General features: G+C 42.8%; 2 protein-coding genes and 1 long non-coding RNA gene across 14 annotated transcripts in view; all 3 read left to right on the forward strand.

Annotated features, from left to right (window-relative positions):
- Positions 1–3,843: 3,843 nt before the first annotated feature.
- EFHC2 (EF-hand domain containing 2) lies at positions 3,844–69,249 on the forward strand. Of its 7 annotated transcripts, none has more exons than XM_064472953.1 (15): positions 3,844–3,938; positions 13,365–13,553; positions 19,877–20,027; positions 27,852–28,075; positions 31,186–31,437; positions 33,006–33,116; positions 33,434–33,572; positions 41,423–41,588; positions 42,617–42,759; positions 47,863–48,059; positions 52,715–52,848; positions 57,680–57,877; positions 58,477–58,569; positions 65,580–65,685; positions 68,309–69,249. In XM_064472953.1, the coding sequence occupies exons 1-15, from the start codon at positions 3,897–3,899 to the stop codon at positions 68,402–68,404; spliced, it is 2,241 nt and encodes a 746-aa protein (XP_064329023.1). In that variant the 5' UTR covers positions 3,844–3,896; the 3' UTR covers positions 68,405–69,249. The 7 variants fall into 7 exon arrangements, with proteins under 7 accessions (XP_064329023.1, XP_064329042.1, XP_064329051.1 ...); XM_064472972.1 differs by lacking the exon at positions 3,844–3,938 and adding an exon at positions 12,091–12,853; XM_064472981.1 differs by lacking the exon at positions 3,844–3,938 and adding an exon at positions 12,091–12,673.
- A 10,994-nt stretch (positions 69,250–80,243) lies between these two features.
- LOC135316270 (uncharacterized) lies at positions 80,244–87,329 on the forward strand. The gene is made up of 3 exons (XR_010375693.1): positions 80,244–80,357; positions 84,759–84,906; positions 87,087–87,329. It is a non-coding gene; the product is annotated as an uncharacterized LOC135316270 (long non-coding RNA).
- Positions 87,330–117,537: 30,208 nt separating this feature from the next.
- NDP (norrin cystine knot growth factor NDP) overlaps positions 117,538–144,179 on the forward strand; it is a 42,594-nt gene continuing 15,952 nt past the window's right edge. For 2 of the 6 annotated variants that reach the window (XM_064473010.1, XM_064473044.1), the window contains exon 1: positions 135,337–135,699. The gene's annotated coding sequence lies outside the window, so the exon portion shown is untranslated. Of the gene's footprint in view, positions 119,896–135,336; positions 135,700–136,294; positions 136,769–138,813; positions 138,892–144,179 lie in introns of those variants that run through there. The other 4 variants (XM_064473002.1, XM_064473036.1, XM_064473018.1 and 1 more) reach the window with 3 other exon arrangements.

The following is a 144,179-nucleotide window of genomic DNA, read 5'->3' on the forward strand; positions in this document are numbered from 1 at the left end:
GGGTCATTCTGTCTAAGGAAACCTTCCAGAGAGACCAGGCTGGACGTAACTGCTTTTCTGTTCTCCTATCCCCTGCAGTACTGCCAGGAGAAAAAGGTTTTGGGCCATGAGCTGATGAAATCCATCCATCCTTAATACCTTGCCTTCTTGGGGCAATGGGCAGCTGCAGCAATAGCGCACCAAGCGCCCATGCAGTACATGGCCCGCACAGGCTCATGGCTGCAAAAATGCCCAATTTTCCCTGTGTGGGTTGCCTGGAGCACTCCACAGCTCCAGCCAAAAATTACGGTCTGAGCGTTGTTTTCTGGCCACTGAAGCAGTATCTTCATAGACTACATGTTCATTAACTGGTGAAAACAGAATGAATGAGGTAATAGAAGACCTGGGGAAACAGAAGGAATTGGAATTTCTAAGGATCGTTCATTGACGGTATCGGTTGACCCACACTGCACCGCAGTGAACAGCCACGTTGGGATTTGCCCTTTTTCCCCTACACTAGTCACCTACGGGTAGGGGCTGTTGCTCCGTGTGTCTGTGTGATTCCTCTAATCCTACCCCCTATGTGATTTCTGTGATGACTATTACAGTGTTTGATGTTTTTCTAACAATGGCCTATGGAAGAAGGTATTAATAGGTAATAATTTTCCATTCTTAATTTCTGGTACCTAATTAAGTGTATGTCAGAGTCCAACTTATGTTCAAGTTTTAGTGTGCTTGCGTGATGATCCACATAGGGCCATAGTTCACTTTAAACTACGCAGCCTGGGAACAATCTAATTTTGGACAGCCCAGCCTTGACATGGCCTGCAAAACCAGTCCCAGAAAGAGGGTGAAGTAATACGTATGACAGAAGCAGAGACATGTCTTCCCAGTGGAGTGACACTAAATTATGCTGATTTGAGTCAAACTTCCCGGGTCTCCTCTTCTTTCCAAACTTTCCTATTCTAAATCGACACGACTGGGAAGCGGAAGACCTGGTCTTCCACTCAGACAAATGGACTAACATGAGCCTGGAGCCAACGGCATTTGGTCAGAGTAAAAACCAGTATTTTTAAAAAAATTAAACCTTTTCTGGAAAGTTTTGGGCTGCTTAGAAGTTTACAATTTGAATACCCTTACTGATTTCGAGTTTGCTAGTAAAACTCAATCCTAAAACAAAGAGACTAGAATCTGTTCTTTTATCACAAACCCAATATTTTCCATGTTTTCTCCAGCTTTAGCTTCCCTCCTGCTTTCTTCCTCCTTTGAACTCTACAGCTAATGCAGTCTTACATACATTCACCACTATTATCTGTACTGTCAGAATATACAGTTAATTTACTGCTGCCAACGGCTTGCCTTTGTTGTCATTAACAATCTTCATTTAATAAAAAGCTTTCATCAAAAATGGTTTTCCTGTAGTACTTTTATTTTTCCTAGAAAAGGCATTAATATTAATTTGTTTTCATTTGGTCTGTATTCTTGACTGAATATAGCAAGGAACAAAAAAGATAAACATGTGAGAGAAACCCCAAAGGGAAGGTAATGCAGAAAGAAACAATTCTGTTCTGAAGTTGAATATAATATCTTCTTTTTTTCCAAACTTTTGAAAGCAAAAAAATGATTGAAGGCTAGTAGGTAACATCACATTGCAACTGTGCTCGTAGCGTACAAGGAAGACGCTCCCGTTCTCCACAGCTCCCTGCGGCTTCTTCACTGGGTGAGGCAGAAGGTGATCCTTCGCAAAAGGATTTGGCCTGGAGGTTAGGGGCGATTCACGGGATTTTCTGCTGGAAATGCACTGGACTCTCTACTGATGCTGCGCACTTCACTAACCTTCCCAGAGAAGCGCTGCTGTATCCCTTGCAAGGTTTTCATATACAGCCTCTGCCCATACTGCCTGAAACCCTGGAGCAACAGTTTATTATTGATATCAGAAGAGCATTAAGACATTTCAACTGCCCCGCTGTGTAATGAGCCACAAAAACTAACCAGGAGATACCAATTCTGAAGGATAAACAAAGTGAAAAGAGATGCTGACCCCTCACTATCGTGTTTTGAAGATGGCTACGACCCCAAATGAGAAGTTGTGCCATTAGCCGCAAGGGGCCTACGGGGAATCTGCACGAAGCTGCAGCTAGGCTGGCTCACTCATCTGAGAGAGACGCAGTGGCGCAGACGCGTTATCAAGTGCATTGGATCCACTTTTTGAAGATCCTCGCTCTCTAATGACAGCTGTCAAAACTGGAAGGTATGTTTTGTGAGTGTGCCAGCTGTCTCCCGTGCAATGCTTGTCAGGTACATGCAGACATACCGAAAGGATATCGGGCGATCACGTGAGTGCGCAAAGAACAACGGGCGATGCCGAAGAGCTTCACTGCTGAAGTACGGCAGGGCTGCGTGCCCTGCAACGACCCTTTCGTAATCTGCACAGCTTCCTTGCCTTCCTTCCTTCTCCTTTCCTTCCCTTCCCCATCTCGAACTTTCAGCAAAAAATAAAAAGAGTTTTCACCGAAATGACAGTTTTTGAAATCAGAACTTTTTGGCTAAATACCAATTCAGATAGCGAATGGTGCACAAGCGCTCCACGGGAGCTGCACGGGGAGCGCCTCCTAGGCTCGTGCAGGCCGAGCACATCGCCCGTGCTGTTCCACGAGCCTCTGTTTCAGGGAGGAGAGACGGTATGTTATGGGAACTTCATGGCCTGATCCATCATAGAGTATGAAATATGGCAGGGGAGATCCGTCCCATCTATGAGAACAAGGACGTTAAGCAACTGAAGTACAGCTCCCCTGAGACAGCGTGGTGGCATATCAGAACGGAAATATTTGCGTTTCAGCTAACTATTTTATCCATAAACTCATTTTCCTGTAAAAAGCAGTTCTAATTAAAAAAATATATTAATGAACAGCTTTATGTAAAATGGAGGAACATAGTGTAGCGCGGTTGCTGTTTTCTGGAATAGGCTTTGGAGGCGATCCGGGATGCATCTTCCCTTATTAACAAGGAAAATGTTACTTCCATTAAAGAAAGAAACAACCCTTTCCACCCCCCCCCACCCCTGCCATCCGTGAGAAACTCTCAGTGTATTTTCTGTTTGAAATTTAAATTTGAGCACACTACCGCCCACTGCATGAAATGAATGTGATTAAAATGATGGTTCCTTTTATTTTCAATTAAAATACGTTTTAAATGTTTACCTTTCTGCACTAAATGCAAATGCAGGTGCATAATACGGCACTGGGAAACCAGAGAGTGGAAACCCGCTGACCTAGTTTCACCATCCTGATGGACTAAAATGCAAAAAACCCCAAAAAAACCAAAACCCAAACAAAAAGATGTAAAAGCATACCACCCCCCACCCCCTCAAGCCCGCCAGGGCCTTGGAGTAAAACGTGCTTTTTAGAAGTCACAAAACAAAAACCATTAAAAATGAAACCGTGCAGAAAATGGCAAATGAGGTGGGCTTCGCCCCCCTTCACGACCCCGGTTCCAGAGTTATTTTTTGGGGGGGAAACCAGCATGAGGGGTCACTCCACCCGGCAGGCGGGAGGGAGGGAGGGAGGGGAAGCGCACCGATGCGGACCAAGCAAAGCTTTGGGCCTGAGGTAAATTTTGAGAGATTCTTGAAGAAGACGGCAATGAACTCTGAAAAATTAATCAAATGGTTTTGTATTTACTTCCACTCCGCTCCCAAAGGCCGCACACCCTTCCCCACCCCCCGCACCCCGGCTGCGTTGTGGCCCCGCCCCGCCACTCCTCCCGCCTTCCCCGCCCCCACCGCCGCCGCCGCCGCGGGGCGGGGCCGAGCCCGCCAGCGCCCCGCCCCCTCCGCCCCGCCCCTAGTGACGTCGCCGGCCGGTCTCCAGGCAACGGCGCCCCCCGCGGCGCGGTGCTGGCGGCGGGTCGGGGCGGCCATGGCGCTGCCGCTCCTCCCCGGGGCCGCCCGCGGCCGCAGCGTGAGTGACGGCGGGGGGGAGAGGTCCCGTCCCGTCCCGTCCCGTCCCGTCCCGTCCCACCCCTTCCCGTCCCGTCCCGTCCCGTCCCATCCCATCCCGTCCCACCTCGTCCCATCCCGACACGCCGCCGGGGCGGCCGTGCCGGTGCCGATATCGGTGCCGGCGCCGGCGCCGGTTGCTCTGCCGCCCCCCTTCGGGCCAGGCCAGGCCAGACCAGGCGAGGGCAAGAGGGCGGTCGCCGGCAGCGCTCCGCCGGCCTGAGAGGGCCGGCGGGGGACACGATGCGCTGTGGCTGTCGGCGGGGCCGGCGGGAGGGCGTGAGGCGCCAGGGGGTCCCTGCGGAGCCGGCGCCGGCCCCGGGGCTGGCGAGGGAGCGAGGGCCGGTGCTGCGGCGAGGCCTTTCCCCCCAGCTCCTCTCACCGGGCCGAGAGGCGTGCCAGCCGCCTCCGGTTGTTCCGTGGGAGGGGGGGATGCTCTGCACAGCTCTGGCAGCTGCTGCGGGGCAGTTTGAGCTCTTGGTGCGCCTCTAACAAAGCAAAACGGGGAGAAGCGGACACCCTCTAAATCCAAAAAGTCTTTGCAGAGGAAGGGGGAGAATGCTAGGCATGCCAAGCTGGTTCTTCAGAGTACTATTAGATACTGATGGCAGGCTGAATATATAAAGATGGTATTTTTATCATGAGCTACAATAGCAAACAAAAGAGAAGGCTGCCATCGGCACTTCAAACTTGTTTGTCGAGAATAGCTAGAAACTTGCTGAATACAATCTGTACTGTGAAATGGTGCAGGAGGTAAGGAAGGATTCAGGCGCTGTAGCTAATACCAACAGGAGGCAGATGAAACAGTGTAAACTTTCTTAATAATGTTAAAATATCTGGAAGGGGATCTGTTGTTTTCACATGATGAGCATGGTGTGGCCCTTGTTTCTGCAGCCTGACTGCTGGGGTACTTTGCTAGCTCCTGAGTCTGGTCCACGCTGTGAGGGAGTGCGTGATAAAGCATTTCAGGGACAATTTGTTAATGATTTGTCAAGGTGCACGTATTAATGCCAATGATACCATGAGCATCAGTACCCCTTCAATACAAGACTTGTCCATGCTGGTAGCATCTCTGGGAGCCCAGGTGATGAGTTATGAATCAGTTTGCATTAAGTGTGGTCCAGTGTAAAACCTGGCAGCTCTCTAAAAAACAAGACAAGTAGAGGCAATTGCAGCTGCCTTGCATGCTGGTACAGGGAACATGAAATTGTGTAGAAATACGTGGACCCCCCAGCCTCACTTGGTGTAAGTGTTGGACAGGTGTGCGTACACACAGGACCTCTTGCAGCAAGAGCCCAGCTTACCAGTGGTGAGGATCTTTCAGGCAACTTCTATCCTAAAAACAGCAGGCTGGCTGCCGTTGTTTTAGAAGGAGAAAACAAACAAACAAAAAGGCCTGGTGGTGAATACTCAATCTCTCTTGGTGAATTCAAATTTGTATTGTGAAGAGTTGGTTGTGTATATGATGCTTCAGGTAGCTGCCAAGTGGGCATATCAGCAACATTGAAATAGGTGTGTACCATTTGTATCTGCTGGGAGGAAGCAGAATAGCTCAGCTCAGTCTTATCTGAGACTTCATTGTTCTCCAAACTTCAGTTTGACTTAATTGATAGGGATTATTGTTTTTGGAGTACGGAGTGAGTTGTTTCCCCCAACGCTCCATGCTGAAGTACATATAGAGCGTATACATGTTATGAGAACTAAACGTGTGAAAACCAAGTCACAATTGCCACAAGACAGCATTGTAAAGCCATGGTTACACCATTCTCTGGGCTCCAAATTGCTCTTTTTGATGATCCTTGAGATAGTGGAGTTAATACTGATAACTTGCCTTTCTTGCAAAACATTTCTCATCTCTGCTTAGTTGTTAGCTATTAGATTTAGTTTTATTTTCATATAGTTCTACAAATGAGAGGCCAAGAAGCGCATATTTAAAGGAGAAAAAAAAAAGCATCACTGCTGTAGATAAATTGAAAAGGAAAAAAGTATTTTCACCTGTCAGCACTCTGAGCATTGCCATCAATGCCTCTTACTGCACTGAAATGACAGTAGTGAAGCATACCCTGAAGAAGGATGAGCAGGGGACAGGGGATTGCTGTTCCTGTTGGCCCTTGGTTTATAATTACGGGTATTAATTCCACTCTTACCACTGTTCAAGCCACTGCTGCAATCTTCTTTACCCCTAATGCTTCCACCTGCCTCATACATAGGTCCACAAAAGGCACTGGAAGAGGAGTACCTATGCGTTTTGTCTACCTTGGATGCATTTAACAAGGTGGCTGGACTGTCTCTGGAAAATCAGAGCTTTAAGGTAGTTAGGGTCACGGAGCCTAACTTCAGGGCAGCGGGGACTGCATGGCAAATGGGAAGGAAGAAATCCTTTTGCAGTGCTTAGGCCTCTGGATCTAAGAGCCACTAGCCCATGTATTACCTCTCTGTTATGATTATTAATTCTAGCTAGCCCTGCTGGGAGCACGTACTTCCTCTCCAGCTAGGAACAGAAACGCTGCATCTCGGGCTGGCCGGGAGCAAGGGCAGCGAGGCCAGGCAGCTTGCAGCCACCCCTGGTGCCAGCACTGCAAAAGGCAGCAGCCACTGGCTGGATTTTACTAATTTTCCCTCACTTAACTGTAACCAACTGGTGCCCAATTCAGCAGCTCCCCCGAGAGTGATGCTGCCTGCATAGCTGGGACAAAATCTTGCTGCTTGGGCATCACAGCTAATGAGGCTGGAGAGAAACACAGGGAGGTGACAGGCGCTTTTAAAACAGCTGGAGTGGTTCCTATGGTAACGTAAGGTAATGCTTTCTTTGTGCTATGTGAAGAGCAGGGATGAAAGGGACAGGCATAGCACAAGCAGTGCCACGTTTGATGTTTGGTTTGATGGGGTGGAGAAGAATGATGGATAGCAGAAGGCATCAGGAGTATAAAATATTTACTCTCTACAAAGAGAGTAAAAGGAACTGCCCCTATTTTTTTCAAATATCTTTAAAATAAAAATTACAGTAGTTTGTGCACACACAAGTCCAGCCATCAAATAAACCCCCTTCACTTCCTTTAAAAGTCCTGTTCCCTGAACAGAAGTCCAAAGATAAGCTGCTCATCAGCAGTGCCTGTCCTGTTCACGTGTGGGTGATCAGGAGATCTAATGATAGAGCAGGCAGGCTGGTATTTTGAGCACGGATTAGCCCATCTCCTGCCCGCTTGCGAGGGCCCTCCCTTCAGGGGGCTGGGTAATGGCAGAAGCCAGAGCTTTCCCCCTCGCCGAGGCTGGGGAGGCCAGAGTCTGTGCTGGGAGTGCTGCTGCCCCTCGGCAAAGCTGGCGCTCCTCTGTCCTGACAGCCTTAGAGAAGTGTCCTTGTCGGCCCGGCAGTGGTGGGATGTGGTACTCACGCATCATTTACCATCCTGTTGCATTAAAGAGTTTGTTAGTTTATTTTTACAAACAGTAACTCATGGGTTACCTGTTTGAAAATGTCACTACCTGTTGCATACCCTTGAAAAGGGGAATTCTGAATTTCTCTTCTTTTGCTCTTGCCACTGCAGCCAATGTTTAAACGCTGAGGGGAGACCTAGGTACCGTAGCTTCTGTCTGCAGAGCCCAACTGATACTGAAATTGTGCAATAGCGAGATTTTCAGCTTTGTCTATACAAGTTACATGCATGTCGCCTGTTTTTCAAGACAGAAAATCATGGTTCTCGATAACTGTATTTAATCCTGCATGTGGTGGAAACGTAGCATAAAATAAGTTTACTCTGTTACCACAGGAAAAAGTTTGCGCGTTCAGAGTCTGGGCTGTGTTAGGGATGACGCTGGTTGCAGTGCAACAGCATCGTTACTTCCTTTGTTAGCGTTACTGGCCTACCTCCTGTTGTCCAAGGCAGCTGTCCCTTCTGATACCAGATTGATGTTCTTGCCTTATATCAGCAGTTAATGGAGAGGAGCGCATATTCATGTAGGTCAGAAATACCAGGTGCTAGCCCACCAGTGTATTTTCTTGCCTGGGGTTTGAAATCCCTCTCAGAGAGAGAATCCTGTGCAACAATTCGGCATGGCATTTCTCAGAGAATTGGACAATGAGTTTCTAGATCTCGGGGAAAATACATCCTGGAGAATATCAGTTTCTGTTGTGAAGTTTAGAGGCGCAGCAGAAATTCCACATCTTCCTTGTTTATTGCAGGAGATGGGAATTGCCCTCAACTGTGCTACTGTTGCTGTCTGTGTTTCCTGGCTTGAGTATTTTCTGCTGCTCTCTAATCATCAGTGCCAAAATGGGACATTAGTTTGTCTTGACAGAGCGCTTGCCAACCTCTTTATAAGTAAGCCTGCCTGCTGTGCCTTGCCTTTTTCTTTCCCTGTCCCTCTTTCCTGAACCCCTTCCACTACCTCCTGCCCCTCAGCCCCACCCCCCCAGGTCTCTGTCTGTTCATAACCCCCAAACCCAAATCTTCCTGTAGCTGCCCATCAAGGTTGCATTTGGGACCCTTTACTTTATATCCATCTGTTGTCTTCTCTCAGGCTGTACCAGCTCAGGCTGTAAGAGCTAACAGAATCACAGAATCTAGTGATTCTGGGTTTGGGTTGGAAGGGGCCTTTAAATCTCACCTAGCCCAACCCCCTGTGCAATGAGCAGGAACATCTTCAGGTTGCTCAGAGTCCCATCCAACCTGGCCTTGAATGTTTCCAGGGGTGGGTCATCTGCTACCTCTCTGGGCAGCCTGTTCCAGTGTTTCACCACCCTCATCGTAAAACATTTCTTCCTTATATCTAGTCTAAATTGACTCTCCTTTAGTTTAAATCCGTTACCCCTTGTCCTATCGCAACAGGTCCTGCTAAGAAGTCTGTCACCATTTTTCCTATAGTCCCACTTTAGGTACTGAAAGGCCGCAATAACGTCTCCCCGCAGCCTTCTCTTCTTCAGGCTGAACAACCCTAACTCTCATCCAGTCCTCACAGGAGAGATGCTCCAGCCCTCAGATCATTTTTGTGGCCCTCCTCTGGACCTGCTCCAACAGGTCCATGTCTTTCCTGTGCTGATCCAGGCTGTTGGTGATTCACCTTTTTCTGGGGTGTGTTACATGGGCACCACAGTTGCTGGGAACAATGTTTTGAGGTAATCCTCTGTTTACAGTATGACCTAAAAGATTTGAAAATCAGTAGCTGAAATATGGCTTTTCACTAAGCAGCGAGTGCTAACTTTGTGAGAGGTACTACTTATAAGTATTGCAGGAACTTGCTGTTTGTCTCATCTCTGGTGGTGACCTGCGCTTTCCACAGGGCAGGAGGTCACATGGATGTGACTAGCACAGTGTGCAGCATTTGCGTCTATTTCCATTGCTTAGTCAAAGCAACCAGCAGACTGTGCCAGCACCCTAGAGCAGTTCAGAAACGCCACAGTTCATCCTGACACAGGATTTGAGTAGGACCTCCACAGTGCATCTGCTGTTCTCAAGGTGGGAATTAAAATTGGATATGGGGAGGAGAACTGCACTGCTACGGGTGGCTTCTGCCGTAACTCTCTGTGGAACTTGGTTAAAAGCACATAGCTCCTGAGATGGTGTGTGTCACAGGGCTCCCTCATCACTCCAGATGCTGTGGTGAGAGATTTCCAGTTGTGTTTGGTTCAGCTGAAATGTTCAGCTCCCTGATGAGTTTGCTGTGACTCCGTACCAGAGTATTAAATAGCAAGATGGAGAGAGCATGAGGCAGCGTTCCCCAAGGACTGCAGTGGCTGAGTTTGCAGAGCCAATAGCTGCAGTCAGAGAATCCTGACCTTTGTATTAGTCACTATTGAATGTATCCTCAATATTTATTTCTGGCTCACCGCACAGAAAATAGCCAACTTCATTCAGCAGATATACAGCCTGCTCAGTTTAGCTGCATTAGCACAGGAGACACAGTAAAGCTCTTTCCTTGCACTCTCACAGATTTCTTTTAGAAGTCATTTAATATTAGTGTGGAGGTAACGTGATGTTCTGTCACTATTTTAGGCTGGATGTGGTCTTAGTTCATTAGCTGGTGTTTCCTAAACGTCATTTTTCTCTTTTGTCATCTTCAATTATAATTACTCTTTTTCTTAAACTTTCTTTTGGTTTTTTGTTGTTAATGTTTGGATTTTTTTTTTTTCAGAAATAACTGTACAGACTTTTGGAAGAGATTATTTTGCATATGGATTTAGGTGCTTTTTGTGGAAAAGGGGTTTATAAGTAATACTAAGATGAGGAATCTAAAATAGCCTTTCTATCGAACTCTAAAAAGTTACAAGATGCCACAAAAGATTCTTAACAGAATTGCAGCTCTTGGGCCATGGATTTTTCATATCAAATTGTGACAGATATTGTGATTTCATCCCTAAATTCTGGAAAATTTCCAGCAGGAGCAAACCTGGATTACTTTGATGAACAGTTTAGCACACGGTAACTCCCCAAAACCCAGAAACAGATGAACAGCAAATGCTTCTAGAAGAAGCTTTGAGGACATGAAAAGCTTTCCTTTGCTCAGGAAAACTGCCACCCTCACTGTGCATTGATAACTATATGCCTTTCTCCCTAACTCATGCTCTGGTTATAGGGGGAAAATAATTAAATACTTGCTGTGCCAAAAAAGTGGAACTGTTCCGTAGCACCTTCAGTATAAATCAGATGTTTCTGCCTACAAATTTCCCTTTTAAAACTCAGCTTGACTATAGTTATTTCACATTTGAACTGATAAATGCAGAAAGCTTCCTCCCATTCTGACTTCTCCCCAACTCTATCGGCTTACTGAGGAACAAAGTTATTAAAGAAAGAAAGAGGAGAAGAAAGGGCACCTCGTTATCACCCAAAGGAGAGGCAAAAACCATCCCAAGTGTTGGTGTGTTACAAAGCAGGTGCCAGACCCTGTCAGTGCCTGTCTGTTCTAGAGTCCCGTACCAGGAGAGTGCCTGTGTTCACTTCTTCAGGGAAGGGTGGGATGACCGCATGAAGATCTGCTCGTAATGCCTAAATGTCAGTTCTTACACTGCCCACTGAAGCATGAAATCACAGCTCAAAAAAATGTGATAGGAAATATTTTATTTTCAATATTAAACCTGCAAATATGCAGCACTTTTAAAAATCTTGTGTAAAGTCCTGGCTTGAGCAATGCTGTGTGGCGGGGGGGGTGGGGGGTGGGGAGGGCGTGGGCTAACTAGTCATTACACAAACAAGTATTTCCTTTTATTGATTTTCTCTTTTATTCCTTTTATTGATTTTCTCTTTTATCAGTAACCCTTGTTCTTGAGTAGTAAATATGGTTCAGGAGTACTTCTTGTTTTCCTTTGTATTATTCTTTAAGCTATGATACTTGCTATCTGCCCTTTTATTCACATCTTTTCAAAACATTGCTTACTTTTTAAATATCATTTTTGGGGAAGTGCTTCCATACTGCCAATCGTTACTGTCCCCAGTGTATGAACCTTATCTCATTTTGCAATGACTGTTTCAAGAGTGCTGGCTAGCCCAGCTTTTGTTAACCTAAGCAAGGTATGGCCATTGATTATCATGATATTAAAAATAATAATTTGTAAAAATAGCAAGTAATTTATTATTTTCCATACCACCGCACTTGCAAAAGGACACAAGTGGTATGCAAAAGGGTTTTAAGCTAAGGTTAAGCTAAGGCAATGATTGAGCTGCTTGTGTCAAGGGCAGCTCTCTGTCCTGTATCATTGGATTTAGAGCACTGCAAGGCAGGTGAACAGTTCAGACTGTAACTTCCCATGTGCAGTAGTTTGTATATATGAGCGTTGAACGTTATGAGCCATGAGGTTGTTTAGCTGCCTTCAGATTCCTCAGTCTCTTTCATATTGGCAGAATGAAATAATTACTTGGTTACTTTCAGGTTTTGCTGTTTCCCTGCTTGCACTTGTTCCCAGAACTGCTGTGCTGAGTGTGTTACATTACCTTGGAGCACCTGAACTTCACCATGATGAAAAACAATGAACCCTTCCTTTTCTTTGTTGTTTTTCTTGCCCATTTTTTGATTCCTGATAGTAACTTAAAGTTGTCTACACCTTTTAGGGGAGTACTGGTTTAAATATATATGCATGTGATACCTAGTGTTGCTCAGTCTTCCAAATGAGAGGCAATTTTGGCCCTCTGCTACTTTGCTGATGTACCTGCTCCGGTGCTACTATGAAAATTTTGCTGTCCAGCCTTTTCCTCTACCCAGGGCCTTCTCTGTACTCATACGTAACATCAGATCCTCCCCCTTCAGCCTCGTCTTCCCTCATGTTCACCCAGACCCAGGCTGAGGGAGGGCACAGCTGCGGTAGTCTCCGTCTACCCTTAGTAGGTGTGTCAGGGTGCAGTTACCCAGTGACCCTTCTCCACCTTCCCAGACAAAGTGTTTTGAGGATTTGAGAGGGCGAGGAAGGGAGGAATAGCAGAGCGAGAGGAGCTAACAAGTCAGAACAGCTGCTCATGGGAGAAAGGGTTAAGGGAGCTTTCTGTTGGCTTTTCCTATTTCCCTGTCCTCTTCTGTGAGACTGATATGTGGGGTCGATAGAGGATTGCTGCCTGAGTGCAGCTCACACCGGCTGCCTCCACTGGAGGGAATAGGCCAGCAAAGCAGGCAGCTCATTAGGAGGGACATTCCCACAGGCAGGACTGATGTTCATGTGAGGCCGGAGGCTTTTCTGCATCACTTCAAGACTGGCTCCAGCCCCAGCCAAGAAAGGCGAGTAGGCAAGATGGGTTTCTCTGCAGTTGGTTGTGCATGTTTTTTTAAGCACACCATCCTTAATTGCCTGAAAAAAATAGTAATAATATAAAGAAATCACTACTGAGACCTTCTTTTGGAATAAGCCCAGATGGCATTAATATTCTGTCTTTTGATTCAGATCCAACCTCCCAAAATGTAAGTGTATTCACTAGTACAAAGCTATTTGTTTTGCACTCGGGGATGCAAGTTTAAATAAGATCTTTGACATAAGTAATGAGAGCAGGCTGTTCTCTGGGTATTCCTGAAGAGTTTGCTTTTGTCCTCTGGAGATCTACAGAAAAGGCTTTTCGCCTCTACCTTTTGCAAAAGTTCTCATGGGTAACTTGCTTCTTTCTACCACACACCTCAATGCGTGTTGCAGGGAGTGAGGGTGGGGGAAATGGCCGGTATCATCCTGTCTCTCAGCCTGGGTAAATTACTGGAATATTTTTCCATTTTCATCTATAAGACTGGCAAATTGAGCACTGAAATATGTCACTTCACTTGCAGTATTCCGGTTGCTACAGGTTTTTAGACTCTGTATTAAAAGTAATTATAGAAAAACTTTTACATGTTCATCCCCCTTGCCTAGATAGTTAACTCCTATGGATTTAAAAACAAACACACAGATGTTTTTTTCTCTCTTTTTTTCCCAAACTTCTGACAGATAGGGAAAGAAAAGTTCCACAAGTCACAGCACTGGGGTTACTGCAATAATGTTGCTATGCTGGTTGGAGAAGATAAACCTGGAATAGGAGGTGAACCATTACCTGGTCAGAAGCTGAAACCTAAATACAGTGTGTTTCCTGAAGGGATGGGAAGTGATGCTCCTGCTTGGGTAGCATTTGACAAGCAGGTATGTAGAAATCTGTATTGCTATGTTTTTTATGAATAGCTACAATATGACAAAGGTGATATAAAGGTGAAATTCAGTGAGTCAAATACTTCAGAAGATGATTTTGTGCATGAAAAAAAAGCTCCTAGACAGACAAAAAGAGTGGTACCATCTATTTCCCCATCATATTGGTATATTGGACAATTAATAGAAACATATATATCATGCCATACAGCAACATATAAAAATATTTCTGTATTGGAGCACATCTCCTACAGGATATAATAAGACTGAGGGAGTGGTTGATATATTTCTTTTTAGTAAAAATGGTGACAATGAAGGAATTATTTGGCAACCTGGTAAGAATGAATGCAAGGTAAGCCCCAGTCCAGGAGAAAATGTGCATGGGTACTCGGGAATCATTAACCACAGTGGAGTGCTGTAGGCTTGGATTCACTTATGCCATCATGTTTGCTTGCTCAAAGTCTTGTTGACTTTGCTGTGATCTGTTCATGTGTAATATAGGTAGATTGTGTCCGTTACAGGCACAGCAATTTAAAATCAATATTTTCTCATTTTGTAAGGGTGTAGTGATGCCTTTAAAGTCAGAGTCATTAAATAACTGCAATCAGTAATGATACGAATTTTGTAGCACACTGTCATTACTTTCCATGTTTAAATTTACATTAAATTCTATTCAGCTATGTTTTATTTCTAAAGCAAAAAGCCTACCATCAGAGAAGAAAAATGATCCAGAAAAAGAAATCATTCAGGAGATCACAGAAATGTTGCATGACTAAAGGATTATGATATTTAAATATTGGGAAGAATGGCTAATCTCACAATTTTTCCTTTAAAAGAAAAGCCATGCAGGTAATTGCAGTACAATTATGCATTCATCTCTTTGGCAGACCAGAACTACTACAAGAAAATGTAAGGCTTGAACAGATACATGTGACTTGGGTTAGCATTACCTCAGAAGTCCTTAGTACTGCTCACATAGTTTTCAGTGATGTGCTCAAGTATGAATTCATCTATGTACCAAAGTGTTAAGGCTTCAGCCAGACCTGCACTTGCTTTATCTGCACCCTTCTTTCAACGAGAAGGTATGCATTGGCTTCTCCAGGCCATATTTAAGTTATCAGGACTTGGACCCAAGTTTATAAAATAAAGGGGTTAAGCAAGACACAGCGAGGACCTGCCACTGAACATGGCTGGTGAGATGGACTAGCTAGACTTTCCACTTTCCTTCTTTAATCAGTGTATTCCTCCACAGGGTAATACTGGGCAGGAGTTTGCAGGTTTGGAATTGGCCTCTGGAGGGCTCATGTGTTTGTATTAATTGCAGACAGCTAAAGGTTTCCCAACTAATCTAGCTTCCCCAGTTAAGAGCCTAGAATACAGCCATTTCCTCCAGTGCTGCAGTTTGTGATGGAGAAAAATGGACTTACGTGAAAAATGGTTTGAGTAGGTGTTTATCCATTTAAATGTAGTCTGCTTTCTTACCATTTTTCTTTGGTTTCTAAAGTTCAGCAGTACCATAATAGCTGGAGGAAGGACAGGCATAAAACTTCATTATTAAGTAGGTTAAGAAATAGTTTTTGCAATTTCATATGCCTAATAGAAGCAGGTGTAAATTTAATTTCTTCTACGATTAAGTAAACACACAAGGCTGCCTGGGCTTGAAAAGGTGTTTATAATTTGACTGCTGCAGGTGCCAGGCAAACCTTCTGCCAACTTCACAAAATGTCGCAGAGTTTATTCGGTATTTGTTACTTCTGGTTTTGATATGTAACATTTAATTTTTTGAAGAGTGGGATGGGAATTTTGCACATAGCAATGTACTACTGATGAGACATGAGTTAGGAAGTGTTACATTTCACGTATTTTTAAAATTAACCTTGCTTTAAAATGAAAACTAAGTCATCTTCTTTTCTGTTCCTTCCCCTCCTCACCCTTCCTGAATCGTCTGTTGGCTGCTGCATATATTTAATACACTGGCATGTTGATAAGGGTATAAAGACAATAAAGTTTAAGTGCAAAAGAACTTGCTCAAACTCCTCACATGGAGTAAGCCGGGACATGGGTGTATGCTTGGGGAAAGGAAAGAATACAGTGTATTTAGGACCTGTTTGTGCTTGGAGATCTGTGCAAACAGACTGTTTCACCTGGCTGGTGTCTCACAAGACAATCATTCTCAGAAAAGTTCATTGACAACATTAAGAATGATTAGTAATCAAATAGGGCACTTGAATAATATGTTTGTCAAACAAATATACTCTAGTGGGACTAACAGAATAGGGAGAAGAGGGTACAGCATCTAAGGAAGTTTCCAATGGTTGCATGGCTTATCAGCAGCTGAACAAGGAATGAGATTCAGCTCCTTGTTGCTGAACCCCAGGATCACAGGATCACAGAATGGTAGGGGGTGGAAGGGACCTCTGGAGATCATCTTGTCCAAGCCCCCTGCTTCAGCAGGTACACCTAGAGCAGGGGGCACAGGACCTCATCCAGGTGGGTTTTGAATGTCTCCAGGAAAGGAGACTCCACAACCTCCCTGGGCAGCCTGTTCTGCTGCTCTGTCATTCCTTCCCTCAAAGGTAAGAAGTTTTTCCTCATATTCAGGTGGAACTTCCTGTGTTCCGACTTGTGCCCATCGCCCCTTGTCCTGCCATTGGGCACCACTGAAAAGAGTCTGGACCCACCCTCTTGACACCCACCCTTTAGATAGTTACCAAGCATTGATGAGATCACCCCTCAGTCTTCTCTTCTCCAGGCCCTTTGTCCAGGTCATTGATGAATATGTTGAACAGGACTGGATGCAGCACAGACCCCTGGGTAACACCACTAGCGATAGGCCTCCAACCAGACTCTGCCCCATTGATCATGATCCTCTGAGTTCTGCCATTCAGCCAGTTCTCTATCCACCTCACTGTCCACTCATCCAACCCACACTTCCTAAGCCTACCTGTGAGGATGTTATGGGAGCCAGTGTCAAAAGCCTTGCTGAAAATGAGGTAAGCAACATCCACTGCTCTCCCTTCATCTACCCAGCCAGTCACACCATTGTAGAAGGCTATGAGGTTGGTCAGGCATGATGTCCCCTGGGTGAATCCATGATGACTAATTTTGATAACCTTTTCCTCTACATGCCTGGAGATGACCTCCACGATGAACTGTTCCATCACCTTTCCAGGAATTGAGGTGAGGCTGACTGGCCTATAGTTTCGTGGGTCCTGCTTGCCCTTTTCAAAGACGGGAGTGACATTAGTTACCCTCAAGTTCTTGGGCACCTCTCCTGTCCTCCGTGACCTTTCAAAGATGATGGAGAGTGGCTTAGTGACAGCATCCACCGGCTCCCTCAGCACTCATGGGTGCATTCCGTCGGGGCCCATGGATCTGTGAGGATCCAGTTTGCATAAAAGATCTCTGACCCAATCCTCTTCAACCAAGGGTAAGTCTTTCTCCAGATTTCCCCTCTCACCTCTGGGGGCTGAGATGCCTGAGGGACAGCCTTAGCAGTAAAGACTGAAGCAGAGGCGGCGTTCAGTAACTCTGCCTTCTCTGCATCCTGCGTCACCAGGGCCCCCACCTCGGTCAGCAGCGGGCCTACAGTTTCCCCAGTCTTTCTTTTACTACTGCTGTATTTGAAGAAGCCCTTCTTGTTATCTTTGACACCCCTTGTCAGATTGAGTTCCAGGTGGGCCTTGGCCCTCCTTGTCACATCTCTGCATACCCAGACATCGTTCCTATATTCCTCCCAAGTAGCCAGTCCCTTTTTCCACGTACTGTAAACCTTCTTCTTCCATTTGAGTTTTCCTAGAAGCTTTTTGTTCATCCATGTAGGTCTTCTGGCTCCTTAGCTTGATTTCTTCCTCATAGGGGTGCACTGGTCTTGAGCTTGGAGGAAGTGGTCCTTGAATATTGACCAGCTCTCTTGGACTCCCATACCTTCTAGAGCCCTAACCCATGGGACTCCTCCAAGCAGGTCTTTGAAGAGGCCAAAGTTAACTCTCCTGAAGTCCAGGGTCATAATCCTACTTGTTGCCCTGCTTCTACCACGCAGGATCCTGAACTCCACCATGTCATGGTCACTGCTGCCAAGACTACCCCCAACCCTGACATCCTCAACCAGACCTTCCTTGTTTGTTAGTATAAGGTCCAGCAGCACATCTCGCCTCTTTGGCTCCTCCACCACCTGTGTCAAAAAGTTATCCTCGATGCTCTGCAGGAACCTCCTGGACTGCGCAAGCCTTGCCGTGTTGCTTTTCCAGCAAATAACAGGGTGGTTGAAGATCTGCATGAGAACCAGGGCCTGTGATTGTGAGGCTACTTTGGCTGTCTGTAGAAGGCCTTGTCAACTTCCTCTTCCTGATCAGGTGGCCTGTGGCCTGTAGCAAATGTTCAGACTGTGATATAGTGGTTCTACCACAGTACCTTTTAAGTCCCCATGAGCATTCAAGACATTTACAAAGGGCTCCTGGTCCTTCCAGAATAGTAGCTGGAGGCCAGGAAGGATACCTTGGTCATCGAAAATGGCACTATACACCAATGTTTATAGACAAATGGAAGGAAGAAGAGGTGTTAAAGGATGATAGAGTTGTTTGTGTTGGCTTTGTTGTATGTCAGATGTTTTATCCGGTGTTTTGTGTTTGATACATGAAACTGAAATCCACAGTTAAAAATTACATGTGGCCAGAATGAATTTTATTTATTTTCAAGTACTTCATCTTTAGGTTGTTCGGAAACTTGCATGTTGTACTACATAAACAAACCATAACTGACAGTGTCTAGATTCTTTTGTGTGAAGATGTAATGCCATCAGGCTTAACGGGTAACTGTTAAGTCATTTGATTATAATTTGAATTTTATTTCTCGAATGGTAGTGGGTCACAGTGCAGGAGTGTTGATGCCAAAAATGTATCTGTCATATTGTTTGATGCGTGCTGAAAATCGGTGGGATTTAGCCTTTGAAATAGTTTGTAGGAACGGAGTTTTTCTCATCTTGCAGTTACCCTGCCTGAGAGAAGGAAGACTGGCCTATTGAGAAGTCTGACTAGGACACAGGACAGCTGTTCTTGTGTGCTCCTGAGCAAGCTGTTAGCTCTCTCTTCCCAGATGTAGAAAAAGAAGTTGTTATTTTTCTATTAGGATGTTTTAATATCTCTGTCATTCGTATTCATGGAAGTACTCTGAGCTTCTCAAAGACACGTGCTAAAGGAATACAGACTATTAACTGGTCTGTTCTGTGCCATATAGGGATCTTGGCTAACTCACTAGATTTCAAGCATTTTCAAGCCATAGTCTGCCAGATGCTCATTGAAACATAGGGAACCTAAGATGTCTTATTTCCAATGCTTCAGTTCGTCTAATGAATTAAGAATAAAGGTAATTGCATATATCAAATAGAATAATTGAAAGAAGTGAAGTATGGATTACCACTGATTTGACCCAAATGTGTTGGGGGGCAGGATGAAAACCTTGTTTTAATTATTGCCTCCTTTCACATTCCTACTGCAGCAACCACCCTGGTAGGTAATGCACTACTAAGTAGACAGTTCTTGCACATTCCCTTAAAAATGGTCTTGGTGATTAAACACTATAAATGATACCAAGAACTGTAAATCTGTGTAATGGTTTGCTGAGTTTGAGTTGGGATCTCCAGACATAAAGGCCACTGTAGTAAACCACTGAGCACCTCACCTATGAAGGCTTTTTTTCTTGCATTATTCCTATTGCAAGATACCATGAAGACCAGTTGGTATACTCTCTGAGATTTCCCCACTTGTGGAATTGCAGACGCAGGTAAGTTTTGAAATGCCAGTATTGCACAGCCTTAAATGACTCCTGAAAAACGTCATTTTTCTTTGATAGTCTTCGGTGCCATTCATTAGATAGATTACAGGATTTGCTTAAAAAGAGCTCTTCTTTCCACTTACCTCAATGGTAAAGCCATTACTGTCATAATGCACTTTATTTTCCAGGAATTCATTGAATAGAAGTCTAAAATTTGCTTTAGGACCTAGGTAGCTCATTGTGCTATCAAAAGCGCTTTGTTCAGAAGGTTTTCCAAGCAGCCTGCTGATAGTTTTATATTTGATTTATTTCTTTACTTCAGAGTTCCATCTCTGCTTAGATGTTGTGATAATATAAATGCCAGGCAAAGAATTTTAAATTTATGTGATTTAATGTGGATTTCTATATTTACATTTCTGAGAAATAAATCTACCTCCTGAAAGCCATCCCTTTAGTTACTTATAATCTATATAAGTTTATTTTATTGACATATTTTGCAAAAACATTGAAGATTTTGCTGCTTTATATTTATTTATTGTTTTTAATAGGTATTGTCTTTTGATGCCTATTTTGAGGAAGAAGTGCCTGACAAAAATCAAGAGCTATATAGAGTCAGACATTGTAAAATATACTTCTACCTTGAAGATGATACAATTCAAGTGATTGAACCCCAAGTGAAAAATAGTGGCATAACTCAAGGTATCTATTTTTAATAGCACTCTTTTTTCTGCTCTTTATATCTTTCTTCAGTACAGTCTTGGTCCATTCTAATGGATATATAACATGACTTCTTATAGTTAAAATGGGCTGTAAGTGAATAGCTATAATTGTCTTTTCTTGTTACGGATCATAATGTGAACTTTTTTGCTGTCTTCGTTTCTGAAGATACAGGTTTTGTAAGGCAGAATCCCATCCCGCACTCACACATACAATTTTTTCTGTAATATAGCTGTATGAATTAATATAATAGCGGGTCTGCTGTCAGTGTTGTGTCACATCTGAAAAAACAATTTGTGTTCTAGATCTTTGTTCCTGAGCCTGATTCCTCCCATCTTGGCACTGGCAGCAAGTTCTCTAGCTGCAGCTCTGTAATTGTTCATTAGCTGCTGCAGTGTCTCTGCCGTTGTTGAAGGAGAGCGCCTTTTGTGCCTCTGGCTGTTGGTTCTTCTATGATTAAAGTGCCCTTGGCACAGTAATTTTTCCTTGACGCCTGTAGGTTAAACTGCCTTGCCTCAGTGTGACATCACTTCACTTGGGCCAGCCGGAGGACTTTTGGAGGAGGGTTTACTGGGCTGATTTACTGGAGTATTAATGGACTTGGTTTACATTAAAAAAATGTAATCTAGTGGTCAACATCCTGTTGCAGAAGGGGAGCACAGCTGCTGCTTCTTGGTGTTTATGTGTCACTGCCAGAATTAAAAGTTTTCAAGGGTTGTAGTCCATATAAGCAGGATGTCTTGTGATGAGTATCTTGGGATGACTGCGCCTCCAATCCCCAAAGATGTTTTGTATGTTCTAGTGGATCTTAGCACAGCAATTTTCAAAAATAAGTTAACCATTTAACTACTGTATTATTTTCCAAGGTGAGCAGATGCTATCGGTTTCTCTGTCTATGGAGCAGTATAATATTTAAAGGTGTTATGTGCACCATTATTGTTAGACCTGGGATAAAATTACCTGGGAATCTTTTCTTAAACCAGTACGTCAGGCCCTGCTCTCCCTGTGTTGAGTGGCTCTTCAATAGGAACTGATTTTGAATTCAGAGGAACCTTGTCCTACTCCTACCTGGGCAAGTGTTTTTTCAAGACCTGAAGAAAAGCATGTCGGATCTCTTGTCCTGGGAACTTACAACTAACTTACCCCATCCCTGCGCTCATATGTGTGAGGCTGGAGATGTCACTAGGTCTAAGTTTTCTTTGACCTGTGTGTCATGAGAGCGGGAGAGGCTCTTTCTGGATTTTGTGGAAATGGCAAAGGAAGTACAGTTAACCTGAGAGGCAGGAGTGACATCTTTGAGAGGGAAGGTGAAAGCCAGGTTCATTAGAGCAGGATAAAGCAAATTCAAAGCTGATTCCTTTGAATCTAGCAATAGTAATGAGTAATTTTCATTGTCTTGGTAGTATGGGTTGTGCAGGCTGCCCCTTCAGGCCTGATGTTCCTGTCAGTCTAGTCATGATCCTGTGGTGACAGGAAGGCTACAGTTTCCCCCTATTCCCTTGGTTGTCTCTTATGTTAATGGTTTTGGAGTCACCTTTGGTACTGGATCTAAAATGAACTGAATAATGTTAGCGAGAAGCAAGAATTCTCTCAGTCTTCCATGCAGGGATGTTTTGAAGGTCTCTGTGGCTTTGAATTAGTACTTCGTGTAGGATAAATGAGTATACACAATATATTAAACTGATGGATTAAAAAAAAAATGCTCGAGGATGTCAAAAGTGCACTTAATGTTTTTGTTGCTGGTACCTGGGCTGATAAGTAAGCTCTGTATGTTGATTGCATTTAGGAAGGAAGAGATGCTTTAGATTGAAAGGCCCGAGGACTACTGGGGATGTGTTTAGGCTTCACAGTTGATCAGATCATCTGTGGCCTATACTTTATCATAAACCTCTTCATAAATATTCTTATTATCCTAAAGGTTAATATGATGTGGAGAGAAAAAGGTGGTGGAGATGCCTATCAGAGGATTCTTTACTCACATGCGCTTGGGCAGTGACTTCTTTCCCCATAATTGAAGAACAACCACAAAGTTACGTTAAAAGCACTAAATATTTGTTGTTGACTATATGCAAACAGAGTGTTTCTTAAAAAGAAATCCCAAACCATTAGCTGCTAGTCTTATTCTGTATTTAATTAAAAATTGGTCCATTGCCTCTTTTATTATAATTTTATATATCTCTTAGATTATTCAAATTCCCTGTCCTGACTGGGGATTTGTAAGCCTCAGAACAACAGAAGCATAACTGTCTGCGTGTGAAGCTGGTGAACTGAAGTGCAAATGAATGAAAATCTTGCCCATGATCACGCAGAAAAGGTGATTAACAGGATGAGGGACTGAACTGAACTAAGTTCAGAATCTTCACCGTAATGCTGTCCTCTGCACATCTGTGAAACACAACGTTCCAGTTAATTCAAAGGCCAGGGGTTTGTAGTGGAGACTTCAGCTGTGGGAGAGCTTGGATTGTTGAAAGGCAAACTGCACTGAATAAAAGAGCACAGGTGCGGGGATGTGGGTGAAGAAGGAAGTGCGGGAACATCAGGAGCAGGATAGGCTCAGTCTGTGTGAACAGTTGGAGAGCTGCAGTGGCGGGCAAGGGGTTCTGTAAAGGAGGGACAGCAAAAAAAGGTAATGGAAAAAGTGGAAATGAACTGTTGAAGGCAGAAGGTGGTGGTGACCTTAACTTGGATGTTTACCCTGGTGGAAAAGATGTAAATAGACAGCTCTAATGGCTGTTCTCAGGAGTCTTCTAGCACAGTAGTTATAGCACTGGTGGTGTAGATCAAAGGCAGGTAGCAGGGTAGATCAAAGGCAGACCTTAGCTTGGCTGGTTAATGCCTTGAGGCCACAGGATTACCAGTGCTTGTGCCGTAACCCACAAATGAGAGCTTGGTGGTCTGAATGGGTGTCCATGGGCATGGTAGGATCAGAGAAATGTAGTTGTTTCCCACTGTACTCTCCACTGTGGGTAGCACTTGTGGCTTTGCAGAAAGAAAAATAACTTGGAGAGACTTAAGGACTGCAGGAAGATTTGGTGAAGGAATAGCTGTCAAAGGAGTTAGAAGAATTTCCAACTTTCATTATGATTTTACAAAACTAAAACAAATTGGCTTTGGGAAGAAAAGCCAGAAAACATGCTTTTACCATTGATCAAAGTCTCAGAGTGACACAGTAAATGATCTGTGGGAAATGTATTTCAGTGAGTTTAAAAAGATGCATTATGGAATTGGGTGCTGTACTTGGACATGAACTTGGACAGATAAGGTTGCTAACAAATAACTGATATTTAAACTTCATTTCATTTTGGAACCTGCCTTGCTATAGTTTGAACCTAGGAAAATATTAGAAACATTAGAAGAAATTTATACAAACCAAGAAATTCAGTGCAAAACACAAAGGAATGCAGAGGCCAACCTGAACTTGAGAAACCAGAATCAAAGCAAAAAATACCAGCACTATCACAGTGCACAAAAACTAACTAAAGATAAGGGAGTACAGAGTGAAGAGAAGGACAGTAAACTCAGCTGCATAACAAACTGCACCGTGTTCTTCCAGAGCCAGAATGCTAATTATTCTTCCCATATAAAAAGAAATTCTCCCATAGAGAGCCAGGCTAGATATGGCAGTGCAAGTGTTTTGTAGATCTAATTCCCAATTAACAGGACTGTGGCTGGCTGATAGTGCCTTATCAAAAGGTCATTTATGTCCCATGGGGTTGACTGTAGCTTCCAGTGCAATCCAGGCCCTGCAAGCCAGAGCAGAGTGGAGCAGCTGGCTGGTTTCCCCAAGGTCAGCCAGATGAAAAAAAAGAGTGGAGCTGCGTGCTGGCAGGGTTCCCAAGGCCGGCTGGCTGAAGAGGAAAGTACAAGCGGGAAAGTGAAGTTGCAGTCAGTTCCTCCAATATAACCGATTATCTAAGAGTTTAAGACCTCCTCTGAGGCCTTGAAGTAATTGTGATTTTGCCGTACTTAATGGCGGCCAAATCATGGCCTTGCTATGTTCTAAGATGGGTGAATAAGGGAATGTTAAGAATCCTCCTTGTTTATTGGGGTGAACTCTTTGTGTTGCAGGAATAGTAGTGGTTGCTTCTCCTCCTTTCTGTGCAAGCAGTCAAAGAGTGTACAAACTCCAGGTGTTACCCATTCCTCTCCTCCCTTTAATGCACTCTTGAGTAGTGCAGAGGGAGTCAGAAAGCTGTGCTGAGGAAATTCTTGATACCACTTTATTTCTTCTTCAGAGCAGTGTAGTGGCAGACACCAAATCATTTGCTGCCCAGCTTCATGAGCTGTCCCACAGTCAAAAGGCCTTCACTACTATTAAGGTCTCCTTAAGCTGCTGCTGTAGTTGCCAAATAATCAGAAGCCCTGAGAAAAAAAGAAGATATGCTACAAATTATGATATGGAAACTTGATACCACCACTGTCAGAGAAGAACAGTACCCCAAATGCCTTTACAAGAGCGCAGTAGAGGAGAACTTTAGTCTGACCAGATGCAAATATTTAAAATAACGCTTGCTGGTGCAGTAGGATAGGCTGTTCAATAAACTGCCAAAATATGAAAGAAACATCAAGAGCCATCCATCCTGAGCAACCTGAGTGTTGCACATGCCCAGATCCTCCTTTAACAACCTGTAGCAAATTTCTAGAAGTAGAAATGTAATTATTTTCCAGAAGGAAGGACAGTTTAAAAAATGCTGAGACCTAACCTCAGCTAATCAGTTTTTACTGAATTTCAAATTCAGCGTTATAAAATGTATCCTCTACATGTGTAGATCAGGCACGGTGATACCTAATAAAAGCAAAGGATTGCTACAGATATTATCTTTACAAGACATTTTCCGTTAGGAAAGAAATTCTTATCCCTCAGAACAAAATGGACATGTATATTATACTTTGAAAAGTGAGGTGAAAAACTAGCTGAAGGCTTATTCACCAATTCTGAGGTGAATATACCCTCAGAAAACATGTCATATTAGAAACTTTTCAACCATTATCTTTTCACTAAAATGATGATTCAGCAGGATTTGCATTTGTGCAAGGACTGTTCTGATTTAGCACATTATCTGTTGATTTTTGTAGGAGTTACCCAAGGATTAGCCAAAATCAGGCAAGGTATTTTAAAGTACGTGGCTTTGTTAGTGGTAACGTGATGCTGTTTTGCATCATGTTAAAATGTGCTAATTGCCATGTTTTCTAACTAGTATTTCCATCAGGATGTGTCTTAAATATGCGTATAAGTATGTTTAAGCAGATACAGGTTCAAAGTTATTTTACAGTCAAATGTCAGTAACCAGAATGTCGGATTTGGTACATGTGAAACATCAGGATGCTGAATGGGTCTTAAATAATTATTTTAATGGGAACATAAAGTAAATCTGCTTTGTTGCTTCATTCCCCTGAAAAAATAAGGGTGTATTTTTATTGTAGGAGTTAGAATTTAACAAACAACTCAGATAATGTGGTAGTGGAAGGTATTTCATACAGATTAGTCCTTAGGGAAATAAAGCAAATGATAAATAATTTCCATGGACTAACTCAGTAATAAGGCCCTTCAAACACCAAACAAAACCACACAGTGATATCTTTTTCCTTCTTCCTCTGCCTCTCTTCATCCTGTCTCTCCCCAGGCCCCCCTCCACTCCCACCTACCCCCAAAACAAAATAGCAGTGCTGGAAAATCATCAAACGAGACTCAGTGGGAAACACTACCAGATGCATAGCTGAAGGGCACTGGAAAGAGATCTAGTTCTGTAGTGAGAGATAATGAGACAGACCTTTTAGATAATTGTAGCTAGTAAAATATTATTGTAGTAGAAGGTCAGTAGTGGAACTGTTTTTAGTTTTGGAATTTTTGTGTGTTTACTGTAGCTGTCTTAGAGTTCCACCTTTTATAATTGTGATTTTAAAGTTGTTGAGAACTAGTGTTGGCAAAGAATTGTTATAGTAGTATATGGATTGGTGGTTCCTGTCTGGTCTTAGCCAGTGGATATCTGCATTACAAAACTGGTGTTACAGAGATGTCCGGGTTGGTAAGCACAGCAAAGAGCCTGAGGTTGAAGACGGGACCATCTTTTTATTCTCTGCAGGGTATTTTCACACAAGGTACACATGATACCTGATACCGGTATCATATACACTAAGGTACTGATGTGGCAAAAATTTGACTGTTGTCCTTTCTGTTGTCTCATAATGTTGAAAAAAAGAGTTTAGTCCCAGCTTTGCCAAGCTGCTGTTCTTTGTGAACTCTAACTTCACTCACAAGAAATCATAGCTGGTCATTCGTGCAGCTGCATACTTTAATGTATGCATTAAGTATTTGCTTGTAAGTTGTTTCTAAAATACTTGTAGTATCATAGAATCATTGAGGTTGGAAGGGATATGTTAAGATTGTCTAGTCCAACCCCCTACTCAAAGCAGGATCAGCTACAGCCAGATGCCCAGGGCCCCGTCCAGTTGGGTTTTCAGTATCTCCAAGGATGGAGACTCTACAACCTTTTTGGACAGTCTGTTTCCATGTTTCTTCACCCTCACAGTTAAAAAGTGTTTTCTTGTGTTCAGAACAAATTTTGTATCTTTTAATTTGTGCCTGTTGCCTCATGTCCTGTCGGTGGGCACCATGGTGAAGAGCCTGGCTCCATCTTCTTCATTCACTCCCATCAGGCATTTATAAACATTGATAAGACACCCCCCCCCAAGGCATCTCTGCTCCAGGCTGAACAGACCCAGCTCTTTCAACCTTTCCATATGAGAGATGGTCTCTTAATCATCAGCAATGAGTACTTTTGAAGCAATACCCAATTAATCTATGTATTTGTGAGTTTTCAGCTGATAGACCAATAGTAGATTCCTTCTCTTTTAATGTGGTAAATGTAAAAAAAATACAGTGCTCCCAGAATATTAGTCCTTTCATTTAAAGACTATAAAGAAAAAAACTTAAGTGTGTACTTACTTTAACAAAGTTGAAATGCCTCTCTTTTTAGTTTGTTCTTTTTATTTTCCCTTTTTCTTTTGAATAGTGTTCTTGTTAGACTATGGGTTATGAGTTCCTGGCTTTGTATTTCTGAGATGGATCAATTTTTACTTTTCTCTACACCAGCCCAGCAGTCAGCCCAACTCATCTCAGTTGTCTCTACTCTCAGTTTGCTCCTTTAGGAAGCTCAGTTGAATGCACCTGCTTCCATGTTTGATCACACTTTTTTCCTTGGTAGGACAGGTTTTTTTTTCTCTAACCGTAGCTATATATGGCTCTCTTCGCTCTACAGAGTGTAGACAAATCTAGTCCCTCCTATACACCCCTCCCACATGTGTTGTTTGCACAACTTTGTGTGTGTTTTTGTTGTTGTTGGTGGGGTTTTTTTTGTTTTTGTTTTTTTTTTTTAAGAAAAATTAATGATACTAGTGAGTACTGGAGATTGTTTTGCTTCTCAGAAGAAGTGAAAAAGCCATCTTTTTCTTAATGAGAGCAGCGTCTTTACTATTTTTGTTGAAAAAATACTAACCTGTTATACTTGCAGTAACACATGGGGATTTATTCCAGTGGTTTCCTGTTTGCCCCAGAAGATGGTAGTTTTCTGTATTAAGTCAAATACTTGAACTTGAGGTTCTAGAGGACAATCAGCATAAAGTATTGTTGTTAATAAAAAGGATCCTCTTACCTAATAGTTCTTTTGCCAAATGAAAGATAATTTCATTTGTCCCATATAGCTTCCTCTGTTTTGGTCATATCAGCATAGAAAATTGGCACGTTTGTAAAGTGATCCTTAGAGCAAAGGGTGTTCACTCAATGAATTTATTCTAATTCTTTTACAGGAACTATTGTTCGACGGCATCGGATTCCACTGCCACCTCCTCATGAAGATCAGTTCTATACTATAGATCATTTCAATATCAACATAGAAGTAATCCTTTATGCCCGAAGATATAAGATTATAGATTGTGACCAATTTACAAAAAATTTCCTGAGGAAGATGGGAGTTAGATTAAATCCTCCCACAGGTTGTCCAGATGACCCGTACACCAAAGCGCGGCAAAAGGTCAGATGAGGCAGTAATAGTGAGAACTTGATTTTAATAAAAGTGCCATTGCCATTAGTAATATGGACTGTGTAAAGTATTTCTCTAATAGCAAGGAGAAAGTATGTAGAGGTAGCTATTTCAACATAATGAATCACAAGAGAAAACTTGCTTTTAAAAATTTTGTTATATGGCTCATTGTACTAACATAGTGAGGCCCCAAATATAATTGATTTTCTTCTGATGTCTTCACACACCTTTTGAAGCAGAACAAAATTAATTGGTAAAAATAAAATAAACTGTTCTGTATTAAGCTGAAAAGAAAAAAAAAAAAGGGCCTATTATATGTTTTACTTATGATTTTGCTTGAGCTAATTTAATGATAATAATGAACACTTTTAAAGTGTTTAAAAGAAGATCTAATTGGAATTGTGGTTCAAGCACATCTGTGGCTTCCTGCAGACTCACTTGGTCTATTCATATGTCATCCTTCATCTCTACCCCACGTGTTATTAACAGCTCTTTGCATGTGTAAAGCAAATTCTGCTGCCACACAGAACCCAGCTCTCTGCAGTTTTAAGACTTGTGAGATTTCATTTGAACACAGTTCCCTCTTTTATGAGTATATAGGAACACATACACACCTCCTCCAAAAATCTCACTTGCAACTCCTAGATGCTACGTGAATTCTTCTTCGCAGTATTTGGGGTCTTTTCTCTGGGAATAGAGAGAATATCCCCTTTTCCCTGGGAATAGAACCTCTGCCCAGGGAGGGTGTGGAGTCTCCTTCCCTGGAGACATTCAAAACCCGCCTGGATGTGTTCCTGTGCCCCCTGCTCTGGGTGTGCCTGCTCAAGCAGGGGGGTTGGACAAGATGATCTCCAGAGGTCCCTTCCACGCCTTACCGTTCTGTGATTCTGTGTAATAGTAGTGGGAGTGATGTTTTCTGTAGGGGATAATGAGAGTTTCTTTCACTCCTGTTTTTATTGGTTAATATGAGTGCAGATGGCACTGTGTTTTTCTCTTGACCTGATTCTTAGGACTGTTGGCCCACAATATGCAGTCTGCTGTGATAGATCCAGCCTAGTACTCTGAAAGCAACAAGTCCTACGGGTCTCTGTTGCATTCAACTTCTGTTCTTGCATTCTATTTCTTCTATTGAGAAAACTGCTGCAGCTCTCAGTAGTGAAAATGGAAGGTAATTGTGACTGGGATGTGTAGGACCATTTGCATGTCTCTGAGGCACTCTCGGGCCAAGGTGTTGGTTTCCCTTCATTCATGCTTTCAGGCTTTTTGCAGTCCTCAGTGAAAAGTAGTATTTGTAATACCTCTCCTGGTTCTGCAGTGTGGTGACTCAGGCTAGCCATGGGTTGGTTTTCCCTTACTCAGGCCTTGTAGGTAACAGGTGTGTATTAACTCATGCTGAGTTGCCTTGATATTGGCAGACCACATCGACATTATATGTGCTATTGCATAACCTGCTTAGGTGTTAGTTTTTTTTTTTCCTTTCTTTTTTTCTTTTTTTCGTAAAAACAACAAGCAAAGCATTCAAGTATTTTGCATATGTGGGCCTAAAGAGAATGGAGAAGAGAAGAAGGTTTGAGAAATAAGAGCATCAGAATACCCGGAATTACTGAAATCTTTGTCTTAATAGTCTCAGTTGTTGAGAAATTACAGAAAAGTTATCTAGCAAATTCTGGCTGCTATATGCTCTCACCTTCCTGTGACTAATCTGTGGAAGGTATTTTTTTTATTTATTAGGGGTGGTTGCTCTGGGCTGCTTTGATCAAAATTAAATCGGTATGCACCAGACTCCTGATAGTGCAGATGGCCAAAAAATGAAGGTATGAAGGAAAGGAAGGAATATGATGAGATAGAAAATGAGACCAATGAAAAAATATAGCAAGACCCTTAGATTAATATTTCTGTATTGTTGGAGATGATATCCCATGGATGGTGGTGTTATCTGGCTCTGTGTCTGCTGTTTGGTTGTTCACTGCATCTTCAAGGGTCAGGAAGGAGGAAAGATAGTACTGGGATGATAAAAAGGATGCATATGAGCATGATGATGCCTGAAATTGAAAGAGCATGGACATTGACAGGCAAAACTTGGTTCTGCTCTCCTTATTTTCAGATTTGATGCTCTGAAAGAACGGGCCTTTTGCCTCTCAGATTTTTAAGGCCAGAAGATGTATCAGTGGATAAATAGAAATTTAGACAATGATATAAACCACCTATAGTCAACAGTTCTTTCTGTTCAGACAGCGCAGCTTGCATTGTATCATTGATGTCTGTCACCATTCTCCTTTGGAAGCAGTTGTGTATGATTTTGTAGATTAGAAGGACTTCTTGCCCCTTTAGCCCATTTTGGGCATGATGGATTTTGACTTAGGAAAAACATCTTGTTCAGAACAATACTTATATATGTGACTGTAACTAACAGTATATAAATGCAGTCCTCGGATTGAATCATCATCATGGGATCCAATTTAATGCAGTGCTACTGTTTTGCATCAAGCATGACTGTAGATAGCATCTTGTCACAGATCACGTCAGCCAGAATATATTTTTAGTTGGAAATTTCCTACTCCGTTTCAGACCTATGGGTGTACATTGAGAGGAGTACATACCCAGGACCTACCAACTGTATGATGTGAATCAAAAGTTAATGAACTATGTTTTAAAGCTAAAAGAAAGGAAAGCCAAAGGGAAGAGAAAGCATTAATTCTTTATACTACATCATCTATTAAAATAATTTTCAAGGAAGTAAATCAGGAAGGGTGATGCTATTTGGAGTTGTAGTCCTCTGATTATCATGGTCAATTTTTTGGAAATGTGAGCTGTACTATAAATAATTTAACAATTTTCTGATCTGAAGGACGTTATTGCAAGAAAAACAAGGATCGAAACCAATCCAAAATTGTGTTCATATATTTTCTGAGGGCACATCAACCCTGTAAATAGTTCTTTGGTAATGGCATAAATAGTGTTTCATGTATTGTAATTGTGTGGTGTTATTTGGAGTCCTAAAAGCGTGTTCTAAGATTAGATGGTACCCTGCAGTTAGGTATCCTGTTCTTAAGAGCAAATAAATAAAGAGATGTATCTCTTAATTTCTCCTTTACCTGCAGATTCTAGATAGTATGAAGCCTTTGCGCCCTTATGAGCGCATTGACACTTTGAAACAATTTCTGGAGCATAATGGACATGTTTTACGTTTTTTCTGCGTGTGGGATGACCCAGAATCGATGTTTCATGACCCACGGGAACTTGTTCTGCACTATTATTTGTCCGATGATACTATTGATATAAAAGAAATTATACCAGTAAACTCAGGCCGGGATGCAGTTCCACTTTTCCTCAGAAGAGATAAGCTTCCAAAGGTGAGGAGTGAAAGTTTCAGCCTATTTCAAATTCTTCTGCTAATTAAGAAATATTAAATATCTTGTTTTGAGAATCCTGTTAGGATTGTAATGATATTTAGAAAGTGTTATCAGAATATTAATCATAATTGCATGATTCAGGTTTTACACACATATTCATATAATAACTTAATAAGTGATGGAAAAAAGTAAGTTTAGGCTTGTCATGCTTAAATTAGAAGGAGAGAGAATTTAGGCAGAAAGATACCCTATGATTTCCTTTCTCCCATATTAGTATGTTAAGGTAAATGTATTAATAAAGCTGTGCAGTAATGGAAGTCCAGAAAATTAATTAATATTGATAGATAAACTAATGTAAAACTGAGGTGAGTTCAGATTTGATCTATATGATTTGTGTTTGGAACCTTTGGAAAAGTCCAGTTTCAATACTCCGTAACTTCTATGTAGCAAATCTAGAGTCATTTCTTAAAATTGAGTTCCTAGATTTGGGACGTTATGGAAATCTAGTTAAAATCAGTAGGGATCCATGAATAAGCTTTGTTGGGTATAAATCAGGTGCTTATTTGAGGAAGTTCCTCACAGAGAAATCTTCGAGGGGTTTGAGTCCTCTGTAACCTATTATGATTATAGAATTGACAAGCTGGATATGCTTCTGTATCGCTCCAGGCAACTCACTGGGGCATCTTTTCCCTCCTTTCCTTCTACTACTGGTAATCTATTTGTGATGCTATACATGTACATGAGATTTTATAGCAAAAACCTGATAGCAAAATACTGCTCTTTTCTCACCTCGTGCATCCTGTGTTCTGAAGTGCTGATTTAGCAGTGGTTCTATGCTAACAGACCCCTTCTACCACTGAAGTGCACGCTGCAAATTTGAGGGCTGGCTTCTTCCTCTGAATTCAGTGGAAATTTTGAGAAGGACAGCAGACGACATCAGTCAAAATTTGGGGTGTCAGGGAAGGTGGTATGACGAAATAACCCACTTTGGTTACCCTGCATCAGCCGTTTGTTCATGGTTTAAAAAAAATGTAATTTGTTGGCATGTTAAGTTTGCTATTACTGGGAAAAATTACTACTGTAATTTTGAAACTTACAATAGAAATGAAAATACTGACATTTTTGCCAATAGAATCACGCTGACTTGAATCCCCTGTATTTGCACAGCGGTTAGCGCAGCAGGACCAAGCCTGAGTGGTTCTTTTGCATGTTTCCATAATTATTATCAATCAAAATAATAGCTTTTAGAGGAGATTTTGACAAGGATGTGCTACTTCGGGTGTGCTAACCTTTGCTTTCTGTTTGCTTCCAAGAAAAAGGAGACTTTACTCTTGGGTACACAGTAAGATTCTGAATGCTGCTTCTGGCATACATACTGGCTTTTGACATATACACTGGCTTTTAGGTTCAGTGGTGTAATCTTACCTTAGAATTTACTAAAAATTCTCCCAAGAAAATACTACGGTAGCAGTCAGACTGTAAAAAAACCCCTGCTAGTTCTAAGGTAACTGGCTTCTCTTTCTTCACTGTTAACTGTATTTCTTAAGAGTTGGTTTCTTTTCTTGCAGTATGCTCCCACTGGCCTGTATCAGCCAGGCACAATCACCAGTCGCACTATTCTCAATGTGTTTGGAAAGTTAGTAGGAAACAGAGGCCGTTACATTCTGGACAATCGTAAGGTCAGATACTATTGAATGCCTCCAGCTGTTGAATGTCTTTATAGTCGATTTTGTGATTTCTGTGGTTGTTATCCTCTAGAACAGAGTTATTTATAAAATTGTGTTGCCACTGGAGAAAAGCTGAAATGAAAACTACTGAGATTTATTGTATGTAAATTCCATGTTTGTGAAAGTGAAGTAGCTTAGCATGGGGTGAAAAATACTTCCAAATGGACTATGAAGGTTATATTTTAAATCACACACACTAAATGACCTAGATTTTAAGAAAGGTTCTGGGATTTTGAGGTTTATAGAGCTGCTGTTCTCTCTTATATTAGACAGGAGCAGTGCATCAGGAATTTTACAGAGACAGTGACCTGAAAATAGGGGCAGTAATTAATGTTTGGGGAAGGAAGGTAATACTCTGTGATTGTGATGAATTCACTAAAGAATATTACAGAACAAAATATGGAATCGGTAAGTAGTGATAATTGTCCTTTCCTTATAAGCATTTTTATACTTCTGAGTTTGACAGAGCTGTCTTCGAATTTTATTACTGACAAAACATGTTCATTAAAACCTTTAGCAATAACAATCTGTTGTAGGCTGTTAAACAGCAAAGCAGTAATTTTGCAGGTGATCCAGAAGGGCTTTCTTATGTGTTACTCCATTGAAAACTAACACATAATGTGCATGTTCTGTTCCTAACTGTCTCTATTTTAAAACTAGAATGACAAAGTAGTCATATGGATAGACTGCCAATTCTTCTTCTCTCCTTCCCCCTCCCATTCCAATAGCTGTGTTTGCAGTCAGAAAAATAATAAAGAGCATGTAGTGAGCAGGTAAGCAGAATGAGCTCAATTATTCCCCATTATACTATGTTTCATTTTATATGGATGTCAGAATCCTCACATAATAAGATTTTTCTGACACAACAGTAGTAGTCTATAACATTATTGGTTTTTACAATGCAGTTTTGTGTATTCTGGACCATTAGAGTATGTATCCTGTGAAGTTTCAGCACTGAATTCTGGAAACATTTAGCAACTATGTCCGTAATGGAAAAGCATTTTGGAAACGTATAACAATAGGGGCTTTCCTTTATGTATCTCTGAATTCCCTCAGTCAGACTTGCTAAGGTTTCCATTATGGACATCTTCCTGCAAAAACAACTTGGTTAATTTCTGGCAGTTTATTCATTCCATAAATATAGCTAAGTGTCTGACTGTTCAGAAGGATCCTGCTACGGCCTTTCTCTGACATTGTGAAACAAAATACCTGGGTAGACTGTTCCTTTCAGCTTGTGATCAGATAGAGTGTAGTGTTTGGATCAAAGCTTGTCTGCTGCATTGGGGGAATGAAACGATGTAGCGCTGCCATTACAACGCTGAATTTCTTAATGGGCAAAGCATATCTTGTTATGACTTTTTAAATAATAGCTTGGCATGTCTGTACCAAAATAAATCTTTTCTTATACTAGGCAGTGTGTGAGGAAGCCATATTCGATAACCATAGTATTATCTTTAATAATAGTGAGTCTAACTCCAGAGAAGCAAAACAGGGGGTTCTTCCCTGAGAATTTTTTCAGCCAAGACCGCTGCCACTGTTTGGCAGCAATATCCTCTGTTTGAGCAAAATATTCTGGAACAGTGAATGGGGATTTCTTACTCACAGCAGGCAATAAATGAAATGCAGCTGACCGTTCTGTATCAACCAAGCAATGCAACCAAGTGTTACACAAATGATGTTCCCTTCCTATAATGCTGGCTCAGTAGTTACTGGCTATGTCTCAGGATGTTAAACTTTGGTGCTTTGCAAGTTAGGAAGTTGCTGATGTGTAGAGTTCTAGAAAATTGGGACCACAGATGATCCTAGTCCATTGTTATTGTTCTGAGGCAGGATACTGTGTATGCACAGACTGTCACTAACTGATGTTTGTATAGCCTTTTGTCAGCATCCTCCAGCAGAGGAGATTTCTTTGCCTCCTGAGGTAACCTGTCCTAACCTCATAGTTAGAAATGCTCCTTAATAGCTACTCTGAAGCTGGTTTGAGTAAACTGAGTTCTGTCTTACTTTTGTTGGACACAGAGAACAACTGCTCAGTATCCTCTTTTCATAACAACCTTGTACATATTTGAACACTATTCCAATGCAGCATCTTACCAATCTCTGCCCCCTCCTGGGATATTTGCTGCCAGGGGAAACCTTTCAGTCATTCTCCATAGTCCATTCTTATATAGCTGTGATAATTTTTCTGGTTTTTCTCAGTGCTCTCTCCAGTTTGTCTACCCCCTTAACATAAGACACACAAAGATGTGCTCTAGCTGAGACCTTCAGGAATCTGGGAAGTGGTTTGCATGTCACTTTAAGGATACGTGATGGCAGAGACTCTGGCTAACATGAAAAAATCATCCGTCTTGATGCAGCCTGTCTTGTTCACAGCAAATATACACTTTCTTAGAGCTAAGAGATCCTCACAATTTGTTGGGAAATTCTTTCCTGTTTTCCCCATCAGGATTTTAAAAAAGTACATATGACTTTTTAGCTAGAAGGGGCTAAGTGTAGAATCAGGGTAGTTTTTGGCTTAGAAGCAGGTTTTGCGAGAGGAAGGGTTTAGGGTTCACCTTTCATTGTTAGTGAGTTACAAATTTTGTTTGTGTCTGGTGGACGCACAAGGTACTCTCAGTGGGCTCAGCCCCACAAAGTGCCGGGCATTCTGCTCCCATCCAATTAAATGCTGAAACGTGCTTAATTGCAGTTTGAGTCCAGGGAGACCATTTACTGGAGTAAGAGTAAGCAAGTGGATAAATGATTTCTGACATCAAGCCACAGTGCTCAGCACCTCACGGCATCAATCCAGCTGTTTGTTATTGTGTTTTCACATTACTCTCCTACAATTTATACTCGTCTGCCAAAGCCATTAAAGAGGCCGACATTTATTTTTGACTCTGCAGTTTCAGCATAAGTTGCTTGCCGAAGGAATTTGCCCTTTAGGAGAATTAAGGGCAGTTTAGACTTCCCTTGAAGTGCATGATTATATCTGATATATTTCCAGTGTTGGTTTTGCCTGTTTTGCTCTTTATACTGTTTGTGAAAAGCAAAGGAGAGCTTTTCCATGGGTAAACAACAGCTAATGCCCTTCAATAGGAAGCTAATGACATTACTGTCATCTAGCAGTGCTATGAATGCAAGAGAAAATGCCTTAATGTGTGATATTATCTGTCCAGACTTGCTAGTGCAGCCTCAGAGAAGGAGAAAAATATTTTACAGCCGTGTAAGTGTTGTGGTCACCCAGCTGAAACGTGAAATACAGTGATGGGCAGTGGGAAGAAGCTGATACTCGTTCTTCTCTCTAAATACGGTATCTCAGCGCGGAGTGGAGTGTGAAGTGTAGAGTTGAGTATAAAGTGTTCTTTCTTAAAAAACAGATTGTTCCTGAAGGAACAAAACCAGTGAAATCTAGTTTCCCACTGATTTTTATTCAATGTCCCGACACCTCCCAAGCCTGTCTGTTACGCCTTTCCGCAGCACCCTGCGATCCCTCTCCTGTCCCAGCTCTCCTCGCCCTCCCACCCCCTCATTTCTCAGGCTCCCTCTCTGACCTGCTGCCTGGGCAGAGCTGCGTGCGGGGTGATCGGCTGGCCAGTATATGTGCACTTTTGGCCAGGCAGCTGCTGCTGGATAACAGCTGACTTCTTGCTTTTCCCTCAGTGGGGGCATTAGAGCCTGCTGCCAATTTTCAGTAGACTTGTCAGAGATCAGAGTCTCTCTGGCGTCTAACCTCTCTGCTACATGCAGTGGAAACTGAACAGAGGCTTCTAAATATACTTGTGCATTTACTGATGCCTTTTTTTCTCAGGTAACTGGAATAATCATGAAGTAAGACTCTGTAAAAGGAGATTTCCTTTGAATCAGAATAAACACTGTCATGTTTTAGCTGAATGGACGGTTCTGTGAGCCCTAGATTTTCTTCAATCCTGCATATAGAAGCTGTGAAGATGGCGGTATTGCCTTCTTATTTTCCTTCTTATGTAAATTGTGAAACAGACTCTCACAAAAAACAGATCTCAGCTGTTTATTATACATCTCCTCTTATGTATAGAGAACATCATGTTAACAATGTTATCCCTCCAGGTTATCGCCACCTCTTACATTGTCCAAGGCTAGCGGGATTTCCCTCTCCTGTTCTTGTCTGTCTGTCCTCTTCCTCTGAAGGCAGAATTTCTTGTCTGCCTCCTATATACTGATACTCAGTATGTTTATCACTCTAATCCAAAATATTTATCCAAAATCCAGTATCTATCCAAAATCCACTTGACTTTTCCTTGAAATACAGTTTTATCTAACACATGATGGTTTTCCTACAGTTCTTTGACCGAGGGCAGAAGATAATCTTACAATGTATACCAAAATTTTACGAAGTATATTGAAACTGAAAGCAGACAAGTTCATTCAAGCTGGTTAATGCTGCCTCTGTGGCAAAAAATTCTTCTGGAAGAATTTAGTTTTTCCTTACTAAAAAGGCTGCTATCTTCAAATTGTTTATATGCTAAAGATGTGGCCGGAGCTGCTTTGTTTCTTGCTGTTCCCAGTGCTTGTTCAAAGGTCACTCAGGTTTTGATGTCATGAGAAAAATTTACTAGTGTGGGGTACCTGTTTGATATACTAGGTGAAATAAACCCCCTAGTGCCAGCCCATCTCCTGCTAGGCATCAGTTGATGCAGTCACAAAGGATGAATCTGTCCGTGGGGAAAATACCTGTGCTATTCTTTCTGGAAGCAGAAATTTGTAATCCCAGACTTTCAATCTACCCTCTAACCACTGTAAATTCACACTGAAAATGTTACAGCCTGGAAGAAGACAGCATTGATTCCTTTTCCAGACTGGACAGAGGTAATTTTCTTAAGAAACAGTGATAACCCTGAGAGGAGTGCATTTGATGTGTGAGTGCAAGTTGTCTGTCTGATTCTACCATAATGGTGTGTGGCAGAGCAAAGATGAAATGAGTTTTGACCTTGGGTAAGGCTATTAGTCTACTGCACCTAGCTGTTTTTTCAAAAGTTGCAGAAATTAGTTTTTAACTAGTTCACAAGCTGTATTTTTCCACAGCAATGGAGAAATCCTGGAAACTGTAGGTGGCAAGAGGCTGGATGTTTGTGTTCAGCAAATCTGAATGAAGCAAGGTCACATTTTACATCAGGGAAAGGTTGGGACCCAAAGCGCTGAACTTCTCTTTGGACTTTGTTTATCCCATGCTTGAGTTATGAGGGATTTAATGTACGCTCTGGGGCTAACTCAGTATTCCTCGTAATCTGTGGTTCCGTTTTAGTTTGTACATATGATTTTCATCCATATGTGCTAACGTACATACAAAGGGAAACACTTCAGCGTTTCCTAACGAATGCCCTACGTGCGAGCGTTAACGTGCGCGGGCTGTGACCCGCATGTAAGCACACTGGCGCGTCTTCCGACTTTGTCAGTTCAGCCTCGCGCCCTGCCTTCCCAAACTCCGTTGGCGGGAAGCGGGCTGCTCGCAGCCTCGCGCAGAGAAGGGGTTTGTTCCCGCTCAGATACGCTGGTACAAACCTCCGGACGCGGGGGGGGGGGAAGATGTTAGCGCGGATTAACGAACCGCATAATTAAAAAAAAACTAACGTCGAGGTTTATCAACAGCATCGAGGCGCTGATTTGGAAGAACCCGCGTTCCGGGCCCCCGGGCGTCCACGAGGTGGCGCTGTGGGAGCGCGGAAGGCGCGCGCCCGGGGCTCCCTCCCCTCCCCCCGCCCCGCAGGGGCCCGATCCTGCGGGACCCCCGGCTCTTTCCCGCCCGGCGAGCTCGGCCGTCCCCGCCGCGCCCCGGCACACCCCGGCTCCCTCCTTCAGGGCGCTGGAGTTTTCCTCTGTCCCCGTATGCCTCCATCCGCCTGCGCCGCGTTTCTCGTAACAAGAATTGCGCGCGCAGGTTACGTGACGTGGCACGCCAACGGCGTCTGCGGAGGCAGTTTTGTCACAAACGGTGTTTCGAAAACAATATTTCGGTGCATGTTTGCATGCGCTCTTTCATGGTGAAGGTTGCTCTGAAATTTTCTGAACGGACTTTCTTTTGCGTATGGGCTTGGCCTTTGTACTTCCGAATCGCAGAAGGGGCACGTGTCATTTTCACGGAGAAAAATGTTGGCATGGTTTGCAAAACCCCTTTTTGACTGATTCGGGTGAAGGCATTAGCTTTTCGAGTCAGACCATATTCTTCTAAGATAGTGGAGGCTGAAGAAGATTTCATTGTGTTTTCAAGTTAAAGAACAACTCTGACATCTGAATGCCTTCTGTATTTTTCAACTTCATACTGCTGTTAGGCGAGTCAGATTTTAAGAGAGTATGTTGCTTTGATCTTCTGATGTAGCCATGTTAAAACATTTTAATCACAAACTAATTCAGAAAATGTTCCAAGTGACAGCAGTTTTGTCATTCTCCTTTATTTGCACTGAAACCCATGCTACAAGTTTAGGTTATTCATCTCTCGTCAGTTCTGGGTAGAAAAGTTAAATTTTAAAGAAAAAACCTTTATTTCACGGATCCACTTTTATACGCTGGTCACTTACATCACTCTCTGCCCCCTGGGCTGTGGTCTGTGATCCATCTTCTTCCAGTTCGCCTCACGTGTGTCTGTGTTTCACTCACTAGCCCAGCCAGCTCTCCCTTCCTCAGGGCAGCATCTCCAGCCCACCAGGTGCGGAGGTGATGCCGCTCCACGCTGGCGGTGCTGGGCCGGTTGGCTCTGACCTTCTCATTGCACCTGTGTTGGTGCAGGAAGGGCTCTGCACGTTATAGGGGTGGCAAGTAGGGCTTGGTGCCACAGCAAAGGGAGCCAGCCACAGCCTGGGCTGCCCAAAAATCGAAGGAAGTGATTATCCCCCTCTGCTCAGTGCTCATTAGACCTCATCAAAGTACTGTGTCCCCTTTTGGGTCTGCCAGGACAGGAAAGACATGGACCAGTCAGGGTAAATTCAGGGGAGGCCCCAGGACAGTCAGGGCTGAGGAACACCCCAGGAGCAGGGCTTGCTCAGCCCGGGAAGGGCCCCGAGCGGCCACCTGTACCCACCCATCGGGAGGTTGTTGAGACCAGGCAGCCTGGCTCTTCACAGGGGTAAACGGTGGAAGGGCATGAGACAACATGCATAAGTGAAAATAAGAGGCTCAGCCTTGGGTATCAGGAAAAACTTTCCTCCCTGGGGCAGGCTGCCAGGGCAGGCTGTGCAGGCTCGTCCTGGGAGGTGTCAAGCCCCAAATGGACACAGCCCTGAGCAGCCTGGTCTGGCCTGGGGCTGACCCTCTCCTGAGCAGAAGACCACGCTAGAAACCTCCTGAGGTCCTGTCCAACCTGAATTGTCCTGTGTTCCTATGATTTATGCCTTCATTTGCCTCAGGTCTGCCCATTTACTTTCTCCCATATACAAATTACGTTTTTCCTCTCACCTTTTCTGTTTTCCATTAACCTTATTTAACCAGCAGACTGTATTACTCTGTTGAAGTTTTTTGTGAACCCCAGCGGCAGCTGGAAGCTGCGGTGAAAGAGCAGGGCAAGGAAGGAACAAGGGGCCAAATGGTACAGCAAGATTTTCACCAAGAGAGGATAAGAAGGGACCACAGGGCAGCAGGGCTTTTGGGAGCAGCCCCTGTGGGAAGTGAGTGCAGGTCCCTGCCCAGGCACGTCTCTGCTGAATCAGGAGAGCTCCTGCTGTTGATCTGGGATAGTCAGGACCATTGATCACTGCGAGATAAGACTTGAGACTGGGGAAAATGAGGAAAAGCACAGCTTCTGAAACTCTGGATACAGTGCTATGTGGACTGAAGCTATTGGCTTCAATGTACCAAATTCTTCACGTATATGTATGATTTAAATAATGAATAAAATTTTATTCGTTTATGTATTTATTTTCCTCTTGCAAAAGCAGAGGGCAGGAAACCCATAAGGCAAGTATCATGTTGTCTCAAAGGATAAAACTGAAAAATTAATTTAGAATTGTTAATTTATTATTTTATCCCATTTTGAAACTGTATTTGTCCTTTTGCCTGTGACTCTTAATGATATTTGTCAAACATTTTAAGATTATAGATGAAATCCTGAAACACTTGAAGAAATAATAATTTTGCTGTTGGCTTCTATGGAGTCTTCTTCTACCCTGTAACAGCAGGAGGGATCCTGCTTTGACTTTGATCAGTGCTCTGTTACAGAAATAGACTAAGAAGTATTCATAATGAAGTTTAAATTCTTAGTAGAATGGCTTCATCAGAACAGTAATAAATAAGTCTTGCTGTCTTTGTTGTAGAGGATTTCACCCCAGTTCAACATAAGGCTCCACCTCCTCCAAAACCAGAAAAAACATTTCCTCCTTATACTGGATTTGGTTCCGAAGAGGATTCTCTGTGCTCCTGTATGGGTTTGCTTCCCAAGCCTCCCCAAAAAGATTTCAAGAAATTCATGGAGAAAGACAGGTATTTCAGTGAAAAATAATTCCAACTTTTTAAATTATGTCTTTTTTGTGAAGGAGATAAATGTTAAGCAGGGATGTAAATTTTTCAGCAAAATATGCCTCGCGTTGGACTTTTAAGGGACAGGTGCATGTGAGGACTGGTTTACTGACGTGGTACTCCAATTTTCTCTGAACTCAGCAAAATTTCTCTTTTGAGAGGGCAAATATTGTGACCCTCCCATCCTCTGTCTCCTTCTCTTCTGCTGTCTTCAGTGGGAGTTTGATGAAAGTCTTAGTCCAGGAATTAGTCAGGAATCTTGTTAGCTTCAGCAGTCCAACACTGATTTGTTTTTCTGTTTGACTTTCTGGCATTTACTTTTTTTGTCTGCTGAATTTCATGCTGTCTGCTGTAGCAATATTAAAGCATTAACCCTTTACTTTCCATTATAAAATGGTTTGTCAGGCAGTGGTTGTTGAAGCCAAAGTAGAAAGCAAAGTCACATGCTAGACATTCACCTGTAGAACCTCCATAAAAGAAGAAAGCTTTTAGAAAAAGGCTTGGGAATGTATTGATAGTGCATATAGCGGTAATGTAAATCATTTAAACCACAATTACTCAACAAATATCCAACTAGTAAGATCATCTGGTGGGCCTCATTTTGTGGAGAAAATCCTGGTATATATTGCTATTCAGAATTTGATTTGAAAATATACATACCTAATTGTGTTTTTCCTTTATAAATTTTCTGGAAAAAAACTTGGAGCTTGATTTGCAACCGAATTTGAATACAAATTCATTCCAGACCTGTTGCAGAGAAGTAATTTTCCCCTGAAAATGATTCCTTTCTATCTGGCTGCCTCTAGCTGGTTCTGTTAATTTAAGCAGAAAATGGTTTTTGACAAAGTAGGGAATCTTATGCCGTTTTTCTTCTTGGTCCAGGAGTAGCACAATTAATGTATGTTACAAAACTCAGGAGAATGCATCTCTTAGTGATGAAAACTTTTCTCAGACTCTGTTTTTGACTTCTTACCTCTTCTTTTGCGTTTTAGAAGTGGTATGGAAAGCAACATACTGCGCTTTCGTGCAAAACTTGTCACAGATAGTCCTGTTGACAAGGATCGGAAATTCATTATTTCCTACTTCCTGAGTGATGACACCATTTCAGTTTTTGAACATATACAGCAAAACACAGGTAAGATGTAGTAATGTCTTGCAGTCAGTCCCAGTTACCCTGCTCATTTGATTAGACTTTACAGTAAATACTGTGGCCATACTCAGCACTAGCAGAAGCAGGGATGTGGGTTTTTAAATGCAATGGGAATTACATCAGCAGGTCTACTGCATTATCTTGCATAGCTGTGTGTCATAGTAATTTATAATCTTCATCACTCAGAGTAACGCTGTTCATTGTATGGCAGTACTTCACAATATCCTTTGGGAACTGGAAGTTTAACGCATTAGAACTTTTATTACATTTTAATTTGCAAATTTGGCCTCTAAACATTTGCTTTTGTTGTGGATAACATACAGGAATTGTATTGTAACTGATGATAAATAGGGACAGGAAATGTAAGACATCAAGAATGAGAGTAAATCCTCTGTTTTGCAAGATTGTCTTATGGTGTCATGAAACCTATATAGCACCCATTGTATAGAAGGAGCTCATGAAAGCAAAGCAGCTGTGAGATTTTTTTAACATACTTTATCATTAATCATGTAGTGTTGAGCATATAAAGACTGAAGATTGCCCTGTGCTAGTGTCTGTGTGCGTGCGTGTGTGCATGTGTATAATACTGAACTGAATTTCAAGAGCCAGACTAGCCGCGTTTAAGTGACAAATGCTTTGTTGCTTCTCAGTTGCTTGATCACATTTATCCTATTGCTGGAGCATGGTCACCCAGTGTTGTCATGGTTAAATTCTTTTGACCACTGTGGTCTGTTGTAGGATGCCTCCTACTGAGGGTATGAAAGGTTTTGTGATTTTCAAGCGTCTTTTTATTTCTGTGGAGTGTCTTGCGCATGGATGGAAGGACACAGCACTGGGAAGGACATCAGGAATTCTTTCTGTAACTCAGAGAGATAGGGAAGCCTTGGCTAAGCATGACCCTGTTGGAGAAATTAGTGTATATTTGTGAAGCCCACAGAAAATCTGCAGCAACAGTTTCAGTGCAGTTAACATCCAGAAGTGCTCTGGCACCTCTCAACATGTGCAGTCGAAGGACTGATTCTTAAAAGCTGCTGTCAGCCTCTGATAAAAACATAGAAAGAAAAAAAATCAGGAAATTGTATTCTCTCCAAGACAAGGGAAAAAGAGTAATTGAAGGTTTCCTTAGTTACCATGTTAGTCTCTTGTGGAACCTCGTGACTAGCTTTTTTCATACTACTTGAATTGCCCTATATCAGCTTCTTGGCACAGCATGCCTTAGTATGGTATTTCAGGTCCACCCTGCAATGGTGACCAGCTCACTGTTCTCAGTACTGACCTATTTAGTACTCCCAGCTCACTGCCTAGAGCAAAGGCTGTCCTAGGAAGGACTGTTCACTGCCCCTTTGGTTCAGGCTCTGGTGCCAGCAGTTGACTTTCTGAGGTCCAGTTATTCAGCTTACAGTTAAGGATGAAGTACTCTTGCGACCCTACACTTAAGCCTTTACTGAAAATGATTTCTGATGTTAATACTTTTCAGACCTATGATGAACTTTGATAAACAATGAAGGTGTGGTGAATACCTAGACTTCCATATTCCTAGAGAACTCTTTCTGTGCCAGTGGTGCTACTAAGTCATTCTGAGCACCCTGCACGTGAGTAGGTTTTTGGGAAGGCCTGAAGCTTTTCAATGCAAAGAACTTCTAAAGGCACCTCTGCTTGTATGCAACAAATTATGAATGCATAAATGAACCTCACCCCTAACTAAAATACAAGCAATTCTCTGAGAAATGTTTTGAAAATGTGTAGAGTACCTGCCTAGGCTTCAGTGAGCATTCCCAGTTAGCCCTGCTGCACTGCAACATCAAGATTTAGCACTGCTTATGGCAGCATTGTCCTGTCATTATTTTACTAGCTTCCTGCCATCCAGTGGCCTGTAATTTATGCACCTTCTTCTATTACAGCTAAAGACACATAGCCTTATGTATATATTATGTAATGCTGCTGTAAGGCTCAAGAGCAGCTCAGTTCTCCACTAGTGAGTGACATGTTTAATTGGCATTCTTTATATCCAGCACATAAAGGATGCTAAGGGTACAGCTGCACTGTTAAGTTAAACAAATCCAGGGAACAGTTTGAATCTTGGACCTCAATAATATGTATTGCCTGTTCGGTCACTCCTGGTTCTCCTTTGCACCATTCCGACTAGACAAGGCCCTGAGAGCCTGGGGCCCCTCCTAGAGGGTGCTTAACTCCAGAAAACTCTCCTGCAAGGCAGTAAGGACAAAGCTGCACCGGGTTTGGCTTGCTTCACTCTTATCAGACGTCTAACACTATCGCAGGCAGTTTTGCACACTGAAAAATTCAGGTCCTTCTGCCACACCCAGGGGCTGCAATAAATACCCCCAGTTTTATGTGGTGAAACACCACTCTGTTGGACTGCAGCACAGCCCTCACATATCTTCAAACAGTTTGAACACACAAAAATAATAGTTGTGTCTTAAGACGCCAGATTTATCACACAGCACCCAGAGCAGAGCCAGAGCCACACACTGTGCAGTGCAGATGTGGTCAATTGGTCAGGGTCTCAACAACAGGGGTGCCAGGCCAGAGGTTGCTTCCTGGCTTCCTTTTATTTTGGAATGAGAATATATGCTGGGATTGCAGCTGGGAGCCCACTGAACATTGCTAGTCAAACAAAATGTGAAACAATAAATGGGCAAGTTTGCATACCAACAATAACAAATGCTTTAAGACAAGTATGAAAGGCAAGCATCTGTAAATGGTGTTTTAACTTCCCTGGGATGTTTACGTGGATAGAGTAGCTGCCTTTCAGGGGTGGTAGAAAGGTGAAGTGGAAGGATGTGGCTAAGAACTGGCCATTGGAGAGTTTAGTGAGAACAGCCCTGAAGAGGCAGGATAAGAAGTATGTGTGGTGGTGGGGAGGTAGAGCAGCAGTTGGAAAGAGGCCTGGGACTACAGAAGTTTCTTTGTTCCCACCTTCCTTCTTTTCTTTCTTCTCCCTTTCTCTTCTCCCTCTCTCTCCCCCCCTCCCTCATTTTAGTCATGTCTGAAGGAAAAGTGAACAAGTTTCTCGGAGGTTAAGAATGAGAAGGCTTTGCAGAGGTCAGATAAGAACAGGTAGGAAAAAAGAGTAAGGCATGAGAAATGGGAGTGAGAACATTTGTGTGTGAGAAGGAAAAATGTTGAAGTGGATGGGGTGGGAGAAGAGTAAGTCTGAGCACATCTTACAGAGCGGACGAGTTAAAACAGTAATTGACTCCCAAAATAACAACTTGACCATCCTTTTGTGCGCAGATTCGAAGGGCTATTTTCAGCTTTTTATTTGCATGAATTGATACAAATTGGCAGGTAAAAATATTTCTCAGTACTAAGATAGAAGTAATAGGTTACTCTTACTTTTCTCAGTCCAGCAACCTGAAGGTTGCAGAGAAGTACTTCACACTATTAGTAACACTGTGAAACTGTATCTGAAATGCACAGGGCTGGACATATTGAAGCACTTGTTGAGATGGGGGTCAAAGCATGAGAACTTTGGCTCCCCATGCAGAAGATCACAACCCCTTTTTTACTCGGTGTAAGACCAAGCCAACAGCTGTACAAACACCTGCAAAGTCTGATCTGATCTTAATGGAAGAGGGTCTTTGGTTGTGGTGTTTATTTTGTGCTTTGAGCCTGGCTCTTGTAGATTTGCATCAAATGTTCTCGTCAGGTTTCATTGTAGAATCTCTAACCTAATGAGATATTTTTGGTTGTTTTCCTTTATACCTCTTGAAATGTACTAACCCGTAACATTTTAAAAGCAATTATGGGACAGAGGTATTAAGGTAAGTTTCCAATCCAAGCATACGATTTCAGGGAAATAGAGAGATGAGAGTGAAGTTCCAATCTTACAGAGACCAGTTCTGTTTAAATATTACGAACATTTGCCAGGATTATATAACCTAAAATTTCATATTTGTTTTAATAGCTAGGTGAGAATGAATGTATTAAGATTAGAGTTACATTAGTGATTTGAATTGTTTTTTGTTTCAGGCTAGATCTGACCATTACCGTAGTGTATTTTTTGTCTTTTGCTCTTATGGTGCTAGTAAAGCAATTAAGACAGACATCTGATCCAAACTCTGGTTTAATAACTAGTTTGTGTTTCACATTCATTTATAATTTTGACTATAAAAGGCATTTTATTACACTGTTCATCAGCTTTTTATTGGACTTGCATCACTACCTAATATGTAAGACATCATTAAATGTTACTAAAGTATGCTTTTTGGCTTTTGGCTTGGAAGCTCACATATAAACAGGAAATGAACCTCAGGCTCTCCAGAGCTGTTGTAGGGCCCATATCCTGATGAAACTGAACATGTGACTGTTTTCCAGAAAGCGTGGTACATGCAATGCAATCTTGTGGTGCACCAGAAGATACTACTGGAAAGTGAAATGTTCCTTTTAGCATCTTACATACCCTTGAGTACTGCGTGCAGTTTCCAGTGGCACAAATAAAATCATTATAATGTGAAAATAAAAGATGTGACATACCCAGCTCACAAAGGAAATTCGCAATTAAATTGCACTGGGAGAACAGTATGTGGAAGATAGTGTCATGTCACTCCTACTTTTTTTTACATTCAAAAGCACTTAAAAACAAGTTAGAATTACAGCGCACCAGAATTCATGATCTTTGTAGGACTGTGCTATCCTAAGTTGTGATTTTTTTTTTCTTTTTGCTTTAACAGTTCAAGAATAATTGCCTGCATCTTACATTTTGCATCTTAACGTTTCTCAAGGGTCAGTCCCAAGGCTGGTGACAGGGTTGTGGGAACGATTTGAAGAGGCACGTTGCTGTCTCATTTTAGAGAAAAGAAAAAAAGGGAAGGTGTTTGGCAGGCGTCCAAATGAGACATGTCACAGAACTTGCACAATGTAACTGTTGCTGTGGACGCTGGCAAAGACAGTTCTTTTAGCAATGAGAGAGAGCGGGAGGGTATATTATGAGACCAGAAACTCAAGGACAAAAAGTAATATTTAAATACAAACCAGCTGGTTTGGGTGTCTTTTGGGTTTTCTTTTGTGCGCTTTTTTCCCCCCAAGTAAACCCACAATTAATTATTTACAATTCTGTTCCCATAGGGATACTTGGTGGGAAGTTCTTGGAAAGAGGTCGCATTAAGAAGCCTGGGCAGCAGCTCTTTAAGAGTGAGCCATCTGAATACTTCAAGGCTCAGAATCTGTTTGTTGGAGCCAGAGTTTGTTTCTATGGTCACAACTTTCTTTTGGTGGATGCTGATGAGTACACGTTCAACTATATGGAGAAGCATGCAAATGAGGTGAAGCAGGCTCTTGTTACTTTCTATTATCTTTAAGGACTGTACCTTATCTGTATATTTTTTCAGAATTATTTATACCTAGTTTCTTTACCCAAAGTTCACAGCCCAGTGCTCTCTGTCTAGCAGTGGATTTAGAAGACGTTAGCTAGGGTTTGCATGCAAGCCTGGCCAGTCTTTGTCATCCATTCCCCTTCTACTTTATCAGCGCCCACTCTTCTTGTATTAGGGGCTGTTAGAAGGTACAACCCTGCCTATTCCTTCTTGAGACTGTTTATGGACCTCTTGTCCCTGAACTGGTCTAACCGTCGTTGAACATACAGACACTGTCTGCTTCCGCAGCTTTCTGTGGCAGCAGGTTGAAAAGTTCACAGCCTACTATTTAAAAAAATATATGATAAAAGAAGTAAGTGTCTTTTATCTGTTTTAAACCAACCTCCCACTAGTTTCAATGCTAGTTCTAATGTTCTGGGGTTTGGTGAAAATCCCCATTCACCTTATGCACCACCTTCATAATTTTGTAAATCTCAGACATTCTTCCTCCTCAGCCTAATCCTATCCAGTTAAGAGTTTTATCCTTTTTAGTCTGTCCTTGCAAGGCCACTGTGAGATGTGGAGACTGGAACAGTGCGCAGTACTCAAGATGTGGGCGCATCCAATTTAGAGTCTTACCGATGAGGCTATTTTATTCCCTGATTTGATTTTTTCGGTGCATACGTATTTATTATAGAATCAAAGAACCATAGAATGCCCTGAGCTGGAAGGGACCCGCAAGGATCATCGAGTCCAACTCCTGTCCCTGCACAGGAGTACCCCAAAATTCACACCATATGTCTGAGGGCATTGTACAATCTGCCAAAACGTTTCCTTGTAATATTAGAAATTCATATCACATATTCAAGCTTACAGTTTGTACTAAGTTTCACTATCTTTTGGTGTTGTCTTCAGAGGGGACAACAAGAATAAATAGAGAGCTGGGGTGCCTCTGCTGATGTATACTTTATACTACCAGTCATTACAGAAATGGCTGGTAAAGAAGCCCTCATTCCCCAAAGCCAGAAACGTATCCAAGAGGAGGAAATTGATTGTCCTATAGCAATTGTCACAGAGGTCAAAAAAGAAAGGATACAGGGATGGAGAACCACAGAAGAGTCACAGAGCATTTTGTGGGATTTTATATTGGTTTGGTAAGAAATGTAGATTACTTTTTTTTTTTTACAAGGAAGTTTGTGCTGCAATATTTGAATAAATGTATGCAGGTATATTTGGAAATTCCTGTTATGTGCAGCTCTGACTCAGTCACTCTGAGATGCATCTTAAGAATTCATCAGCTCAGGAACCAAGGCATTTCTGCATCCCAGTCCCTCTTCTGGCTTGTTGCTTTGTCACAGTGTGATCCTGAACATCAGCCTTTGGACTAGGCTGTGCTGTGAGGACTTTGGGGTAGTGCCTATGCTTCATAGCTCACGGTGGGGCAGCAGCATGACTTGTGCACTCAGCGGACCTTTTCCAGAGCTGGCCTTTTCCATAGGCTTGTTGAGAGTTACCCTGGGGAAAGTATCCAGAAGGGTTTATCAAGCTACGATCCCCTGCCTGTTTGTCCAGACCTTCTGTGGATCGAGAAGGGAGAAGGTTCTTAGTGCAAGTTTTAATTGTTCTCTGTCTGCTGGCTCACCAAAGTGAGTCAACCTGCAGGACTCCCAAGACATCAGTATGCCTAGCGCAGTCTTGGGGACTGTGAGTCTTGAGGCAGAGGTAGATGCAGCCTGACCCTGTGCTGCCTTTGGGCCACACGCGCTGGGCCACATTCTCACTCAAACGAAAACAGCAGAACAGTGTGATTTCTTTGTAAGTTAACGTGGAGTTAGCACCACCTGCCTTCCCCTGGAATAATGAGAAAGGTCTGCAAAATGCATGTTGATGTAAAATGCTACAACTGCTAAGTGCTTTAAGCAGTAAAATGCAAAGCTATATACATTATGTTTTCTTACTGCTGGACTGTTTCTCCTCCTAGGAGAATCAAAGACAAAGCTGTTCTCCAAAATGCAGAGTGCATCATTAGACTGTAAATGTTCTTTGGAGCTTCTGTTTGCATTGATTATCTTGGATCAAGCAGATGAGGTCTTAGTTTTCCAGACTGAATGATTGTATATTATCAAAATAAAATCTGCAAAATGGGAAGAAGCAACACTAAAAATACTTCTTTAAAGTGAACTTTGAAATGTTCTTTGTACAGTTAAGATTTTAAAACAGCTGGTAGAAAAAAAAGGTTTACTCTCCCAGTGATAGACGCTTTATTCACATCCTTTGAATAGAGCTCTAGAAGTAAGGGCACACCTTGTTTGCCTCAGTTTGTCAGGGAACTGCATACTCAAATCACAAGAACTTCAGCAATTATTAGAGAAGAGCAGAGCTGGAAGATTGTTTGAAGAAAGGGAAACAATTTTAAGATGACTATTTGTCAGCTATTTCTAAAGTTAGAAAATAAATAATTTTCCGCCTGAATAGACAGAGGTTTCCTTTCAGCAGAACACATCAGTATGTTTTCTGAAAGCTGGTGAAAGAATTCCAGATGGAATGTTTTTATTCTTGATTTTTGACCACATTTCTATAGGCATATGTTGGTTTAGATGAAATTTTGATTGGTAATCGTAGTGCAGGTGGGAATTGATTTTGCTATCAATTGAAACATTTGTTTGACACCATATAAGATATTTCAAGATTTCAAAATATCTGTTTCAAAATTGTATTTATTGTATTGTTAAGTTATGGGGAAAGAAGAATCACTGAGACTTGTTATTTTGATTTCCACCTGTACTGAAAGTAACTTTAAGGTTCTAATTCTCAAAACTTTTCAGCACTTTTAGTTTCTTTTCCAATTTGAGGAAAAAAGATGTATTCAGAAAGCGTAAATTTGCTTGCAAAGCACGTATGTGTGTCGTGGCCAGTCCTACTGGTATTGTCAGGTTTGAGGAGGAGTCTCAAACAAGGCATCACTGTGTCTCCTTAGAAATTAGTTCATAATCTCTGAAACAGTCTCAGTTGTCCAAACATTGTAGTCTTCTGCAGCACAAACATGGAGATTGATTTTATTTCCAGTGAATTAAACATAATAACCTCTGACTTAAGCAAGGCAATCAAACAAAACTAGATTGTGACTGCTAGCGTTTCAGCAATTACATGAGGAGGGGGGAAGTCAGGTAAAGATTTATTGCCATGCTGCTCAGATGCTCAGTGTCTGTGTAGGTGTTTGGAATATGTAGTTTAGAAAAAAAGATGTAAAATAACTGCTTTAATAAGGTAGAGAGGGAAGTTTTTTAAATAGACAGAACACTTTGTCCATCTTTAAATATTCTGCAGATTGATTCCTTCTGCCCAGTCTTTTCTCAATCTCTGTTCCTTGCTTTTTCAGCAAAAAGCTGTGTGCTTATGGCCCAGACAAGAAGAGCTTGGGGAGGGGATTGAAAAAGTTGCTGTCTCTCAAATGTTTTGTTTGCTGGTCCAGCTGCTCTACACCACTGCCTTGCATGGTGTTGCATGCCAGGGTTGTACCTGGAGCAGTTTTGGCATATGCAGCAGCTGTTTTCTCTAAATCTGAGCATGTTACCTGCAACCACTCATGTATTTATTAAACTTGGATCACTTTATACTGTTCTGGCAGTGTCATAGAGACTTTAAATAGCCTTTTCTAGATCCCTTTGAACTGATACAATGCTGTAGACAGACTTCAGCATAATTGAGAGTGAGGCCCAATCTCTATTGTGATTAGGTCCTTAATACCAGTCATACCAAATTTCAAATAATTGCTAGTTAAAACAACATTGCTTACTGGAAGAAATGGGAGAAAACTATTTTTGGACAGTTCATTGTGCTTTGTAAATTAGGTAGAGCATGTCAGATGTAAGGGCATATCAGATACTCTTGCTTGGACTCAACCCCTATTTCATGACTAAATACATAAATGTTTTGTTCAAAATGAGTAGAGCAAATAAATCTTTGGTAGAGCCCTAACACAACAATCTGAATATAGGGTGGAAGCTTAAGTGCTCCAGTTCATCTAAATTTCATTTTATTTTAATGGCCTATATTTAGAAGAAATAAGCATTCTTCTTACATGACAGGAAAAAATGGTTCCTAACAAATTTCTAAGCTGATAATTCTGATCATGTAAAACAGCATACTCAGTCTAATATGAACGAGCATATCTGTTCAACAGTTCACCAGAGCCAATGGTGAAAAGATTAGTTTTAAAATGGTGAATTTTATTAATCAAGAATTAAGTGAGGTGTACCAACATCAAATGAGGACTGAGTTATTAGAACCGTACTTTAAATATTTCTGCTTCTGCTTTAACAATTCAGTTTGAAGCAAAAGTGGATGTCCTTTTATGTAGCTGGAATAAGCTTTCTGAGAGCGCATGATCTGATGATTTTTGTTTAATTTTTATATTCTCAGTAGGAGGCAATTTTTTTCAGTAGCAAGCTTCCCTCCAAACTTAACATAGTGCTGATTTATGCATTTGAAGTGAGACAATGAAGAAACTAATAATACTTAGCAGTTCAACATTGTCCGGCATCCTGACAGCTCTTGCTGGTACATGCATGGCTGCTTGCATAGTGCCTTTCTCCTTAATCTATGTCTTGCTTTCCTTTGTTAAGTTCTCTGTGGCTGATATTGGTGTCATCCTCAAGAAACTGAAATACATAGCTGAACCTCGTTCCCGAGAAATCAGACAGATGTTTGCAGCCGCTGACCCTGAGCATACCAATGTGATTGAGTATGACCCTTTCAGGTAAGACAGTGGATTTTGTTTTTTAATATTTAATGAAAGCACGTTCCCCAAAAATGCATAGAGCATGACTGTTTCTTGATGCTTTCTGCATGTGCTAGCTGACAAATGGGATACATTTGTTTTGCATTTACTTGGAAACTGTATGTGAAAAAGAAAGTGAATCCATGCCCCAGAAAAAAAGAGAAATGCATTAGTTTCAAGTAAGCTGAAAAGCACAACTAAAATCTGCCTGCTTTTGATGGAGCTGCCACAAGGTGTTGTGAAGAAGGGCAAGTCAGCAGTAATATATATGCTGAAGGATAAAGAAAAGCCTATCCTGAGAGAGTCAAACAAATTAGTTAGTAGTTTTGAAATTCAAGAAGGAATGTTTGAGTTGGCCTCCTGAAAATGATGTTATTTGGGTTTTGAATCATTGATAGAGTCTTGCAGTACCACAGCGTACTGAAGTTATAGGATGCAGGGATAAGCATCTTTAAAAATGACTGGAAAGCAGTAGTGAGAGCAATGATTAATGCTTGGATAGTAATTTCAGCAGAGATAGGGTGAGTAGATACCTGGAATTTATCCAGATATGGCAATGGGCAAATGTATAGATACTTGAAAGAGGAAATCATGTTCAAATGCAAGCTGATTTCAGTTTGTCCACAGCCAGAATGCTTAGGCATATGAACTGTGTTGGGTACTTGGGAAGTTAATGATGGGGAACAGAGGAGGAGATTTTACCTAGAAGCATTTTGGTTTTCACAGTGGTAATGTACTATATATTTAGGAAATGTCATAGTAACTGAAGCATATAAGTAGATGTATATTGTGTGGAATGTCATCCCTATAGGAATGTTAACTAAGGCAGCAATCGCTTCTGAAATATCTCAGAAGATACATAGATCAGCAGAAGGTTCTTCCAGCAATTCAAAGTGAAAGTAGTGAGAAATGAAAACAAGCTAGTGTCCAGAAATAAAAAAGAAGTGATTAAAAGGTAGGATTCAGACTAAGAGAGGTCACAGCTACTGGCAGTTTTTGGTAAAAATATTTCTAGACTCAGATGTTTTACTCAACAGAAGCAAGGATCTGAATTGTTAACTACATTAAGAAGGACAATGTTATTAGAATACGACATGGACAGAAAACTGAAAGTTAATGTATATCTGGAGAAACTTTGTAGCACTTGGAAAAGGGTTTTGAGTTATATACACAAGCACTTTTTAAAATCAAATAATTGCAGTTTTGGTTCAACCTATGAAATAATCATCTGCAAAACTTTGTCTTCTTATATGCACCAAGAGTACGTCAGTGTTTGGAACATGTGCATGACGAAATTGGTCGAGCACATTTTTAGAAGGAATGATTGCACTTTTAAACAGCAGGGAAAGATTTTTATCAAGAAGAGGCTCAGTTCAGTGTAAATTTAATCACAGCCATACTCTATGCAGCTGTGAACTGCCCAGCTGTTTAATTTAGGCTAGTGCTTTTCTGTGGCATGGACTAAGATGTGTCTAGTTATATGGTATTGAGGCACTTGGTTTCAGCAACAAAAATGCAGTAGCCCTCTCCATGAGTAAGAGAGAAAGCAGGGGAATCCATGTAGTACTGTTTTTTTGGCCTTGGTGCTCAACTGGCCCTGTCTGAACACCTACTAATGGTCTACATCTCTCCTGCGGTGGGATCACAAGAGGTCTAACAGGAAACATTTACACTGCCAGAGGAAGAATTTGCCTCTAAGGAAAATTTAACTTTTGTGCTTTATAGTGATAGTAGATTTTGTTTCTGTTAATTCATATTATATCCAGAAATCTAAAGGCTCTCTTCTTTTTATTTTTCATGTATCTTATTTTAGAATGAATTAAACATTTTTCATGACGAAGATGAGAGGGCTTCTTTTCATCTATGAAAAGTCAAAGATATTTGTCTGTGAATAGAATAGATATTTTTCTTTCAGTGTTGTATTTTCTTGTGTACATCACTGTTTATTTTTAATCTGTCGTGGCATTTCATGACTATTAAGTAACTACAAATCATATTTTTAGTACAGGCAATTATCTGTGTGACAGCTTCAACCAGAATGATAATCCTCTTTTCTTATCTTAAATACAGCTAAAGCTTTACTGTGCTCTGAATTGGGCTGTTCATATTTCTTCCTTTCTACCTGTGTAATTTTATATGACTGCATTTAAAAATACACCTATAAATACGATGTAGGTGAAGCAGAATTATAATGATAAAATTTACTTTAACTACTTTCAGAACTACAGCACGTCATCCAGGAAATAAATACATCGCATGCACTGAAGCTACCCCCTAAGCTGTTGTTAAAACTATTGAAAGCTTTGTTAAAAAGAGAAGAAAAAAATAACTAAAACTTAGATGCCCATGCATCACATGGTCCTTCCAGACTGCTTTTTCTCATAAGCTGCTGGCAAGACTGTTCCGTTTTAGAGACAAAGAACCATGTGGGTTTAACAAAGATGCCTATCTTCAATCCAGCTTGAGAAACAGCTCTCTTAACAGTTTATTATTATGTCTTCTTTCTCTACCAAACTCAGATTGCAATCTGTCCTATTCTTCTAGAACAAAAAAAAGTAAAACAAAAGATAACTACGCTGTTGGTACAATTGTTGCAGCTTGTTTCTATTTGTCAGGAAGAGTTTAGATCTAATTCTGTTTGTGAATCTTGGGTCTCACTCGTTAGTCCCTAGCAACCACTAGAATATTCCTTAATTCCCAAATGAGATGATAATCTTATCTTGGTTTTTTTTTTCACTGAGTGGCTTGAGAAAATAAGGATTAAAATCCCGACACTGGAAAAATCTGTGCCATGTGTGGAAATCCAGTCTGTGAAAATATTCAAATGGGTGATGTTATCTACATGCTTTCACCTTTGCCAGCCCAAGCATTTAGAGTAGCAGGCTTATCAGGCAGTATTGTCCTCTTCTTTGTGCTTGCAGTAGTATTACGGCAGGCTCCAGGAAAGAGGCTCCAGTTTGACTGGGTCCCTGAATGCTGCTACAATATAAATAATAATATTCAGTAAGTGGAAAAATAATACTGATAAGAGAATAGTAATATTAACAGATGGACCAAGTTTTGGACATTGAATTTGCATAATCTCAAATAAGGTTTGCTGCTGTCACAGCTTGTCTCCTCCTTATATTTATATCCTACCACTGCAAATAGATCTTTCTGATTTATTTAATATGAAGAAAGCAGCAGTTGAGTCAACGCAGCCACTACACAGTGTTTAGTGTCCTTTTTTGAATAGCTGTGTAAGTGCAATCATATTCTATGAAGAGATATCTTAATTTGAACAGGACCGCACAAGTCTCGGAGAGGAAACAAGTGAAAAATTATGTTCGTTGATAAAATTTTGCAATTTGGAAGGGTACAAAGTTTCTGCGCTTTCAGTTCACACATGGGTGTTAAGAGACTCATTATCAGATTTGTTCAAGAATTTAACTGTTCTCCAGGCAGAAGTCTGGGGCTTGTGTCAGAACTTTGTGCATCACTAATAATTTCTTCCATTTGTTTTTGAAGGTCGGTGTAGAATCACAATGATGCAGTACCCTCAAGGGTACTACAAGGTACAGCTCTAATTGCATCAGCAACTATGGTGTAGTTTATTGTCAGTGCAGTTTAACCACAAGTATTATATATAATTAATCTAATTTTGATTGAGGCACATAGGCTTATGTTGATGCTTGCTGTTAAAACAAATCCTGTTGAACATGAGTTCACCAGAGGCAGGCATCTGGGTTCATAGCACCGAAGTATAGTTACACAAAGCCAGGTTTCATAAGAGGCCTTGTAACAGCTGAAGTAACCTACAATTCAGGCCATTTTTTTTCTAGGAGAGCAAGAAGCCTCCTAGGTTTCCTTGCATACATCACTGCTGGTGTTATTCTTCACTTATGTTGCGTCAACATCCAGGACATATGAAGAACTCTGTAATCATTGAAGGCAACAAACCCCCTACTACAAAGACAATGTAGTCTTTAAAATTAGTCCTTCTCCTTCCCTCCACCAGCAGTATAAAGCAGATAATGGAGATTGTTCTGAACTGATGTTACTAGTCCTGGTTCTTAAGATCCAAAGCTTGCGTCCATTTGCTGATACACTACAAGGCCCTTCAGGAGCTTACTCAGAAGTCACTCCAGCTCTATTGCCAGCAACAAATTCTTGATATTAGCAGGAATGACTAGTCATTCAGTGCCAGCACTGGCCCATCAGATCGATCTCAGGAGCATTTCTTCTCCCTTGGGTTGGGCTGATTCTTCTTAGCAGCACAAGCAGTCTTGGGAGAGCACCTCTCAGGCTCTTCTCTGCATGGGATCTGATTCTCCGCTGACAGTGTCCAAGCATAAAGTGGTCTTCATACTGCCTCCTGTCTTCCATTCTTGCCAGGAGGGCTTGTGATTACAAGTTGGGTGTAATTTTCTGCCCTCTCTCTGTGAGCAATTTCTGTTTCCTTTCCCTCAGCTTTCCGCTGAAAGCTACCCAACAGGGCCAGCTTTAACAGTGCTGCTAATATTCCATGCCAGTATGGCATCTCTGGTAAAAGGCTTCAGTCATGATTATTACATATTTTTGTATGTATAGCCAACTACTGAGCAAATGTGGACATCCTGCAAAAGTTTAAGAGTTCAGGTAATTTCCATTATGTCTCCTTGAACAGATCGGGATTTCAAATTTAAGTAGATATATTCTTTAAAGATCTAAATACAGCATTTTATAATGAGTGCACTTTAATCCTTCTCCCCCAGCCCCCAAATTTAGTGATTATTAACTGGTTTTAACTCCTTTACTTATAACTAATGTAGACTGTTGTTTTTGTGAACAGAAATTTGATCATCAGTGTCACTGATGGAGCGTTTTCAGAACATGAAATTATGACTCTTGGGCGCTATTACAGTGTGAGAGATGAGTGTGAAATGGATCTCCACTTCCTCCTTGCAGTGGCTCAAGAAAAACTAAAGAAGAATAACTTTGAGAATTTTGAACAACTGTCTGCAGTGCTTATATACAATGACCGTGAAAAGTAAGTTTCCTCCATTTATCCTAAACTGTTATTTGGGAAGCTCTGCTTGTAAACCTACCTACTTTCTGCTTGTTGCTGAGCAAATGATACACTGCAGCCAAGCAATATTATTTGTAATGTTAAGCCCCTCTCAGCACTTGACAGTAGACAAGAAAAGGCTAGCCTTTTTGTCTCTTTTTGATTTTGTTTGTGGACTTTTTATTATAGCTGCTGTAATGAACATTCTGTGACATAATCAGATGCCTGTTCACAGGCAAAACACAGTATTTTAAATCAAAGAGGAAAAACAGTGATTTATGGGGAAAAAAAGAAAGGATTTGGAGCTGATTCTTTATACAACTCATTTGCCCTTTTTGTTTCCTGCTGTTGTGGATAAAGAATCACAGAGAATCAGTAAGGGCCTCAGTGTGTGGGAGAGAGGCCACCACGTGCACTTCAAGTTTCTCGGCTTTGTAATAGCAAAAATTCATGCAACCTTGTTGTCTTTACCTCTACCCCAATATTCCTCATGTATTTTCCTGTTCAAAGCAACATTCACTTGAAGTAAATCTGGAAAATACCTAATGTACACTTCTCCCCTTCTCTTTCTGTTTGTGTAGATGTGGAGTGCTGCCTCATGAGATTTGCTGGACTATTTGCAAGTCCTTTAAGTTGCCAGTGGCTGATGGTGATCTGCAAGCTTTACTGACCATGTAAGTTAAGGGCAGGACAGTATGACCTGCATGCATGGGTGCAAATCAATGCTAAATACCTACTGCAGACACAGTTCTTAAGGATCTGTCATTTATATAATATTAATCATTTCACAATGCTATTTTGTCCCTATAAATATGTGGACTTTCCTATTTCTAGAATATTTATAAATGACTAAGTTGCATCCATCCTAGCAACATCTCTTCATTTTGTCTGGCATGGTAGATCATCTGGGTTTTGCCAGTGTTCAATGGAATTAGTCTTACGGGAATCAGCTTCTGATACTTAGCGTTATCAATGAGATTCACTTTTATTGCACTAGTTGTTCCTGTGTATAGTGAGGTAAAAACAATAATCTTATGAAACCACATTATATGGGCATTTTAAGAAAAATACCCAGATGAATACAATGAAATGTTCTTCAATGAAGTAGACAGCATCACCAGTAAATAAAAGTGATGCTACTATTAATCTCACCTGAAACATATTTCATTGTAATTTTTAAAAGGGAAAAAGGAGTATTGGCATGGTTTTGGTATTCTTCCATAGCACATCTAATTGTTTTGAGACAAATTGCTTGGCTAGCTGTATTAATGGGAATAAAAGTGAAAAGAACTAGTATTCAGTGCACTAGTATTAAAAGCTAGAGTCCAGAGTAACCTGTGGTGTTTTGAACACTCATGTCATGTTGAGTCTGGTTTTCATGACCAGATTTTCTGGTAATAGGTTTAAATACATGCTCATTGGTTTCTTCTTTCCCTTGTGGGAAATCCTGAAATGTTTTGTCTGTGCCTTTGTACTGTGTTAAAAGCAGGAGGAGGTCTTGTCTTCTGTCATGTTTAGATGCTTTCAGGTAGAAAGGCTTCTTGATTTCAGGAGGAATTGCAAACTAAGCATCTGGATTTATCAAATAATGAAGAGGCTTTTGTCAGGCAGAAATGTGGAATACATTTTAATAAAGCATCTTTGTACTGCAAGCAAGGCTTCCTACTTAAATCAGTATCAACGAGACTGCTTTAAGAGCCTAAGGGACTATTTTTCATAAAGCCCCTGTTTCCAGACCAAAAGCTTTCAGAACAGTTCCCCACAGTAGCCAGATAGACAGCTTTGGCAATTTGCCGTTCATCACTTCTGGCAGGTTACAAGCATTAGTCATCAGAAACATGTCTGAATTTTAGCATTAATCTAAAATAATTTTTTAGGACTCCCACTAAGGTGCCCAACACAAAAAGTGTTGGAGGACAATTGACATCCTGTACTAGGCAAGGGGTTCTCGTAGTTTCCACTTCATAAAGCCTGAAATTGAATAGATGCACAGACAAGGGACTGGAGAATTTCCTTTATGCACTAATTCAGTGCTGATGAAAAACAGACAAGCCTGACACATCATAGGCTCCAGAGGCGTGTTTATTGTTTGTGAATTTATACCAGGGAAAGCTTTTGTGAGATGAACCTCTTTTCTCCTGAAGAGTCTCAGTGTAGGCAGTTAAAAAGAAAAAGCCCAGTACACTATAATAAAAATTAGAGATAAGCTTTGAAGACAAGGAGGAGACTAAGGTTTGGATTTCACCCAGCTTTAGGCAGGTACCCATGACAGCTGAATTAGGATTCAGCTGCTGTAGGTTCTTTCTGTAGGCGATGGAGAAGGAAAGAGTTGCCTCCTCAGCCTGTGTAAAAGCTGGATTTCTAAATTACTCTCAGTTTTCCTTTGATTCTAAAGGGGCTGTAGCCAGCCTGTATTGCAGATTTCTGTATGAGAAAGGTAAATGGTGTGAAGCTGGGCCTCAGAAGTCAGTGTGAGAAGTACTTCATATGATGGAGTGCTATGTGTAATGCCAGTTCTACGTTACAGTATCAGCTGCTTCGAAAAATGGCAGTTTCTGTGGTGAGTCACTGCACTGCAGATAAGAAGGAAGATTGTCACATTCTTAATAATGCATGCAGCTGGCACTGCTTGAGAAGTTTATTGTTTCATGAGGGTGCAGAGTCAGGGAAAGATTTTTTTGAAGTCTAATAGGAGCTAGTAGACTGGAAATCAAAGAGTAGAGTTGGCTGAATGAGATTTAGACTTTTCTTTTCCTCCTCCTTTCTGTAGTTTTCTCTGAGACTGAAGAATCAGGAAACAGGCAGGTTTATTGTTAATGAAGAAGTCTCACTCCTGGGGAGTATGCAATTCAGTGTGGGCGACATTTGTCAAGGATATTCTTTCCCTGGGTTTTTTTTTTTGATGACGAAGCATGTAATTTTGTGTCCATTGATGTTTCTGAAGCAAGTGGTTGTGGTGTTCCTACTCTGTATCTGGGTTTATGAAGGAAGAAAGTGGAACGATAAAAGTTGTTGGATTGATTCCCACAAAATTAGTGTATATTACTAATGCACTAGTTGGACCCTATTCTGCTATAAAATGAAGCTAGACAATGTGATCAGATAATACTTGAAGACTGAAGCTGTATGTTTATTCAGCTTTGCTATCTGAGATTAGGTGGCAAAGACTTTCTGTAGGACTTAATGGTTCTGTTTTTCCATTTTGAAAGGCAATACTCTTAAAGTATTTATTAATTACATTGTAAATTATACTGCAATGATCTGTCACTTATTAAAAGCATGAGATGGGACTAGAAGTTACTGTCTAATTTTGTGGTCACCTCCAGATGACCCGAGACTTTGTTTACTGTACCCAAAGACCATTCAGTTTCCACAGAGTTCAGGGAGAATTAGCACAAAGACTGTGCGGTTTCATAAGACCCTTTCAAATTCTCTGTCTAGAGTAAATTTATATTTTTAATTGTGGGATGGTAGAATAGTAGGATTTAAGTACCCAACAATGTGTCCATTTTTCCAATTTACCTGAGCTGGCTTATTAAAAAGTATTTCCTTTCTCCATCAGCATTTTCTCACTTAGTTTTTTTAATCACAGGGCAATACAGACTTTTAATCACAATGTATTAAGCAGTGCAGATGGTACACAATTGTTTCTGCCAGAAAACTGCAGTAGTCATTATAAGCATTTCTTTAATTTCATGCAGGCATAATGAACAATTATAGTTTGTTTAATAAATAAATGTTGCTAAAGTGCTTAAGTAATGAATTTAGGGGTTTTTTTTTTCGGTTATTTTTATTTACTGCAATGCTAAATATATGCTAACAAGGGCTTAAAAAGATGCAGTCCTTCCCCAGAGGGTGTATAAGCAGCTGGCAGATAAGGAAAGAAAAAATGGAGGGAAGAAAGAACGGATGACAAGTTTACAAGTATTACACGTTGATTGTTCTGCATTAGTTCAGTTGTTAAGCGTATGCCTGTATTTTTTTTTAAATATATATTTTAATTTCTGTTAAAAGCAGCTGTGTAGTTCTTCACCTCTCTACAGTACCAGGGTGAGGCTGATGGACTTTGGAGGGGGGCTTGTTGTTTTGAAGAAGTTAATCCCTAGTGTCTCAGGTAGCACTGCCTGATAAAAATGGGCCTCCTACATGCTCACCCCAGTTCTTAAGTCACTAGTAGGCCAGGCCAGGCCAGGCCAGCCTGCCTGCTCAGCTTTCCCCTGTTTTGTGGCTGGGTAATAATTTTTTACCTAATTGCCTACCTGTAATGTTTTTTTAGGGTTGACCTGTTTCTTTCAGGAGGCAAATGCTCTTTTCCTGCTACAGCAAGTGTCCTTGTAGCAGGAGCAAGGTTGGAAACGCTCACAAGGTCTTTCTCCTGCACTGTCTTCTGCTCATTACCTTTGATGCCTGACACTCCTTACACCTTTTGTGATGAAAAGACTCTCAAACATTAATATTTGGCTTTTTTAAAAGTCACTATTTCTGTTATTCAGTATGCTGAGGAACTGGTGGTTCAATTTATAGTTGTTCAAGGTGCGAAAAACTGTATACACAAGATGGTAGTCATTACTTAAGTCATACCGATCAGCTGCATAGACTTGTCCATGCTTGCTGTTTTAAATCTTTTCGTATGAACAGTTAATGACAATTTAGGTATATACCTCTGTTACACAAAGACTATCAAATAGGCTGAAGAATCCAGACATTTTCTCTAAAGTTAAAGCAGCATGAGGCTTCCTCTCTATTATTATCAGATTAACTTCTTAAAAAATGTTACTCAAAACATAGTACATTAACCTTTCACATAAGTGTTGGAGTTACAGATTTCTTGATGGGAAAGAAAAAATATTTCTAAGTAGCGTTTACTCAGCAAAGCATCCTCAGGAATGGTCACAATGTGGTTTAACCAGATTTCACATACGTGGAGTATTTCATTATGTATATATTTTTAGAAGCAGAAATGGGTGATTATTTCTGTACTGTCAAAGGAAAAAAAAAAGCTCTGCAAACTATGATAGGGTTGGGAGAGTGACTTTCATAGTCTAAAATCACATGCATTGGTGGAGTTATAGGGCAAAACTAAAGAGAAGCATGTTTTCAAGAGATCTTTGTTGCATCTTCTTGATAAGACAAATCTAATTTCCTTTCCTGAAGAGCACTGTCAGTTTCAGTCATATTAACTCCAGCCACTGAAATGTATGACATCTCTGTCCTAATAATGCACAAACTGATAACATCTCCTCAGTCCATCTGGATACTCTGTGCCAAATTGCAAGTGTGTGCTTTTACTACATTGATACTGTAAGTCACAGCAGAAAAGAGGTCTAAAGAGTAGATTTGTTTCTTTCTTTCCAGATTATTCTAGAGTAAAATTTAAGCTGCTTTCTATAGCGTTTTAAATATGGAATTTAGGAATCCTATTTTCTCTGCCCACATTAAAATCTTCGGTTATGGTTAACTTCATGCCCATGTTGTCATCTCGGTTTGCTAGTGCTGTCACATCAAAGGACTTTTCTCCTTGTTAATGCTTGTCAAAAGCAGAAGCAATGCTTTCCTTGACTTCGCTGCCTCAACACAGAGTTTAAGTAGTTACACACCTTCGCTTGTTCTTTATTTAAAAATCCTGCGTGTACAGCTCCGCATCTTGGCAGTAGACTTAATCTTTTGGTTTTTCACAATGAGCAGAAGATAAATACATAGTCATAGAATCATAGAATCATTAAGGCTGGAAAAGACCTCTAGGATCATCAAGTCCAACTGCCAACTCAATGCTAGAAAAAAAAATTGTTATGATAGTTCTGAAATTCAAAATCTGTGTGCAATAGGTTTTTTTTACAAGAGGTGTAAGCTTTTTTATTGTCTTGGTACTTCTAAGGCAAAACTCCTTTCTCTTCCCAATTGCCACCTGCAAAAAACATGAAACAAGCAAGAATACCCTAGAAGTGGGAATGCTAATTTTATTGTATATTGGATATATTCCCCAAAAGTAAAGCTTTGTGAAAATGTTAACTTGCATGTGAGCTATTATAAAGAAGCAAGCTGTCATAGGAGAGTTTCTCATGGCAATGTTTCAGGCTCCTCTTTAATACTAGTAACAGTAGCATTCTTTTCTGACTTTGCTTTCATCTTCAGCATAACTCAATGTACTTAACATTCCAGTCTATCGCTAGCATCTCTGTTTATGGCTCTCAGTGTATTTTATTATTATCTCTTTTGCTGACTATTAAGTGAAAGGTGTGGGGGGAGAAGAAGAGGATGAGTTGCACTTTATTACAGTTTGGTTTTGTCACTAGCTTTATTTCTCCTCTTCTCTGGTATTGTTTTCCAAGTTTGTGCTGTAAATTCTCCTTTAAAGTACCTTCATGATTAATTTTTACCAGAACCCTCTGCAGTGGTTGAAGGGTTTTGAGGCCCATGCTTTGTGCAGTGCTATTTCTATAAGAACAAGGTAAAATGATTTTCTAAAAGACCTGTTTCCTGGAGATGATCTCGCTTCTGTGCAATCTTGTCTCACCAGATTACAGGGCAGAATTGTTTAACCTGATGTTTCTGAACAAAGAGTAAGTATTGAGTCTTGCTAGTTGTTTATATCTCCCTCTGTGTACCCCAGTGAATCACAGACACTTCCAGGGTGTCCTTATATGCCTAAACCACATCCCTTGTATATGTAGATAGTGTTAGGTGAGACAGATGTCATTCACAAAAGCTGCTAGTACTGTATTTATGAGCAGAGCAGTTCAGCTGTTCATTTCAACGAAGATTTGCATGGTAGCTTCAGCTTGCTAATACCTTTCAAGCGTTTGACTAGTCCCACTGAAATAACAGTGGTTCCCAAGTGCTGTAATCACCTAAGTGTTTTGCTGAATTGAGGACTTTTTTTCTGAAGCTGCTTCATCCAAATCAATGGCAGAAGATGACGTGGCTTACAAATCTGCTCCCATGGGGTTTATTAGTGCAGGGTAATGATTTCAGAAATTTGAGAGAGGGAGATAGCATGTTCCGCATGTACCTGTAGACCTTAGCTGGCAGCATATGTATCTTCATGCATTTAGGGGACCCTCATAACTGACACAAATACATATTTATTCCATAGAAATATAGAACAATGCTGTAAAACAACTACCAAATGACAAGGCTTGTGATTTTTAGATCTGGCTGTTATTTGATTAGGTTAGAGAGCTGTGTGTTGGTCAACTCTAAACTGATCCCAAGGTGTACGCAAACAGCTTATTTTCAGGAAGTTATTTTAGAAGCTATATAAAGCAGGTCAGTTGTGTTATAACACAGCTCTCTCATATCATTCTACTTGTTTCTTTTCTACACAAAGGAATCAGACACTGATCATCCCACATCTATGTTTGTCACGAGTTGTGAGATCCCAGTGTTGGAAAAGGTTAGGCAATGCTTCAAAAGTAAAATGAAATTAGTCGAAATATATTAAACCTTAAAGAAGTTGAATTCTACTATGAGAGACAGTAATAAGGTGTAAGAATGTGGAATAGAATGTTTGATATAGAGTCCTGAGAGTTAGGTAGTGTTTTTCTGTACTCCTGACAGTGTTTGGTAATAAAGGAGTGAAAAATTATTATCCAAAAGGTAATGTATTTGTGTGCTGTAGATAACATGATAAACTTTGTTAAAAATTTCCTTTAACCTTGAGTCATCTTATGGATATTCTGCTTAGGTTTGAAGATGACCATAAGCAAGTGGAATATAAAAAGTTTGTAGATGGGCTGAACTGGAGAGAGAATCAAATCCCTGCCTTCCAGACAATAAAGGTTCCTCTCAAGGTAAAAGCAGCGTATCTGAGCAAAGGAACAGTACAGTACATAGATATAACTTGTCGAACTTTAACATGAGTGCTCTATCCAATGGAGACCACAATAGTTTTCATATTTGTGTATTTGTACCTTTATTCTTCAAGTAATTAATTTTTTCTCGGAGGTTTAGAATGAAGCAGAGAAGCCCTTTAACACACCCATGTCTACTAAGTGTTACATCTCTGTGACATTTTTGTAGAAGAGGAAAAAAAAAAGGGAAGGGGAAACAGGTGTATTTGTCCATGAACAATGGGCGTGAATACTGCTTCACCCACAAATATCATTGGCACATGTCAAACGATCTTTTTGCTTGCTGAGGTAGTCAGGAAATACTTTAAACTCCACTGACACTGCAGAAAATAGCTATGTATTTTTTATAACTCCATAGAAACTTGTACATAATACACCACATCACTGGTAGGCGTACAGCAGGAGCAGTACTGATAGATCAACTTTGTATATCTCCACCAGCCTGCCACTTAGGATAAATAAAAATGCAGTATCAAAGAACTGCAGAGATTGAACTTGCCATCTTGTGACGAATGGAACATTTTAAAATAGATGGTGCATAAGGCAATTATACTGATTTTTAAAAACTTCGGAACAGATAAATCTGAAGCCCTACTGCCAACGCACAGTTTCGCTGTTCTGGCCAAGCCAACATGTTGCTATGCTTGTACAGAATGTGTTTGATTGTATTTTGACCGTTTAGAAACACAGCATTCCTTTAAATTCAAGTTCAACTGTGACATAGTTTAAACCAATATTCCTCAAGTGCTGTGCTATTAACCTGACTCCTCTCTCTTACTTGGCTTACCAGCTCTTTCTTCTGTAGCATCTCAAACTGTCAGTGATGTCTAACAAGGGCCCAATGCTGCTGCTTTGCTCTGCTTTCCATGGTGGTTTATTTTTCACTTTGTCATTAAGAAGAATTTTTCCATCTTCTACAGATAAAATCAAAGCCCTGCAATGTGTTTTATACAACAGTCCTGTGGTTCAAAGTATGCAGTAGGTTTTGTTCAGTGGGTTATTCTTTGTTTTTACAGAAGAATTCTGTGCTTAAGTTATAACTCAATATTTAAACAGTGACTGCTCTCAGGAGATTGTGTCAGGATAAGGGGCCTTGTAAGCCTCAGTACCACAGAAACAAAAAGAAGGTCAGAGCCTGTGCCTGGAGGATTTTTGCCTTGAAGATGGTGCTAAGCTCTGACCAAAAAGCAAGGGTGAAAGAAGCACAGATACACTTGCTGTTGAACATATTTGACTGTTTTTTCCCCTCACAGAATGACTTACCTAGCCATTGAGCATGACGTGATTTCTGGCAGGTGAGGGGAGGAGATAGCTCCTGCGGGGTGAAGGTGGGGTGCAAGTGGTGGTGGAACCAAGAGGTAGCCTTCACAAGTTGAAGGTGGAGCACTGAAACAGGCTCCCCAGGGAGGCAGTCATGTTGCCAAGTCTGACAGTATTCAAGAAGCACTTGGACAACACCCTCAGACTCATATGTGATTTTGGGGTTGTCCTGTGCAGGGACAGGAGCAGGACTCGATGATCCTTGTGGGTCCCTTCCAGCTCAGGGCATTCTATGATTCTATGAGGTGTGGAGGAAGAAGTGCGTGTGAAACGAGCAGGAGGTTAAAGTGGACATTTGTGGTGAAATGTATGTTCTGATCAGCATAAGAGATGAGGGTTTTTTGGGTATGAAGATGATGTTCTCTGCTTTTGGACAGCCAGTGGATGGGCTTTCCAGGAGTGGCTGATGCCAAGGGTCCCAGTTAAGAATGGTACATGGAACTATGGGAGGAAGGGTTCAACTGAAGTCAAAAAGGAAGAAAGAGCATCAATAGAAATTATAATCAGTCATCATTATGCTGAGAATATCAGTTCCCCATCAGCTCCAAGGCCTTGCTGTAACAGTCATATGAATATATAGCACTGTTTTTAATGAACTGCGCCTAAATTGGTGCCAGTATAGCTTATTGAGTTTTATTAAGTTTATTATTTGGTTAGTTAGCTGCAATACCTAGGCTATCTTTGGTACAGTACAAGAATATTTTAATGAAGAGATCAATATGAAATGGAAAAAATCAGAGAAAGTAAGGAATTTAAATCTTGTTACCTTTAGAATCCAATTGTCATTCTGTTCATGACTTACCATCACCTAACAGCAATCTCTTGGGGCAACAGTACCTCTATTTGACAGATGGATTTTAGCAACAGAGTTGTGCTTGTTTAGCTGATTTTTTTCTTCTTTCTGTCTGTTTCATTATTTTGTATGAATTTTGGTGTTGAGATGTAGATGACTTGCCAGACTTTGTAGTAAATGTGTCTTAAGGAAGACAATATAGCATTATTTAATTTGAAAATATCTGCAAAGGGCTAATGATAGAAAATATTTTTAATAAAATATTCTGCAAGATTGATAAAAAATGTGCATGTAGTAATCTTTTAAGAGAATGTGCTATGTAAAGTTCCACTTTTTCACAGCTTTGTATGTGGAAATGAAGCAGCTCATTCAATCTTATGTTGATGAGCTTTTAATTATTATTGTTTTCAATATTATATTCTAAGCTCTTCTCTGGGTTACTAATTTCAGAATGAAGATGACTGGAGCAGAGAACCACCATCCCTTCCTGTGAAAGGGATCAAATATTTACCTCTTCTGGATGATCTATTTGGCAAGGAAGAATAATCTCGTCTGTGCAAGGCACTGCTTTTGGATTCAGCCCCAAAGCTTACTTAGATAGTGAAAACATTCCTTGTAAAACAAAAAAAAAAATCAGATATAGGTTTTGTTACATTTCATTTCTTATAACATAATGTATACTTTGTGTGTTTTTGTAACTCCTTTGAAATCAACAGTACTCTTTCATACTTATACAGGCATAATTAAAACTGTATCCTCTAATCTTTCTGTCTGGTTATATGGAGGATTTACAAGTACTGACAAATCTTTGAATCAAACAGGGCAAAATCTGACTGACCCTGCTTTGTTCTTCAAACAAACGAAGTTGTTGGATGATCTCTTAAAATATGAGGTAGGACTATATTATCATGATAAGGTAATTACGTTCAAATTTCCTCTCGTGGTCTTTAGCTTGTATCTGTGTTTTTGCTATATTGCTGTCGTGATGCTTAAGGACTGTTTGTGTCAAAGTTGGTTATTTTATGGAGGAAATACTAGCAAGGTTTTAGCACAGTATAAAGTTCCTCTGGTGTCAGAGATAATTATAGCCTTCCAGTGTCAAAGTAAATACTTTGTAGGCATGGCACGGAAGCTATCAGTTCTTGCTTTTTGTTTAAATGTGGCTCAGATTAGTAGCCACCCAAGTTTACTTGGGTGACACATGTATGAAGAGAAGGTGTTTCAGTACAATTTTAGCGTGCAGCTTTCTTGCAGTACCACTGTACTTGCCCTTTGAAAATTAATTGATGCCTTTCTCTTTGCTCAAAATTGCCATGACTAAATGCAGTTCCTGTTAACATTTGTGTATCTTTTTAAGCTTATGCCAGATCAAAGCCATGATTAGATCTGAATTTACTGCATGCTTTTGTGAGAGAAGTAATTACCCCAGTTAAAAGACTGGAAGAGCTGAGGTGAAGGGGGGAGCTGACTAATCCACAGCGATTCCACAGGGGAAGGGGAAGAGGTGTGATCCAGCACACCTCTGCGGGTGGTTGGGAAACTCACACATTCAGTAGACTGAGAACCCTGTGCTTTCTGTAATCTGAAATTACAATTCAGAGAGGAAGTGTTTGATTTAGAAGGATGAGAACTCAGCGTATCTAAATCCCCAAACTGAGGGAAAGGCAATAGTTCAATGAATAATTTAATTCAGTAAATCTGTATCTTCTTGGAGACTTGGAGATCACTTTTAGAATTAGGATTCCATTAATAGAAATACCTTGCTGCACTTTTGCATGATAGTGTGAATGAAATTTTTAATTGTGTGGCTTCTCTCTAGTCCCCCCCCAGCTCCTGAGAAGAAATAATTTTCCCTCCATATGGCAAAATATGAAGCTTTCGGCAGCTTTTTACCTTTTTTTGTAACCAAAAAAGGACTTGAGACAAGGCATAATTATGTGTGTTGCTGCTACTTAGGAAGATGTTTGCAATAAAATGGGTAAATGATGGTCAGTGTCCACAGGGTCAAAAAGAAAACTGTGAAAACTTGTTAAAGTGCTCCAAGTTGTAGACAAGACCATGCATTGCTTTTTGATCCAAAAGAGGAAGGTGGTTTCTTACATGACAAGAAAAATGTCTGACCACGGGGATAGTGTCAGGAGTCAAACAATAATAATTTGCATTTGAAGCCAGTTTGATGAAAGCTGGAGATTTTTAAAACATGCCACCGAGACTGAGCTTGACACTTTAAATGGATGCAGTTGCCCGTGCAAATGTTTAATGTTCCTCAGGCTTCAGAAGAAAATATTTCAGTTGTGGAAATCTTGTACAGCTGAGGCTTTCCAAGAAAGATTGGCTCTGAACATGTAGAATTTCCCAAGTAGCCTTTAGAGATGGGAAATTCACTTTAGTTTGTTTCCCTTTATGTGTATAGGACAAAGAGGAGCCTTTTTCAGGAAAAAAAAAATTACAAGAAATATAATTTATTGTAATTCCATGTGGAACCTGGTGTATAGGTCTAGTCAGTCATGGTCTGGTCTGGTCATGGTCAGTAAAGGTGACTGCAAACTGGAACCAGTGGAGAGAAGTACTAGAAAGGTGACCAAGAGAATGGAGATAAGAAAGGGAACTACAGGAGCTTGTCTTATTTACTGAAATAAAATGAAGTCTCAGAGAGAACCTTCTTTCTGTAACTACATTATGGCCAGGTGATGAGAATGATCTATTTCAGTTAAGAACATTGATCGTCTAAGAACAAATGGGTATAATTTGCCACAAATAAATTTAAACTGGACAGCAAAAGATGGTTCCTCATTTCTAAAACAACAAGAGCCTCAAACAGTCTTCCGAGACCCAGTTAGTTTTAAGGTTGAGGTGGGTCATCTGATGACAGTAATTTTAGGATGTTTATTAATACCCTTCAGAATGATTCCCACTTCTCTTTCTCCTCTTTTCCCATGCATCTTGCATAACCCTAACAAGCACAAAAGGATCTCCTAGGAGCAGGGCAGACAGGGCCTGAAAAATATTTTCAGTGCTTGTCACTGTGCTCACAATGTGTCGTATGCTGTGGTCTGATGTGTTATAAACACTTTTCACCAGGTTTCCTTTTTTACAAGGAGCAGTGCTTCCAGAAGGGAAAGCCCTAGCCAATGAACAGTCCAATAATACTCTTTGTATGTGACTTACAGCATATGCTGCCCAGAATATTTCAACCTCTCTTCTAATCCTGCCACCAGCTTCTTCTCTCTTTTCACATGGCTGATGAGGGGCCTGAATGAAGACAATACCACAAGATTATGTTTCAAGATGGCAGGAGGCCACAGCTTTAAAGCATGCATCGCATAAAGGGGAAGGCAGCCCTCACAGTTGCCATTAATCTCAGCTCTCGATCTCTGTAGGGGAGCCAAAGATATCTTCTTTCCACAAGTATCTGTGCCGTCCACGGCAGGAGCAAAGAGATTCACATTACAGTACCGGCTCCCTATCTCACTGCTGGGGTCTGCTGTGTGTTCAGTGTTAATTTTTATTTCCTCAACTTGGCATTTGAGAATAAGAGGCTTCAGGTTCTCTGGAATAGCTGCTGCTGCAAGCAAATGGCAGGCTGCAAACAGCAAAGAGGACCAGTCTTCATGTACAGGCGGTGCACTGGTTAGCTCATGGCCTCACATCAGCTTCTGCTCCTATCCAGTTCAGGGTGCCTGCTCTGGTTGCCAGCAGATGGGCCCCCCTCAGGCATGGTAGCTACAAGCAGCCACAGACGATCTGTGGACAAAAATGAAGTTCCTCAGCAGGCAATATTTTCTTGTGTCCTGCCCATCATACAGGCATCTATTGTATTTTTCTAGACAGAGCCAACATCAGACAGATGTTCATCTACATAAATGAGAAGATGCTGAATTCCTCCTTCTGCATTTGTCCCTCATGCTGATGTGAGTTGATCCTACTTCATGGCAGGAAAGTTCTTCACAGAAGAGGTTTGAGGCTCAGTTGACTCCCATCTCTGCTCTCTCATCTTGTCCTTTTAGCCCAGGAGACACTTCTGCCTCCCAAAGGAGAACTTTCCATGGGAAAACTGCAGGGATCCTAATTCCACTATAACCAAAATATTGGATGTTTTCAGTCACTTGACAGCGTTCAGAGAACAGCAGCCCATGTGTCACGTTCAGAGAACAGCAGCCCATGTGTCAATAGTAATTCACTGGTCTCTTGCTTGCTGGACCCTTCTATGTGTTCCTGTGGTTTGAACACGGACCTAATCATTAGGAAAATTTTCCAGTTTTTAACATCTTGTAGTCATACGTAGGTTATTCAGTGACATGGAGGGAAACATTAGTTCTTTAAGCAAGTTACCCTCAGTAACTTACCTGTTGCATATTTACTTGTAGCATTTCTTCCTCTTCGAGGTGGCTTAGCCAGCAAGCCGCAGTACCGTGAGAGAGACAGAACGGCAGCATGTTTGTGAAGAAGTTACAGTATGAGGAGGAAAAAATACCACTATCCAAGCTCAGACAAATTTTTAAAATTAGTTTTAGGTTTTAGAGGTCAGTATAGATAACATTTGAGAGAAATCTAGCTTGAAAGAAGACTTTTTAGTTACTGTTTGCTCTGAATTAATTTCTTGTTGTTTGTTTAGGGTGGTGACTCAGAACCAGTCAGAAGCAGCAGTGGTGGTTTAGGCAATGGTCAAACAATCCAGATAGGGGGGTGGGGGGAAGTCTGTGTCCCTGCCAGTTTCCAATGTAGAGTTTAAAACCAGTAAGACAGTATAACTAAGACCAAGAAGGAAGTTAATGTAGATACCATATATTAAGGGTATAGACTGATCATATAAACTCTTTCTCTGCACAGTTTGTAATTTCTGAATCATCTGGAAGTTTCTTTTGGGATGTATTACACATAAATAACCCAGCTGTCCTCATCTGCCCTTCACCCTAGCCATCTGTCCTCTTTGCTCTCCTCTTTCGTCAGGCTAGTTGCATAGTAAAAACTACGAACAAAGAGAAGTAAAGGAGCTGATCCACAAACTGCTCCAAAATCTGATGCAGATCCCTGGCGAGCAGCATGGTGGGATGATCTGTAACAGCAAAAATTAATTGCATCACTTAACGGTACTTGAGAGAGCTCCCACTTTCAAAGGCAAATCTGTCAGAATGGCGTTGTCTTGAAAGATAAGAGCAAGACCTTTTGCAGAGCTGCTGTGGCACAGGTGGGGCGCAGCTTCCTCTAAATCAGCATGAGGTTTATGGGTGAGACTTATGTCCCTTGCCTTCAGATGTCTACAGTGCAGATGTCTGCACCTCTGCTAGCTTTCTGGATCCCTTACTTGCTGATGGAAGGGTGATGGGCAACTCTAGGGAGTGACTAGCCTACAGGAATATCTACCGGATGCCTTTTATCTGTACACTGCCCCTCCCTCCGCTCTGACTGTGAAGGGATTTAAAACAACCAGCTAAATGTGGATGTTTGCATTGCTGCCAGGTGAGGTGAACCCCACCCTTGGGCCCATCAGCCTTGCTAGAGGAGCACTGAGGTCAAGCATGGTGACCGCTTGGCTGCTCCCCACCCTTGCTGCAGGTTGCGGCCACACTGCAGTGAGTACGGTATGTGTAGGAAAGGCTGAGCTTCAGCCAGCTCTAGGTAGTCCGGTTTGAGCTGGGCAGAGGAAAGCGTGAGTCCACGTTACATGCTGAACATGCGTGTGATCCCTGTCGTGGGATATTCTGGAGCTTTGGCTGAGCAGAGACTCAGTGCCATGCTTAGCAGGTGGACCTGACTGTCCTCAGTGATCTTGACTCAGGCTCTGGCCAGTGGGTCTTGGTCAAATTTCACTTTAGCTAGGTAAACAGGAAAACCTGAGTTGGTTTAAATGGAACTATGATTTCTCCTGTTAGAGCTCTCTGAGAATCTAATCTAGCAAAGTATTTAAGCATATGCATAAGGCTGTTGCGTTTGCACAAAGCCAGTCGAGTGTGTGCAGGCGGCTTGCTGAAATAGGTCAAATGAAGCACTGGTGGAAATGCTTTCCTGACAAAGAGGAATTCCTAATTTGAGGCATTTAGGAATTAAGTCATTGTAATAAAAAAACGCTACCATACGAGAAGGTAGCAGTGAAAGGTAATACAGAATTGTCTGGACATGTTTATGCAGGCTATATATTGTGTGTGGTTATTGTAGTTCTTCAGCAATATAAGCTAGCAATTAGCAATTAAATTCCCATTATGGGATCATGTTGGTAACTGAGATAAACTGTAAGTGTGTAACTGTTTTAAACCTTTCTTTTAACTAACCCAAATACTGTAGTACTTATATAATTTAGAGATAATATTCCCATTAGTAGAGTTTATGACTCAATAAACAGCTCCCACAAGTTCATAAAAGCCAAAATCGTAAACACCAGGACTATTAATGCAATAGAAATTCTGTGCCTCCCTCTTTTCTTGGTGGTCTAGATAGAGCAAAGGGAAATGCTATCTCAGAAAAAAACAAAAACAAAAACAAAAACAAAAACAAAAACAAAAAAAAGACCCCAAAAAAACCCCAACCAAAACATTTATTCTGGCTATATAAATATAAATGAATTGTCTTAAAACCCATCTGGAAATTTCCTCTCCTCCCCGTGTCCCAGGTGGTCTGGCAACAGTGATGCATTCTGCTTTCGTCTGCAGAGAAGAGCAAGAGGTCCCGTTTGAAATCATTTACATGAAAGGGTTGCATGTAAGAGCACTGGTGGTATCCTCACCCTGCCTCTCCCTTCTGGAGAAATGGGAACAAAATCTTCTCTAGAGTTGTGTTTCAGTGTACTTTTCTATTATTACTATTATTTTTCTAAAGCAAAAGCCTCAACGAAGTGCCTGGACTTCACAGTTTTTGAACCTTTCTGCTGCTGGCATTTTTTCCCCATTTTGACAGCTAAATGAATTTTAGGGAAGAGTGTCTGCTTGCCTGGAGGTTAATACAAGGAGAGCTTTTGTAGACCAAGCCTCATTCCATTTGGAGCTGAGGCAAGTGATTAATTAAGGCACTTGTAACAAAAAATGAACCCTGTTTTTTGTCCAAAAGAGCTTTATTTTGCAGTGTGGTAGAGCGCCATTCTGCTTAGCAAACCATTGCGCAATGAACCACCTCTATCTGGTCACTTACTTTGCTGCCAAAGGACATTTCTTCCCCTGTTGTTAAAATCATATTTTTGCGTTCATAAAAACGCAGGAAGCTTTTGTCATCACCAGCCATCTGGGTTCAAATGGATGTGAAAAGCTGGAAGTCCACAACAGAGCCACTGCTCTTGTCCTCCCTCTCCCAGTAGGTAACTCACCCTGGGACGAAACACACAGTTTTCATTTGTTTTGCTGTTGCATCGTGTCTTCTGTTTTTGCCACTTTTGTGTAAGAGTTTGTTTCCGGAGTAAGCATCTCAAGTGGCTGTTGGGATCACCTCTACACTGCTGGAGTCCTGACCTTTTATGCCTACGAGGGAATTTGGCCTTTAGGACCCCAGGAAAGCTCGTTTTCACAAAAGGCAGAAAATCAGACATTTTGTTCTGCAGAAGAGTGGTAAGTAGTGAGCAAATACGCAAATACGTCTCTCCTGGGCTTCGTGCCATTTGCATTTCACTGGCCTTCCCGGTTTATCCTGAAGTTTTAAGTTTCCATAACAATGGTATCAAACAGGGAGGCGCTCCCTCGGGAATGTGCCTGCCCACTTGCTCTCCCCGGCATGTAACGCTCCCTCGCTCCCTCGGTAAAGCTTCGCGGTCTCGCAGCAGGTTCCGAGGTGCCCCTTTTGATGCCCTGTTGGCACCCACATAATGAAGACAACCCAAGACCCAAAGTAAATAAAATATTCGAATTAGGAAGACTCAGCATCTTAATGAAGCAAGTGTCTTTTTAGGAGGAAAACAATCACGAAGGACTTGAACTGTCACTGCTGAGGTCCCAACAGTTTCTCCATTGATTTCTGTGGGAACAGGGTTTGGCTTTACTTCCTGGTAAAGGGCAACTGCTTTGCTGCTTTCCTACCCTTGCACACCAAATCCTCATCTCAGGGTAGTCCACACGCTTCAGCTGCAGCAGCGAGGTCCTAGGACTGGGTCAGATCCTGGCAGATTCCAGCTCAAAATGCAGTATTGCAGATATGCAGGTATGGGGTCTGTGAGAGACGCACTCGACTCCTTAACCGAACTAGCAGTAGTTTGGTGCAGGCTCCAAAGGAGGTAAAGGCCTAAATTGTAACCAGGCCAAGAACATCCCTAATTCCAGTCTGTTCTTTGAGAATCCACAAAGGAGCCGAGTGACACAGTAAGCATTGATGCATGTGAGCTTGGAATACGCATCATGCCATTAACACATGAATAGCGGGTGGCTTTTCCAAGACTCATTTATCAAGAAGCAAAGAAAGCTGTGGGTACAAGGAGTCTCATGCATACCTTTCCCATCGCGTGTAACCTGACTATGAGCCAACCAGTTTATTCCATAAATATGACAGCCTAAGTGAGCCTTCTTTGAGCTCTCCCTGCTAAGCAGCCTGGCTCTATGGCGGTGATCTCCCCTTGTGTCAGGATGCCTGCCAAGATTGGTCCTCAAGGCAGAGAGACCTTTCACCAATGGCAGATCTTTGGTAAGCAACCGATGTCACACATAACTTTGATTTGTGTCTTGGTAACTTTGATTTTGCCTTGGTAACTTTTGCTCTGCCTTGGTAGTTTTGAATCATTGTTCAAATGATTGTGCAGTACAGTAATAAAGCAAACCTTGCTATCAAACTTTGTTAAGTCGCACTTTTACAACACTGTATTTCAATAAAACTGCTCTTGCTGATACCTTTGACAGTGGTTCTTTAAGAGATCTAAATTGCCCATTCGCGACAGGTCGTACCGCCTCCTTCCTGGCCGCACCGTTAGTGGCTCTGGCTCCTGGCACCTGGTGGGATGGAGAGCCAGGAGGAGCCGTGCTCTGGCTCCTAGCAAAATGAGAGGCTGGAACAAAGCCTTGTGCAGACAGGGAAGACAGATGGTGACTCCAGTGCCAGCTCCAACCTGTGAGTAGGGAGGTTTTGCAAGTAATGCTAGCAAGACTGCACAGGGATGGGAAAAGGAGTAATTCCTAGGTATGAGATAACGTTCCCGCTGCCATGTAAGTATGTTGATGAGCAGGACAGGATCTGAGATTCTGCCTCACAGAAAAATGTCTGTAACATTGTCTGCTTGATCTACTACATCTCTATCATCCTGTGTCAACGGAGGGGATCGATGGAGTAACAGAGACGTTTTCATAAGAAACTCGTAGGAAGATAATTAATGACTTTTCATTATCTTAATGTACACCTTAATCTAAGTATGTGGGTGGGCTGTTACATCAATTATAGGGAAGAAAATTGGACTTCTCGGCTTTGACTCCATTGTATGCAGCTATGAAATGTTCCAAAGCCTCCTGAGAGGTTCCTGCTCATTTAGAGGGAGTGAAAGCAGGCCCTTCTCTCAGGTAAGAAACTTGCCATTTGAAGTCTCAGGTGACCGTGGGTGTCGTGGGTTGCCCAAGTCCCTGCATGTAGCTCGGGCGGCAATGGGGGGCTGTTGTCCTAAAGCAGGCCCAGCAACTGTAGGATTGTCCCATCACCAAGGAGAGGTTTCAGCTTTCTGAGTGTCCTTTTACCTGTGGGTTGCTCCACTCATCAAACCTACCACTTTCCGTGGGTAAGACGCAATGCTCCCTTTCTTGTGGTCAGGGCAGTTGCATAGTCTTCCTCCTGCTTCATCAGCTGAGGCTTTCAGGAACTTCAAGACTGTTTAGCCCTGCCCTGCAAAGCCCGTGGCTGAGATTTTCCTACTGATGGCATGTGGAGAGCTGTAGAAAGAATGAATGGTGTGAGTATTAGTACCCAACAACCAGGATGAAGAGCCGCACAACTAATGCGCGGATGTTGATGAACGCTTCCCTCCCCTCACATTCTTTCTGTAAAAATGTCCCATTGTTGGCATTTGAAGCACCTCTGCCTCAGCAATGCAGAAGGCTTCTCATATTGCACGAGGTAAACCATAAATCATAGTGCGAGATGCAATATTTGGATTTAATATTGCTAATTAAACCATGTTCGTGATGCTGAGCACGCATCAACTAAGGAAAGCAATTGATTGGTCATCTCTGGGGAGCATTTTCAGAGTGTCAGAAGGTGGAACCCAAGTTTATGGAACAGGACGTTTCCAGCACAGGTGAGTGCAAATTGTTCTCGGGGTGATGCGGTATAATGGTGCATTTATCTCAGGAGTACATAATGTACCAGTGCAAATAGATTTTACAGTATGATGTCATAGCAGCCTTTCATCTGTGTGCCTAAATATTCAAACCAGAATAGCATCCTTGAGGGAAATGGTTACTGTCCTTCTGGAAGATAATAACGCAGGATTCAGCATAGAAAGTTGGCCTCATGCTGTAGGCTGAACCACATCAGTTAAAACAATGGTGGTAATGTAAACAAAGGATAGGATATTAGGATAATGATGGGACTGTTGCCTCTTCCCTCCCCCTGTTTGCATCGCTCACTGTATCTGCTCTGGGTAATAGGGTGGAGAGAAAACACAGACCTCTGAGTCTGCCAGGAAAGAAAGGGTGGGTTGCACCAGGGCACGTTGTTTCCAAGAGTCAGGTCATTTTAGGAAGGATGGGCAAGAAGGACTGGAAAGACTTGCTGTACAAAGATGATTACGGTTAGGTGAGTAAGCCTTGCTTTGCCCACTGGGAACTCATGGCTTTTGTTTCAAGAAAGCCAATGTGTGTCAGATGGCTGAAGGTGGCTTGTTAAACAGCATATGCTCAAAGCACACTACTGTTGTTGTGAAAAAGATCAGGGATGGAAGGAGAAAGAGATAATCAACATTTATTTTCTTTTAAGAGTACTGAAATTAAGCTTTTTTATTTTCAGGGCCATGTCCTGAGGCTGCTACACTCTCTGAATCTCTGTTCATGGCTGTTGCTGTCCTTATCCGGAGCGGTCTTCCACATAAGGTGAAAGCCAGCATTACGAGTTGGGTACTGGCCGGTGTGACCATGGCAGGCTGTGTCTCTGCCAGGCTGCACTTGCCATTTAAGTGGCCAAGATTTCAATCTGTATTTTTTTCAATTCAAAGTGTGATGCTGTAATGTTGGACTGGTGGGAACACTGCTGCATGCAGTTGCTAGGGAAACATCTTCAAGTTCATTTTCCTTTGAGTTTTGTCATTCAACACACAGCGTGGCCATAATTGTTCTTTTAAAAGTGGGACGTGTGAGCCATGAAGGGGTGCCAGTCACTGATGTAAGAGCTGGCATTGACCAAATGCTCTGATGTGAATCTCACCAAGGGTCTTAGGGTCAGCAGAGAGGTTTCTGCAGGTGCTGGAGCGGGGTGGGAAGCAAAACAGCATCCACACGGATTTGAATAATGTGTCGAGAAACCCCTTCAATTATAGCTGCAGCAATGACTCATGTTCAAGCTTCTATGCTTGAGATGTTTTGCTAGACTTTGTATTTATATTTGAGTAGCCTTTTCTTCTGGCAGTGATGCTGGTTGTTTTGTAAATGAGTCTGTTAGCAGTGTATTGGTAGGCTCTGTAATGAAAGAAAATACGGCAGGAGTTATTGACACAATACTCGAAACTGATCAGAAAATTCCCCTCTAAAGAGGAAGTGAAAAGGCAAGCCTTTTTCTATTATTCAACCTGGAACGTCATTACAATCATCCCTCATCATTGTGCCACAGAGGCAGTGCTGGAAGTTGTAAACACCAACCTTTGTGGAAGAAGAGGCCTTTCGAAATAGGTGTGTCTCCCAACCATCTGTATGTCTAAAGTCTCCCTTGAAGAGATAGTCAGGCACAAAATCACTCACCCCTCTGTAGGGACTGAGCTGGGGACTAATTTTCTAACGGACAGTTCTAGGAATTGCTCTGTAAGCAGAGGCAAAGCAGGTATTTTGGAAAAGCAGTTGCAGTTTTGTCATCATCTCCCTGTAATGCCTGTATGTCAGCAAAGTTGTGCGTGGAGCCTCATGTCATTGCACAGAGGCAGCAGGAGCTGGCTTGTGATCCAGAGATATCGCCCTTGAAGTAGATCAGACAAAGGTTGGGAAGGAAGGGGCCCCGAGAAGTGAGATGAAGTGGCGCATCTAAGATCAGCATGGCAGACCTGAGGCAAAATCCTGGCCCTGAGAACCCCTAAATTTCACCTTCTCCAGCAAGCTTCATCTTTCCCTTTTTCTTTTTGGGTCTACAGCTCAGGTACAGCATCACGCAGAGAGGAGGACACAAGGGAGGTCCCCACAGTCCCCAGGGCCATGCAGGATGGTGACCCCCTCGGGGCCACGAGCCGCTCCCGGCAGGCTTGACCACTTCTCCTGCTCCTGTTCTCTCTCTCCTTCACAGCCACGGGCTGCCAAGCACAAGGAGGCTTTTTTTTTTGGAGTGAGAGGGGATCCTGGGCATGGGGAGGGAAGAAGAATGATCCCGTACCAGCTCTCTCATCCCCGCCCCCGGCTTTGACGAAAGTTGGGTCAGTGTTGTTTTTGTTTCTGCTTCTTTCTCCCCTGCCAAAGAAATCACTGTGACTAACTGCTCATCATACGCATCCGACAGTGTTTCTGGGATCAGGTCCTTCTCATGAAAACAAAAATAATCCCTCTTGCCTCCTCCCAGCTATCCTGTAACATACGTAAGTATTCAAGAAAGCCAGGAATGTATTTTAATTCAGATCATTATTAATAAGTTCGGGAGCTATGAGTTTTCCCCTCTTCATTCAAAATGAATTATGTTTTGGAGAAAAATATATCCATCTTACACAGTTTTAATCCAAAGGGACACCTCTTAATTAAATTAACCAGTGAAAAGGAAATACTTCTAATAAGGGTGCAAGATAAATATTTGTACCGTGCACATTCTAATTTATCACAGCTTTAAAAGAGTCCATAAGGTTTGTTTTTCTTCACTGAAATGTGACGCATTCAGATATCATCCTCATTTATAAATTAGTGTATGCCACATGGGATACCCCCCTCTGGGTTAAGGGTATTGGCCTGTGAGTGATATACTGCAGCTGAGAGAGCTGCGAAGTGAAGATGAGTAGTCCTGAAACGCAAGCCCTGAATTTAACATTACCCAGAGGCAAACGCAGCCCTGAGCTGACTCAAGGGTGGAGGCAGAGGCTGCACAGCCCTGATGTATTATCGTGTGGGAATGCACAGTGCGGCGTTGCTGCTAATTCTGAGGGAGAGAGGTGAAAGTGCCCACACTCCCTCCATTAATCTGCATTTGTTTACCTAGGTGGTACCGTGATGGCACCCACTGAAGCCCTTCCTGGGTAGGCAAAATATTTAAGCAGGAGGAGCGTGTTTTTAAAGCACCTGATAGGTTGCATTAATTTCACAGACAGTGCTTTCGTATGTGTAGTTATGTTCATGATTAAATACTTGATGCCTTCACTGCTGTAGGTAACTTCTACCTCTTTGGGGTTTATTTAGCGTTTTTCGAAATAAAACACAATTCCTGTACACATACCCTTTTTTACGCATTTACCTTCTCTAGCGTCTGCATGATGCATTATGCACGCACACACACGTGCGTGCACTCAGGTGTATGAGAGGCAGACGGGTCAAATATAGACTTGCATATTTTTACCCTATGTTATACATTTGGCTACCTTTTTAAAGTATGCAGATTTCTACTTTGTAAAACTGGGGGTAATCACGCTGAAGGAAAATATGCTAAACTGTCAAAAAATGCGCACAATTATTCCAGGAAATTGGACCAGCACAGGGAAAGCTCTGATTTAGAAGAGAATGGAACAGACTGTTGCAGTTGAAAGGGACCCACGATGACCAGCTAGTCCAACCGCCTGACCACTTCAGGGCTGACCAAAAGTTAAAGTATGTTGTTAAGGGCATTGTCCAAATGCCTCTTAAGCACTGGCAGGCTTGGGGCATCGACCACAGTACCAATATAGCTGAAATCATAGAGCCAACATAATGCTAGTGCATTCCCCAGTGTAGGAGGGCTCTGTTTAACTGTGAACTCAGATCGCAGCATTAATTGCGGATGCCAAACTATATGACAATTTCTGGATGTTCAGTTGATGCCATGTATAATGTTTGACCCAGGAGAGAATATAGGAGCAAAATTGTGAATGCAAAACTGGAGTTTATGGGGGAAGAAGTTGCCAGTGCATTTTGCAGTGCAAAAACTAAATCAACACTGTTCAAGGAACAGGGGCAACTTTCCAAATATTTTAATTGTGGGTATACTTTGGCCCAGTTTGTAGAAGAAGTTACGCTTTTAACAGGGAAACTAGCACTTATCTGAACTTGTCTACAGGGAATATTTGTTGTCCTTCTAAGTGATAGTAAAAACCTCACATTTGAACCTTTTATTCCAGATATATTAATGATAGCTAGAAATAATTCAAGAATGAACTCGAGAACTGCAAACTAATGTCCTGGCCTTCTATACCAGGCAAGGTATTGAAAATTATATCACAGATGAGAATTGATAGACATGGATGGATCCCATGTGTGTGAGAGAGACGGTGAAAGGAAAGAAATGTTGCTTCTGTGGGGGGAGTCAGGCTTCGCAAATCTGTTGGCAGTCTTTGCACACGTCGGTAAGTGACTAAGCAAGGCATCACCAATAAAGTGTGTCAAGCTTTCCAAAAATGGTGCTTTGCCCTGGGCATATTGGAAAGCCAAGCTGTGGAGGGAAAAAGGCCCAAGTCCTCTTGCAGAGCTACTCTAGCCTAGGAAACAGTGTAGACATATGTGGTATACTCCAATGTATTAATCAGAGATCTGCAAGAGGGGATAAATAGTGGGTTAACCACATTTGCAGATGATGCAGAACTCTTCAGAAGAGCCAAGAGCAAAGAGTTGCAGGAGGATTGCACTCTGCTGAGTGGCTGGGATATAAAATGTCAGGAGAAAGCCAGTGCAAAGTAATGAAATAGAGGGAAAGCAACAAAATGACCACTGCTTATCCAGCAGTTGGCTCTCGGCAAGCTGCTGCTGTTTAGAAAGAAGTTTGGAATAACGATGGAAAATTCTCTGATGGCATTGTCTGGTTCTCAGCAATGGAGGAAAACAAAAAGGCAAATTAAGTACTAGATACTACCAGGAAAGGAAGTTGTTGCCTGAATCCTAAGTCCAAGCCATGCGATGCTTCCGCCCCCCTAAAATGGATACAGGAGAGCCAGAGGTACAGAGAGAAGAAAAACAAGAATGAGGAGGGATATGACCAAGCTTGCATGAGAGGAGTGATGAAACAGCTTATGAAAAAGGGCCTATTCAGGGAAGGAGCCTATTCAGTGTTTCTCATAATGTAAGAACTAAGAGTCTTCCAAGGACATTATCAGGTTTAAAAAGAGGGCAGCGAATTATTGATTTCACATGCAGCATAGCTGCCTCGTGCCTGTGTCTTTGCCACAGGAAGCTGTGAAGGCCAAGAGGGTAGAGGGGCTCAAAAGGGAATTTAGGCAAATTCAGAGAGGGCTGGGCTGCTGGAGGCTGTGAAATGCAACAGCCCAGCTGCAGCTCCAGCTGAGGAAGCAGCGGGGACACCAGGAAGGGCCCCCGGGCACCGGTCCTGTTTGCTCTGTGCTTTGCTCTGAGCATCTGCTACTGGCTGCCCTCGGAGGCAGGATACGGGGTTGGACCAACCCGTGGTCTGACCTTGCAGAGCAGTTCTTATGTTCCTGTCTCACAAAGAAATACAGATGTGCTGTGCTGACATCTAAATAAAATAAAATAATCTAACTCCAAATAAACTGAATGTTCTCCCTGAACTAAAAAAAAAAAACACCACCGCAAAACAACAATAAAAACCCCAAAATAAAACCAAGATAATGTTTATACTGGGAAATGTGCATTTCTTTTTTCTTCTTGGATAATTCAAAAACAGCTGTAGGGGTTTTATTCAGACTCCCCCACTCCAAAGTTCACTTTTAAGTTGAGACAAATGTTTTCAGTGCCAAAGACGACATCTGAAGAAGGCTGTAAATGAGAGAAAACAGAGTTAAGATGCAAACTGTGTTTTGCTGCAACCTTAACCAGTAATCTCACGATTTACAGTAATTTTGCTAACATTTGCTTATCTTCAAGGAGAGAATGGCTCTGGTTTAGCAGAAGCTGTGTTTTACCAGGAGGATAAACAACGGTCTTACTGACTAATCAGGATTTCCCAATGTTGTCTCATGAAGATTTCAGGAAAAATCTTCTCAGAATAATGCTCTTGATACTAGGGCTGAGGGATGTGAAAGAGCATTAGACTTGATAGTGCTTAGCAGCTGCTGGGACAGGCCCTGTGCATGTCACAGAACCTAAGGAAATCTGGAATTAATCTTGGTGGCAGGCACAGGAGGGGATTTTGCCTTCAGTAAAGACAGGATTGCCCAACACTTCCCATTACAAGCTCTTGCTTATGCTTTCTCATAACATGACAAGCTTTAGCTTTTTAGGCTAGAATTATGCGCATTGGACATCTTTCCCTAGCTTACAAGTTTGGGAAAATGTCAATGCAAATGGAAACTTCTGAGGAAGAGGAGAGAGCAGAGACAGAAATGAGGCTTACAAGCCACCTGCCAGCTCGTTCCCAGAAAGGTTGCTAAGTCCCTAGGGAGGTGCATCAAAGACTTGAAACCTGGCAAAGGAGCTGGTGTCAAGAAAGTGTGTTTTCTTGCTGTCCCCACAAAAACTAGCTCTCAGTTAGTTATGTGATCCTCTAAAGTCCCATTTTTACACCCTTAGAGTTGAGCAGACAGGCAGCTAACGTGTCAGCAGTACTGGGAACGATCCTATCCCGTTACGCAATTGCTGTTTGGTGGGCACCATCCTAGAGAAGCAGAATTACCCTGAACAATGTTTTGGGGGGTAGGAAGAATCATGCATTCTCAGTTTGGCTCTTCCCCTTGCAGGTAACTAGAAGCTGATTTTATAAGAGCACCAGAGGCCCTGCTGCATTAGGGAGTGCTGGAACTGAGTGTGCAACCTTGGCAAGGCTGGACTTCGAGAAGAAGGTGCCATAATATCAAGGAGAAGTCCCAGCCCCCTCCCATCTTCCAGGTGTGGTCATCTTGGTGCGCCAGTGGTAATGTCAGAGGCAAGACTCTGTGTTAGCAGCCACGGTTCTTCCCCTCTGAAAGGGAGATGAGAAATGACCAAGGGTGATAAGTACCAAAAAGCTGTTGACATGCATTCAGGACTCTGGGAAGGAACGTAGGAAATTTGTGTTTCCTGTTCTGCCAGAGGCACATTTGATGAAACTACCATAATATATATGTTTGAATGAAGGGTCATTATATGTTAAATTAACTGTATTGCAAGAGCATTAAAGAAAACAAGAACAGGAGAAACTCTTCAATCCATGAGAGGATTTGTGTGATGCCTCAGAAAAATAGCTCTTCTTGTTAGCAGGAGGCCTATCATTCTTGCGGGGTCATTGGAAGAGACCCAGGGCCTTTTGCACTCTGCATGTGCAGCGTAAAATAGCTTTCCATTTGCTTGATCTTTTTCATTATATTATACAACCTTGAGGAAAGAAAAGCAAGCATCGAATTTGTGATTTATGGCTTGATATTTACTTGCTGTATCCGGGTGCGAGACCTAGTCCAAGAAACAAAAAGAGACTGTGAGCCCAGAACAAAAGCTACACGCTTAAGGACTAAATGTATTTTTCTTGGAGCGCTGTCACCACTAGCTCTGCTTGGAAAGCCGACCGCCTGCTCACCCTGAGAGGGCTTCCAAGCTCATGTGCTTCCATGTTGAAGTCTCTCTCTCTCTGTGCTCTTTGCACTTGGCTCAGTGGACCTTAACCCCCATCTTCACTACTCCTTGTGGAGGAGATTCCTGCACCCCGTGGCTGGGCTGAGAAAACCCCTTTTTAATAAATTAACACAGTATGATGGGATGCGGGAGCATCTGGTGCTCCCAGTTCTGATTTATTTCTGCAGCAACACACAAAACATCGAGTGATAAATTATTGAAAGTCGATGGGCCCTTAGAGAATAGGGCCATGATGAATAGTGAGCAGTTGGCATCCCACATAACCGTGAGTCCCGGAGGGCTACCTAGGGAGACGGTAAGGGGAAAGAAAAGTCCAAAGCCTTTGAAGGATACAGCTGTTTGGAATGTCTTCCTTTCAATGGGAGATTATTTTGGTTTTTAACGCCTTATTTCAGCAATGGGAAATGGGATTAGTAGTCGCTGGGAACAAATAGTAACCACTAAACTCACTTTCACCTGCAGCCTGTTCTGATATAGGGTGACAATGTAGCTGAATATTGATTTACCCTAAATAAATTTTTCATTAAGGACACCAGGGGCTCCCTTAAAAGAAGCTGCAGATACCAGAGCTGTCTTTTGCAACTTCCAAGGCAGGGAAATTCAGTCTGTGCCTCACCAGTAAAGAAACCACAATGTGTTTGTTTGGTATGGAAATCAGAATTATTCTGGAGTCAGTATTTAAAGACATCAGAACAAAGGCCAGATAGTGTAAACACTTCCTGATTGCCCTGGCTGTGTAGGATTTTCACAAGGAGCAGTGGAGAAACCACTGAGAAATACCTTTCCTTAATCATCCCGGAGCTTGTGCTCATGGGGAAAAAATGTCCAGGCAAGGGGATGTGGTGACCGGGATCGCTGCAGGGGGCTTCTGGCTGGGGCTGCGGGGTGGCACTGGGGCAAGCAATCACCCTCTGTGCCTCCGTCCTGTAACATGGGAGCTGGGTACAGAAAACGCACTGTCAGTCATGAAAGACCACTTGACAGAGGGTTTGCTGTACATCAGATTGTTACAGTGGCCTTTTCCAAGCCTGGTTGTACCATGAGCTTTACTATGTCCTCTGAAGCAAAACATGCCCATATATTGTATACATGGGTGTGAGAGTTAAAATGAGCCCTGTGCCCAGATGTGAAAAACTGGGGCCAGGATGAGAGCAAGAGAGGGTAGTGCTCTGGGCCCTGACCACCTCGGCCTCACTCCAGCTTTTCCTGCTGGGTTTCCTTTCAGGAGGGCATGCAGGTAGCCGTGCATGGCCATCGAGAGGATGCTTGCGTAAGCACTTTGAAAATCTTGAATGGGTGCTTCAGACTGTCATGCTTTTTGGATGATACGACTATTTATCAGTATTACAGCTGGCAGTCAGGGTATATCCCACAGCCTTATTTAGGAGCACTCGCAGTTGCAAAGACTGTATCTGGCAGCTAGCGGTAACTTCACTTTGGCTCCAAAATTTTCATTTCAGTTGCCACAGAAGCCATCAAAAGCTACATCTTCCTGTCCACTTCTGCTTCAGACAGCTCTGCTTTCAGATACATGAGTTTGGGGGCGATGTTCACATGCATATCTACCTCAATGAGAAAAAAGTCAGTACAACACTTTCATGTTTGTTTTCTCTTGTCTGCCTCTTGTGTTCTTTTCTCTGCCTCCATCTTCTACTGTAATAGGTATTTGTATTTATTAGTTACTATTTAGTAACAGGGGAATTCCTTACTGGTAGTGTTTTTTCTGCTTTGTTTTTGGCTGAACTGCATGTTTTGGAAGTCTCTAAAAACGGCTAGTTAGATGATTCTCATAAACCGCTCTTAGTTACTCTAAACAGAAAGGCAGAAAACACCAAAACACCAGTGTAATTTATAATCGCTCTTTGGAAACCTCTGTGTGGGTTTTTATTGTAACTATGAGCGGCTCAATGGGCCAGTTGAGTTGTTTGTTTTAAAACATCGCGGGCAGTTGCAAAACTGCAGGTGTGGAGCAGGATGGGCGCCCGCAGGGTGAAGGGGGTGCGGGAGGAGTCGGTCACGTATACCACGTGTACATCAGCCACAGCTCTGGCTTTCCCTGCCCAGCACAGGCTGCGACGGCATGTCGGCCGATGAAAGCTAACTTGGACTGTGCTGACCTGGGAGTCACTGGGTACAGTGTGGTGTCTGGAGTAGAAGAACTTGTGTACTTCTCTGGAGAGCTTTACAGTCCAGGCTGGTCTTTGGGCTGGCAGGGGTCGGTTCAGGCTGCCTCTGGTGTTTCAGACTTTATCTGCTTCTGTTTATACCCTTAGCACTATCTTTTTGCACCTATCACAAGGCCATGGCTACTGAGTTGCTCCTATGAAGGCCTGTATAGCACAGCCATGTCAGGATATTTTGGTGCCCATTTAAAACCTTCCTCCTTGCCTCTTACTCTCCCTAACTCTCTCTATTTCCAGCCTCTCTTTCTTCTGTGGTGTCACTGACAAAGACTGGCCATATTGCCTCACCTCCCTCCCCTCCATCCTTGCTGCCAGCCTGTGTTTAAAAGTCCAGCAGAGACACCAGGGTCCGAAGGGGAATTAGAGACTGAATTACTTCTGACAACCTGTTCTCTTTGCCAGGCCTCCGAATGCACCCAGCAGCACTGACTCTGCCTCCTGCGCTGGGAGACACCATTGAGGTGTTTCAGGTACCTACTCCGCTCATGCAGGACTCTGTTTCTTCTATAGCTAAACCAGTGGTTTTCATTAGTGCACTGTATGAAAGAAAAATACAGCACAGATATGTCATTTGAAGTACCTTAATTAGAATAAATCCACCACTGATGATATCAACAGTGTCCTTCATATAGCATGAAAACAAAACATTTATTCTTTTTAATGGAGCTTTTTTCCCCTCCGCTTCTCATATGAACAGGGGCTTATTATCACCATTTCCACTCCTATATTCCATATGGGACACCAAATCAAATACTGAGTTATTTCATCTCTTGCCTGGAAGGGTCAGTTTAATGTATCAAATCAGCCTCCCTTACATCTGCTTTGCAGATCATCACTGGCATACTTTAAAAATTGTTATATGTCTATAACGATGCCTTCTTCCCCTCCCCCAATGCTTCAGTAATGTCAAGATTTATTGAATCTGAAGGTCCAGTTGTGACCTTGGCTCCCACTCGCTAAATCTGAACCTCTGGGGTCTATAAATCTTTGCGTGCTGGTCAATTTATAGAAGTGAACATCTGCTTATCATACAATATTTAAGTTGCAGGTGTATTCTACCAGTAAAATAAACACATGAGTTCACGATTGCCTAGGCTGTAGGACATTAGACAGATGTTGAAGAGATGGTGATGGTTTTGCCTGTTGGGAGAGCCCTCAGCAGGAGCGCTCGCCATTGGCACAGCTGCTGGATGGCGAGGCGGCTCTCAGGGTTGTGTGTCACCAAGAAGTGAAGGCGGCATAGCTTTTATCTCAAAACACCAGCCTAATCATCTTGCTGGGTGGAGAGCAATATCTGGCTGAGATGCACACAAATCACGTAAGGAAAAAAATCTCATCTTCCTGCCTCTCTGACGTCTGGTGGGAAAGGCGTCAGCCCACGTAAGGACAGTTAGCTTTCTGCACAACCTGGGGAATGAGAGGCAGGGCAGTGGCTCTGTTTCTTCACTCACAGGATGAAAAATACAGTGCACAAGAGAACGCAATCTCAGAGTATGCACGGAGAGGGAGAGACATACGAACACCCGAATGTGATGAGAGAGGCTGAAGAGACCTGCTCTGCAGTGTGAGGAAAGCATTACTGACTACAAATCATTGGAAAGAGGAAACAAAAGGAGCAGAAAGTATCCTCTGTGAGTGGAAAGGAGGAAAGAAGAGATGACCAAGCAAATATAATCAGTCAGTGATGGCTAAGGGGGGAAAGAGAAGGGCAGCGCAAAACCAAGGTGACTTAGTATGACCCATAGGAGATGACCAGGACAGAGGATTTTTGACAACAGCTGAGGAAGCCAGGAGAGACAGCAGTTTCACTAACAAAAGAAAGAGGAGATAAAATGAATGACTAAAATGACTGAAAAACTTCCTTGTTTGGAAGGAAAATGCTGAGCTTTAAATACTGCTTATATTTTAAGGCTATCTCACACCGCAACTCCTGAGTCCCAGCAAGCATCCTGGCTAGATCCTGATTCCCTGTTGGGAGCTTATCCTCCTCCCTGTCTCCTTGCCCTCTGGGAAGGCACCATGGCCACGGGGGCCAGCCAGCAGCTGTGTTGTTCCCTGGGACCTCCTCGGGCATGTGGCCTGATGCCCCACAGAGATAAAGGAGGCTGATAGAGCCACTGGGGAGAGTGGGATCACACCACCCAGCTCCTCTGCTCTCCCCATGGCTTGAGGCCAGTCACACCATACACAGAAGTACCACTCCAATCAGTGCCTGGAAAATAACTGACCTCAGAGCCGTGGTGAGCGTGCACAGAGGCTGCAGCAGCATCTCTGGTTGCCCTCCATCCCCATGGCTGCCAGGAGCAGAGCCTTTCTTGCAGCTTTTTCCAGGAGATTCCTTGTAAAGGACTCTGGCCCAGCACTGGGTGAAGTGTCAACTGCAAGCAGGTAGCAAAAGTGCCTTTTGACATGAGGCATTTGAAAAAGCATATTTACATTTTAGAAAGGGCTTATGCTTTCTTTTGGGGATAAAAAGCCTCTGTGCAAGAAGCCCAGCTCTCATGCTGGAGCATGGGGCATTCTCCTCCCAGCTGACAGCTGGCTGGGGAGGGAACTGGCTGCGATGGATGCAGTTATGCAGCATGGAAAGGTGCTCGGTGGAGAAGCTGGTTGGGCTCTGACAAGCCATGTAGCTGTGTCAGCAATGGGCTGAACCTCAGCTAGGTAGCTCTCTTTTGCAGGAAGAGAAAGGAGGACCAGCACCGGAATATTTCTGAGGTAGAAGCCTGGCCCCTATTCTGCCCAGGCACGTGGCTGGCCACTCTGCTTCTCCCTGCTCCCTTGATGCTCCAGGGTGTACAGGTGACCCTGGGGCAGCCCATGACACTGCTGGAGCCACTTTACACAGCTTTGCACTGAAAATGTGAATTCACTAATTGGAAGGGTTGGACACGACATGAAGAGTTGTAGTGGCACGGGATGTATTTTGCTTGGCTTTTATTCCTGCATGTACCTGTGGAAGGCAGAGCCCTGCAGCTAGAGACAGTCTCATCAACCTGTTTCATGCACTTTGGAGGGTGACCATCTCAGCTCATTAGGTTGCCCATGAAGGAGGGCAGGAGGCCATCTAGTTAACATAACAAAGCACCTGAAGAAAAAAGAATGTGAAATATTTTAGCTCTACTTCTATCAAAACGTCTATTAATGTATTTCTATTAATAAATTTCAAGACCTTCCATAGCTGTTTTCTCCTCCCTCCAGGCTAGTCTAACCCCAGCCATAATTTAGCATGAGGCATGAATATCTTCACTTATTTTACCCATAAAAGAAGAAAATTGGGAATTTGTTCAGACTGCCAGGAATCTGGAATTTGTTGATGAATGGACATTTGGCTGAACATAGTGAATTCCCAGCTAATTGAAAGCAGATAACAAAAGTAATGCATTTACCTTGAAAAACATATTTTTTTTAATAAATAATTGAAATGGCAATCCTCTGACACATGAAATAAGAAAAAAATACTAAATAAATTCAGGATTAATTCCTGTCCTATATATTACAGCATACTTAACAGTCATACCTTATGAGGAGATTAAAAACTATAAATCTTTTTTTCAGCACAGTCCCGGAGAGTACTTTGGTCTAGAAAGTGCAAGGGCCATCCTGTTCAGGGGAGCGTGGTTTCAGTCATCACCAGCCCATGTTTCTGCCTCCAAATACCATACCTAGGGAGAAGAATGCAGAAGCTGGGGGAAGAAACCAACCTCAGAAAAATGTAGGGGGTAGCCAGTGTGATCACAACCAATTGAATTAGCATCTTTGCAGGTGTTCACCCTTCCCATCTCCTTCCCCTCCATAAGGGTGAGCCAGAAAACCTATTTCACATTGCACTGGTGGGGAACTGTGGCTAGACATTACGCTTCAGTCAAGGGGCAATGATTTTCAGCTAAAGGGAGGTTAACGGTTGAAAATATGTTAGCTTGAAACACTTGCAGATGATCTGAGCACGCCCTCCATTTTAAGGAAAACATAGCGAAGGATCCAAACAAAAGCATATGGGTCCAAATATCCTGATCTGGGTAGGGCTATGACTTGGAAACCCTTCTGGATCTAGAAGCAGGTTCCTCCCATCTTTATGCAACAGGACAAAATTAAACTGCGGATCTGACCTCCACCAAAGTGTAGAGCTTTCAGAATGCAAAGGTGGACTTTTTTCCTAGCTTTAGTTTGGCGGTAATAATTTGTGGTGGGACTGTAGTTTGAGTGGAACAAAATGTTCACAAAGAGACAAGAAATCTGACAAATTTTAATCTGTTAAACTGCAAAACTTGACCATGCTAATTGGAAGCATTATTAATCTGGGTTAAGTTTGGAATTACTTTTCAAGAGTTTGCAGCAGGTTGTGGTTTTGGGGAAAGGCCATGGGAAACTTGGTAGCTTCACAAATCTTTAATGGGAAAAGGGGAAAAATGGTGGTGATTTTGCCTGAGTTGTGATTTAAGGCTTTAGATTTCATCAAACTGATGGGCTGCAAGGCCACGTGAACTAAAAGAACAAGTCTTGCAAATGGAAACTTTCCCACCAAGTGCAGCAAAGCTGCTCACAGCGGTGCTTCATCAGCTCTTTAGCTGATGAGCAGCCAGAGATGCATCCAGCTTCTTCATAAAATCAGTGGGCAAGAAGTTTTACAAGGCCACAGAAAGAGCTGAGGAGTATGAAGAAATGGGATAAATGGTTTTGAACTCTAGCTTCCTTGCTACTAAATATTTGCTGATTTGCAACATCTGTAAGTCCTATTGGCATGGGGAAATTACCATACTCTCAAGCTAGAGTTAAAAGAACAGCTGCTGAAAAGCTTCACAGTGGCTAAACATGGTGGCTGCACTAGCCAAGACATGTGTTTTTTTTGTTTATCTGTAAGAGCATCTAACTGGTAAAAGCAAACAGTAACTTTGGGAATGTTTGAGCACTCTGCTGTGTAAAGAAAGGTCTTCCTAGTTGTCTCAGTGGTGGACGAAAGGCCCACCGAAAGTGTGTGTCATCACTGACAATCTATTTTCTCAGATTTTTTAAGGTTAGAATAGATCTGAAGATCTTCTAGACAGATCTTCACTGGAACACAACACACGGGACCTGCCTGTGTTTCTTCCTGCTTGAAATTTCCTGATTTCTTTCAAACTTTATTAGAAACTGATTGATAACAAGAAGCCTATTGGTAAGCAATTCTGGCAGTTAATTATCCTCTCCTCTGAAAATAAGTGTCTGTCTTATTTCTGTCAGAATTAATCTAACTTCAGCATCAGACCATGAAATTTGTCAAACATTTGTCCAATAAGAGAAGGAGCTCATATTTGCGAAAGTTCTGTCTCTGTGGCCTTAACTCATTAATATCAAGTCATCCTTGAGCCTTCCTTTGGACATGTCACATAAATTGAGCTCTTGGGTCTCTCAGGATAAGGCATGCTTTCCTATCCTTTAATGGGGTTACTGTGGCTTTTTCTGAACCTTCTCAATTTTTTTTCAGGACCCTTTTTCTGAACACCAAAACAATTGTAGGAGCCATCACACCATTGTGAAACGTAGCGAATACCTTGTTCCTTAATGGACCCTGCTTTGCACAGCCAAAGGCTGTCTTGGCCTCTTTAGACACTGAGCTCGTGTTTGTCTGACTTCCTACCAGGATCTGGAAATCTCTTCAAAATCACCGATCTCCTCACTTGGTAAGTCTGGCCCTCCTTGCTGTCCCTTACTTGTGCTGTGTCACAGTTATGGAGCAAACCGGATTCATCTCCCAGATTAGCTGTTACATCTTTGCAGTTCACCAGTCCTTTCCAGTCTTTGTGTTATCTGCCAACTCCATCAGCAGGGAATGATTTTTAAAGAGAGAAGGGCCAAGAACCCAGCTCATGAGATTGGCAGATTCCCCAAAGACAGTTGTATTTGAGGACCTATCAGTTGGTAAAATAGTCCAACAGTATCATTTACATCAGCACTATTACCTTTACCAATTAAACTTGTACATGCTCCAACATTACAAAATCATTTGCATAGGGTCTGTTTTTAATAAGTTCATGATAATTTCAATGTAATTCTATTTCTTCCCCTTTAATTCTCAATAGAGTCCCCAAATAACCGTTCTACTATCTTGTTCAGAGTGATGTCAACCTGACAGGCCTATATTTATTCATGTCATCCTAGTTACTCTCTTGAAGTCCTGGCACAACGTTATCTTTCCTTCACATCTCTAACTTCTCTAGTGTTCCAAGACTTACTTAAAATCAGCAGCAGGGGTTCGATGAACATCTTTGCCTGTTGGACGCAAATTATTCAGGAACTGCCAATTAAAAATTTCTAAGTTTGGAAATTATTGTTATAAAAGAAAGACTTGTTTTTCTTACATAAGATGCAATGCATTATCTGGCTTTTCTCCAATATAAGTGGGAAACTTTTACTCAACATTTTTACTTCTTTGGGTTTATTATTGGCAGTCTTAGCATGTCCATTTAGAAGCAATGTGGTACCTTTGCGATGAACCCATTTGTAGCTAACATATTTTTGAAACTCCTGCTGACCATAGATTTGCACTTGTGTCCTTTTCTTACCATACTGCTGTAATTTACAGCCTATAATTTATATTAATTACTATCAATTTACTCTTTTTTTATTAGTGACTTCTTTGGACAAAAGTCTTTGGTACAGTTTCTTAACTTATTAGACATCAGAGGACCCACCCAGAGAGAGCCCTTATGAATAGCTAGCAATAAGCAAAGCTTTGACCAAGCTCAAGCCTTATCAGATACCAGCAGTCACTTAGTGGTGAAAGACATTCCTCGCAAACCAAGATTCATTAATCTTAGTCATCACTGATCTGCTGTCATTAAGCAGTTGTCAATATCCACATTTCCCTCTTTTTTTGTCCCTATGCATCACAACCCAGTGAGCTAAATTCACTCTTCCCTGTAGGCTTTGGAGTTGATGCTGGTTGTACCCATCTGAGGCACCATTTCTGAGGATACTAATCCATAACAACGTGAGAACATTTGTTCCTGAGTTGCTGATAACTTGGAAGCAGGCCAAAACCCTTTTCACAAACAGTGCAAGTCCTCCTTAGGTTTTGCTGGGCTGATTCTCCTGAAATACGCAACAAAGATTGATTTAAACATTCCAGCCATGGGAATCTTCCTGTCAGATTTCAGCGATAGCAACCAGGTCAAGCTTGTGTTTCTAAAGGAACAAAAATTGTTCCCAATTCCCTATACAAGCAATTACAGAATTTCTTCTCCTGGTATAGAAACATGTTTTTTCTGAACTTTCTGATTTTATGCTAAAGGAACGGTCAGATCTTGTCTTGCTTGTCACCCTTTAGCTCCAGCAAGGGACCTTCCTTCCTTCTCAGGAAGGTCAGTTCCTTCCTGAGATGGATGCTTCCCAGGCTGCCGCAGCCCCTGCACTGGAGAGCAGAGACAGCCGAACCACAATGTAATGATAGTTGCTCTTGGCATTTTAAAATGGCCAGTGGTAATTTTGCTTATGAAATAAAGTTTCTAGCTGTTTCTCGCATAGCACAGGAGACAGCCTGTCTCAGTGCAGATTGAATTATTGTAATGAAGCAATCATCCTTTTACTGCCATTCTACCCTTACTCTGACGGGGTTGTGCCCAGTGATAAACTGAGACAAGAGCAAATGAAGCTAAGATATTGGCTGCCTCCCTCCAAAAAGTCCCCTGAGGTCTTTACGGAGGCATGGAAAGAGAGTCTAGGTTGGGCAAATGTTCTGTGATAATTAGGATGAGGATAATGAAGTGAAACATGAGATCCTTCTTCTTTGAACACCTAATTCATTCATTAGGTTTATTAGCATAGTCTGGCTGGTTTTCATATTGATTTAATGGCAATGTGTCACTTCTTGAAATTCCCAGCTTTATTGTCTTGTTGAGATTCAGTTTTGGATGAAAAGCACAGAGAGAATAAGTTAACTTGAAACAAACTGGTCATCTAGTAGCAAAGGCTTATTCTGCCTTTTGTATGTGTATGTTGGATAATAATGGCGAGGCCGAGGTCAGTCATCTCAAAAATCATTCTCCAAAATGAAACCACATCGTACCTGGGGCTGGTGGCTTGCTCTAACTGCAGAGGTGGAGTCTACCTGAGGCAAGTAGACACCCAAGGCTTGAATAAACCCCGGGGCAGGATTCCTCTCTCCTGGCTTTAGGAAGATAGAAGGAAGCTTTTGTTATCACTGGAGAAGAGCAGGTTTGCCCAGGGCCTCAGTTTTCCTTTCCTATAGTAGGTGTCCACACAGATGTCCACAGAGTCTTCAGTTTTAATTGACCACCATTACTCATTCTCAGCAGCCTCAAATTCTGTGGGCAGGACTGGTCCCCTCAGCAGGACTTCCCAGGGAGCAGAGTCCTGCCCAAGCCGGGCAGGTTGGCAGATTGCAGGTCTAAGCCAGCCCATGATTTTGCACTGAATATGTGGTGATTTGATCCATTCCTTTAGATTTCAGAGTTTGAGAAAGAACAATGCAGTTCTTGCAGCTCTTCCCTTCCAACTGTCCTGCCAGACTTGGAAAGCTCTTCAGCCATTTGGGAAGGTATTATACTTGCAAATCCACTTATTACTTTGACTTTGGCATTCTCATTAGAGCCCTGGCTGTACATCTGAACTATTACCCCAGCTCAGTTCACCTCCTTGTAAACTTTGCTGATATGTGAAGTGTTGGATGGGTCCTGTGTAAAGCAGATTGTCCTATTAAAACACATTTAAAGAGTCTTGTAAACCCTGGAGATTAACCCCAATGTTTATGGAGAGTTATAGATGCTAATTCTTGCATACTTGTCATTCCAGACCATGGCCTGGTGGCAAACATTCTTGCTACCCCACAGCATTTACGTCAATGGGATTTGTCCATGCTCTCATTCCATAGGTCAGAGAAAAGAAATGGTGGGAAAGTGAGGAATATGGGCTTTTACCATCCTGGACTACATTAGCGGGTCATAAAATCTTATAGCTATCTCATAACAGGAGACCTCGGACTGGGAAATAGAGGGACCTTCCCCAGAGGACAGTTTTGGTTAAGAGCATATTGATGAGGTGGTCTTGTCCTGTTGGAAGAAGAATTTTCTCTTTCAGTTTTTGTTAATGTTCCTGTGATGGGGAACATCTGTGTATGATCTCCTCTCCTCCCTGTCCTGCCAAACACACCGAGTTGGCAGCAGCAGGCCCACAAACCTTCAGCTTCCTCACCAGCTGTAGGCACCTTAATTTGCCCAGCAACCATCAGTTTCTTCTTTGCTGGATTTAGCAGATTTTTAACACCTACAAGTTTCTGCCTGGTGGTAAAATAGTAAATAGTAAATAAAAAAGTGATGGACTCAACTGTTTGGTGTATATGGGTGTAACTGTAGGAAAATATGTTCTGTGTGTTCATATAAAAAAGTATATATATTGGTTCAGTGCATTCATTTTTGTGGGTGTGCATGTGTGTATACATGCATGTACAAACATGCATGGACAGTTTGGTGCGTATTCATATGGCTAAAATAAATCTGGGCAAATTCAATTTGCCTGAGCTGACACCTAACTATACCATTCCCTTTGCTGATATCTTAAACAAGTAACTTTGTTTAAGTTAGTCCTGGCAACTTTTTGGTGGAACAGAAGGCACGTTTTGGGTAATATAATTTCTTTAGGAGACAACAGATATATCAATTATGACACTCGGTGCAGCCACAGCTAGCTCAAGAATTTGAACTTTATGGATAGATGGGCTTTTTGTTGAGGTTCTCAACAGTTTCTTCACCTCTGTCTTTACCAGCACTGTTGGGCACCAGGCCTTGGGAACAAAAATCCAGGTTGATGCAAACACAGACCCACTGCCAGCAGTTACAGCAGCTTGACCCCTACAGATTGATGGGTCCTGACAAAATCCACCCAAGGGTGTTAAGAGAGTGGCTGACATCATTGCAAGGCCACTCTCCATAATCTCTGGGAAGGCATGGAGATTGGGGGATATCCCAGAAGACTGGAGGAAGGCTAATGTCACCCCCATCTACAAGATGGGCTTAAATTATAGGCCCTTCAGTCTTACATTGGTCCCTGGGCCAGTTATGGAATGAATCCTCCTGGGGGTCAAATGAAGCATGTGATTGGGAAAAGCCAGCACAGTTTCACCAAGGGAAAATCGTGCTTGACAAACCTGATCGCCTTCTACAGCAAAGTAACCTCCTCAGCCGATGTGGGTCGAGTGGTGGACATGGTCTACTTGGATTTCTTCAAGGCTTCTGATACGGTTTCCCACAGCCTCCTCCTAGAGAAACTGATGCGTTACAGTTCTAGACAAGTGGTCTGTGCTCTGGGTTGGGTGCGGTCCGTCAGCCAGTTCCCCGAGGGTGGTGGTAAATAGCTCCTTTTCAAATGGGCAGTCTGCCGCAGGTGGGGTCCCCCAGAAATCGACATGGGGCTCAGTGCTGTTTAATATCTTCCTAAGCGATCTGGATGACGGGCTCAATGTGCGCTGATGAGGTTTGCCAATGGTAGCAAGCTGAGTGGGGCAGTGGACACTTGGGAAGGGCGAGCCACCCTACAGGAAGACCTGGATAGGCTGGAAGAGTGGGCTAGCAAGAACCTTATGAAGTTCAACAAGGACAAGTGTAAGGTCTTGTACCTGGGAAAACATAATCCAGGAGTGCTGCACTGGCTGGGATCCTCCCGGCTGGAGAGCAGCGCTGTGGGAAGGGGCCTGGGGGTCCTGGTGGGCAGCGAACTCAATGTGAGGGAACAGTGTGCTGCTGCGGCAAAGCAAGCCGACTGGATGCTGGGTGACATCAACAAGGGCATCAGAGATCAGAGATTAAGGAAGTCATTATCCCACTCTACTCAGCTCTTGCCAGGCCACCTCTGGAGTACTGTGTCCAGTTCTGGTCCCTGCTATACAACAAAGATGCGGACAGGCTGGAGAGGGTCCAGAGAAGGGCCACAAAGATGATCAAAGGACTGGGAAGCCTGCCATGGGAGGAAAGGCTGCAAGAACTGTTTTTTTTCAGCCTTGAGAAAAGAAGGCTTAGGGGAGACCTTATCACCATGTTCCAGTATTCAAAGGGTGGCTACAAAGAAGATGGAGACTCTCTTTTTGCAAGGAGTCACATGGAAAAGAGGAGGGGTGGTGGGTACAAGTTACTCCTGGGGAGATTCCAACTGGACTGAGAACTGAGCCATTGGAATAATCTCCCTGGGAAAGTGGTGGATTCTCCAACATGGGACACTATTACGATTCGGCTGGAGACGGTGCTAGACCATCCTGTCTAGACCGTGCTTTTGCCAAGAAAGGTTGGACCAGATGATCCTTGAGGTCCCTTCCAACCTGGTATTCTATGATTCTAAGATTTTTGGGGAGAACTGAGGTTTATGAGAGAGACCGCTATGAGACCATCATGGAATGAGATGGTGAGGATGGAAAGGTAGCGCATCTGGCCAGAAGTTTTGGGAACAGCTGCTGGCCAAAAACGTTGTGAGGAGTACCTGCAAGGAACTCCTTTCCTGATGTTGATCGTTCCTGTCTTCAGGAGAACAGGTGTTTTTAGTTTTTTTAATTTCTTTTTGCCTAATTTGATAAATAAGCAGAAGCCATCAATGAATCAGCTGGCTTTATTGCCTTCTTATTTTGATACAATCTTCTGGATTCCAAAGTTTGGCTGACTACTGTGATTAAGATGAGTGAGAGAGATGGAAATTAGTCATCCTCACACTAGCCAACTCAAAACCATTTTATTTTTGATGGAGAAGGATTCTTTGAAGCTTGAACAAAGAGAAAAAGTGCTCTATATGAGTAGGAAACCAAGAGGCAATTCTAGGACAATTGAAGGAAAGCAGATCATACAGTCCTTGTTTTGGTTAGACTGCTACTTGTCAAAGCTGGGCTAATAATTTGTCAGCAAAAATCAATTGGTTTAATTTAATCTTGTTTTTCTTTTTAATGTGTTTCCAAGAGAACTCATTATCTTGAACACATTCATTTATCAACAACACTTTCTGGATAACTTCTGAAAAATATTTCTTACTCTCTTGGCCTGGGGCAGGTCACAGCGAGTAACAGATATTTACAAAGCTTTGGTTGTATGCTTTGCCATTTAGCATGCTTCTGCTAGCTGCCTAGGGAAGCACAGCTTAAACAATCAGGTTTCTAGTAACTATATTTAATACCCAGCTATATCTATGATGTTGTAAAAAGGAAGGTACACTCACCTGTGTAAGAAGATTTTATGTAGATGGTAAAAAAGACATGCTCCCTTTTGTTTTGGAGAATGCTGGAGGTCCTGGTTTCTAATAGCAGTTGAACCTCAAGAAGCCCTTTGCTGTGGTCAGCCTCAGTAAACAAATACGACTAAGAGAGGTGTGGTGAATAACTCTTGCCTCCATGGTGACCTGTCTTCATATCCTTAACATTTGATTGTCCTCCCAAATTAGAAACCTAGAAGGATGCCCTTGTAAAGAGCCACAGGCATCCAGCTCCAGGTGGTGCTGAACACAGTCATTTTACACAGCTGGGGCATGCAGCTAGTGGTTTTTTCCCCAAATTTTAGTCCAGTCAGAAATACCTGCCAACTACCTTATGATTGCCTAGTGCTTCTGAAGGCAAGATTTACACTGCCTTGTTAAAGAAAGAAAGAAAGAAAGAAAAAAGATATGAACAAAATGCCATCAAGGGTTCACTTAGTATTTGAAACTGCATCTACACTGCTTTGCTGAGTCATTCTTGGGGCACTCCTGAGAAGACTGTGTCCTGGCTGTGCTACTAACCTTCTGACACACCCTCAGGTTGGACTGTCTTGTGGCTCTTGGGAGGAAACATGGGTGCACATGGTGTTTCAGGCCCTGTTTATAGCGCAGCCTGTGAGCAATAATGTAAAACCTACCACTTTCTTCTATTAGGTTTTTTTAAAATATACTTTACAATAATTACATTCTCCTGTGAACAGTTTTGTGGGAAATTTTACCGATAATGGTTGAATTTCACCTCTTGTCCTTCCACAGCATCTCATTTAGGAAACTTGCTTTGTGTAGGAGCAGCTTCTGTGTCTTGTTTGCACCCGGAGCACAGGTTACAACAAAAATGAAGCCATAACACCAGCAAAGAGCTAAGGACAGTTTTGCCTTTGGATGACTAAGAAATTTGAATTTGTTATCTCAAATAGCTAAAACGCAAGGAGCCAAAATTACTTCATCTTGGACCAGTGCAGAGTTGGATGAACACAGCTCCTCCACAGAGGGAGAAGAAGAAAAGCTCCCCTTCCCAATCATTTATTAATTTCATGCCTGACATGAGATGGCCGATAGCTTTAAATAACAAATCCATTCATTGCTTTTGCTTATGGGAGCTGACTGCGGTGGCTGATCTCGCCGCAAGGCGTGGACCAGGGTGCCACGTGTGTTTCCCGTGGCTGTGCAGCATCGTTCCAAGGACCACAGCTTGGACCCTGGGGCTACCAAAACAGCAGCCAGGCATGGGCTAAGTGTGCTGCACCCTGCCTAAGCATAGAGTCTCCCCTCAGTAAATGAGAAAAACTATATAACTGGTAAAAGTAACAGAAGGCTGGCAAGCTTTGCTCATATTCTGGGAGCTGTAGCAGCCCCTCGGGGTTGGTCTCTCAACTATTTTTCTCTCAGTGGAGTTAATTTAGAACTTTGTTTTGCAAAAAATATTGTGTTCAGGCCCCGTATGCTGCACTTGAGCAGGAATTTCTTCTGTGGTCAGAGCAGGTCTTTGCAGGAGCAAGGGTGGCCGTGGGAGTGTCTGCAGTCTCACTCCTTGCAGGTGCCCAAAGGGAGTGGAAAAGCCTCTGGGCTGCTGTGTGGTCTCTCTCTGCAAAGACTTCAGCGGGAAGGTGAGGCGGTGGGCAGCAGAGATAGGGCTCTCAGCATTATGGGGAGAGCCTGAAACTTCAGGATTTCCTAGTTACTAAGAAATGTACCTTTACTGGATCTGGCTTATTTCTTCCTCAGTGAAGAAAAGAGAAGATTTTGTTGACTGGGTCTATAAAGAAAACTATTTGGGAAGAAACCAGCAGAGCTGAGTGGCTTGCAAGCTAAAGCAACACACAGCTATTGAGTTTGGTCTGGGTGAATGATTGCTCGATTGTGCTGTTACTGGAAAATGTGGCTTGAGTGGCAGTGCAGGCAGTTTGTTGTAAAGCCTTGGGAGAGGCTGGGTTCCCACCAACGGTAGGCTGCGTTGTGTCTGCTGATGAGCGGGGAGCCTCTGAAGGGCCACGCGGCAATGCCGGCTGCATGGCAACGGGTGGTGACCAACGCGGACCCCGAGGATGCCGGCCGGCAGCAAGCCAGCCGGCGTTCCTGTTGGAAGTGCGGGCTCTTTGTGGAAGCAAAGGCTGCAGCATCACCAAGCGAACAAAAAGTGGTAGCCTCAAATGAAAACAGTTTGTTGGATTGAATGAAATTGGTAAAAGATTTATGTTGCTTAGAAACATGCCACTCTGATTTTCTGCTTGTGAGGGTGTTGAGGTTATGGCCCACGATGACAACCACAGAGCCAGCAACCAACAGTTTATTGTTTGCAAGGAAGGCCCCGTGTTAATTGCTTGTTGTCCCAGGCAATTGCTTCTTGCAATTAGTCTGTGACTGATTGTTAAAAAATGTGTTGCCTGTTTTTAAAATAGACTCTTTCTCCCACACCTGAGCTTGAGCACATACCTGGCTGAGCACAGGAAGGGGAGGCCACTAGTAGGTTGATTTGACTGTAGCATTCATACCAGCTCCAGCCTGCCTGGGCATAGGTTAGCACTGAATGCACCATGGCTTAGCTGTAGCTGCCCACAGCTGCTTCCCTGCTTTGGCTCAGCCCAGGGACTCCTTCGGATGAGTGAGGCTGGAGGGATGAGTAAGTCAGCTTGTTTGGTCTGACCCCTGAATGGTGTTTTCCTGCTTGGATGACCATAGCAGAAGAAAGAAGGTGCAGATCATGGGAAAGTGGTGAGAACCTCCCTTGATGAGCCAATTACTCAGACTTTCCCTGTCTGATTGTGTCAGGTGCCTCTTTCAAAAATCTTAACTCACACTATTAGGAGTTTAATTTTAGGTTCATGCCTCCCACATATGGCTTTTATACTGTGGGAAGCCTTCAGACATATCACACTTAATCTGTTTATCCTTACTCATTTTCTTGCCATGCTCGATATTTGTTTTTAATCAAGAAAAACTTCTCTGTCTCATGCATTCACCCAGCTAAATGATAATGTGCAGTTCTCCTCCAAGAAGTCACTATGTGCTTGCTGCCTCAGTTCAAAGCCAGGCTTGCTGAGTTGGGTGGCAATATGGCTTTTTCTTCTGCCACCCCTGAGCAGCCAGCACAATTCTGAGGCAGTAAAATAAATTGTATTTTATTTTTTGCCTCATCAAAAAGAAATGACAGATCAATTCCTTATCTGTGGCCAGCTGTGTGGCACTTCGAAGATGCTTGTAGGACTTTTCCTAGGAGGGGAGTTAGTAAGGACAGAAAGATCCCTGTTTGAGTGACACTGTCCATCTGCTCATTAGAAAAACCACACTGAGTGAAAGCCTGACCCTTCAGAAAACAGCAAGGACTTTGCTACCGTCTATCATAAAGCCAGGATTAAACTCACCTACTTTTAACACAAATAAAGCAAGTTTTGCACTCAATACATCTAACACATTTCCCATTGAATTTACTAGTAGCTGAAATGGGATCTTGGGTCTGAAAAATAGTAAACTCAGAGCCACAACCGTATTTCCCTGAGGAGCCTATGCTCTCATACTGCAGCTGATGTTGCCAAGGCAGAAGGATGTGGAAGACAAATGCAGACATTTTAGCTCTTTAAACCTTGGAGTCAAACTGGAGGAAGAACTGGATTAAAAGAAAATACACTCTTGCTTCCCTCGCAGTCATTGAAGCCATGACAGAAAGAAAGGAAAATGCTCATCCACAATGTGTATCCATACAAACATGAGTCTGCAAGGTGTTAGAGGAAATAACTTCTATGAAAGCAGCTTTGTAAAAAGATAAGGAAAAAAGGCGTATGTGTTTTTTCTTTTTCTGTTCAGCCATCACATTTTAATCTGCTGCTTTACTTCTGTTGGCTATTTCAGGGAATGTGAGCTGCTTGGGAATACCTGACACACACATCAGGTATTTTCCATGTCAGAATCACCATTTAGGAGATACTATGTTTTTCAGCACTCATTTTTATCTGTTAATAAAAGAGATGAGTGAATGAATCTACATTCCCAGCAGAGCTGCCCAGGTGGGATGGATGTCCCATACAGACAGCCTCCTCACAGATGCTGCCAGACACCAGTGCTTTAGGACGGCTTATCTTTCAGCTTCCATTTTTGTGTACAAAATTCTCTGCAAAAAGTATATGCTCTGGAGGGGTCAAGGGTTAGGCAAGACATAACCATACCTAATTTCTCTTTTAACCCTCCCGCTCTTGCAGAAATCATCCTCCAAGTCTCTTCTTTTAACATCAGCCTTGCTTTGGTTTATAAGGGGTGTTTTTCTGCACGGCCAAGTTTTACAGCACCCTGCACCAACGTTGGTCTGTTCCTTCTCTGCTCCTTGGAGCATCAGCTCACATGTGGGTGACATAGAGAGGGGCCACACTGCAGAGCTGCGGTGTGACACTGCCGGTGCACGGCGGGAGGACCTACATTTTGCTTCCTGGAAGATGGTACAGTCATGAGACGGCTGGGAAAGTGGTGACATTACAAAAACCCAGAGAATGACCACGGGGTAGCTGGAAGGGAAGAGATGCTTAGTCAGAGGGTTTGCTCTTCTCTGGGCCAGAATTTCTCCCCTGCTGAAGAGGTAGCCTGGTATTAATTCAATGGGTCTCCTGTTGTGGTGACAGACAGTTTTGGTTTTGGCTTCTGTCAGCACCCACATAACTCAATGACTACTTTATAGAAGTACCATTGAGGACTCAAACTGCCTGACACTCCACAAGCAGGTGTAAAAAATGACAAACAAAACCCCATAACATCAGTAAAACTTCTAGAACAAGGACAAAACTTGAATTTTTTTGTATTTCAGAAAATGTGTCTTTAAACTTTGCTCTTCTTATATGTCATTAGCTAAAGTGACTATAATCCTAGGTTAAAATAAAGTATCCTTCTTAAGTCCTCTTTAAGTTAGTCTTAGCCACATTTCAGTCAGGTACTGAAGAAGCAAAACAAAGCAAAGCAGTTTTTCATTCTCATAAATCAAAAAGCTTTTCCCATCATACTAAATAAAGCTTTGTGCCAGAATTTATTTTACAGATAAATGTGCACATGTGCTTTGCCCGAAACACCCACAATTGCTAGAAACCACAGAGAGGCTTTGAAGGATTAAAACAGAGCATGGGACCTGCAAATAGAGCTTGGCTAACAAGGGGTTTTTTTCAGTTCATTGGCAGTACTGAAAGAACTAAAACACAATTTGATTCAGGTTGCCCCAAAATGAGAATATGCAAAGACTTTTGGATGAACAGAAGAGTGAAAAAAATAATTTGTGGCTGAACAAAACAGCTTATTGTGCCTGACATTAAACACTACAATCATTAAAGTGAAGCTGGAACCGTATTTTCAGTAATGAAAGCATAGCATTTAATCTTAAAAATACGAACATTGAGTTGTTTTTTCACTTTGTCAGGGTTTTTTAAGGACTTACTTTTCTGATCAGTCCAACTAGGCAACGTTGGACATAAATTAGAAGTTATTTTTGCCGATCCGTGTCAGCATTTTCCAGGAAAAATCTATAGCCATAAATGCCATCCATCTGTCCAGCCAGAAACCATGATGTTACCTGCTTCTAATTTGTATAATAAGTGTGACTCAGTAATGACATGCAACTGCTAGGAAATTATCATGAACTCTCACTTTTACAGCAGACCTCTAGTTTTCATCCTTCTAGGGTAATATTGTACTGAAAAAAAGAAGACACTGGTCTCCACTACCTCTTTGGAGGGAAAGTTTTTCTCTGAAGAGTCGGCTCCATCTCCCATGCAGGTACCTGGCACGAATAAGTTTGTAGACCCCAAGCAAACAGGTCTTGAATGTTGTAATCAACTAGCATTTTTAATGGTGGGAAATATTCCATATCGCAATGGGCTTTTTCCTAATATATTTTATACAACAAACTTTTATCATCCAATCCTGAGGTTATGCAGAAAGCTATTGAAAACGCCTAATACATGTTATTTTACATAATAACATTTTATGTGCAGGACATATTCTGGGTTATTTGCTCTGCAAAGACCTGTGGTAAAGCACACATTGACCTTAGTAACATTGTAATATTTCCTTTTCTTTTTTTTTTTTTCCCATCTGCAATGTATATTGTTGCTGAAGAGCCAGCACTTTCCTATCTGTGACAGCCTTGCATTTGAGAGCCAATATGGGAACAGAAGACTCGCACAATGGGGAATGAATATATGTGTCAACTTTATATTTCTTACTGGCATATTAATGCACATCAAGGGGTGAGATCCTCAGTTGCTGAATATTGGGCCCCTGTGTGTTTCCTCTGCATAGTGTGCTGTGAAGTCCAATGGTTGTAATGCAACAACAAAGCAACCCCACTAAGCCTGGAGCAACTGCAATGTTTCATAAGCCAGAACATGAACACAGTGGTGTTGCCAGGACTGTCAAAGCAGCTGTGCAGACTCCCAACCCCCGGGGGGGTTTGACGTTGCACCTCAACCAATGGAGATAAGGACTTTGTAAGAGTCAGCGTTTGTGTTAATTAGAATAACTGAGACGTTTGTCTGGTTTTTCTTTTGATCTCTATCATCCATGGATACGTGTGCTCAAGCTGCAGAGCATTCCTTTGACTAGGAAGCCCACAGTGCTTTTTGTTTCTTGGTATTGTCCCACAGGACTAGCTCCCTGGACACAGTGGAGGAGGATTTTCAGAGGGTTACTCAAAATCTTTTCTTTGCTGGAGATTGTGTACTGCCCCAGGAGACAAACACAGAGGAGGGCATGGAAAAGCAGCAGACATTAAAAGCACTATCACATGCTTCTTTTCCATTCTCAGAAACCCTGGTTTTATACTCTGCTTGTTCTCTATGAGGAAAAAGTCATGGGGGTGAGGGCAGGGGGGGCATCTTTCAGTTCACTGAGGAAATAACTTCTCTCTGCCCTTCTCCATGTAGGAATGGGAATCCTCCAAGGGAATCCAAAGGGATGCACAGTCCCAGAAGGATGTGCTGTTGGTAAAATACGATGCTTTGCACAACTTAAGAAATGTAGCAGACGTGCATTAAATCATGTCCATTGATGGGAAAGACATTTCTACCCTGGGTAAGATCACGTCTTTGGTTCTGCAGATTTACTGCTCGGCCGTGGGGGGGCTCGTGGAAAGTCCTGATTATTTTGGTACAAGGTGTGCTGTGGAGGTGGTGAAGGTTCACACCTGCCTTGGGCTGGATGACTGTCAGAGGGCAGTGTAACTCTCTAGAGTGATCCAGTTCCAGAGTATAGAGGACAGCTACTCCAAAAATGAGTCTGGAAAGAACAAGTTAATGAAAAACTCAGGAACCAATTAAAAAAAAACAAAAACAACAAACATATTCCATTCCAGAGAAGTCTATTCTCCTGTGGGAGCTCAGTTCCTGTAATTTATTTGCATTGTGTTGCTGCCTGCAGGTCCTGCTGAAATGCCAGCAGCCCAATGTGGCCAGCACGCTGGCAGAAGCACCAGTTGCAGTGACCTTCTGGCCAGCAGTCGAGCAGAGGGTACAGAAAATAGATGCAGAGTGTAGCACTGATATAGTAACTGGCAGTTACTATTAGGGTAAGGTCTTCTTGTTTCACAGTAACATACTACAGGATAAAATTGCTCAGGGTACAATTTTGGCATGTCATGTTCCAGTCTTTACCCTTGCTGAGGAAGACTATGCCTGACAGTGGGATGTGTGAAGACTGATTTTTTTTTTTCCCATTGCACAAAGTGAGGACCTGAGCCTGTCACCAAGACCTTGATGGTCCACACAGCCCTGCTGGGCTTCTGATGGCACTGCAGTGTCTATGCTGGAGATCTCTGGGGACTAGGGCCCCTCCAGGGTGGCTGGAGTCTTGAATCCTTTATCAAAAACTTTTGTCCACAAGAAGAATAAGGGAAAGAAATGTATGGGTGAGGGAAGGCCAAAGGACAATATCAAAGCAGCCGAGGTGCAGTGTGCAAGTAAGAAAATTGCTGAACACATCAGTCTGTACAGTGCAGCACCCAGACAAACTGTGATACCGTGCACTTTTTATCATGAGCAACAAAGTAAAAGAACGTCACGGTTGCTTTGCAATTTTTCAGAGCAGACCCAGGCAGAGAGGCGTGTCATGTGGAGCACAGGGAAAGTAAGTGGGATTTTGGTTTTCCAAAGGCAAGCAAGCAAGCATGATTTTGGCAACTGCTAGGGACACATGTGATCTCCCCCTAACCCTCCCACACCTAAATGATTAGTACTTGGCAGAGACAACCCCAGCCGGTGATGCTGGGGGGAACGTACCCTGTCCTCACCCTCCAGACTGGCGTCTGTTCATAGAAGAAGGTCCTGAGCAACAGCAATAACCCCCCACTCAACCTTTCTCAGCTGACTGATTCTCTCTTTATGGAGCTAACCCATCCGCAGATGTCCTTTGCTCCACAGGCAGAAATGATTTGCTGTTGTCTTCTTTTGTTTTGCATTAGCTTATGTTTGCTCCATGCCTGCCCAGCGCCCCTGGGGTGCTGCGTGGCAGAGAGACTGACAGCCGGGTTCTGTCCTTTCCACCCTGTGCACCCAAAGCCCATCATGGCACACGTGGGGGCTCAGCATTGCCTGAGAAAGTCATACATTGAAATGTAGGGCATGGACCTCTGTCCCCTTTCCTCCTTTCACCAGCAATGTCAGGTCAAGGCAGGGTTTTCATGGAAGCTGGTAGCTCTGGTGGGTTTGGATCTCAGTCAAGAAGAGGGTGGGACTGTGAAGCCATAGAGAGGGAGGGTGGGTGGGTGGCCCGGGAGGTCAGTGGGACCATTTTCTGCTCTGAAGCAAGCCCAAGTGTATCCACATTGCCCCTGGCAGACTGCTTGTTTCCCAAGCATTTTGGACCAGCTCCCCACTTCTGTGCCTGAAGTCTTTTGGAGATCCCCAGCATAGCCACCCCACACCAGCAAGTCTGTGAATTTCAGCATTTAATACTGTTCTGAGTATTATTTACAGCAAAAGCCTTTTTCTAGCCTAAACGAATTATTCCTTCATCATTTCTCCATAAATCACTCATCTCAGTCCCTTGCAGCTCCTCTTGCTCCTCTTTCCTATGTGCTCCCATCTGCCTGCATCCTCTGCAAAGCCTGGTGCCAAGGTCTGGGTGCGGGGCTGCTGCTCAGGGCTCCTCAATGTGGAGCAGAGCGGAGTAATTGTTTACAGCGCTTGCTGGCATGTCCCAGAATGACATTTGCCTTTTTTCCAACAGTATCACATTGTCAATTCATGCTCGCTCCCTGCTTCGCTCTCACCCCCGGACCAGTTTGCACAGCAGCCCAGTCCATCTCGCCAGCCTGTCCTGCTGGGCACCCAAGTTTTCCTTCCTGAATGCCCCTCCCCATGTCCGTGTTGCCGAGTTTCACCCTACTGATTTCAGATCCGCTTTATTTTGTTTTATCAGGGCTGCTTTGACTTTCAGTTCTGCTGGTGAAAATGCTGCTCAGGCCTCTCCAGCCTCATGCTTTTGAAAATCTTATTGAAGCCATATTGAAGATATGCCACATCTATGGCATACCCCTACCCACCAGCCCTCTGATGCCACCAGAGAAGAAAATTTGGTTTGTTTGACAAAACTTGCTCTTCACAAATCCATGTTGGCTCTTTCCCTTCCCCTTGTTATCGTCTCAGAATCACAGACTGATTGTCTAATAATTTGGCTGAGTATTTCTCAGGGTGTCAAGCTTCTGTTGACTGCTCTATCCTTCCCCGGGTGGTCTTTCTCTTCCTTTCTAAAGCCAGGTACCACGCTTTGCCCTCAGTTAGTGAATCCCACATCTCAAAAATTCATTCACACCTGGCTTATTAGGAGCATTCTCCCTGGGATTGCCAGGAGCGCCAGCAGTACACAATGAGTCCGTGGCCAGTCCCATAGGTAGATATACACACGCTTACTGGCCAGCTTTCAATGAGCCATGTGTGCCCAAAAAGCAGTTTACTGCTTTCCAACACACAGCAAAAATGGCGTCATGGGAAGAAAGGCTGCTGCAAATAAGTCAAAATCTGCTGTGTAATTCTGGGAGCTGAATTTGTGAATTTGTCCCACGAGAGGTGGGTCTCTGTACACAGGACGGGGAGCGATGCCTGAGCTGACCAACAGAACTGCTGTCTTTTGCTGTATTTTTGGAAAGTGTTACCGGGACTTAGCTCCTCAAAAAAAAAAAAAAAAGTGTGACATCCTCACATTCACCACTCCTAAAACATCTTCTGGTGGAGTTCTTCCCTGTTCCCTTGAGATTCACTGCTGAGTTTTCTGAATTTCGGAATGATGTAATTTCCTTGATCTTAGCCTGGTCCCCCAGCCACCTAATCCTGCGCTACTTGCACCTACCCACCTGACTTAAATCCCTGTGCGATACCTTTTACAGACGCCTTCTTTAAAGATAAACATATGTTACAATAATAGTAAAATAACACATTACTCTCGCAGGCCTTCACACTCGTTAACACTCATCTGGATCTATGCAACCTCATTTTTATGTCTATAATTTCATTTCCATCAATTTTAAATCCATACCTAGGCTGTGGGATTTAATCACAGGTAACTAATGCCTTTCTTTATGAATCTTACTGTTGGTGCACTTAACTGTAGTGCAGAGTACAAAGCGCAAGAGAAAATTTCTTTCCCGGGGACCATATGTTAAAAGAATAATGCTCTGACTTAATGCCATAGCCTTGCAGAGTAGCACAGTCAACAAACCACTATTAGATCATGGGATAAATATCGACAAGTTCCAGAGTATTGTTTAAGCCGGTTGCTATAGTAATTTGAAATTTTGTTCTATCAACTACTTGAAAAAGGGAATGAAACAACATGCTGGTATTTAATTCTTCCCAAGTTTGCTGCATTGGCAACACTCAAACCAGAATCATCTGCTTTTAAAAGAAAAGTAGAGCGTGGGTATCCCTAGGCCAAGTTGCTCTGCATAGGCTTCCACCATGGAAATTATTTTTTCATATTAATGGAGAAGAACAGTCTTTTCCCTGCTCGCTCAGCTGATGCTTTAAGGTTCACAGCTCCAAACCAGATGACACTGCCTATTTTTGGAGCCACATAAGTTTATAATTTCATGTGAAGGGTAAGTGTTTTAGTGGGTAGTCGCAGAAGGGCACGGGGTCATGTAGTGAGCTTTCCTGAGCAGCAAGCACTGAGGCTCTTAAGCACAGTGCAGGAAGGCATGTATCATTCATAATGTATGGACTACCCCTGAGCAGGCTTTCTGCAGTGTGAAAAGGTGGTGTGAGTGCATCGGGGAACAGCAGAGGCAAAGGTCAGGAACCTGGGCAAGCCTAAGGGGACTAGATTAATTGTAGGATGCGACAGAGGATCAAGTGTTGACTCTTATCCCAGTTACTTCTTCATAGTTGCAGCCTCAACTGCATGAGGCTCGCATCGCTTAGCAGAACCCAACAAATTGCCCGGTAATAGTTTTTCCTTGTTTCTTATGCATTTCCTTCCATACCCTTAGTAAACCACAGTGTAATCTTGTGAGGCTGCATCGGTCTCCTCCTGCATGTACAAAGTTGCTACAAAGGGTGTGTAATTTGAGAAGAAGTTTCTTTTGCATTTTCTCTGAAGTAAGCAATATTCTTTTGCTTCTCTGTTTTTTACTGTTACCTTTATAACCAGTTAAAGGTGTCCTGCTAGGTAGTTTCTTAGGATTTTACAGTTACTCTTCCTTAATATAAAGCTGTAGTTTAACTCTTAGCATTTTGTAACACTAAGGCTCTGGAAGGGAAAGAAAAGCGCTTTTCAGTCTGTGGTACGCACATTGTGCTGGTCTGTAAGGCAGCAGACGGGTGGTCTGTGAATGGATAAAAGAAGTAAGAAAATCAAAGCACACCCATACACATCCGAGAAACAAACAGTCTAGGGGGCTAAAACAGACTTAAAAATTAACATCTGTAGTTTAGCATGAATTGCATTTGCCTGCAGAGGAAAAGCAAATTGGCAGCACTACACAAGCTGGCTCTTGATTTTTTTTTCAACACGATGCATAGCTTTTGGTATAAGCAATATTAAAAAGCACTATTGGGTATTATTGCCCACCCTGTTACATAAGATTTATGAAGACTGCAATACCACCATGTGAAATTTAGTAAGTGCCTTTGTCTAAATGCCTGGGGATAGTACAATTGCTGTTGTGTCTTTGATTTGGCACCACAGTGCAAATTATTAAATAGATGGCTGTCTGCTCTAAAGTTACTGCGTAAAGGCCTTGGATGGCAAAGACTGATAAAAGTAAGATTCTTTGGCTCATTCAAGCCAATATTTGTCACTCTGGTGAGTTTTGTGACCTGCCTGGGCACACTCGCTGTCCCCATGACTCTCTGCAAGAGCAGGCCTGGAAGGGTTAAATCTTTCCAACATCAGCGACCAACTCACATCCCTGGGTCCAGCCTTTCTCCAAGGAGCAGCCTTTCTCCCTTCTCAGTGCTCAGAAACCATGCAGCTGGCACCCTGCCCATGGCTTGCTTGTCAGAAACTGGGATCTTTTCTTTTCTGAGTGAGTGGCTGAAGGGCGGTGAGTGTGCCTGGCCTGGCCTGGCCTAGCCTGGCAGTGCCCTGCAACGTCCTGGGGCTGAAAATGTTTCTCATGGCTCTGGTGACTCGCTGCTGGTGTGGTGACAGCTCTCAAGATCCACTGGATGACATCTAATTTTTTTTTTAATCTTTTTTTCCACCTTGCAGCCCTGGCAGGTACAAGCCTTCTACTCACAACTCATTAAGCAAGCTTTTTTGCAAGGAATTTGTCCCCTCCTCTGCACTGATCTTGACATGCATCACCCAAAAATGAAGACATCCTGGTTGAGGCAGTCAAAGGGAAGGGGAGAAAACACTCTCATCTCACTTTGAGGACTGCTTGCCCTCTGTAACTGCCATGAACAACTCTGAGGGCTGCCCTTTTCCTTTTTTTCATGCAAGGCAGGTGAAGAGACATTCAAATAGTCAATGGTTTGCAGCTGCAACTCATTTGGAAAGTGCCATACTGCAGGTGCAACTGAAAGATCTGGGACAAGTTTTTTTTTAATAATCAACCCTGAAGTACTGTTGCTTGGGCTGCTGGCAAAATTGCTAGCTCAGGGATGGGGTCAACACATGCCTTTGCATGTTTGTTAGGTCCCATATTTGCAGGGCTCCCCACATAGTTGTCATCTGGATTCTGATACAGAGTTTATAAATATTCACAGGGTGACAATCTATTTATTTTTGCATGAGTAAGTTGTCTGGGCAGTAGCGAACTCTAGCTGTTACTCCAACCTGGAAACTGTGGTAGTTTGGGTCTCCTCACCTCCTGATAGCCATTGGTAGACAATTTCATTCATCATTGCCTACAATGTCCTGCCCCAAGCACTGTCAAACACCTCCTGTGCAGAAAGGATCTGGGGAGCTTTCTCTGAGCCACTCGTTGTGATGTGCAAATTTGCCTCTGCTTGCCTGCATGGTGCAGCCACCCTGAAGCTTTCAATGGCAGCAGAGGAGCTGCCTCTGAACCCTTCTCAGAAATGACCAGGATAAGTAACCTATCCACAGCTATTTTCAAGAGCTGCCTGTGATTGTTACAATAGTGTGCACATTCTGGGCCAAACTCTCTGTTGTCATAAACCAAAAGAGTGTCAAGGACCCAGTTAACCAAAACCAGTTGTGCAGGTGGAAGGACTTATACCACTGAGGACAGTTATGAGCTTGCTCTCGCCCAGCAGAAGTTGGACAGTTTAATTCTGCCTCATTCTACTGAATGCTGTTGTCCCCTTCATGCTTACGGCTTGTCTTTGCTCTTGGTTGTAAAGAGAAATCTGTTGGAAGTAGCGCTGCCTGCTCAGTGTTTTCTGCTGACAAGACTGAAGAAGACGACCCCTCATTTTGAAGCCACAAGGCACCCCTGCTTCCCTTGCAGTGTGCCAAAACAGGCTGGCAAGGAAGCCATGTTGCAGGTCCCCATCTCTCCAAGCAGGAGAGCGGTCTCTTCCCTTAGGGTCAACAGGAGTTTTCTCATATGCAGAAGCCCAGGAAATGACATGGCTGCAAGTTTTGGGTGGGGGAAGAGGAAGAACCTGGTCCACTGAAAATCAGCACTGTTATGCTCACGAAAGACCACAGGCTGAACTCTGGGGCAGCATCTTTCTGCAGATGCCCCTGGCAGTGTCAGTGAGAATTAATGGGAGATTTGGACCAGTTTGTGAAGCAGTGGCTTGGAAATGAAGCAAAAATGACTCAGAAAAACAATGTTTGATGAAGCTCTGCTATTATGACTGAGAAGAAAATATGCTCAAATAAAATATGAATGAAATGGCTAAGAGGACAGTTCACCTAAGTCCCACAGAAAAATTATTGGGCATCTTTAGCTCACCAGCACACCAAAGGAAGTCTTGCAGGAGTTATTATTCTTCAGATATCACCTTTTATTTTTTTTAGCATTACTTTTTTTGCAATGCAAGGATAGTCTCTGAAGTGTCTCTGTAGGGAACTGTAACCCTATATACGTTATTTCTGAGTTTAGGGAGGGCAAATGTAGCCATCCTCTAAAGAAAAGGCTCTTGAAGAGTGAAGAGTGACCCTGTAAAACCGAGACGCTCTTCAATAACTAGGAGCAGTTGGCAGGTCTAAGCACTGGACCGGGCTAGAGGCAGGTATGCATATGCAAACATGAAAACAGATACAAATCCAGATAACATTTATTTTACTTAATTCTTGGCAGAGGCACATTCCTGAAAGCCACTAGAGCACCGCATCTCATGTGCGTTTCAGGAAACGTGTTTCTGCATCCGGGACCGTGCCAAAGGGGCACACAGCCTTGGCCACACGGGGTTGCCGTGCTCCTGGCGCAGGTCTGGGGCCATGGCTGGCCCATTGAGTGGGCAGAACCAGACACTGCATGGGAAGCATCGACACTGGGATGGGCATGGTAGGGAAAGCAACCACCGCTGTGGGTGCCATGAGGCACAGCCAGTGCAGCTGAGCTCCTTGTGGGGGACAGAGCTTCCTGGTGAACCAAGGGGTGGGAGCAGGGACTTTGCCCTAGTTCTCTGAGTCACAGTTCACTTTCCATTCCGGATGTTTTTTTGGCGGGATATCTAGCCACGTCTATCTGATTTAAGTGTATCTTCCATTTCTCACTGAGGGCAGGCCTGTGGTCACGAGAAGCACCTGAACTCTGCTCTTTGTGGCCCAAAAAAGCAGGTCTGTGGCACACGCGTGGCACTTTCTTCCCACAGTAGCACTGGATACTCTGTTGTGGGGTGAAGGGCTCAAGTGTGTGCAACGTTAGTGCAGTAATATGAGTTTCACCGGGCTTATGGACGGACACGATATCTTTCATTAGACCAGCTGATATTTGAAAAAAATCCAAACAGACAAATTGGTGGACACACAGCTCTTTCCTCAGGACTCAGAAAACAGCAGCATCATCTTCCAGACAAAACACAGGTTAGAAACAGTAACTCTTTGTTCAACACAGTTGTGCTAGCTGACCAGTCAACTTGGGAGAAAAAGGGCAGTTACAGCCTGTGGGGTCAAGATAGGGTTTTAGCAAGAGGAAGGGCATAACATGGTTGTTCCTTCAAAGCAAAGCAGGGGGGGAAACAGGTTGGCAGGCAGCCCATGTGGAATGAGCGTCATTCAGCTAGACAGAAGGAAGATCAATATATGCCTTAAATATATAGACTTTGTTGAGTCCATAATTTTTTTTTTTACAGTAGTAGAGTTAGGCATCTTCCTTTTCAGGGTTGTCTTTTGGAGTTGTATCAGAAGCCAGCCTTCAGGACGACCCTTCGAGAGGTCAGAGGGAATGCTTAGTGAAAAATATTCTCTACTTGGTAACTGGGTGCTATGGTCCTTTATTCATTGTCCAGCGGAGTTCGCTCCAGCACATAAGTGTTGTCCTGCTGCATAGTTTCCATAAGTCCTGTAGTGTATGGGTGTAGTGTGTGTCACGTTTCATGGTGAGCATGTGAAGGCTCCCTGGATCGCAGTGGGGCTGCTCAGAGGGCAGTTGTGGCAGTGGCTGCGGAGATGGGCTTACAGATTTTTTTCTGCATGTTGCTGTTCATTTGTCAAGGACGGGTTCAGTTTGTTTTGCTTCTGATTATGAGTTTGTTGAGGGTGGGGATTATTTAAAAGTTTGGAAGTTAGATGCTGTGGGAAATTTCTTTCAAAACATCTGGGCTACTAACGCTGGTTGTGGTGCTTGCTGACTTTCCATGTGGATCACATTAGGGTTTAGCATGTGAAAAATGAGGAGTAGAGTCAGTCGGCTGGTTTGGTTTTTTGCCTTGGAGTAAGCTACTGGTTCCTCATTTGCTGTAAGGTAAGAGTGGTTTCATTGGTAAGCAAAACGCAGTCTTACACCAATGAAGTAAGCACCATCATCGCTCTCCTCCAAGTGACTAGTGGTCCCTGAGAGTCTGCTCTAAGGCACAGCTATGTAATATGTTTTGAATGGTTCCAAGCTCAGTGGAGATACATGTGTTGATCTGCAGGCGTGCTTGTGCGTGGAAGATGCAGTGTGTTAGTTCTTTAATGATAGTGCCCATGAAGCTGATAAGGATGTAAGAATATTTCAAAGACAGCTTGATGGCATTGCTGATTTTTGAATTTGTGATGGGAATTGAAAACAAAGTACAGGCTTCCAATCCAGATGGTGAGCATGTGATTTCTGAATGTTGGTTAAAGCATAGGCTTGGTGGCATATTTATTTAAAAAGAGAAATCTTCTATGAAGTTGGTTATAAAGAACTTGGTGTATTTTGGGGTAAACTAGGTGCCTGTGGCCTGAATTTATTATTAAAAAAAATATTGGTGGGGTCAGGGATGAAGTGGGTGAGTTTGGTAGTGTGTTTGGGTTGGGAATCTGTGACTACATTTTATTTTGCACGTTCTTAAGAGAGGCTGCAATGCTCTCACTGGGGATGTTGTTGCACAGGTGGTGCTTGGCTGTGGTAGCATGAATGGTGCTGATTTGGGGTGCTTCATGTTACCCAGCCCATGGAAAAAATCCTCAGCTTTCTGTGTGAGGAAGGGCTGAAGATCGTTTCCCTGCCTTGTGATAATTCTTCAGGAAAGTTGGAACCAGAAGATCTGCCAAAGTTGGTGGTTTTTTGTGTGCTGTTGGCTCAGGAGCGCAAAAGCACTGAACTCAGAACTGTTGTCTCAGTGCAACCTTTGTGTGCCGCAGGGCTTCCCAAACTCTGCAGCCAGGCAGCTGACCGGCCTCCGCCAGCAGCCAGGCTCCGGCTGCCAGCGCTACGTGTGCGCGCATGCAAAGGGCTGCCTGCTCTGCCTGCTGCCTGACCTCCTGCCTATCCCCCTCTTTTTCGCTCAAGTCCTCCCACGGAGGAAGGAGTTGCTGCATGGCTGAGGAGTTGCACAGACAGGGAGATAGGGGCATATACTGGGATTTTCAGTCATATTGCCCTGACTTGGGAAGCTGTTTGTCCTTCTTCAGTATTCCAGGCAGCCAGCCTGAAAAGAAGTCCTTATCCTGTGCTACAGGCCAGTCGTGTTCACAAAGGTCTCTTTGTTACACCCCTGTCTGTTGCATTGTTCCTCTCAAACAAAACCTCCCTGCCAAAGCCCTGGAGTACTTGGCTCTGAAAGTGCCAGGCTGGTAGCAAATTCCTGCTCATTCGTCCTGTCCTGCCTCCTCCCATAGCCCCATAGCTTTCCTCTCTCCCCTGCTATGATGGGTGGGAGAATGCAGGCAAGATGGGGTGGTGCATCCCCCTTGCAGCCTGTTTTTCACTGGCTTCACATTATCAGGTGGGCAAAAGTTCTGCTCTCCAGACCCAGTTTGCCTAGGGTCAGACTAGCATATGGCCTCGGAGCAGACGAGGGTAAACAGGCTTTCAGAAATGGGACTGGCTGCTCAGCTTACGGGGAATTGAAGCGCTAAGCTCTTCATCATACAGAAGGGTTTTTAACAAGTGCTGGATTCATTGGGAAGCTCCTCCTGCCTTATCACTGCAGCCACAGGAGCAACTCAGAGAATAGAAACGTACACTTAAAAAATTGGCCTTCCAGGACATGAACCAAAAGGAGAGCAGTTACAGACCCAGAGAAGGAAGCACTGGGGCTATCGGGAGTTGCCATGCTCCTTGGTGCATGTGCAAAATCACACTGCCAGGCAGCCGGGAGCATTTGTCAGCTTTTTGGTCTAATGCACCCATTTCTGGCCCCTGGGTCAGGGGGGACACTGCAATCCCAGCGCAGCCAAAGGCTGTACCTTGAGTTCCTGTTGCTGGAGGCTTTACCTGAATTGCTGTGCAATATTGTTAATGCTCTCTTTTTTTCTAGTCAACTTGCCCTGTACTCCTGCGCGTATTCACTACTGCACTTTTCACTACCTTAGAGGAAAATCAGGAGGGTTTCCCAATCAGTATTTCTGCTTAAGTTGGCTTGTATTTTATAATAGGAGGCTTAATAGGGAGGTAACAGAGGTAGGGAACAGTGAAGAGCCTCTCCTTTTCCTCCTCTCTGTCTCTGCATCTAAGTTCTGAAAGGTCCCTCTAAGGCATCCATCTGCTCCTGGGAAACAACAGTCAAACACCTGTGTGCCAGATGTAAACAGCTGCATGGTAGGTGTCGTCTGTGATCCAGCCGTAATACAAACCATGCTTAGGAATGGTTACAAATGGCTCCATAAAAAAGACAAAATGCATAGCACAGGTAAGTAGCACCTCTTTGCTTATTTCATCTTTCCTTTTATCTTATTTGCTTTCATATCTATGCCATGGAGGATGCTTTCGTGTGGTGGGATGAATAGCAGTTGAATTTCATTAATCTGGCCTCAGTGTATTAAATCACTTAAGTAAATGCTTAAGTCATGTGCTCAGTCTAAACATTTGTTTAACTGCTTACCTGAATGGGGATACTTTAGTGCTATTACTTACCTTTGCTACCACTGGTGGCTAGCCTGGCAAGCTGGCTAGTTCTCTCTTTGATATTTAACTTGGTGCATGTAAAATTACCTAATCTGAGAGTTTCTGGTACCAAATCCCTTTAAATACTGCAATCCCTAGGCAGCACAGACTTCGCAAGGGCATTGCAAAGTACCTTCTGAAGACCCCGCTGGGTAAGGGTAATGTGCCTTTTGCCTTTGGGACATCAGTGTTACAGGCTACGGCTGCCTTTTTCACCCCTCCAGGGCTGGCTTTTCACTACTTGCTTCCCATTACATTTTCCATTTTTTAATACTTTGGACTGATATCAGAAGCCCTTTTTTTTGTTGTTTATTTTTATTTAAAACTTGCAACTTCTTGCCTTGTCCAAAGACCACTGTTAGCAGCTGTAGGCAATGCACTGACTGTTTTCCAACAGTCTGTGTGCCTCTGCTGACAACTTCAACAAACATATTGAATTTCAATCTGGATCGTGATATTTTATAATCTCACATTTTATAATCTCACATTCCAGGCAGTTACAGTTTGATTCTCCTGTCATTATGAGCTATTCGTATTTTTAGCAGGCTGCTGAATAGTTCATGCTGTGTCAGATCATGCTGGTTTCTCTCTAGTAGTTGCATTATAATCCCCTAAGGAAACATATTCTGTAAAACAGGTTTGGCTCAGACTGGATGTTAAATCAAGGTTATAAAAAAGCTTGCATTTTCTTTTCTTAATTTTCTTTCTTTCCATTCCTCCCCTTCTTTTCTTTCCTTCTTTCCTTCTCTTTCTTCCTTTCTTTCCTTCTTCCTTCTCTTTCTTCCTTCCTTCCTCCCTCCATCCCTGCCTGCCTCCCCTTCCTCCTTCCACCCACATCTGGCACGTATCTGTTTTCATTTGCTATAGGGTGGGAATCCTCAAGAAAAAGAAAGCCTTGAGGCTGTTCTCACCTGGCATCAAGCAAAGTTGCTGAAACGAACTTGTAGCCACAAGAAGCAGGATCAAAAGGTAAATGATAAATAAAGGCAATGTCAATATGCTGGTTTTGCAAGCCACTCTCAGATACATTTCAGAAACCTTTAGAAAGTGGAGTACTTTTAAGTAGACTTTTAGAGTTTTTCTAATCACTCCTCTACAAAGCACTACAGACTTGATACTTACAGTCAATTGCTTCACGTTTACTTTATAAAACAAACAGTAGCCATTAACTGGTATCCCTAATTGTATCCTTGCTAAAATTTTAAGGGGCAAAAAAAAAAAACAATTCTAGAGACAACAAGCACATGTCTATCAGGTAGGTAGGTTTGCACATGCACGCAGACCTATAGCAACTGCTCAGTACAGAAATCAAGCAGGGCTGGAGATTATGTCAATGCTCCCTTAAATCAGGAGATTAGTTAATAGTGGTGGTCTCCAGTAGGGGCGCATATTCCCTGCCATCTCTGCGATGCTGTTTCCATGGTATCGCTTTGGCGACAAGTCCTGAAGAGGTGGGGAGAGGCCGGAGTCAAGTGTCTGCTGGTACTATCGCACGTAAACACGGTTTACTTAATCTTCAAATGTCAAAAGAAAATGCAGAAATGTCGGGCTTGGCTGGCAATACCAGTTGTAGGTTGGACACTTGAAAGTTAGAGATTCAGTAAATACAAGCCTTTTTTGCCTTGTTTGCTCTTACTATCTCCCCACCATTTTCCCACCAAACACTTCGCCTTCTGACCCAGCAATAAGTTGAATTATTTTTGTTCCTGTTCCAGGAAGTTCTAACAAAAAATTTCAAACTTCAATAGAAAGCAAGAAATGGGGCAAAGGAAATAAAACAGCTTGGATTTTTTTTTTTTCTTGAGAACAAATTTGCTGAAAAGTATTTGGATTAATTAATTTATAAGGACATGACAGAAAATGGAAGATGACATTTAACCATGTTTAGTGTCTGGGCAAATTCTTAACATGAAAAAATCACTTTGTTTTACTTCAAAATCCTTGCATTAAAGCAGGGGTTCTCTACCGAGGGGAGAAAAACAGTGAGAAAAGAGCAATAGATAGGCTTTCCCCATTAAAAAAGGGACTGGAATGTAGTCTTCATTTGGAAAGCGAACAAGAAAAAAGAAATAGACCTTGCTGTGTTGAGTAACGCTTGCCAACAGTTACTGGAACTGTACTTGAATCTAAATGAGAACTGTACATTGCACTGATCTGTGTGTACAGCCTCTGCAGCTGCACTGCAAAGGAAGAAGAAAAAAGTTATGCCATCTCTGTATGTGATCTAAAGGCTCTAGCTTTCTTTTGGGAAAAGGAGTGTTGTGGTAGTACAGATGGACCAAGTTAAAAAAAAAGTCATGTAAATGATTCCTGAAATCTTCCAACCCTGCACCCACCTTTCCAGACCTATATATATAAATGACCTGCTGTTTCAAAACAGCAAGACCCCATAGCCCCCCCGAAGGCAGTCACTTTCTGGTCACTGGTGTTTGGCCCCCAGTGGGTGGCTGGACAGTGCAGGCATCCCACAGACATGCTGGGAAGTGTAATAGGCCCTTTTCTCACCTCCCTTCCTGGGCTGCAGGACAAATGCCCTCCTGAGAAAGCCCACAGCTGCCTAGCACAAGTCAGAGCTGCTCCAACCATCTTCTTTTGTTTTCCTTTCTCACATGTGGTTTCAGTTTCCAGTTGCCAAAATTGCCCCATGGCTTTGTGGGTGGCAGTGACCCACTGCGTGTCCCTGGGGAGGGCACTGGGCACAAAGGCTGAAACCGGGAGGTAAGTTTTGGGGGAGCAATGCTCCCAACTGACCCTGCCAGACCTACATTTCTTCATATGGGTGAAACATGATGCCAGACCGTGCTTCAGCCTGGCTTTCCTGCACAAGGGCTGAAGGGGTTGTTCATTCCCCCGCCTTTGTGTGAGTTGAAGACAAGAATGAAAACCTTCAAATGAGATTCACAAGCCTCTCGTGCATCTTGCCTTTGAGTGTTGCAGCATGCATGATGCCAAGTAGGGATCTGCTATTTATCAGGGACCTTCACCCCCTAAACCCGGATACAAAGCCAAACAATTTAAGGGATACAGCAGGAATGACAAGGGAATAGCCCAAGTCATTGCAATTAATGTGTCTTTGGTCTGTGTCTGAAAAACACTGCTCTGCAGAAGTACTGTGTTTATAATGGAGTGGAAGTGCAGGATCCTGATGCTTTGGGTGCCATGAGGGGTTGTACCCAGGCCAACACAGCACAGTGTCTGCGAAGCGGGGCTGGGACTGCCCCACCCCTGCTGCCACAGCGCCAGAACCCAAGCCTATTTCACCAGCTTCCTCTGGCACCAACCACCAAGTTGGATGGCAACTCTGGAGCATCAGAGGGACTTGGACATGGTGACGTGTGTTAGTGAGCACTAGAGCTTGTCTCTCCAGGTGATGCTCCTGCCTATTGCTCTGCATCTGCAGGCAGCGGTGGGGTGTTGCTGCTGATTGAGCTTTACTCGCTGAATATCTGCAAATTAGTTAGCTATTGACTGGCAGGTTTTGTTCTTATTTTTAGATTTCTGGTCCTTTGTACACATCAGAATTACCAGAGAGGTTTATCAGATCTTCTGGATCTCTGTATTTTTTATTTGGTAGCATTATGTTCACTTGTTGACTACAGACAATCTTTTCATTTAAGGCTGTATAAATGAAGTCACTGCACACCTCCTGGGAGGATTTGTTTATTTGGAAGAGAAATTATCTTATTAGCTCTCTGTCATAAATTAGATGTATCTGTGCTGGCCACAAAACAGTTACAAATTTTTTTGCTTCTTGTTTGTGTGATGCTCCTGTGTCAGACAAGATGGTAATGTACATAAATGAAATTTTATATAGTCTTCCAAACTTCATAGCAGGTGGTGCTTTGTCTTACTATACCATAGATGGAATACTTTGGGATCAAAGCATGTCTCCCTGTGCAGGAGGACGCCAACAAACTCCCTCCTTCATGACAGGTGATAAATGATTTCAGCATTTTGGCAAGGTGGCTGCCTTCACCTGGAAAGTCAGAACTGGCAATGGTAACTAAAGAAACTGCTTATATAGAGACATCAATGCTTGAGTGTTATGAGCAGTCTGAGACTGCTGTGCTGAACAAAGATGTTCTTCAGTTTGTTACGGACTGGACAGATAGAGCTGGCCTCTCAAGCTCTGCAGACTAGGCCATTGAAATAAATGGATTTGATTTACAACTACAGAGAATCTGGATTGTAATTTTACTATTTTAAAACTCCAGAAAACATAATTTCATTTTTCTAAAGCATCATTTTTTCCAGGAAAGTACAGCACAAATGCAAATGAAATATTCTATGAAAATGTAACAATCTGAGAAAAAAAGCCACAACTGAAATCCCCAGACGAAGTCAACAAACCATGATATTGCTTTTCTTTATCAAAGGCTTGCTGTTAAAAATTTTGAGAAATTCTGTTCTGAAGAAGTCTTTCATGAATGAATGAAAAGAGCCATTTCATCTGGACTTTATCATTTGATTCACTTAATTCAGCAAACTATCATGCTAAGCTGCGCCGTGCTGTAACATGTCTTATCACATCAATCACAAAACCCTAAGCATGGCTGCACTGCACTAGGCGGAGGTCCACCCAGCCAGCACACCATCTCCAGCAGTGGCCAGCAGTAGATGCTGGTGGTGAGGAGCAGCCAAGCTTGTGGTACAGACTGTTCCTGTGAGCAGCCTTGCGGTTTAGAGCCCTCCATAGCCGGGACTGGCGTCCATGCTGCCCTGCCATGGTGGCGAAGCTCTCCTGCCTGAGGGCTCTGGCACCACAGCACTTTCTGAGTGGACTGTCACCATGACTTTCCAGTCCTGTGGGAGATCTAGAAGCTGCAATTCATGCCCAGTGTCAAGAGGGGAGAGATTTGGAGGTATTGGATGGGTATTTCTCCTGCAGTGTTATCTAACTATGCTGTAAGCAGCTTTAGAAGACATAGTACCAAAAATGCCAGTCTTACCTACACTATAGCTCCTGGTCCTCCAGATAGTTGAACGGGTTTGACCTACTTCCCTAAATGCATGAGTTTGCGTGACTATTTGCAGATGACAAATCCAGGGATGGGCAGCTCAGGCATGCACAGTGAGTGCAGTCGTGATAACAGAGGCTGAGGTGCAGGAATTGCATGCACAGTTCACAGTGCCTTCATTGCACTAACAGTCTGCTCTGCTGCTGCTGCATCTATATCATATCGGGTTGTACACAGTTCCCTATCACTAAAACAATCAGTCCTGCAGGTTGTGAGTGTATGTCTCTCTTGACAACTAACTTTGAGTTCTGCCTGTTTTAAGCCAGAACAACAACTGCAGAAGAACAAAATGGCAACAAATCCTACGGGCTGACCATCCCTTTTCTGCGTTGAACAACAGTACAATAAATTGCAACTACCATGTCTGCAAACTCTGGAGGTTTTTTAGAAAGCCTAGAGCACAGCCATGATTCCTTCCTAAACTTACCATGAGAAATCAGCACCCTACAGTGCGATGTTTTAAGCATTGAAACCATACAACTGCTCCATCCCATTCATTGAATTTATTAGATCAATAAGTATTGAAAATACCAAATTAGATACTATGACTGTAAAATTGGAAGAGTATATTTAGAGCCGGTGTAAATTTAGGGGTCTCACTGTCAGAATTAATGCAAACTGGCAGTTTTTGCAAACTAGGGCTTCAGCTTTGCCACTTTACTTTCCGGAGTAGCCTTTTGAAGTAGAGGGCATGAACTTAGCCGTTTGAGGCACTCCAGTTCCACAGCATCTCTTACAGTCAGTGCAAATGGATGTTACAGGCTAGTAGAAAACTGCAACCCCAACCTAATCTTGCACAGGTTGTAGCTACCCAGGGTTTCAGTGCAGCCAAGGGCACTGTGACGGCACAGTTGAGGAGGGGGTGAATAGCCAGAGCTTTTACAAGCTTTGGACCAGTTCTGACTGAGCCAGCCCACAGTGCAGAGCTGTTGGCATTCACAGCCAAATCTGTGCAGCTCAGAAACCAGGAAACCTGGCAAAGCCCTGTATAATTAATTTGTTTATTCATTCATTTAGTTGTTCATGCAGTGGCTGAGTTGTAAGTGATCAGTCCAGCCCAGCAAGGAAGTCTGCAACTCACAACTGTAATTCCAGCTAGCTCTTACAAGAGCATCCCAAACAAGTTTCCTATTTCTTTCCTACCAGGTTAAACAATAAACATAAGAAGGAACCAGCAGCACAGAAGTTAATGCCATATAGGCCATGTACTAAGCAGTGGTGCTTGGTGAGCCTCTGAAGAGACTTTCACTGTCAAGCTAAGGTGCTGGCTTTGCCTGAGATGTCTGCACTGATGCTGTTAGGAAGCAGCAAGCCCACTGGCTGTTCTGAGCTCTGGAGCTTAGCCCTAGCCTGCTGTAATGGGACAAACTGAGTAGGGGCTTACAAGGACAACTGGTTGCATTTCCAAACCCATACCTTAGGGTCTGACTTGTCCCCATGAGGCTGTGCCCTTGTCGGGTATTCTTACATCAGGTACAATGTCTGTGGCAAACCCCAAATCTTTCCACCTATTTTCCAAGGGTTTTCAGTTAATGTAGCTGAGTCCCAGCCCCAAGGCCATGGGCTCACAGCAACATCAGTAAGTCCTAGCTCCTTCTCTGTGAGGTTTGTCTTGGAGGCAGCCAGCTGGGGTGGCCCAAAAAAGAGCCAAGGAGTGGGCTAACACTTGTGCAGTATGGACCAGCAGGAAACCACACCTAAGCTTGCTGCATAAGCCTCTTCTAGTTAGCAACATGTCCAGACCCTTACTGCCCTTCCTGTGTCCTTCAACCTTCAAAGATTTCTTTTAGGACTGAAAATTTTCCCTTTAAGGCTTACTAGGTAGTGGGAAAACCTGGTCCCTTCATCCTGGCCAACAGCTTGAACCGCTGTCTGTGAGACAACAGCCTGGGCAGCACCTTTGGCAATCTCAGTCTGTACTCTACGCAATGGCATCCAGATCTGCTTTCTCCTTCACTCTTGGGGCCATGGGCAGGCACCTTGTGCATGATACACAAAATGCTGATCTCCAGACATGGGATTCACTTATGCTTTGCTTGGAGGTGTCTGTTTTAAGCTTACTCTCACAGCAGTGCAGGGTCAAGGGTTCTTTAAAGGTTTCCTCCTCTTTCACAAAGTCTTTATTAAAATTTACATACTGTGAGCACTGGCTCGAACTGCCCACGAGCCTCGTGAGCTTGCTGGTGCTGTGGGTTTTTTCCCCATACAGGTCACCATCCCAAGGATACTTTGCATCCTTTCCTTGTCTGTCGGGATAGATGTATCAGTAATGATTTCAGCCCTACCAGGACCTGCCTGCACCCTTGCTGTGCTATTCCCCCTGCCAGGCATGTGATTTCTGTTGCATGGAATTGGTAGTTGTCGTCAGCTTTGCTGCAGCTGCAGGAGGCTGAGCCATTTCTCAAGCTCAGATCTATAAATTTTCTTCCCTTTAAACAACAAGATTGTGTATGGAGACCAGGAAGCTTTATGCAGTCAAAAGGTGGCTTTTCTTGAAGGGTTTCTTTTCCTGAGAAACATGTCCAGTATTTATCACTGCCCCAACATCAGTGAGGCAAGGACATCTCTGAAATGAGGATGCTGAATGCACACTCTGTTTCGATACCAGCGCCTGCCCAAGGGCACGGCCTGGTGTGTCAGGTGTAGTGCGTGGTATCAACCGCCTCCTAAAAGCCATTCCCCTCTGGGAGAAGAGGAAAACATGCTCTGTTCAGGTACTGAATTAATTTTCCTTATTTGTTAAGGAAGCAACATCTCCTCCTGTGGATGGATGTAGAGTCCCTCCAGGGCTGAGTATTCCCCTGGACTGCTGATTCCCAGGGCAGTGCGCTTGCAGCCCTCACCCAGGGCTGGGGGTTAGAAGCTCCAGGCATCCCCCTGGAATGGGGATGGGGAGGGTGAGGTGCTTTTGTGCTCTGCTCTGCAGTTTGCAGAGGCCATCTCTACTCCCTGAAGTCCCTCAGCCTTTTCCACTATTGTTTTGATTCCAGTGCGTTTGCCCAGGGGATGAGATCAAGGATGTGACATTTTAAAAATCCCTGACACTATTGTGAACTCTCTCTTTCATTTGCACATGCCTTTATCTCCTTCAGTGGGGAACAGCCCTTCTGAGCCCTTTCTTTTCTTACCTTATGCTGCCTGTAGCTTTTCTTTCAGTGCTCGTAACCCTGTCAGACACCTTATCAGCCTGTGCAGCTCTGTCCAGCTGAAAATTGATTATTGCCATTTGCCTACGGTCTGGTTGTCCTTTTATCTTCTGCCACAGCATTTTTCATGGCTCCTGTGAATAAGGAGCCTTCCCTGTAATGGTGCTGTCACCATCCTCCTCACCCATGCTGTGGACCATAGGTTCATGTTTATTCTTTCTCAGACAACGTAATCTGTTGTGATTTTTGCATCTTTTCCCAAATGCTGGGTGTAGCTGCAGCTTGCCAAGGCACATGCGTCATATATCATCTTTCAGTGTCTCCCAGCACAGCAGACTCAGCTTGCCCTTCCATTTCAGGGCCCTCTTCTGAGGTGTTTCAGAGTCTGCCCATACTTTCATCAGCCTCACTCTATTCTGGTTGAATTCCTTCGCTTGGGAAATCCTAATTCCTTTCTCCAGAGTTAATTCTGCTTCCTGCAGTAGCCTCCAAGCCCTGCCCCAGGCAGCAATTGCAAGGGAGGCTCTTGCCAGAGTCTATTCCTGAAGCTCCTAAAACTGTAGCTTTGGCTCTGCCACACGAGGGCAAACTTTCCTTTTTGTACCCTCTATTTGCAAACCTCTTATTTATCTGGCTTTTCTTATGTGGTCCTTGGTCGTGCACAGCATAGGGCCTGCAGAGCGTCTCTCCTTGTAGAGAGGAATCCAAATCACTCCTTTCTAAAGGTAGTAACGAGGCAGTGGTTTAAAGTGCTTTTCTCAAGTTCAATGGTGCTTAAATTTATAACCGTATGAGTCTACTCTTTTTCTGTACCTGAAGTCTGCCTCTGATTTACACTTGCAGTTTGAGGCATATTCTATATGAGAAAGATGTTCTTGCTTTTATTTGAAAAAAAAGTCATAAAAAACTGCATAAGATGCCAAAACTTCACTCACATCAAAATCCATAACAAGATCTATTTAATTCCTTAGTCTAGGCTTATAGTATGGCGGAATAATTAAGTTCATGTGTTCATTTGGACTGAATAAACTGCAGTACTCTAAGGAAGTTCAGTGAGCTTCACCTCTGCTGCGGAGACCAGAAGGCAGAGCATCCAGCTGTCAAGGACCAGGCAGTGGTGGCACCAAATTTGCACCTAGTGCAAGGTCGTGGGTTGCACGAAAAACCACAGAGTGTTGCCAGCTCTCATTAGGTGAGGATCCGGCCCCTAGGCTGTCTCCTTCTACGGTCTGAATTGCAGTAAGATGCCTTCTGTAGTCTTGGCATCTGACAGCATAGGCATATATTGCATTGAAGCTGGGGTCTGCGTGCAGCTCTGTGCGGACCTGTCCTTGTGGCTCTGCTCCCACCAACTGCTGGGGCTCCAGGAGTTCATCTGAGTTCAAAGAGACTTCTGTGTGCGTAAAACTAGAGACTAGCATGGATTTTGGTGCAATAGAAAGCTGCCCAAAGGGAGTGCCAACTGGGGACTTTTTTCTGGCCCTGTTTAGCAGGTGGGAATTTTGACTGGGGATATTTGTGAAGCTGTGATTTCAGCAAACTGGCCAAAATGACCATATGTCTGAAGAGCTACCTGCAAAGAGGTATTAAAATGCCCAGGTTTTGCAGCTGAGGGTGCAGTCTGAGCATCCGACCATTCCACTGTAATGACTTTTGTCCTAATAATAACTTAAATGGTTTCCTAAACATTAACTTGAACTTGCTCAAGGGAATGGCCTTTCTTTGCTTATAATAATTTCACATGAAGTACAGCATGCACATTGGAGGGTAACTGGAGTTAATGTCAATTATGAATCACCAATTTCCTGCTCTAAATAGCATTTCTTCTCAGCAACTTCACATACGGCAAGCTGCCCTGCAGTTTTAACCCACATTGTTTAGCTGAGACTGACTTTCATTTAACGTTTCTTTTTTAAACATGAGGTTTTGCACAGGGAGTGGCCTCACAAACCTGGGTGGTAGACAAATTAACAAGTTTTAGTTTTTCACAGTAAATAGCATAGAAAAATGTCTCCTCCACTTTACTTATTGTATTTTTACTGCAAGAAAATCACATCATGTGGGTATTGGCAGGAGACTGCAACAAAATAAGGTTGCCATTATTATTATCTGGCTGTATCTTGCCAGGTCATATTTGCTGCTGTAAGTGAATTTATGGGAAGGTTTTTGTCGTTATGGAAATGTTCAAATCACAGTCCTAACCTGACATTAATCTGAGGAAGGCAACAATGCCTTTCTCAATTAAGTGGAGATACTCCTGCCACCTCAGTCAGTGTTTTGTCTCTCTTGTGCCAACTGTCCTAGAAATGAAGCTACAGTTTGACCCTCGGTGATATGCAAGCTACAAAGAAGCCCTCAGGATCTGACCCTTGCTGAGGCAAGCTACTTTAAACCACATTTAGAAACATTAATTCCCAGGTTTTACCCAGGCAAAACTACCAGTTGTGCCACCGGATGCTGTTTAAGACTTTCTGACAAACTCTGACCTCTTGAGGAACACGGGGCACAGGAAACAGCAGAAATGTTATTGTTTGTGGTTTGGGATGGTGGGGTAGAGAGATCAACTCTGGAGCCTAAGGTGCACCATGTATCACCCACATGAGAGGGTGGAGAGGTAAATGCTGGAGAAGCATGGGAGAAATTGCCGGAGACACCACATGTAAGCTGTATTCCAAATAAATCTCAAACTCCACACTAGAAACCTGGGGGGCATGATTATAACTCCTTCCTACAAGAGACTGGGGTTAGTACAGCCTGCTTTTAGATGTGGTTTGGGGGTCCTGTAGGACAGATCGTAACTGTTCTTTGATACTTGGATAAGCATTTGACAGACTACAGGTCTTCACAGAGAGGCCCTTTCGTCCTCTATCGGATGGAAGAAATATACTGCAAATTGCACACTACACATCAAGTGTCATTATCCCACACTGTTTAACACAAAACTTTCCCTGCAGCCTTGGCAAAAAAGCAAGATATTTAGCATTGACCTATCTACAATTATAGATATCTGGTATGTAATGTATCTACCGCATACGCTTACAAGATAATTTGAAACAACCTTAAAGGTGGAATTCATCTGCCCTAACCAAGGCATCCAACAGCTGGATGACTAAATCCGAACAAGTCACTCTTGGCTCCCTTTGTTATTAATAGAGATAAATGGATACTGCCAAAAGGCAATTCCACCTGGTCCTATCATCAGCAAATGAACAGCCCTTCGGGCAGTACCTACTTCTGGTTTCCACTGACAATAAGAGGAGCCAAGCTGGGACTGAGATATCTGACTTCAGGAAGGATGGATAAATCCCACAAGTGTCTGCAGAACTGTTGATCCATATTGCTGAGATTCACAGAAGCACAGTAGCTTTCCTCTTTCTCCATTAGATATAAAGAGTGGCAAAGAGAGAGGTGCAGCCAATCACTCCAAAGGTGATGGGCAGAGGGAGTATGGTGGCCACAGACTTTTGTAGGAGAAAGAGACAGTGCCTTCCAGCAGTCTGAAGGTAGAAAAAAAAGGCATCTTTACTCTCTTATTTATTATTTTTTCATAGGACTGAGTTGCCTTTTTTTCTGTCTGCCCCAATGTTAGTCTCTCCCATTGATGTTTCAACCAGCTGTCCAATTTCAACCAATTTTTAACAGCAAAGCAAAGATCTCAGAGAAAACAAAGTTTCTAGACAAGTTCTTGGATATGTAAGGAGCTGTGGTGCTTAGGCAGGAGTGTTGCATCCTATTGCTGTCCTGCTGAAGGAAACTGAAGCACCCACAGTTTGAAAGTCTGAGGAGGCGAGGAGCGGCAGCATGCTGGATCATGAACATGTTTGCTAGCCATGGAGGGCGCACTGCCATTGCTCAGCCAGCAGTCTTGTAGGGGCTGTAAAAGCAGTTGAAAGCTTTGTAGGAGAGAGCAAGGCAAGGACACATCATCAAGAGATGCAGGGGTCAGGTAGTTGAAGGTAATGTAGAGGTGAAACCTACGTGGGTAACCATGAGGCTTAAAACTGTGTAGGAATCCAGGCTTCTTCAGTGACCTATACAACCTGTTCATCACGGCTCTGGTGAGCGCAGGGGAGCCCAAGTGTGACTAATGGCAGGCAGTAACTTTTGTTAGGAGGGAAGAGAAGCAACTTCATGCACTCGAATCACTCACGCTAACCTTCCCCTGCCTGACTGCCGCCTGCCTCTCTCCCACAGACCTGTTCAAGCTACTGTTTGTCCAAGAGCTCTCCTTGGTATATTGTTTTCTTTGTCAGGCTTTTGAGCTTGTCTTTTTTAAGCACCAATATTCCAACACCATTTGTGCCTTGTAGGCAGCACAGCGCAGGGGAGCCCTAAGCGACCAGCTCCCACTTCTTGCTGAAGGAACCAGGGGGACACCAACTTCTTGTCCTGCTGCAGCCACATTTTCAAGTCAAACTAAAGTCCAAGTATCGTCCAAAGGCAATAGACTGTGGATTATACAAGGACTTATTTAGTAAAATGAATAAGCAAATAGTTCAAACTCAATTTTCACAGTCTTCTCCCCAGCAGCCTTATTCCCTAGATGAAGGGAGCCTTGCTTTAATAATGGTGTATGTGTAAGGAGCCGAATAAACATTTCCAGATACTCTGTCTTAACAACACACATCCATGGATACATATAAACATGGAAAGAAGAGGCCCATTTAGGTTACAGAAATATATATCTAGTTTTAGTATTTAAATATCCTTGCAAAATGAATCTAAGGGAATGCGCAATGGGGGTGACAGAAGAGGTGAAAACCACTGAGTGCCTAAACAGGCTTTTGTGCCACCTGGTCCTGCATTGATGTATGTGGGTGTGTAATTTTATTTATTTGGACTATTATTTACCTCATACTTATTTTATTATTAAAATGATAGAAAATGCTTCCTCTAAGAATTATGGGTACCTCTTGTCTGCATAAAGTATATATTAATTCTATAAATATTATGTTGCTTGTTACTCTAGGCTATCATTACAATACTTTCAGTTCCACCTACATTCCCATCTATGAAAAGAATACCCTTAGCCAAGCCCCAAATATAAACCAACCCTTTATCAATTCAATAATGGAACAAAGGATTGTCCCTCCCTGAACCACATTCCTATTCATCCTACTCTCTCTAACTGCTTGCAGCAATAGTGTGCCTGTTTAAGTCTCTGTGTGAGTATATATCTACTCTTAAAAATTGTCCTTGCATGTGTGCTCCATTCATGGTCTTTGCAGACACAACAAGCACAGATACCAAATAGTCCCTGTTCTGACAGTACATTTGATGATATGGAGCTCTGTTATCCACCATCTCGGAATGTAAAAATTTCCTGGGGAGGTCTACAAAATGGCAGCACTGGAAAATCCTTCCGATGAAAGTGAAAGATTGGTTTTGCTGCAGAATTCTGAATGCGTTTCATAACGTGCACAATGGAGAGGTGAAATCCTGCTCCTTTGAGGAAGCAACATGGTGCCTGATGATGCCAACAGGGCAAACAATTCAGTCCCACTGAATTGCAGGTAATGGTAGTGCAATGCTCTTCCAAGGACGAACATGAATCTTGTAGGTAATACAGTGGTGGAATAAGGAAACCTGTGAATTAGGGTTGCAGGTCTGCAATGCATTTCATGGGGATGGAACCAGGGCAGTTGGTAGAACCCCATGAAGAGGTGAATCTCCATCTCTTCAAAATTACAGAGTGAGCCCTCGAGGAAGGAATTTATCTCACCTAGTTTTACCTGTTTAAAAAATATATATTTAGTCCAACTGAGTGAGCAGAATATCTTTGGTTGTTCACAGAGGGAGAAAAATTGTTGATGCCAACCTTAAACTGGCCTGAACTGGAAGTAATTTGGGATGGAAACTCTCCATTTGCTGATGAGAGAGCTTAAACTTAGTTTTCAGGATACTACTGCTAAGTGAGATAAACTCCCTCTGAAGGGAACTCAGATAAAACCGATAGGAGCAGGATACCTTAGATGTTCTGGAAATTTTATCTAATATCTGGGGCTACCTCAGATGTGTAATCATCTTTGAAAACTGAGCTCTGAGCTCCTGTGCTTTCTGCTTTTATTTGTTTCTTTAAATGACTGGTTTTATGGGTGGGATTAAGTCACAGTGTTTGAGAGATGAAGATTTATGAACAGCTATGAAAAAGTTATAGGCCCCACTTGAGGTGGGGGGAGGCTACATTTGATGCTTCTACTTTTGTGCTTGTGATCATGTGTACATTCATTCAGAAGGCCACAAATGAGAGGGTCAGTTTATAAGTCACCAGTTTGTGAGGTCAATAAACTGCAGATTAGCTCCCACTTACTGCTGAACGTGGCCTTGAAGTTGAAGATAAAAAATTGAAAGCCACTATTAATTTTTTTGAAAATTTTTAGTCCAGTAACTTCAGATTTTCCTGTATGAGGGACTCGTAGCTATGGTAGCAAACTGCTGGGCACCACTTCTCAAAAATACCACCGTTTGAGGTATTATTGAGAATTGTCATGTATTTAATGTATGCTTAGTACCCAACAAATAATTAATGCAGATATTGTCTCCTGTAGATGACACAAAGATACCAAACCTAAGCTTCACCAGTAAAAAAGCATCATTTTCAGTAAGAACTGTGAGTAGGATATCTACTGTCTCCTGGAGGATTTAATCCAGGAGCTACTCAGCCAGGCTTTTGTGTCGCACATGGCAGGTCCTTAGTGCAAGCAACTGGAGCATGGAAGAAAAAGAGACAACCTGGCAGCATAATGACCAAAGGTCCAATGCCCTTAGTTTTTAAAGACGGTGTTGGCTGAATTAAAGAAGATTGTTGTGTGTAGTTTATTTGTTTAAGGTAAGTGTAGTGCCAGAGCATCGGTGACATTTCAGCATGCAGTTACACAGCGGTAAAGATGCTGGTGAGCTCCGCTGTCATCCACCCTGGGCTACTGCGGTGGCATCTGCGAAGGAGGCAGAGAGCTGGTACACATATGGTCAGTGAGAGAAACCTGGGATTGACTTAAGAAGCAAAACAATGTAAACACTGAATATGAGGAAAAAAATGCGCGGCAAAACTCACATCCTGAGAATCTCAGTCCTAAGTGGATCATTTGTTTATCCCAACAGCCAAACCTGGCTCTGCAGCAAAGCAAGCCAAAGAATGTCTCCTTTATTGTTTCCATGATGCTTACTCATCTACAAGCCATTCCCCTTTTAGATTATTCTATTTTTAAGGCATAATTTCCATCTGTTCTTTGATCATATACCACATAAGACATTTAGCTAATAACATCATCCATCAAATACCAACTTTCCTTTAGAGTTCAAACACAATCGACACAGGACCCCGTCCATCTGCTGGCCAGTGCCTCTGAACAGATCCAGCTTGTGAATGGCCAGCTATGTCGCCTATTTTTTAATTAACTGGCTAAGGCCTGTGCTTCCCGTAATGCCGCAGGACGACCAGGGGACACTCCAAAGGGAAGTAAAATAGGCTCCTCTGTGGGAGCGGAGAGGAGGGTTTGGTGAATCCAGAGCTGCGACGTGTTTGTTGGGAGTGGGGTTTTCCAGTGGATGAAGTCTGCCTTCAGCCCCTGAGGGAATTAATTTTTGCATAAAAGATGCAACATTTATGTAAAAGTTTTGAAGGATAACCATTTTCAAGCTTGGTGTTCTTCAGAGGGAGGTGGGTAAAGCAGAAAGATAGCATTTGTTTGAAAATCTAACTAGCTCTGCTTCTGTGAGCAGACTTCTGAGTTTATTTGAGAGAAACTTCAGAATTTCAGGGCAGGTTATCTTGAGCATCAGAATTGCAGATTTGCAGACAAATATTTCTACAGAAAAGTGTTCGTCTGCTTACCCAACTGGAGAGCCAGGGAATGTCAGATGATTTAGGTGACCAATTGTAGTAAAGCAGCACAGCTTGAATTAAGGATATCTGAGACCAACCACAGTTAAAAAATATCTAAGAAAAACGTGTCAGAGAAAAGGGGATCAATGAATAACCTGGAGGAAAGGCAGTTTCTCTATGGATATTTTCGAAGTACAAACAGATATAAAAATTTTTAAATTATTACTTTCAGACTCTTCACTTAGCTCTATTACCTTGCTTCTCGGTGGTTTGCTTTATTTTGCACACAGTGCATTTGTTTAGGAAGGAATTTGATTCAGGATTTATATTCCACTGGATTACATATGCCACAGCGTACGTATCTCCAGATCTGAAACAATAACAACAACAAAAAAGCGCCTACATTTCCTTCTATTTCCTGGCTTGCCAATAATAAGAAGTCCCTGCAGAGGGGAGCTTGGCTGGTGGTGTTTTGTGATTTCTCAGATAACAAGAGCTTCACATTTCTGTGGAATTCCCATTTGCCAGCGAGCTGCTGCTGCCGCTGCCCTGATTGATATATGACTGCAATGGCACTTTTCCATTTGACATTCCCTCTCTCTCCCTCTCCCTCTCCCTCTCCCCCTCTCTCTTAAACAACAGCCCTAACTTTTGTGTGTTGCAAATATAAAAGGCAAGCCATGTGACAGAGGGACAGAAGAACAAAAGCATTTGGAAGTAACAGGACCTCTTTTTAGCTCTCCGAAGAGTTTGAGGGGAGGAAGGAGCATTGCATTTTCCAAAGGTAAGCACACAAATTAGAGATTCCTCCAGATTTTGGGTGTTACATGGACTTAAACTGAGCTCTTAATCTCTTTATCAGACACACATGTTCTCCTTGTACCATTTTTTAAATTAAAATGTGTTGATGTGGAATTGACACAGCTTTAGTACCTGTTTCTCCTTATCCTTGTATCTTTAACCATACCTCCTGCCTGAAGGAGACATAGAGATGCCTGTACCCAGACAAATAGGTAGCCCAGTGTGCTTCCTTGGTTAAACACCTATTCTTGAGAGCATGCCGGGCTCACGTCTGCAGCTCTGCACTGGTCCTTGCTGTATGGCTTTGGAGTGAATGGACGTGCTGGACTCTGCCCTGAATTCATCAAGAGAGCGCCGGTATCGCCAGCACCCTCTTTGTCCCATTACAATAGGGCTCTATGAACACAGGCAAGCCTGCTAGTTTAGAGCTAGACTGTTTACTTTTATCACTACTTATGCATGCTGTTCTCTTGCCAGTCATTTGCTGGAGTGCTTAGAATAATTTGAAACAACAGGCAATATTTATTTCTAGCTTTGTGTGTCATGCTTTGCAGGAGCACTATTAATTTGCACATTATTTATCCAAAATTCTGGGAAACTTTACTATGGACTGGGCAGCACTGGTTATAGATTAGTACAGATTTAATATAAACTCTTGATTGGCTGAAACCTGTGAGGAAAGCCATGGTGTTTGCCTTTGCTGTAACGCTGAGGGGTATATTTAGTAGGTAGCCGACCCTGTCAGCGTGACACGTAATGCGGCGTGGCTGTGCAGTCGGTAGCTGACATGGGAGGATGCTGCAGGACCCCAGACCGCCTGCTGAAGGAGGGAGGGAGGCTCTCTTCATTTGCTGGAAGATCATTTTGCTGTGCATCAGCGTCAGAGGCAAGAGCATAACTGTTCTCTGTGTCTTTGGGACAAAAGAAGAGTTTCACTGTTATGAGCCCAGTGATAAAGTGTCAGTGTAGTGTAATTGCGAGGCGCAGGAACGGACACTGCCCCGAGAGAGCCTGGCTGAGGAAGAAAGCTCTGTCTCCCTGCTAGGAATGAGGTGAGTGAATTAATCCTGTAAAAGTTCAGATTAATGGGTCCAGTAGCAAAAAAGAGAGTAACAAAGCTGAACCATGTGAAGAGCAATCTCAGTGCTATGTTAGCTAACTGCTGTAGAGTCAGTAAAGCAGGCTCACACAGAGTGTGTGTTGAGGGGGGGTAATTTTCTTGTGGCAAATCTGAATTTGCAAGACGCTGTGTGTGGACTGACTCTTGTGGGACTGTCAGGCAGATTGCTTATCCTACCCCTCAAGTTCATTTAAATTTTTCCCATAACCTCCCCATAACATATCTTATTTGTTTCTGCCTGGGACAGATGGCATGACAAGTTACTTGTTAAGTTTTCTGCAACTCTTTAAAGATGAAAAAATGTTTCCTATATGCTAAATGCTATTAAGAGTTCCTAAAACTTTGTAACTGTCCCAGTGGCTGAGAGGTGAGAACTCTGCATATTGGAAAAGGACAGGCAAATGATTATTTAAAACCAACAATGGGGACAAATTCACTTCAAACCAGTTCCTCATTGCAAAGTTATTTTCTAATAGAAGCAACCCAGCTGCCTGGTGGAGTCAATAAGTGCAGATGTAATAATCACAATAATGGTCTTTCCTCGAAATAACATTTACATTTTAGGATCGCTATTTTTTTCTTCTTTTGAATTACTAATGACGCTCACTTTTGCTTGGGCTGTGGGACTTTACTCATGTCTGTGAGCAGTTATACACATGAATAATTCATTCAGCTTAGAACTATTTGTTGAGTAATTACTTACCATCTTGAATCAGGCGTTCCCAATGTGACTTACACATACATTGACATGCTCTTGCTGGAATAATGAGATCTCATTTGCAATACCTATTATTATAAGAAGATGCTTCTATATTTCCCAGTTAAAAGCAAATGTGGAAGGAATAGATGCTTCCAGCTTATGAAATAAAATGCAGTTTGACTTAGTGAAGGGATATAATTAGGGGCTGCTGCTGATTACTGTAGTTAGAAGCTCAGATCTCTACCTGAAGGTCCCATGTAGGTTTCCTGGGTTTGCGCAGTGCCTGGTTTTAATCAGATGCACGTACACTGATGATTCCCCTTTGCTGAGCAGGATACTTGTTATGGACAGTCTTGTGTACGGTTTGCAGTAGCAATACCCCAGGTAGCTATTTACGCATGGCTGATCTCCACAAAACCATCTGCTCCACTGAAACAATCTCTCATATGCATCAAAGCTTCTGAAAGCATCTGTATGTTCTTGCTTGCTTGAGTTCCCAGGATTGCAATCTCTTTTGCCCAGGTGGGAGGGAAGCAAGCCACCTCCTTGGGGCCTGGTATCGGTGCCTGCGGTGACTCATTTGACAGGAGTCCTTCTGGAGTAGGCTTCATTCCCCGTCTCCCCCAGGGCTGACTGTGTCCCCTTCCTGGCTTGCCTGTTCCTCCTAGATGCACTAGGAAGCGCTCAACGTTGTTCTTGAACCTTGAAGGGAGCTGACTATCTATGGTGCAAAGTTTGCATGAGGCCACTGAGACGTTCTTTTTTGTAAGAAGTCTGGTGGATTATTTGTTTAACTGAAAGAAGAAAAAACCCCTCCTTTTTTCCCCCAAATATTACCATTGCAATCATAAGTATTACGTAGTTGTATTACAGATCTACAAATTCCTCTATCTCTAATGTCTTGCTGAGTATGAGGAGAGACTTGTCTCTATGACTTTTAGAAAAGTTTTGCTACATGAGACTGCGCCACAGTTCCATGTTATTTGAGTAATCCACCTCTTGAGCATGGCTGGAAGCGGCCTCATCAAAGACAGACATAGAGACCCCATGGCAGGCAGCTACAGGGTAACTTACAGTGGCAAAGGATTTTTCCCTAACCCCATCAACTGAACTCTCGGAGTTCTGAGAGTTTATAACCCTTCCAAAAACTCTTTTAAAGTAAAACACTTACAACTGCAACCCTCCCATACATAAAAAGCCCTTTTGCAGAGCCCAGCTAAACTTTTGCCCTCTGTGATATCTTGTTCCACCGGATCGTTGTCGGTTGTGTAAACATGTGTTTCTTTTCATCAGTGTTAAATGTGCAGCCTCTCAGCTCCCCTGCCCTTCTCCATGTCCTGGTGTCTCGGGATGGGGTGAGTAGCCATGCCCAGATCACCTTTTTTCCTGCTGTCTTGCTTCCTGCTCAACAGCTCTTCTGCTGAAACTCAGCTCAGTGGCAGGAGAAAGGTTCAGCTGGTGTCAGGTTAGCTCGGGTGCCTGAGTCTTCCTGGCCAAGCGCACCCCACTTTGCCCACACTTCTTTGCATGCATACGAAGAGGTGCTGCAGTCTCCGCTGACTATGATCAGCTGTTATTTCCTTTTTATATGTGTCAGTGTGGAACATATTAAAATTTCTCAGTAGTGGTATGTTAGGAATCCCTCTGATGCCCCACCTCTAACTTAGCAGAACAATAAAAGCAAGGTTGTAGTAAGCCTTTGAGCAGCTGGCCGTCTATATATTCCTTCTTTTTTCACATAATCTAATTCAGACTATTATCCGGGTAGCAGTGGCACTACCACTTCCAGACACCGTCAGTCCTTGTCCTGTTTGCTGGAATTTCATTGCATGGCACGGAGATCCTTTCTACCACAGACGACTGTAGCCTTTCTTCTGGTGTCAGGGTATTGGGCTGCTGGTGCCATGGAGACACCGGTCCTAGGAATTCCACCATACCACTGTTTTTCAGCTTCTCTTTGTTATTTTTCTATTTGCATCAATCATTGTTACAGCTTACACTTGTCACATTTACGTGCGTATTATTACCGAGCTGCAAACTGTGTTGGTCCGGCACTGCGGAGACAGCACAGGTTATGTTGCCCTTTAAGACATGTGAGTTGAGGATCTGAATTAATGCCTCAGCTCTGGTTTGGCAAAGGTTAAGCATACCATGGCAGTGACAATCGCATTACTCTCATAGCAGCACGGCTCAAAGAGAGTGGGACCTAGGGGAACACTGTTCCCCTTGTTAGAAGATATAAAATTGTTACCATGAGTCAAATATTTAGGTTCCCTAATTATCAGAAGCCAAGGTATATGGACGGTGGTCTGAATTTTGAAGAAGAAAAGAAGAGAGGATTTTTCCCCTAGGGTCAGAAAAGAGGGAACATCCCTTTCAATCATGTGCTATCTCCAGCACACATAGCACTCTCTGCTGGTCCTGATGGCAGGGATTTCTTTGCTTAGTATTAAAGAATGGGAAACCTATTCCTACTCCTGCATCAGTCAATAACTACAGTCCTTTGAGTTCTCTAGGAAATACGTTAAAACAAACTCTAATCATCAGGCATGCAACACAATAAAAGACAGAACGAAAACTGCCCACCTACTGGTAACACCAACAGGTAAAGGACATGTGCCCAAATGCCCTAGACCTCTCAGCAACTTGTCATTTGGCCAAGAGTCATTTTTCCTCATGTTGGGTCATAAGACTAAAGTAGAGGTAATTACTGAAGCAAATCCTATAGCTAATGCTTGGCTGGGAATATTTGCACTTTAGCCAGCAGCCACTCTTGCTGGTTTGCCTCCTGAGAGGGATGGGCAGCCTTAGACAGCTTGGCTCTGTGTCTGGCACTTCACTGAGGAGTGATCCCACCCAGCACCATCTGGATGAGCAAGTGGGAAGCTGTATTCCTCTCAATTCCTGCCCCAGACTCAAGACCATGACTACTCTGATATTCATCGAGACACAAGAATAAAGGAAAAATCCAAGGCTGGCATCATCTCGCCATTAAATGGCTCTACTAGCTCATTAGAGAGAGATCCCATACATGCCCGTAATCAATCTATTTAAAGTTTCCTGGAAGCAGGAAAAGGAAAGAATAAAAATACAAGTGCTCTTTTGTCCACCAGTAGTTATTCTTTGCGAGTGTGTTAAAAACCTTTTCTCCATGTTGGCCGGTGCCTGTCTGCTGGCAGGGCGCCAGCTTGCCGTACCCACTAGAGTTTGTTATTTCAACCACCTAGCAGGAAGGCACTGCTAGCTCCCCCTCTCCCAGCTACCTGAAGGACTGGAAATATTCTTGGAAACTTCAAAATGAGAGGGAAGCTCAGCCAGCTCAAGTGCTGTTCAGATTAATTTTTCCACCTCATGCACCGGGTCCCCGCCGCATGAACACTTAGGGGGCCTTACACGAGCCACCCCACTGAAGGCTGGGGAGCCAGTCCCATGTGTGCTCATCCCATGCGTGCTGATGCTCCCAGGGGTGCTTGCAGCAGTGCACTCTTCCATTATATTTGCTGCAATTACTATGTTTTTTCTTATGCTTCAAATACCATGGTCTTCCTATTTTTTCAGTCTGCTTACAGTCACAGGTATTAATCTCCTGAAACACTAAAAGACTTAGCAAAGCCTCACAGCAGAAAACAATGTGCAGGAGTTTCTCTCAACTACCATCAGCGTGTTTGACATTTCTGACTGCTCAGAGGTAGCGTTTGTTTTATCTTCTCGGTTTCTACGGGACAGTGCTCTGCAGTTGCTGGCTGGCAGGCAGTAGGACTGTGCGGCCTCAGAAGGACCAGAAGATGTACTTCCCTCCTGTGGACACCCAGATGAAGAGGCTTAGGTCCTCTCCTTTAAGCCTATTTTCCCTTCTACTGCTGTTTTCCCTCCCCTCTCCTCTTGCCCACCAGCTGCCACCAGCTCTGGCCAGGAGTGTGTGTTATTCGTGTACCCTCCTCAAACATGCATGCTGCCCCACAACCTGCAGTGTAACGGGTGGATGGAGCTCCCAGACAACGGGTGAGAACACTCCCCTTGGTGTCAAAGGCGACAAGCTTCAGCACAGCTGGATGTCAGTGGAGCAAACACTCATTTAGCACAAGGAGGCCTCGGGGAATCATTTCACTTATTTAGACCTGTAAGGATCTCACTCAAAAATATTTAGTTTGGTATTTGCCCTGTCTCAGGAGGGGAAGAAACCTGTTCACACGCTGCATGGAGGCATTTCACAAACAACTGGAGTTCCCTGTGTTCACCTGTTGCTTCCCGGCTGCCACATGCCCGCTCGGTGACTTTGTCAGGTGTTTTGAAAGACGGCTGCAAAGCGTAGCAAGGATTTTGAAAGCATATGTAGGAGGCCAGCTACTTCACTGCTGGAACAGGAATGGCTCCAGTAAAATACCTAGATGAGAGGATGACTGCATTTATTTACCGAGCTAAAACATACACTGGAGTTGATAAAGCCTCCAAGGAGTTGTTTCAACAGGAAGTGAGATCAGGGACAGCATCTTCTGTCATCAATCCTACTAGATAAACTGTTCTCTTAAATTGTTCAGTCACTTGTATGATTTTGTTCCAGAGCACACAGTGGTTCCTGGGCATGGTGTGGGTAGTTGGTGGGCTGGAAGCCCTGTGAGTGCCATGGAGGCTGGAGGAAGTCTGGGAGCAGGCCATGCCATGCCACATGGCCACAGCACTGCAGGGGCCTTTAATGTCCCATCAGAGATGTGGCTTTAGAGCAAGACTTGAGCTGTGGACATGCAGAACAACTCATGGCTTTGGGAGAGGGTACACCTTCACAAGGGTAGCCCTGGTGTAAGGGCAGACCCACTGCTGCTGTCAACTGGGAGCTGTGGTAGAGCGTGGGGCCCCAGGGCCCCCTCAGCTGATTGCCTAACTGGGGCCTTGGCAACTCACTGCAGGAGCAGAAACAATGGTTCCCCGAGTTCCCTGAAAGCACAGATCCATTACTTAGAAATCCTGGTGATGGGTTGCCATGGGCCGTGCTAACACTGTGGCCATGCAGCAGCAGCAGCGGGGACACCACAGTGCTACCCCATGCCTGGGACTGGGGGACTGGAGGTCACCTCCAGCACAGATTGTTCCTCCCCCACTTCTAGTCCCCAGTCCCTTTTGTGGGCCTGGCAGTGGGGAGTTAGCCCTGCAGAACAAAGTCTGTTGTAACCCAATGGTGTAGTTTGACCAACACAGTTGTTTCCACTCCAGTCCAGATCTTGGAGTGCAAAATCTCCAAATCCTTCTCTTTCTGGCCTAAACTTTTCCAGGGTAGATAAAGTTCTTGAGAAATCCATTTTGGTCTCATAAAGATCTTGGTGGTGTTCTTGTCAGAAGAGCAGCGGCAAACTACATATACACACATATATATACACGTGTATGGTTAGTGACACTTTTTTAGGGCTGGAGTTTGGAGAAACTGAGTAGTGGTGTAACTCTTCTGTTTACATAACAAATTCAGAAGGAGGGAACCACATGGTAGGATCCAAGTAATTGTGTTTACTAAATATGCACAGCATGCAAGGCCAGGCTTAGTTATATATACACACTGTGGCTCCAACAGGCTTTTGGCAGCCTCCAAAACAGAAAAGGCATTGAGTGACTCGAATTGTACCCCCATCATCAAGGAGGAGTCTCAAACATGGAAAATGCACAGCAGACGAAGGCCAAGCTGATCATACGTGAATGCCTAATTCAGGGGGCTCAGGAGTGGGGAACAGCTAAGCAGAAGTACACCATAAATGAGCTTTTCCATTGCTCTGTTCCTACCTTCCAGGGTAAAAGCTGTGCAGATCCAATAGACCTTTGGAGAATTGCTCAGCTCTTTATTTTTTCCAAGATACATAGCAAAAAGGGAATTTCTGATTAGGTTCTCACAAAGTGACTGGCTAAATAATTCCAGATGATGGAATTTTCTTCTGTCCTTAAAGCAAAACAAAATCTTAACCGTCACCACTCTCTAAACGATATTAAGACTATGATAAGAAATCTTTATTTCAACACTCAAAAAGCAGTTAATAACAACATAAAGTTGGAAAAATAACCCTAACTCTGCCCCTACGTCCATGTGCAATTACACTCTTGGATCATATGTTCATATGGCCTTTCTTTGGGACGTCTTCTGCTTTTCCCTGCAGTTTTTATGTAACAGCTGTACCAGCTTTTAGCATGTTATGTCTCTATGAATTCCTGAAAACTAGTTATATGGAAAGGGCACTATAAGCCTATTAACCAACAACATCTAATTGCCATATCAGTGAATTCTGAAAAAATGGGTAGTAATCCACTGTTAGGCCAAATATTTAAATATTTTTGTGGCAAATTTTCAGCCTAGGAATATGAAGTCACCTTTGCATCCTTTTCTTTGCAGGATGTTGTAAAGGGGAAGCATTTTAGCTTCCTTTTTGTTAGCTTGGCAGATGAGCTGTTTACCACAGTTTTTCACATGAAAACAAACTGAGGAAAACCCAGCTTAAATAAAAGAAAAAAACCTCTACTCAAAACTGTTGATTTTGATAAAAAAGTGTATTTTCCAAATGAAACAAAATGTCATCATAAGTACTGCTATAATGATTAATGATTACAGGTGTACTTGCTTCTGGTTTTGGACAGAAGGATAGACTGGAAGCTACATACGTCACTCCTG

Source organism: Phalacrocorax carbo, chromosome 1 (assembly GCF_963921805.1).
Source record: "Phalacrocorax carbo chromosome 1, bPhaCar2.1, whole genome shotgun sequence".
Classification (NCBI taxonomy): Eukaryota; Metazoa; Chordata; class Aves; order Suliformes; family Phalacrocoracidae; genus Phalacrocorax; species Phalacrocorax carbo.

What these genes read in the sequence shown, in the direction of transcription:
- EFHC2 (XM_064472945.1), top strand. Translation starts at nt 12,932, where the DNA reads ATGAGAGCAGGCTGTTCTCTGGGTATTCCTGAAGAGTTTGCTTTTGTC. An exon ending in TGGAGAAGCATGCAAATGAG is followed by an intron (nt 48,060 to 52,714) that starts GTGAAGCAGGCT and finishes TCCTTTGTTAAG; the next exon opens with TTCTCTGTGGCTGATATTGG. An exon ending in ATTGAGTATGACCCTTTCAG is followed by an intron (nt 52,849 to 57,679) that starts GTAAGACAGTGG and finishes TTTTGTGAACAG; the next exon opens with AAATTTGATCATCAGTGTCA.